General features: G+C 44.2%; 1 protein-coding gene across 1 annotated transcript; it reads right to left on the reverse strand.

Moving 5' to 3' along the window:
* Window positions 1-19,971: 19,971 nt before the first annotated feature.
* LOC143926495 (sodium/glucose cotransporter 4-like) lies at window positions 19,972-91,351 on the reverse strand. Its single transcript, XM_077450285.1, has 15 exons — window positions 91,209-91,351; window positions 85,075-85,146; window positions 63,716-63,820; window positions 61,930-62,094; window positions 58,749-58,854; window positions 53,937-54,017; window positions 53,602-53,807; window positions 45,477-45,612; window positions 44,951-45,058; window positions 39,495-39,645; window positions 34,556-34,724; window positions 29,444-29,659; window positions 25,149-25,272; window positions 22,019-22,096; window positions 19,972-21,019 (listed from the first exon to the last, which is right to left on the reverse strand). Exons 1-15 carry the CDS (start codon window positions 91,320-91,322, stop codon window positions 20,811-20,813), a joined length of 2,040 nt encoding a protein of 679 aa, XP_077306411.1. The 5' UTR covers window positions 91,323-91,351; the 3' UTR covers window positions 19,972-20,810.
* Window positions 91,352-113,352: the final 22,001 nt, after the last annotated feature.

Here is a 113,352-nt window from a genome sequence, read left to right on the forward strand (position 1 = left end):
AGGCACCTGTGGCATGGGGTACACAAATACACATTCCTCAACACAGGATAAGGCCTCATGCACACCGGGCATTTTTCCTCCCGATTTTAGGAGTGTCAGGCCTTTTTCTTTTTTTTTTTTCTTCAGCTTAAAAACATCTCTACGTATTATTCTGTCAATGCACACATTGGGGGTTATTTACGAAAGGCAAATACACTTTGCACTACAAGTGCAAAGTGCACTTGGAAGTGCAGTCGCTGTAAATCTAAAGCCTCATACACACGATCGGACTTTGTACAAACTTTCCCGTGGACTTTTGTACAAAGGGCGTAGTCCACAAGTTTGTATTGCATACACACGATCGGACTTTTTCGGCAACAAACACGAATGTAGTGACGTTTCAACGTACTGATGACACTTCGAAAGAGGACGTTCAATTACTCCAGCGCCACCTTTGGTCAACTTCTGTATTGTTGTCTGATCTTTTGCATTGGTTCTGAGCATGCGTGTTTGTACCTTGTACAAAAGTCCGATGATTTTGCGTACACACGATCGGACTTTGCTCCATCGGACTTATGTTGTCAAAAAGTTTGTCCGTTCGTACAGCCAACAAAAGTCCGATGAAAAAGTTTGTCCGATGGAGCGTACACATGGTCGGATGTTGCTCCAAAACAGCTAATTTGCATGTTTGTTGTCAAAAAGTCCGATCGTGTGTACGGGCCTTAAGGGGTAGATCTGAAATGAGGGGAAGCTCTGCTCATTTTATCATCCAATCATATGCAAGCTAAAATGCTGTTTTTTTTTTTCCTTGCATGTCCCCCTCGGATCTACAGAGACTGAACTTCTAAGTGCACTTTCAGTGCAATTTCAAGTGCAGTTTGTAATGCAAAGTGGATTTGCCTTTCATAAATAACCCCCATAGGCTTTTAGGAGCTGTAAGTGGTATAGGTATTTTCAAGCTACAAAAAAAAAAAAACAGGACGTTCCTGGAGCAGCAGCGTATAGCTGTAAAAATGCCTGACGTGGCTAAACGCGCGTTAACACTGTGTACAGCGTTAAGCTGTGTCAAGCGTTTTTAAGCTGTAGTAATTAGATTTGGGAGTGGAAAATAGAAGAGGGCAGATAAACGCTGTTAAACACTAACATGGCTAAACGTACATTAACGCCAATGCTAAACTCTTCTAAAATCACGTTTTTACAGGCGCTTTTTCCTGGTATCGGCGCTGGCTTTGCAGGTTGTTGGTTTTTTTTTAACGCCCTGTGTGCATGAGGCCTAAAGCTTGGCCGGAAAACTGGGGCTTCATAGATCTGTATCTGACAATGAATGACAACCAAAGTTTGTGCCATGGTTATAATGAAAAAGTGTTTCATAAAGTGACCAAGCCAGATTGTAAGAATTACCTACATTATAACCAGTGGTGACCCCTCTCCATGGAGCAATACATTAAACTGCAGAGCAGCAATGGATGATAGCAGTGCTGCTTGTTAGTGATTAAATAGAAAAAAGGTGCTGGAGAGGAGGAGTCTGGGATGACTGACACTGATGGAGTGACAGGGGGAGGGTAAAGAAAGGGCATGTCTGGCTGCATTTTGCCAATTTGGGTGGGCAGCTGGGGAGTGGTAAAACGGCAAAGCAGCTGCTTGTTTTTACCTCCCCTCAACCACCCATCTAAAAGTCTTAAATGTTTTTCACAGGTTCATTTTAAAGCTACAATATCAATCCAAAAGCCGTAGTGTGCAAAGTACCAGAACACTAAGATAAAGGGAAGGAAAGAGGGCCAAGAACATTGTGTGTGAAAGATTAAAATCTTGATGATCACACAGTTAACTATTAAAGCAACTGTAATTGTGTTGCTGCTTTCACAGTATGGCTGGGAGCATAGGGGCAGTTTTTAGTAGCGCCATCGCTCTGCTGAAACCTCTAGAAGTAGCGATCAATCGCTACGCATTTGTAATAAATGGCGCCCTATGGTGTGGGGAACACATGTAACATGTAATCACTAATGATTGTACAATATTTGAAATGTGTGTGAGTAATCGCTGTTTCGAGTGTGTGATACTTGTGTGCCTCACTCTATAGCAGGGATATGCAATAAGTCAACCTCCAGCTGTTGTAGAACTACAATTCCCAGGAGGCATAGCAAGACTGTTAGAGCCACAAGCATGACACCCAGAGGCAGAGGCATGATGGTACTTGTAGTTTAGCAACAGCTGGAGGTCCGTTAATTGCATATTCCTGCTCTATAGCAGTGATGGCGAACCTTGGCACTCCAGATGTTTTGGCACTACATTTCCCATGATGCTCAACTACACTGCAGAGTGAATGAGCATCATGGGAAATGTAGTTCCAAAACATCTGGAGTGCCAAGGTTCGCCATCACTGCTCTATAGGAAACTACCATACCTCTCAACTTTTTGAGATGGGAAAGAGGGACACCTATCGGCAAAAGTATGCAGGCATAGGGCACACCCCTTGCCACGCCCCCTTAAAGGAGAATTGTACAAAAAAGCAAGATTGATTAAACCCAAGTGATTTTTTACCACTACTATTCCTTTATATTGGCTTTTGAAATTTACATATGCAGCAATTTAGAAATCAGATGAAAGGTTTAGCGCTGGAAAACACTTTTTGATAGATAAAAAGTGGATTTTATGTACATCTATATAGATCAGACCAAAATGAGGGACAAATGAGGGGGAAGGAGGGACAGAGGGACATTGCTCCAAATCCGGGAGAGTCCTTCGAAATCAGGGACAGTTGGGAGCTATATATTTACTACCGCTAGACATTATTTTCTAGTGGTTTTAGCAGCATTTTTCCACGCTGCAAATCCCGGCTGCAGGAATCTACTGATTTCTGCTGCTGGAATTTAACCAGTTCCCGACCAGCGCATGCCGATGTACATCGGCAGAATGGCACGGGCAGGCATATTGGTGTACAGGTATGTCCAATCTTTAATGCCGCCCTGTCATCGCGAGCGCACGGCCGCCGGCGCGCTCGAGTGTTGGTCAGGACCCCCGTGAGTCCAGTCGCGGGTCCCGCGGACTCTATCGCCGCAGGCATACCCTCGATTGTCTCACGGGGCGGCTGAACGGAGAGATGCCGTTGTATCCCCGTTCTGCCTGGCAACTAGTGACGCTGATCTCTGCTCCATGTGATTGGAGCAGAGATCAGTGTTCACTAAATGAAAGCCAAGCCCCCAACAGTTAGTAACACACCCCTAGGAACACTTAAACCCTACACTGCCACCCACTGGTTAACCCCTTCACTGCCAGTGTCATTTACACAGGAATCCGTGCATTTGTATAGCAGTGATTGCTGTATAAATGACAATGGTCCCAAAAATGTGTTAAAAATGTCTGTGTCCGCCATAATGTTTCAGTCCCAATAAAAATCGCTACTCGCTGCCATTACTAGTAAAAAAAAAAATTATTAATAAAAATGCCATAAAACTATCCATTATTTTGTAAACTCTATAACTTTTGTGCAAACCAATCAATAATCGCTTATTGCGATTTTTTTTTTTTTTTTTTTTTTTTTACCAAAAATATGTAGAAGAATACGTATCGGCCTAAACTGAGGGAAAAAAATGTTTTTTTTATATATATTTTTGGGGGATATTTATTATAACAAAAAGTAAAAAATAATGCGTTTTTTTCAAAATTGTCGCTCTATTTTTGTTTATAGCGCAAAAAATAAAAACCGTAGGGGTGATCAAATACCACCAAAAGACAGCTCCATTTGTGGGAAAAAAAGGACTTCAATTTTGTTTGGGAGCCACGTCGCATGACCACGCAATTGTCAGTTAAATCGACGCAGTGCCGAATCGCAAAAAGTGGTCTGGTCTTTGGCCAGCAAAATGGTCCGGGGCTGAAGTGGTTAAAGCTGCATACAGATAATTGCAGCCTCAGATGCCCATACACTGCAAGGACAGGCAGTTGGTGGCTGCAGATATTCCTGGCTGTTTGCATAGCGAGCGATAACCTGTGGTTATTGTGGCAGGACCACGGGTGATCGCTGGCTGTGCAGACAAGTGCAAAAAGCCACAGCAGCCTGTCATTGCAGTGTACGGACTTGGTGGCAGCAGCATCACTAGATTCCTGCCGCTGGAATTCTTAGCATAGCAAAGCATCCGAGCAAAGCAGCTCCTAGTGAGGCTGCTGGAAATTAACAGGTCTCCTTTACCGGTTCAGAGGCTGCCAGACCCAGACACCAGTTCCAAGCACACCGACAAATACAGGCTCAATCTAGGGTGTAAGCAGGTGCTTACAGACAGTGTTGCCAACCCACCAGACTGAAATTTACTGACACAGCACCCAAAATTTACTGGCACAACCAAGTTTTTACTGGCATTTTCAAAAGTTACAAAATTACAGTTTTAAGTGCAGTATTTAGGCTACAAATAGTGATGGACGAACTTCCGACGGGACGTTTCGCGAACGCGAAACGCGAACGGACACAAACGTTCGCGAAAACGACCGTTCGCCGCGGGCTCCATTGACTTCAATGGGAGGCGAATTTCGCAAACCTTTAGGTCGAATTTGCGGCCACGGGGTAATTATTAGGGGGTAGCACGTAGTCCCACCACCTGGACAATAGCATAATACATGTATGAGGTGAATTTGGGATCGATAACTACAAGCATTTTTTTTTTATTTGGGAAATTGTTCTGACAATTCAGGACTATGGAGCTAATGAAGGCAATGGAGGAGAGGGAAGGTCAGGGACCAGGGTAGGCAAACAAGAGGGTGGAGGAGATACAGAGCACTGACAGCAGCACCGTAATACAGAGCACTGACATCAGCACCGTGACATACAGCGCTGACAGCAGCTCCGTGACATACAGCGCTGACAGCAGCTCCGTGACATACAGCGCTGACAGCAGCTCCGTGACATACAGCGCTGACAGCAGCTCCGTGACATACAGCGCTGACAGCAGCTCCGTGACATACAGCGCTGACAGCAGCACCGTGACATACAGCGCTGACAGCAGCTCCGTGACATACAGCGCTGACAGCAGCTCCGTGACATACAGCGCTGACAGCAGCTCCGTGACATACAGCACTGACAGCAGCTCCGTGACATACAGCGCTGACAGCAGCTCCGTGACATACAGCGCTGACAGCAGCACCGTGACATACAGCGCTGACAGCAGCTCCGTGACATACAGCGCTGACAGCAGCTCCGTGACATACAGCGCTGACAGCAGCTCCGTGACATACAGCACTGACAGCAGCTCCGTGACATACAGCGCTGACAGCAGCTCCGTGACATACAGCGCTGACAGCAGCACCGTGACATACAGCGCTGACAGCAGCTCCGTGACATACAGCGCTGACAGCAGCTCCGTGACATACAGCGCTGACAGCAGCTCCGTGACATACAGCGCTGACAGCAGCTCCGTGACATACAGCGCTGACAGCAGCTCCGTGACATACAGCGCTGACAGCAGCTCCGTGACATACAGCGCTGACAGCAGCTCCGTGACATACAGCGCTGACAGCAGCTCCGTGACATACAGCGCTGACAGCAGCACCGTAAGCAGCCCCAGGAGGAAGTCAGCACAGCACAGGGATGGTGTGATCCCCTCATAATAAGAACCCCCAGGAGGAAGTCAGCACAGCACAGGGATGGTGGGAGCCCCTCATAATAAGAACACCCAGGAGGAAGTCAGCACAGCACAGGGATGGTGGGAGCCCCTCATAATAAGAACACCCAGGAGGAAGTCAGCACAGCACAGGGATGGTGGGAACCCCTCATAATAAGCAGCCCCAGTAGAAATATGACACCGCTCAACCTCTTCAAAGAGGAGGGTAGGGGCATATAGTACGGTGTGCTTTTTTGGGTCAGGGAAGTGAGCCAAATGAATTAAGAAGGTCTGTGTGCTTGATTCCAAAAATTGTTTATAGACATATACATGGTCTACTGATCACATGTGTTGAATTCCTCCGAGATCCATGCCTCATTCATTTTTAGAAATGTGAGGTAGTTAACACTGTCGTGAGCTAGGCGAGTACGCTTATCGGTCACAATCCCCCCTGCTGCGCTGAACGTCCTTTCGGACAGGACACTGGATGAGGGGCAAGCCAACAGTTCGATTGCAAATTGGGCAAGCTCTGGCCAGAGGTCAAGCCTGCCCACCCAGTAGTCTAGGGGTTCATCACTCCTCAGAGCGTCCACATCGGCCGTTAACCCAATGTAGTCGGACACCTGACGGTCTAGGCGTTCCCTGATGCTGGATCCGGATGACACCTGTCGATGGGTCGGCTGAAAGAATGACCTCATATCCGAAGTCACCAACACATCTTCAAACCGGCCTCTTCTTGCAGGCGCTGTTGGATTGGTACCCGCAAATCCTTCTCTGGGAGTGGGAATTGCTCCTCTGCCAGCGCACGCAAAAGCAGAATGCAGCATTTCTCGAAGCAAGGCCTGGAAGTGCTGCATTCTGACAGCCCTCTGCGACGGCGGTAACATTTCCGCCATTTTGTGTTTGTACCGGGGATCTAAGTACGTTGCCACCCAGTACTGGTCCTTGACCCTCATGCTTTTTATACGGGGGTCCCTATTAAAACACTGGAGCATGAAGGCCCCCATTTGCACTCAAGCGGAAGGTATGTGGTGGTGGTGGTGTTGTTGGTGGTAGTGTCTTTGGGGGTGCACATAGCAGAGAGTGAAGAAGAGGGTGCAGATCGAGAGGATGAGGAGGGTGCAGAAGAATAAGGCTGAGTGAGCCACTCAACCAAGTCTGGTGCGTCCTTTAAAGTAATTGAACGCACCTTCTGCAACTTCCCACTTTGGCTCAAGGCTGTTGCTCCTGCCCTACCCCTACCACCCCTGCGGAAGGGCCTGCCTCTTCCTCTGCCTGTCATTTTTTAAATCACCCTGTGACAAAACTCTTAGTCCCTATACCGCTGAAGGACTGCTGCAGTATAGGGCAGCGGTCAGCAGTAGTGCACGTCAACCCTATGTATTGTGGACCGATAGCGGTCCTTACAGAACAGCAGACTGTACTGCACTCAGGCCTATGTACCGTAGCACCCTATACCAAGTTACCAGTCCTTATAAAAACTTTTGTGGACCAAGCAGGTTGTGTGTTAGTGTTTAGCAGACTGTGCGTCAGTCCCTATACCGCTGAAGGACTGCTGCAGTATAGGGCAGCGGTCAGCAGTAGTGCACGGCAACCCTATGTATTGTGGACCGATAGCGGTCCTTACAGAACAGCAGACTGTAACGCACTCAGGCCTATGTACCGTAGCACCCTATACCAAGTTACCAGTCCTTATAAGAACTTTTGTGGACCAAGCAGGTTGTGTGTTAGTGATTAGCAGACTGTACGTCAGTCCCTATACCAATGAAGGACTGCTGCAGTATAGGGCAGCGGTCAGCAGTAGTGCACGGCAACCCTATGTATTGTGGACCGATAGCGGTCCTTACAGAACAGCAGACTGTACTGCACTCAGGCCTATGTACCGTAGCACCCTATACCAAGTTACCAGTCCTTATAAGAACTTTTGTGGACCAAGCAGGTTGTGTGTTAGTGATTAGCAGACTGTACGTCAGTCCCTATACCAATGAAGGACTGCTGCAGTATAGGGCAGCGGTCAGCAGTAGTGCACGGCAACCCTATGTATTGTGGACCGATAGCGGTCCTTACAGAACAGCAGACTGTACTGCACTCAGGCCTATGTACCGTAGCACCCTATACCAAGTTACCAGTCCTTATAAGAACTTTTGTGGACCAAGCAGGTTGTGTATTAGTGTTTAGCAGACTGTGCGTCAGTCCCTATACCGCTGAAGGACTGCTGCAGTATAGGGCAGCGGTCAGCAGTAGTGCACGGCAACCCTATGTATTGTGGACCGATAGCAGTCCTTACAGAACAGCAGACTGTACTGCACTCAGGCCTATGTACCGTAGCACCCTATACCAAGTTACCAGTCCTTATAAGAACTTTTGTGGACCAAGCAGGTTGTGTGTTAGTGATTAGCAGACTGTACGTCAGTCCCTATACCAATGAAGGACTGCTGCAGTATAGGGCAGCGGTCAGCAGTAGTGCACGGCAACCCTATGTATTGTGGACCGATAGCGGTCCTTACAGAACAGCAGACTGTACTGCACTCAGGCCTATGTACCGTAGCACCCTATACCAAGTTACCAGTCCTTATAAGAACTTTTGTGGACCAAGCAGGTTGTGTATTAGTGTTTAGCAGACTGTGCGTCAGTCCCTATACCGCTGAAGGACTGCTGCAGTATAGGGCAGCGGTCAGCAGTAGTGCACGGCAACCCTATGTATTGTGGACCGATAGCAGTCCTTACAGAACAGCAGACTGTACTGCACTCAGGCCTATGTACCGTAGCACCCTATACCAAGTTACCAGTCCTTATAAGAACTTTTGTGGACCAAGCAGGTTGTGTGTTAGTGATTAGCAGACTGTACGTCAGTCCCTATACCAATGAAGGACTGCTGCAGTATAGGGCAGCGGTCAGCAGTAGTGCACGGCAACCCTATGTATTGTGGACCGATAGCGGTCCTTACAGAACAGCAGACTGTACTGCACTCAGGCCTATGTACCGTAGCACCCTATACCAAGTTACCAGTCCTTATAAGAACTTTTGTGGACCAAGCAGGTTGTGTATTAGTGTTTAGCAGACTGTGCGTCAGTCCCTATACCGCTGAAGGACTGCTGCAGTATAGGGCAGCGGTCAGCAGTAGTGCACGGCAACCCTATGTATTGTGGACCGATAGCGGTCCTTACAGAACAGCAGACTGTACTGCACTCAGGCCTATGTACCGTAGCACCCTATACCAAGTTACCAGTCCTTATAAGAACTTTTGTGGACCAAGCAGGTTGTGTATTAGTGTTTAGCAGACTGTGCGTCAGTCCCTATACCGCTGAAGGACTGCTGCAGTATAGGGCAGCGGTCAGCAGTAGTGCACGGCAACCCTATGTATTGTGGACCGATAGCAGTCCTTACAGAACAGCAGACTGTACTGCACTCAGGCCTATGTACCGTAGCACCCTATACCAAGTTACCAGTCCTTATAAGAACTTTTGTGGACCAAGCAGGTTGTGTGTTAGTGATTAGCAGACTGTACGTCAGTCCCTATACCAATGAAGGACTGCTGCAGTATAGGGCAGCGGTCAGCAGTAGTGCACGTCAACCCTATGTATTGTGGACCGATAGCGGTCCTTACAGAACAGCAGACTGTAACGCACTCAGGCCTATGTACCGTAGCACCCTATACCAAGTTACCAGTCCTTATAAGAACTTTTGTGGACCAAGCAGGTTGTGTATTAGTGTTTAGCAGACTGTGCGTCAGTCCCTATACCGCTGAAGGACTGCTGCAGTATAGGGCAGCGGTCAGCAGTAGTGCACGGCAACCCTATGTATTGTGGACCGATAGCGGTCCTTACAGAACAGCAGACTGTACCGCACCCAAGCCTATGTACCGTAGCACCCTAGACAGACCAAGTTACCAGTCCTGATAAAGAGCTTTGTGGAACAAGTGAGTTGTGAATGATTAGCAGACTGCAGCAGAAGGGCAGCAGTCAAGTATAATATTCTTTCTATATTTGGAAGAAAGAATATTATACGTGTACAAGCCTATTACCGTACCACTGATACCAGTCCTGAAAAGAACCTTTGTGGAACTAATAGTAACAGCAAGTCTTTAAAATTATCCTCACTGCCTGACACACTGCTTCCTGCCTGTCCCTATACAAATTGGCAAAAAAGAGTAGGCTGGAACGATTAGCTGGAACAGCTCTTTTGTGGACCTGATAGTAACAGCTAATGATGATGATGATGATGATGATGAAGAAAGACTAATCTGGCTGAGCTGTCCCTAAAATAGCAGCATACAGCGCTCTGTCCCTTTATCTAAACTGACAAAAGAAACTCAGGCTGCTGACCTAACACCTATACCAGTCCTGAAAAGAACTTTTGTGTACCAAATAGCTAGCGTTTTCTCTGTCCCTACTCCACACAGGATCCTTTCCCTACAGTGACAGAAGAAAGAATGTAAAATGGCCACCGGATCGGGTGTATTTATAGGTTAGGGGGAATGTCCAAGTGTCCATGAGCTGTCATGTCTCAATTGGTTGTCCTGTAACACATGATAAACGTGTCACGAAAGGTTAAAGTTCTTGTATACATTAAACACGTAAGTCCGCCGGGGCGAACGACGGAAAAAGGCGTTCGAACCCGCGGACGGCGAAAGTCGGAAATTCGCCGCGAAACGACCGCCGGGCGAAACGTTCGTCCATCACTAGCTACAAACAAGTACAATATGCAATTAACAATGTGATTTAAGGTAGATATTAAAGAATATGTAAACCTTCCTTTTTAAAAAAAACAAAACAAACATGTCATACTTACCTCCTCTGTGCAGTTAGTTTTGCACAGAGTCAGGGCCATTTTTAACTCAGGGCAAAAGGGACAGCTGCCCTGGGCCCTGTCATTGTTGTAGGGCCCAAAGCAGCTGCCTCATACTTTCCAACTATCCTGGTTTAAATTCCCTCACCCCTTGAGGTTTTAGTCCTGTGCTGTGTCCCAATATCTCAGTGTGACTGTGAAGTGCTGCTACTAATGCTGCCCAGCTCTGCCCTATTGTTGTGTACAGATGACCTGCACACCCTGTGTTTACATGCAAATTACCGACATTCATATGTAAATAGCGGCAGCATTCATATGTAATCTCCAGCAACCAACCAACAAACAGAAATCATGTGCTGTAACCTCTAGCAACCAGTCAGTGAGCGGTAATGATACACTGTAAACTCTGGCAACCAATCGCAATAGATGCCTGATCTGATTCAGTAAACTGATTTTGAGTCTAGCTGCTATTTATTGTATGTCTCAGAGCAGGTAGAGAGCGAAACTGCAGGGGGGGGGGGCAAGAAAATTTAAGCCCATGGTCCAATCAATATTAAAGATGGCCCTGCATAGAGTGGCCCCGATTGTCCTCTTCTGGGGTCCCTCAGCGGCGCTCCTGGCTCCTTCTCTTCTCGAGTACCCAGTCAGAGACGCGCTCTCCCTCAGGGAACCTGTGCGGGCGCACTCCCGTGTCCTGCTGCTGCGTCCATTGACACAGACAGCAGAACTTGTCATTGGATTTGATTGACAGCAGCAGGAGCCAATGGCTGCACAGATATCAATCTATCCAATCAGGACCTGAAACACCGGCTGGAGCGGGTGTGCTCGTCCCCTGGTGCAGGAACAATCGGGCTCAGGAAAGTAAAAGGAGGACTCTGGGGGGGCTTGTGCACTACAAGAGGTTTTTCAATGCATTCAGGTGAAAAACCACAAAGGTTTACAACCCCTTTAAGGCACAAACTATACAGTATTTCTTATTTTATTTTCGATATTGTAAGTAAGAAGCTCAGGGACAGAACTCAAGAGGGTAAGAAATTAGAATGGGATACACACACATGAAATTGTGTGCAGCAGCACAGATGATGATGCCACGTCCCCTCCTGGTGGTTCTTTAAGTCCACTGCAGTCCAAACAGCACTGACAGTACCACTCCTGGCTTGCTTGCTTCCGTCCCACAGACGCACACGTGAGACTCCGGTTGCCCCACTCGGCTCCCTTGCACCATAACACTCTCGGGCACCACCTCCACTTGACCCGCTGGCGCCGTTTGAGCACACTGAAGCAGGTACTCAGATGGTCTCTGCTGGCTCCAGACCAGAGCTGCGCATGCAAAGTTCTGAGCCAAGCGTCCAAGTAATTTTTTTTACTAGCAACCTTTTCCTGTCACTGGCATTTACTGCCAGGAGAAAAGTGGCCATTTTTTACTGGCTGCCAGTAAAAATACTGGCAGTTGGCAACACTGCTTACAGATTGATTGTATGGAGTCAGTTAGTTCTCAAGGGTGCCCAGGTGGGAAGGGGTTAAGCTAGGCTTAGCATTTTTGAGGGCATTTCTGGGATCTGCCCTCCACCATGTGCTCTCAATAAATAGGGGAAAGGCTCTGCTCAGGTACACTCTGCCGTGACCTGCATGGGAAGGGATTGAGTGGCCAAACCTAGAGATGTATCTTTACCAGCAGCATCTGGAAGGGAAGTTCACCTTAGCCAGGACTATACCATATATGGACATCTTTGGGAAGATATGCACTGGGCAGCCTGGGTCTAGTTAGTTAGGAATGAACTGTCATTACACTGCGGACTGTATTGCAGAGCTGTCCAGTAAAATCTTATCAACTGTTTCATGCCTGGTCTGAAGTTCTTCAAATAGGTGCATGGAGATACATGGGGTATCTGGAAGAACAGCTCCTATAAACACATATGGGGATGAAGAGTACGGACAGAAGGCCACCACAAAGGGTTAACTCAGCAGAAGAGTTGACAGCAAGTGCAGTTGCTACTGGTAACTATAGACTGATGGGCATGTAATAGCAGCCAGACAGCGGAGAGTGGTACCAGGCATGGGTGACAGGTTCTCACGGGTTTTATGCTGAGATACCATGGAAAAGTTGTGGCTGTTCTGTAGCTGTAGATAGGGGTGCAGAAGTGAAATGTGGAGGGTGGTGAGATTAGCTCTGGATGGGGGTGCAGAGGTGATCGTGGACTGGGGGTGTAAGCTGTGGATGAAGGGGGGCATGCAGAGGTGACATGTTGATAAAGGGTGAAAAGGGGAGTTGTGTATGGGGGGGGGGGGGTGCATGATAAGGTGAATTGTGGACTGCAGGGGGAGAAGGTGAGTTGTGAAGTGGGGGGGGGGGAGCTGTGGACAAGAGGAGAGTACAGTAATTTGAGGATGAGAGGAGAACATAGTCATTGGACAGGGGGAGGTAAAGTGTAGCCGGGGGGGGATTGAGGTGTGGATGAGAGGACAGAAGGTGACCTGAGGATAGCGGGGGGACTGTGAATGGGGTGATAAAGTGGGCTGTGGACAGGGAGTGTAATGGAAATTTTTACCTACCTCACTTATATGCCTAATGATACATAACATAAGTGATTAAAAGCTTTTATCTATATAAGAATAAACCAATGAGGTTGCCAATATTACGGATAGAATTAAAACAAATTTTATTAATCCGAGATTACCAACTATAGCATAAATGATACAACTTTAAAACAAAGATGTTACCAATGATACAAAGTAATACAAATAGGAATATTACTATAATGGACCTACAAATGCTATCAGTATATCAAGACAAATTGTAGGACTGGAAAAGTTACAGAAAAGATGAAGTGACACACCAAGAATGTGAAGGAGGTACATTACAGAGAGAAACCTTACGTGTCCATGCTTTGTCTTCCATGAGGCTAAGGGAGAGCCCAGTGATCTGTATTCCAATATATACACTTTCAGAAAAGTCCACCTCTCCTTAACTCTTTCCCGGTAGAAACACCCCCTCTCACATATTCATATTCACTCAAGGTTGAAGAGAGTCCTATTCCCTCACATGAGCCCGGTGGCCACACTTGGTCAAATGGAGGTCATTACGTGTCATAAAAAAACATGAGAGCTTGGCTTGCTTCTATATCCCCTCTCTACCCAACCCCATTTAAGTAAAACATGTTTGGTAACATTACCGCATTATCATCAGTTAGAGGTCATCCTCACAGCCCCAAGTGATTCCCTCCGGGCAAGGGAATGTCTTAGTTATGGTACATCTAGAAACCAGGTAGTATAGTGGAGCTTCCGAGATACTAACTCTAGATAACATACCAGAGCTCTTGTATGATGTCGGCTGTTTTTAGAATGTCCTGACACACTGTTAAGCCATAGTGTATGTCCATTTATTAACACTGATTATCATTGAAGGTAAAAATCATTAGGCCTCGCATTTCCCCATCGGGGGGAGGTAAGCCTTAACCGCATCCATTATTTGGCAACACTCTACTTTTCTTTGAGGAATGGTGGGATTGGGGGTGGGGAGTGGACTGGGGCGGGTAGGTTCCTGCACCTGTTCTCTGTGGAAGAAAATCCCTGTCTGTCTAAAGTAAATAGAATAGCAAAGAAAATAGCCAAATAACACTTGTTTTTACCCCCATTGGCACACAACAAATGTACATGCAGTTTACAGGATCCTTTATTTTTTTTTAAATACGCCCCTCATTGTTTTATATGTGACATGGATTTCCTAGATATAAACATACTGCTGTGTTGTAGATATCTATATGAAGAATGCAACTTCCAGAGAAATAAGAAAAATGCAGGACTACCTTGCTGACCTCCTTCCAAATATTTCTGTTGCCGGGTTGTTATGTTGACCCTCTGGTTTCAATACATTCATGGGCAGATGTTACCTGTTAAGAATAGCAGGTAGGAATAGCCACTTTTTGCATCTTGCTATATACAGTATTCGTGCACATGCAGTCAGTTTTTCCCATCCCTCTTCTAAAATAGAAGGGATTGCTCTTTGGAACAAATAGGTACATTATTGTGCACATTACCAGGCTATTCCATTAGTCCAAGCTATTTGTTATGACCCCATAGCCTAATCTAACCTTTTCCAGGTGCTTTTCATTAAATTGAGGCCTTGACCAGGGCATTTAGTGCTAAGCTTTGGAAGTGGACCCTACTTATCAAAATGCCCATGTGACCTTGTGCATTGGTTTAAAAAATGCTACAGTACCCTATGGCAAAATCAGAACCAGCAACTCTATTGCTAGTTTATTGTAACTTGGCTGCAGATTTATCATAAGTAGAACTATAGGCAAAACATTTTTTGTAATTTTGGATAGAGTAAGGAAGGGTTATAACCCCTGTTATAACCCCTGTCAAATTGTTTATCATCTGTGCAGAAATTTCCCTTCACTTCCTGTCCCATAGCCAAAGAGGAAGTGAGAGGAAATCCCCGCAAATTAAGGGAATTTCTCAAGGACCTCCAGCTGTTTTTTTTTTTGAACATGTGACCAGCAGCAGAGGACTTGAAGCTCCTCCCGTTTATGTTTCCCTGCAGACAGGCTGGGAGGGTGCTAGGTCAGGTGACAGCTGTATATCGATTAGGAAAAAAGGTACTTCGATTTTTTTTTTTTTTTTATTATTATTAAAATAGTTACAGTACCATCATCTATATGAAGAAATAGAAGAAAAAATGCCAATGAAACAGTTTTGTGTTTATTATCCCTTAAAGTGTACTACAGGCAACCTTTTTTTTTTTTTATTGAATATTGGAGGTTTTTAACCCCGTCAGCTTTTTTTCTGTGTCCCACTGGGGAGATTTGCCTTCACTTCCTGTCCCACAGCTAAAACAGGAAGTAAGAGGAAATCCCTGAAAAGTAAGGGAATCCCTTGGTGTCACTAGGGTCACCAGAATTAGTATCCCCATTGGAAGATTTCCTCTCCATTACTTTTCTGGGGACAACCCAACATTTAGGATTTTCTTTTACTTTCAAGGATAATAGTAAACAGGCCAAATGGAGAGAGTGAATCTCCTTCAGAGACACAGACAGCAATAAAACCTGACAGGGGATCTCATCCCTCTACAAAACTAAAACCTTTTGTTATAATTTAAGCACAGTTTATTAATTTTCAAAGAAATGCTGAATCCATAGAGTCCTCTCTGAATATGAATCCAAGGACTTGGAGGTTAACTTCACCTTTTGCAGCATATTACATGTTTCACCCAGGGCCATCATCAGGAGTAGGCAACTGATATGATTGTAAGGGGCCTGAACATCTGGAGGGGCCCGAGCAGGCCAGGAGAAGGCAGTAGCGGGTGCACTATAGAAACGATGTTGGCAACTTCTGCTGCTCTGTGTCATTGAGCTCAGACATCCAGCTCTTTACTGCCACCTCTGGCTACCATGTGCAGTACTATGTACTCGTGTGAGCTGCCTGTACTGTGCTATGTACTGTGATCGGCTGCAGCTCTTCTGTGTCTCAGCAACATGCTCTGGGACTAGGTAGGAAGATCTGCTTTACAAGAAGAGGCTGTGAACAAAAAGGGAGGGGGGCTGACATATATACAGGAGTGAGGGGGGCTGCCATATATACAGGAGTGAGGGGGGCTGGCATATATACAGGAGTGAGAGGAGGCTGACATATATACAGTAGTGGGGGGCTGACATATATACAGGAGTGAGAGGGGGGCTGACATATATACAGGAGTGAGAGGGGGGCTGGCATATATACAGGAGTGAGGGGGGCTGCCATATATACAGGAGTGAGGGGGGCTGCCATATATACAGGAGTGAGAGGGGGGCTGCCATATATACAGGAGTGAGAGGGGGGCTGGCATATATACAGTAGGGGGGCTGCCATATATACAGGAGTGAGGGGGGCTGCCATATATACAGGAGTGAGGGGGGCTGGCATATATACAGGAGTGAGAGGGGGCTGACATATATACAGTAGTGGGGGGCTGACATATATACAGGAGTGAGAGGGGGGCTGACATATATACAGGAGTGAGAGGGGGGCTGGCATATATACAGTAGGGGGGGGGCTGACATATATACAGGAGTGAGAGGGGGGCTGACATATATACAGGAGTGAGAGGGGGGTTGACATATATACAGTAGTGGGGGGGCTGACATATATACAGGAGTGAGAGGGGGGCTGACATATATACAGGAGTGAGAGGGGGGCTGGCATATATACAGTAGGGGGGGGGCTGACATATATACAGGAGTGAGAGGGGGGCTGACATATATACAGGAGTGAGAGGGGGGTTGACATATATACAGTAGTGGGGGGGCTGACATATATACAGGAGTGAGAGGGGGGCTGACATATATACAGTAGTGGGGGGGGCTGACATATATACAGGAGTGAGGGGAGATGACATATGTACAGGCGTGAGGAGGGCTGACAAATATATAGAAGTGGGGGGGGGGGGCTGACATATATACAGGAGTGAGGGTGGCTAACATATGTACAGGTGTGAGGGGGGGCTGAGAAATATACAGAAGTGGGGTGCTGACATATACACAGTAGTGAGGGGGGCTGACATATATACAGGTGTGAGGAGGGCTGGTATATATATATATATATATATATTAGTCATTCCGCAGATTTTAAGTCTGTGCTCTGACTAGGCCATGCAGGAACATTCACCTTTCTCCTTCAACCACTGTGTGGTCGTTTTTACTGTGTACTTTGGGTCATTGTCATGTTGGAAGCTAAACCTCCTTCCCATTGACCAATTTCTGTCAGAGGGCAGCAGATTTTCCTGGAGAATTTGATGGTATTTTACCACATCCATTTTCTTCTATCCTGACAAGTGCTCCGGTTCCTTCTGCAGAGACACCCCCATAACAGGATATTAGCACCTCCTTGCTTTACTGTAGGAATTGTGTTATTTGGATGGTGAGCTCTATTGGATTAATGCCAGACATATTGTTTGGTGCTGAGGCCAAATAATTGAATTTTAGTCTCCTCTGACCATAACACCTTTTTCCATGTGGCCTCAGAATTTTCAAGGTGCGTTTAAGGTGGACAGATGAGAATAAAATTGAATTATTTGGCCTCAACACCAAACAATATGTCTAAATTAACCATTCCATTGTTTTATTGAGAGATTAAAGTTGGGCATAGAGGGATCAAATATCAAATTTTGGATCCATCTATTGCCCTTTCCATTTGTGAGAAGTCAGTGTAAGCCCTGGTTCACATTGATGCGGGATGGAAATTGTGTGAGTTCAGCTGAACTCGCACAATTTAATTCCTGCATGTCAGTCCAACAATTTCAGAGAAATCTGTGCGGTTTCCTGCACAGATGTCTATTGAAAGCGCCAAAAGTAGTACAGAAAACTACTTTTGGGACAGTTCCATTATGGGCAATAGCCACCAAATCAATGTGAACTAGGGCTAAAGAGCTTTTTGGAAATGTTTTGCTCAATTAGTGCTACAGCCAGCTGGCTGCAGTGCTGATCAGTGCACTCTAAGCCCTTGTACACACGGTCGGAGAATCTGTCGGAATGCGTCTTATCGGACCGTGTCGTCAGATAATCCGAATGTGTGTGATATGCATCGGACTGATTCCGTCCGAATCTCCGTCCGACCCAATTTTCCAACATCTTGGAAATATTTCCCGACCAACTGGGCCGGACGGACCTAATCCAATCATGTGTAGAGCATTTTCATCGGACTAAGTGCCACGCATGCTCAGATCAAATTCCTACATCAAAGCTATTGGCTACTAGCCTGAATGTAGTCCCATCGTAACGAAATTACGTCATCACGTTCTGAAAGATCAGATTTTTCGCCAACTTGGCCCGACCGTGTGTATGCAACAGTTTCGGACACAATCCGTCGGACTAAATCCGACGGGCAAAATCCGACAGATTTGGTTGGCAAAATCTCCGACCGTGTGTACATGGGCTGACAGTGGAGTAGTCCCTGCTGTCAAACTACAATAACACAGCAAGAAAAATTCCTTTATCCATCTCTCTTGTGTGGATGGATGAATCTGTTCAGTTTTATTTTTTTTTGTTTAGCCTGCTGGTTGATTGAAACAAAAATGGTCCATGTATGGCCAACCTGAGGTTCATAGCCAAAGTGCATTGCTGTTTTCCAATAAGCTATGGCTTGCAGCAAACCAGACATCTTGATGGACTTGAGTCTAAAGCCACACAAAGTCAAAGCCTACGTTTTTTTGGTCAATTTTCTCCCCTGCTGTTTTAGTTGAAATACAAAGTCTTCTGCCCCCCCCCCCCCCACAATACTACCGCAGACATAATATTGATGCTGATGTTGTGGGGGGTTAGGAGAGCCGAGGGACTTGTCACAGGCGATCGTCAAGGGTGCTGACTATGTCCACACTTTCCACCGCCCCCCTCCATTCACATAAGCTGTACTATAGCTTCCACCAATGAAAAGCACTCTATGAATGGAGGAGATGGATCTTTCATTCATCATCCTATCCTCCATTCATACATTGCTTTTTATTCGTGGAAGCTATAATACAGCTTCTATCAATGGGGGGGGGGGGGTTTCCTCACACCTTATGAAATACACCCAGGTCTTGTCTGCTGAGATTCAATGTTTCAACTTTTTCAACCCCTATATATGTAAATTTACTAGAGCAGCGGTTATAATTGGAATTGTCGATACCCTTCAGTAATATGGGAGCCAAATTATAAGGGTATGGGACCGGACCTCTGAAGTACTAAAAAATGATGTTAGATTAGCAAAGGGACCTCCAAACTTTTCAAACAAACGTTCAGTTTATGGTCCTTAGGGGGGCTGGACTATCACTGGGAGTACAAACTGCTCTGTCATCAGTAGAAGTAGATAATGCCTTGAGATTGGTGGTCAGTGGGAGTAAAAAAAATGACATAGCATCTGTGGTCAGCAGGAGGCAGAATAATGCTCTGTCATTGGTATTAGTAGGAGGAAAAATATCCAATTTTTGGTGTCATTGGAAGGAATAGTGCTCCATCGTTGGGGGCAGTGGAAGGAATAGTGCCCCATCATTGGTGTCATCGGAAGGAATAATGCCCCATCATTGGTGTCAGTGGAAGGAACAGTGCCCCATTGCTGGTGTCATTAAAAGGAAAAGTGCCCCATCCTTGGTGTCAGTGGAAGGAATAATGCCCCATCCCTGGTGTCAGTGGAAGGAACAGTGGCACCATCATTGGTGTAATTGAAAGGAATAGTTCCCCATCGTTGGTGTCAGTGGAAGGAATAGTTCCCCATCGTTGGTGTCAATGGAAGGAATAGTTCCCCATCGTTGGTGTCAATGGAAGGAATATTTCCCCATCGTTGGTGTCAGTGGAAGGAATAGTGCCCCATAATTGGTATCAGTGAAAGGAATAGTGCCCCATCATTGGTATCAGTGGAAGGAATAGTGCCCCATTGTTGGTGTCAGTGGAAGGAATAGTGCTCCATTGTTGGTGTCAGTGGAAGGAATAGTGCTCCATTGTTGGTGTCAGTGGTATGAATAGCATCTGACTATTTTAAATCCAAGCATAGCATGAATGTGTATAAATTAGGACTGCGTCCCAAATAACAAATAACAAAAAAAAAGCAAAATATGGGACTTAAATGGTGCTAAACCATCTCAGACGTAAACAGACCAAAATAGTAAGTTGTAAAAGTTTAAAATTTATTAAACCATAGCTGCCTTGCTGCTAGGCATCTGTTTTCTGTGAGTCTAGCAGATCAGATCGAATAACAAAGGTGGTCCATTTACAATGACTGCCGGGAGAAGAGAGCAGGCTGTGTCTGCTCTGAATAACATGGGACATGGACCATCAATTCGCCTGCTGTGCGGGGATCAGCAAACAGAAATCTTTATCCCAAAAAAAACAAACAAACTGTTTGTGTAATTGCAGGGTGAGCTAGGCTTTGGCTCCAATTTGTTGCCCCCTGTGCTCCTCCATCCTGAGTGGGGGCACTCTAATACAGGAGGTGTGTTACTGGTCAGATCACCAGGTGAAAACAGATGAGAAAAGCCTAAAAAAAAAAGAAAACAAATGCAGCCACCACATGTAAGGATTGGTAAACTGCAGTATATAACATTTTTTTGATTTTGAGTTTTGGGTTTGATTTACTACATTTAGACATACAAGTGTTAAAGGCCTCTGTTCTAGAGGCTCAGATAGCATATAAAAGAACACAAGGGGTATGAAGGAAAAGGTGCTTCTTGCTACTGTGTGGCTGGTAAATGAGGGTAAGTAGCAGCCATGACTGGACCTTCAAACCTCATAATCCCAGGAACAATTGGCTTCACTCCAGTTATACTGTGAAATGTAAGCAGTGATTGGTTATTTTAGGTTCATTGCGGTTTGCCATATTGTATTAAGTTCATGCATTGCACATGTCACTTCCTTTTCTAGCTGGAACGGTGCATCCTTCCAGAGCTACATACAGTGGATGTTGACCATTCCTTTAACTTAGTCACTGTAACTGTCCAAAGTTATTTTAAGCAAAATATCCCCATAGAAAAACATTGAAGGTGAGGAGTATGACAGCGTTAACATTGCACACATTTCTCCATAATGGCTCTTCATCAATACTAGTCAGCTTCCTCTGTAACTTTTCCTCTTCCTCTTTAGACAGCTTGACTTCAGGCTGCATCGACACTCCACAGAACCAGAACCCAACCTTCTTCCACCAAGGGTATGAAGGGGCTGCAATCAGAATGTGACTATTATCATTACAAGAACAGGACATGGGGCAAATCCCTCTCCTGAGAAGTCTGGAGGGACCTGACTTTTCTAATCTGCAGAGATGAACTCAGAATCATGCTAAACTTTGGATCTTGGAGCTGACATCCACTCTTCTCACTGCTACTTACTTGACAATTAGCACAAGGGACATTACTTCAATCATTGAGAAGTGTCCCGTGTGCTGCTAGCTGAGTATTTTGTTGAAATGCTCAGTCCTCTGATCCCCCCTACCTACCCCTGCAACAGTAATCTTGCAAAACTGCGGGTGTTAATATGAGCCAAAGGATCTGTCGTATGAGTTTGTCAAGAGTGATGACTATGTCTGCCCCCACCCCCCTATTAATAGAAAATGTACTATAGCCTTCTATATATTCATAGCCTCCGCGAATGAAAAATAATCTATGAATGGACCTTTTATTCATCCACCCGTCCTCCATTCCACCTTTACAGACAGTTAAAAAGATCATTGTTGTCCTGCTGCTAGCTTTATAAAGGGGCGTTGGACCTAAATATACGAAGGCACCATCAGATGGCTGGTCAATCAACCACAGCTCAAGGAACCCCTAGACCAGCGATTCTCAACCAGGGCTCTGTGGAACCCTAGGGTTCCTCCAGAGGTTGCTAGGGGTTCCTTCATCAATGAGCAATTTCTGCCTCTCATAAAAGTTACCCCTGACACCATTGATCTTTTTAGCTATCTGTAAGGAGGTAATTCTTCCCAATGACCATTGACCACAATGTAAGGACCACTTCCCACTGACCATCACACTAATGTATCATGAGTTGTAGATTTCACATATTTAGCAGGGGTTCCATGAGACCGGAGAACTATTTTAAGAGTTCCTCTGTGTTGAAAAGGTTGAGAAAGGCTGCCCTAGACCATTCTACAGAAACCCTTGTTTGGAACAATTGTTTTAGACTAATCAATAAACTATATCTTCAATGTCTCTTCTCACTCACCATTGCCCCATGATTTCTGGTCTTTGATGGATGAACTGTCGTTCAAAACGTCAACTTCTGGGTCTACTGATCCCCCTGCTGTAAGTGTAAACAGAGGCTAATGTTAAAATGTGTACTTTGATGATGAACCTGTGACCAGAATATATAAATGTATTCATATTATTAACAAGCACTAAATGGCCTTTAAAACAAGCCCTCACTGACCTCTGTAGATGCATATATTGTGCAGCAAATGATAAATTATACTAAGAATTCAAAGCAGAATCAGTTAAGTTGTTGAAGTTTTGTCTCGGAAGTTCAGCTCACCTTGCTCCCCCTTGCTAGATCTTCTGTTCTGTGTATACATTGAAGCAATATTTCTCGAACCTTTTTTCAGTCAAGGCACCCTTTAAAACTATGGACAATCTTGAAGCCCCCATTCTAAAATGTAAAAACTATTCTAATAGTTTTTTATTTATTCTATTCTAATGCTGCAGCATTGACACAAGTAGAACACCCAACATTAGAGGTGATTTATTCTTCCAAAGTAAATACACTTTTGCACACTGGAACCGACTAGTATTCTAATCTTTCTTCTCTCCCTCAGTTTCTCTCCATCACTCAGCTAATGTCACCCCAGTGTTGATGGAGAGGCGCAAGGGAGGGTCAAACAAGATTGTTGAGTAGGCGATCAACACCTTTCCTATCAACACTGTTGACATCACTGGTTGATAGGATGCTAGTGGCTAGAAGACCGTAATGGTGCACAATAAAAACCTCTGGCTTTGTGTAACTAAAAGGCAGGCTTGGTCCACTTGTTGGCTTGTATACATTTTTTGTTAGCATTTGGTAGGCATTCTGGCACCCCTGAAGAAACCTTAGGGCACCCTGGTTGAAAAAGGCTGCATTAGAGATTAGTAGTCTGGAGCCCTGCTGGGCCACTGCTGGGAAGCTGAGCTGCTGAAAGCCAAATGCTTCTGTTGTAAATTTTGTTGGTGAATGGCTCCATGATGCCTGCAGCTAAAAGTTCTGTTTTTTAAAGCTCATTTACTCCTTGTTAAGAATACATACATTTGGAAAATCCTATAGCCCACCAAAATTGCATTTTAAAACCCAACTTTTTTGTTTTAAATAGAGTGGGAAATAGTGTTAATTTTGATGTCAAATTTCTATAGTTTTAGTCCTAGTCTTTTGACTAAAATGCCATTTTAGTTTTAGTCGTATTTTAGTCATCTGAATTGTTATAGATTTAGGCGCATTTTAGTCAGCTAAAATAGTGTTAATTTTGTCAATGAAAATATTTTAGTTGACTAATTTAACACTGGTGGGGAAGGGTAAGAACCTCTGTTGAGTTATTGGAGTAAGGAATGGTTAGAAGCCCTCTTTTTTTGTTGTCATCTGGGTCCAATCTGAGATACTTCCCTTCACGCCCTGTCCCTAGAACACAGCTGAAAGTAAGTGGAGAGCTATCCAATGTGAGTCATTCCTCCACAGCTGTCATCAGAATAGGTTTCTCCACTGGAAGATTTCTCACCTATTGTTCCTACGAAAAAAAAAAAAAAACTTGGATTTCCTATACTAGAGACAATAGTCTTTAGGACCAATAACGGTAATTCTCCCAAGCAGGTAAACACTTTTGAGGATTCTAGGAGTTGATTTTATGAAGGGTTAAGTTGACTAAAATTCCAACACATTCAGGGGATCAGGAATTCTCTGATGAAGGGGGGACCTTTGGAATTCCTGAACTGCATTGGATTTCTAGTAAATGTAAAGCCCCGTACACACTATCAGTTTTTCTGCTGAGTTTTTCCTTCGGGTTTACCAAAACCATGTAGTGCCTGCCTGATTGCATACAAATTGAAACTCCTGAGGTTTGACCTCATATTATATGGTTTTGGTAAATCTGAAGGAAAAACTCAGCAGAAAAACTAAAGGTGTGTATGGGGCTTAAAGTGGTTGTATACCCACATTTTTAACTTTTACCTACAGGAAAGCCTATAATAAGGCTTACCTGTAGGTAAAAAAAATATCTTCCCCTCGGTATGCGCCGCTGACTGCAGCGGCGCATGCGCACAAGGGGTTTCTCGCCGTCAAAATCCGGCAGCAGCCGAGCGGCTGGACTGAAATCTCCCGCGCGCATGCGTGGGAGTGACGATATCGTGGCTCCGGCCACTCACAGCGCCGGAGCCGCGATACCCGGAAGAAACGCAGAGGGAGCATGTCAGCTCCCTCGGCGTGGATCGGGCCAGATGTCGGGGCCTCGTTCTAAGGTAAGTATTTCATAATGAGCTAGTATGCGGTGCATACTAGCTCATTATGCCTTTTGCTTTGCAGGTTTAAAAAAAAAAAAAAAAATGTGCGGGTTTACTACCGCTTTAACACTTAGATCAACTTCTGGACTTTAAAAATGTGTCTTAGCCCTTGTACACACGGTCAGGGTATTGTGTGGGCTCCATCTGACTTTTTCTGTCGGAATGTCAGACCAACAATGTTTGAGAGCTGGATATAAAATTTTCCGACAACATGATCCGATCGGACTTTGTCTGATCGTTTGTAGAGAATTCCGATCGGACAAAGTGCCACGCATGCTCAGATCAAATTACGAGACCAAAGCTATTGGTTACTAGTCTGAATGTAGTCCCGTCATAATGAACAAACATCATCACGTTCCAAATGATTGGATTTTCCGACAACTTTGTTCGACCGTGTGCATGCAACAACAGTTTCGGACAAAATCTGTCAGAAAAAATCAGACGAATTTTGTTGTCGGAATGTCCGACCGTGTGTACAAGGGCTTACTCTTTCCTTCCATTACTCTAGTCTGCATGAGATGTGCCAATCTTTGGTTATCTTTTGGAGAGCTCCCTAAAGGGAAATTTTAAACAAGATCTAGTGTTCAACACTTCACACCTTCTGTAACAAAACAAATCTGACAGAGGTTCTAAATTTTTCGCATTCTACCCTAACCTTAAAAAATTTACTTTACTTCTTTTTTCTTTTCTCTTCAGCTCATTTGAAGCCTTTTGAGCTGAATCATTCCATTTATAAAGCAAGCATTGTCATGGGAGATATCATAATTTACACATATTATTATTGGTAAATGCTCCTGCAGGACTTCAGTATATCAGTAGAGTAGATTAACATAAATTACCTGGGACATTCTCAATTGGCAGGGTGCTAGAAGGTACTGCGGCATTATCTGATGTCTTTTCATGATCCTCCATGTTGGTATTTTTCTCTGGTCTGTTTCGGGTCCACCAAGTGAAACGACCAATCTAAGCAAATCAAAGGAAAATACACTAATTATGACTAAGAAGAGTAACACTTTAAGAAAGGAAAACAAGAAGCAGTTCCAAGGACTTTTACCTTACCTAAAATTAGTTCCCTTTTACAGTTCAACCAGTCCTTGGTCTCGGGTTGTCACCTTTTCTTCAAGCTAAACCCGAACACTTTGGCAATGCATGGAAATTTTTTTTTTATAGGGGAACCCTGTGGACTCTGGTGTAAAGGGGAACTATGATATAAGGGGGTTTCTGCTCACCAAAGCCCTCACTTAAATCAGTGTTTCCATCATTTCCTTTTAAGTCGGGGTTCCCAAAGTCCCCCCTTACATCTGAGTCCCCCTTACATTATTACATAGTCAACCTATAATATGTGTGTGTGCGAGTGTGTGTTTATTTCAATAGTACATTGTATATCCCTGTATATTGTGGTCGTTAGGGTGCCCAGCTAATAGTTTTTTTAAATTATTGATGTTCCCTGCTGATACCACTGCTTGTGGAAAGAACCCTCTACACAGTAAAGAACGTTCTACACAGTTTAAGGTTAAACCGCTTCTGTTTTTAATTGTAGTAAATGGGCACGTGTCTTTAAATTCCCTTTCACTTAATATTTTTTTCCCTATGCTAGGGTCACCAGGAAGGTATTTGTAGATCAATATCATATCCCTTCTCAAGCGTCTCCTCTCTAGAGTTAATGAATTCAATGCCTCTATCCTTTCATCATATCTGAGGCCCTCCAGTCCCTTTATTAGCTTTGTTGCTCTTCTCTGGACTTTCTCCAGTTCCAGTACATCCCTCCTGAGGACTGGTCCCCAGAACTGGATGGCATACTACAGGTGCGGACGGACCAGAGTCTTGTAGAGTGGGAGAATTATCGTTTTATCTCTGGAGTTAATCCCCCTTTTGATTTTTGCCAATATTCTGTTAACTTTGTTTACAGCAGCCTGGCATTGCATGCCATTTCTGAGCCTGTTATCTATTAGGACCCCCAGGTCCTTTTCCATCCTAGATTCCCCCTAGCGAGTAACTAGCCATCATATTTTTGGCACCCAAATGGCATCTTAAATTTTTCAACATTAAACCTAATTTTTCCATGTAGATGCCCACCCCATTCATTTGTTTAAGTCTTCTTACAAGGTTTCCACATCCTGCGTAGAAGTTATTGCCCTGTTTAGTTTTGTATAATCCGCAAATACTAAGATTGAGCTGTTTATGCCATCCTCCAGATCGTTTATGAATAGGATTGGTCCCAGGACAGATCCTTGAGGGACCCCACTTTCCACACCAGACCATTCCACATACTTGCCATTTATCACCACCCTTTGGACTCGACCCTGTAGTCAGTGTTCAATCCAGGTACTCCCCCCTATGGTCCATGCCGACAAACCTTAGTATGTACAGCAAACGTTTGTGGGGAACTGTATCAAATGCCTTTGCAAAATCCAGATACACCACATCTACGGGCCTTCCTTTATCTAGATGGCAGCTCACTTCTTCATAGAAGGTTAATAGATTGGTCTGGCAAGAATGATTCTTGATGAATCCATGTTGATTACTGCTAATGTTACCATTTTCATTGCTGAAATCTTTGATATAATCCCTTAACATCCCATCCAATAGCTTGCAGACTATTGATGTTAGGCTAACTAGACAGTAGTTCTCTGCCATTTTTTAAATATTGGTGCCACGTTGGCTTTTCTCCAATCAGCTGGTACCATTCCAGTCACTAAACTGTCCACAAAAATTCTGAACAATGGTCTGGCTATCATCTGGCTCAGTTCCTTAAGGACCCTTGGGTGTAAGCCATCTGGTCCCGGTGACTTATTTATGTAAATTTTTTCAAGTTTATTTCTAATTCTGTCCGCTGTTAGCCATGAGGGTGCTTCCTGTGATGTGCTATGAAAATGAACATTACCGTCTTGGTTACTGTATCCCCCCGTTTCTTTTGTGAAGACTAAGGAGAATATATTCAAAACCTTTGCCATCTGTCTTTGGTAACCAGATTTCCTTCATCGTCCTTTATGGGGCCAATATGTTCTGGCCTCCCTTTCTTTCTGTTGATATATACGTAAAGAATTTCTTGGGATTTTTTACTCTCCTCTGCTATGTGCCTTTTGTGTTCTATCTTAACTGCCCCGATTGCACTCTTACATTTCTTATTGCCTTCTTTGTACAGTTAGCATGCTGACAACGACCCCTCAGCCTTGTATTTTTTGAAGGCCTTTTCCTTTGCTTTTATATGCATACCTTTGTGTACTCACTTGCTTGGAGGCAGGAGAGGGAAAAAGGGAGAGATAGGGTAGACTTCAGTCACAAACAGAGGATGGTGAGCTCACTCACCCGAGGATGTAGGCTTGGGCATCTTTCATCCACAATGTATCTGCCAGCTGCTGAGCTTCCCATTTTCCACCCACACATTCCTTTTCTGAGGCAAAGCACCTCAGGGATTGGAGTGTGGGTGGGAAGACACAGGGGGGTAGGGGCGGGAGGAGGAGGAGGAGCATATCAAGCCACCTCTCCTCTCCCATCCATGTGGGGATGGAGGGAATTCTGCTGGCTCTGGGCAGGCTGAGAGACAGTATCACACACACTCGGCTTAGACAACTGCAGCCAGCCCCCTGGGTATGTAGGGTGTGCCCAGGCACACAGTGCCCAAGCGCATGCCTATGCACTTGGTGGTTGTGGTACTGGGCTATATGCAGAGCCACATGGGTTTGCACAGGGCAGCAGGGGGAATCTGCGCTGCATGGGGTGATTAGGGTGTGCCCAGGCAGACCCGGAACACCCCGTGCGCATGCCTATAAGTCTGAAAAATATGTCTGGGTTTTCAGCGGTCTGAAACCTGGACACATGCTTCAAAACCTGGCCTGTCCTGGTGAATCCCGGACTGGTGACAGCTCTACCTTGGTTTTGACTTGAAATATGGCTGGTAAATCATGTGCAAGACTAATGCCCCATACACACGATTGGACTTTCTGACAACAAAACCATGGATTTTTGTTTGAAGGTTGTTGGCTCCAACTTGTCTTGACTGCACACAGTCACACAAATGTTGGCCACCAATTACAAATGTGGGAACATGGTGACATACAAGACGTACGACGAGCCAATAAAAAGGAAGTTCAATAGTCATGTGATATCTCCATTACGAACGCTAGTTTTACAAGACCATGCTTTCAGCTCATACTTGATTTCGAGCATGTGTGAACCTTTGTGTGACGGACTTGTGTACACATGATCGGAAAGTCCAACAACAAAGTTTTGTTGGCGGAAAATTTGAGAACCTGCTAGCCAACATTTGTTGGCGAAAAGTCTGACAACAAATGTTCGATGGAGCATACACATGGTCAGACTTTCAGCCAACAAGCTCGCATCCAACATTTCCCATCGGAAAATACGATCATGAGAGTATGGGTCTGCAGCTACATTACACTCTCTTGGTAGCCATCTCTTTGCTTTGCTTCCAGGTACCTGTTAAAAAGACATCAGTTTTCCAAAAAAATACCAGATCAAGCGACAATCTCATACTAGTAGGTATGTGAAGATTGGGTTGGCTGCTGGAAGAGGGAACAAGCTATCATGCAAGTCAGAAAACCTATACTGATTGTTGTTGCTCCAAACTGATATTCTCTCTTTTCCCCGTTTCCCCACTAACGTCCCCTTTCATTGACATACACACGCTGACATAGGTTTTTTTTGCTAGGCCATATTCACACTGAGCATTTAGCTCTTGTGCATCAAATCCCAGTGTTTTGGGGTTCGCTGCCTGCAGCCTGTCAAAGTCCATGACAAACTGCAATACACTGTGGCTGGATGCAGTTGGAGGCTGTAACCGGTAGTACTCGCGTTTAAGGCCCTTTGCATTCAGAGACATATGCAGGAATTCTGTGTTCTAGGCATACATAGGGCCCCAGTCGAAGGTACCACTTGGTACAGTGACCAGATAGTACTTTCATTAGTCACTCTTTTTGCATTGTTAAAAGAAGTGAGAAAACAAAAAAACATAAATGAGACTCCTACTTCAGAAAGCAGGTAAGTCTGATGCCAAGATCTTACCAAGCAATATAACAAGACAGTAGATGATTCAACTCAAAACACCCAAACCTTCTGTTTCAGAAAACCTATCTTCCCCTATTTGATGGAACTAAGTAGAAGACAGTCTTACCTCCTCATCAGACATAGCTGGGGTAAACAGGCTGATCACAATGCAGACAATTGCTGTAAACCCAAAAAGAAAGATTGCAAAATACAAATAGTGAACATCCTTCAGCAAAGCCGGACGGGTGTCCTTCTCTCCGCAGTTTGGGGCTTGATATACAAAATCCATTATCATTCGAACCAAACCCACCACCAGCCCAATGATCAGACCCCAGAAGGCTCCCTGCAGGGACAAAAGAAAATAAGTAACCAACGACAGAACTGTGAAGTTACTTAAAGTACACCTGTGATTTTGTGACAAACAAAATTACATAAACCAAAAGTGTAGAGAAGGCAGGTACCTACCAACCGACCTTGACCTTCTTCCTGATACTGACCTTGACACTAGCCTAGATCTAGTTCAGATCTAGCCATTTTGTTACTATGTGTGTGTATATGTATATATATGTATATATATATATATATATATATATATATATATATATATATATAGTATCTCACAAACGTGAGTACACCCCTCACATTTTTGTCAATATTTTATTATATATTTTCATGTGACAACACTGGAGAAATGACACTTTGCTACAATGTAAATTACAATGTAAAGTAGTGAGTGTAGTGTACATCTTGTATAACAGTGTAAATTTGCTGTCCTCTCAAAATAACGCAACACACAGCCAATAATGTCTAAACCGCTGGCAGCAATGGTGAGTACACCCGTAAGTGAAAATGTTCAAATTGGGCCCAATTAGCCATTTTCCCTCCCCGGTGTCATGTGACTCGTTACAAGGTCTCAGGTGTGAATGGGGAGCAGGTGTTTTAAATTTGGTGTCACTCTCACTCTCTCATACTGGTCACTGGAAGTCACCTCATGAGGTGCAAATAACTCTCTGAGGATCTGAAAAAAAGAATTGTTGCGCTACATAAAGATGACTTAGGCTATAAGAAAATTGCCAAGACCCTGATACTGAACTGCAGCACGGAGGCCAAGACCATACAGCTGTTTAACAGGACAGAATCCACTCAGAACAGGCCTCGCCATGGTCAACCAAAGAAGCTAAATGCACAAGCTCATTGTCATATCCAGAGGTCCTGAGATTGTCTTTGGGAAATAGACATATGAGTGCTGCCAGCACTGCTGCACTGGTTAGGGTTGGGGGTTCAGCCTGTCAGTGCTCAGACCATATGCCGCACACTGCATCAAATTATTGTGCATGGCTGTTGTCCCAGGAGGAAGCCTCTTAAAGCGGTAGTAAACCCGCTGAATTTTTTTTCAGACCTGCAAGGGAAAAGGCATAATGAGCTAGTATGCACCGCATACTAGCTCATTATGAAATACTTACCTTAGAATGAGGCCCCCGATATCTCCGATGATCCACGCCGAGAGAGCTGACATGTTCCCTCAGTGTGTTTTCCGGGTATCACGGCTCCGGCTCTGTGAGTGGCCGGAACCGGGATATTGTCACTCCCGCGCTTGCGCGCAGGAGATTTCTTTCCAGAAAAGTCCACCGTCTGCCGGGCTTTCAGCCGAAAATCCCCTGTGCGCCCTGCTGCAGTGCTCATTGTGAGGGGAATATTTCCTAAACCATACCTTATTATAGGCTTACCTGTAGGTAAAAGTAAAAAAAAAAAACACTATACAACCGCTTTAAAGATGATGCACAAAAAAGTCTGCAAACAGTTTGCTGAAGACAAGCAGACTAAGGACATGGATTACTGGAACCATGTCCTGTGATCTGATGAGACCAAGATAAACTTATTTGGTTCAGATGGTGACAAGCGTGTGTGATGGATACCAGGTGAGGAGTACAAAGACAAGTGTGTCTTGCCTACAGTCAAGCATGGTGGTGGGAGTGTCATGGTCTGGGGCTGCATGAGTGCTGCTGGCACTGGGATGCTACAGTTCATTGAGGGAACCATGAATGCCAACATGTACTGTGACATACTGAAGCAGAGTATGATCCCCTCCCTTCGGAGACTGGGCCGCAAGGCAGTATTCCAACATGATAACGACCCCAAACACAACTCCAAGATGACCACTGCCTTGCTAAAGAAGCTGAGGGTAACGGTGATGGACTGGCCAAGCATGTCTTCAGACCTAAACCCTATTGAGCATCTGTGGGGCATCCTCACATGAAAGGTGGAGGAGCACAAGGTCTCCAACATCCACCAGCTCCGTTATGTCATGGAGGAGTGGAAGAGGTCTCCAGTGGCAACCTGTGACGCTCTGGTGAACTCCATGCCCAAGAGGGTTAAGGCAGTGCTGGAAAATAATGGTGGCCACACAAAATATTGACACTTTTTCCCAATTTGGACATTTTCACTTAGGGGTGTACTCACTTTTGTTGCATGGCTGTGTGTTGAGCTATTTTGAGGGGACAACAAATTTACACTAGTTATACAAGCTGTACACTGACTACTTGCAGTTGGTGATCACCATAAAAGTCAACACGTGTAAGGCAAGCTGCAATGGATTAAAGAAAACCTGCACCATTGCTGATCTCTCCTTCTAAAAATGCTGGTTGCTTGGTTTTCATGCTGATATATTGGCTTTGGTCATTTCTGAATTACTGGCTCAGAACAATTAAAAAAATAAGGAGTTGTAATTTTACTTTGGCTGAACATGCAGCGAGAACTCACTATCGGCAGGTGTGTCCTACGGAATACAAATCTTTCTTGGCGGGCTTTCTTGGGTCCGACCCACTGACAGGGGTCCGGTCCAGAGATATGATGATGATAACGGGGTGTGCATAATGTAAGACATGACATCGTTGCCGGAGCCCTTCCATCCAGTTTACTACCGAAACCAGAGCACCTGAGGATAAAGAGCCTTCCACAGTGTATGGGATCACTGAAACCTGCAGTGCACCTGAAGATAAAAGTTCTGGAGATCTGCCATAATTGACTCTATTCAGTGCAGGTATGCTGGGGCAGCTACAAAGTCTGAGCTAGGAAAACATTTAAGGAAAGACTGTTACTTGTTTATCTACCATGCTGAATTATTTAGGTAATGTTCTCTTTGCTTGGTCTGAAGTCATTAAAGGGGTGTCAAGCAAGTAACCGGCACACATAGTCTACAGTGTGGGTCAGTTAAACACATTGGGATATGAAGACAGTTTCGTAGGAGTTAATACAGTGTGAAGACACAAGTGGTTACCAAGGGTAATAAAAATTTCTCTAACAGCCTGTCGTAAGTGTGTACATGTGGCAGGTGGGATAGCCTCTTGCAGGAGGAGTTGTTGTGGGCACTCTCTCCGCGAGTGCTAGGCACAGGGCTCCATACCATTATTGGGAGTGAGGTAGCGGAGATACACCGGATAGGTGGAGAGGGCAATAGCGTGTCCCTCCTAAATGCAAAAGTGACCATGGTGGTGTTTATTAACCAGTTCCCGACCGGCGCTCACCGATGTACATCAGCAGAATGGCACGGGCAGGCATATTGGCGTACAGGTACGTCCATCTTTAAATGCCGCCCTGCCATCGCGTGTGCACCGCTGGCGGCGCGCTCGCGGGTCGGTCGGGACCCCCATCAGTCTGGTCGCGCGATCGTCTCACGGTTCGGCTGAACTGGGAGATGCCGTTGTAAACAGCATCTCCCCGTTCTGCCTAGCAACAAGTGACGCTGATCTCTGCTCCATGTGATTGGAGCAGAGATCAGTGTTCACTAAAACAAAGCCCAGCCCCCTACAGTTAGTAACACACCCCTAGGAACACTTTACCCCTACACTGCCAACCCCTGGTTAACCCCTTCACTGCCAGTGTCATTTACACAGGATTCAGTGCATTTGTATAGCAGCGATTGCTGTATAAATGACAATGGTCCCAAAAATGTGTCAAAAATGTCTGATGTGTCCCCCATAATGTCGCAGTCACAATAAAAATCGCTGATCGACGCCGTTACTAGTAAAAAAAAAATATTAATGAAAATGCCATAAAACTATCCCCTGTTTTGTAAACGCTATAACTTTTACGCAAACCAATCAATAATAATAAAAATACGTATCGGTCTAAACTGAGGGAAAAAAAGTTTTTTATATATATTTTTGGGGGATATTTATTATAACAAAATGTAAAAACGAATGCGTTTTTTTTCGAAATTGTCGCTCTATTTTTGTTTATAGCGCAAAAAATAAAAAACGCATCGGTGATTAAATACCACCAAAAGAAAGCTCTATTTGTGGAAAAAAAAGAAGTCAATTTTGTTTGGGAGCCACATCGCATGATCGCGCAATTGTTAGTTAAAGCGACGCAGTGCCGAATCGCAAAAGGTGGTCTGGTCTTAAGCCAGCAAAATGATCCGGGGCTAAAAGTGGTTAACATTGGTTAACTGGAGTTCAGTTGTCTGTACAAGTAAAGGTACCTCATGTGTAAGGCAAGTGACCCTGTTAGGGGGGCCTAGCATAGCCCAGCAGAACCCACCCCGGGGTAGGCCTCCAATGTGACCCACACTTGGTGCCCAACAAAGAGTGAAACATGGAGGAGGTACCACCCGCCTACCCACCTATCCCTTACATGTGTGTATGTTTTGCTGCCTCACTGGCTTGATGAATGAAGCATAGCTCTCATTTAGAGACTGACATTCTGCATCACTTTCGGCATCGAAGCGAAGGAGTGACAATTTGCTCTGCTTGCCAATGAGGGAGCAACAAATACAAGCAAGTATTTTCTCTGCACATCTCACTAAGGACAGAATTACCTTGGGCTTTAGAACACCAGTTTTATGTCTGTAGGTGTAAAAACAGGGTATCGTCTTAGGAAGAATTTACGTTGAGTATAATGCTTACACCTGAATATCTAAAAGGTGAGAAAAATCAATAGTACTTTAACTCTACAGGATCTACCAAAAGGAAATTTGGGGTTGACTGACCCTTTGATTGTATAGTTAGTATTCAGACCCTGCAAAAGCTGTAGTACATGTCTGACCAAAGTTTTGGGAAACACAGAGATACCTGGAAGTCAATTTAGGAAATGGTAAATACTTCCAAAAACCAAATTAGCTATAGGTAGTGTCATCATTTGATGCACATAGTCTCCAACCATGATCAGGACCTATGCAGTCTTTCATCTTATTTCATTTGCCATTGTACAATAGTTTGAAATATTCAGGTGATGTACTTACTGATTCATTAGCTCTCTTGACAAAAATTGCCAAAATAAATATGGCGGTGACCGGTGGGGAGAGGTAACTAGTGACAGACTGCATATAATCAAACAGTTGCCCGCTGTTTGCTGCCTGGATGATGGGGATCCAAAGGATACTTATACCCACTAGTATGACTATGAAAACTCTGCCAAAGAGAACATAAAACATTATGTAAACAAAACATTACCGGAAATGGCTGATAATTATACAAGGTGAAGTTTAAAAAATGTGATATTATGTTATTGCAGTGTTACTAAACCCAGGATCCTTCATTCAATATATCTGGTCTCCCACAATACATAGAACATGGAAATGGAATAGTTATAGTAAATATAAATATAAACTAGGGCTGTGGAAGTTAAAGATTAATTCCTCGATTAATCGATAAATTTTTTTGATCGATCAAAATTCTTTTGATCGGTACTCCTATCCGCCGACTTCCGGGTCTTCAGGGAGTTCTTTTGGAGATCCGGTGATGTCACGGACATCGATGTCACTGGACTCCTCCCCCCTTCCCCAAGTGCCTCCGTCTGCATAATGAAGGGAAAGGGAGAGGAGTCCGGTGACGTCAAAGTTGTGATTGAACGTAACACATACGGGGGAGGAGCTACGTATGACATCACCCGCTGCTGCCCTATGGAACTAACACAATTGTCGGCTTTACATGCTGTGTTTTTATCATCTTTATGTGAGTAGTTTGTGTTTGAACACAAAAATGAAATCTTATACTTAAGCGGTGAGCACTTAGATATTTTCTTTCTACCCATGCATGACGTCCTTGCTGAGATCTAAGGAGACGTCAGAGAAGTTTATGGTCCGTGTTAACCCTTTTGATACCCACTTGCATGACCACCTGTTTGCACAGGGGTCCATGCCATAAGGTGAGTGATTAGTTAGACCGGAGGTGGAGGGATTGTCACGCTACTGTGGAAAAAAAAATTACTTATGTCAGTGCTACAGTTTGAATTTAAAACGTATTTCTGTGAACTGTGAAGTTAAATCATGGATTGTGGAAACTAACTAGTGTCAGGTGATTGTATATAGTGTATACCACATTTACCACTGACTAATGCAGAGTTGCAATGCAAGGAGATCAGCTAAAAGTAGTTGGATCTGTATGTGCATTATAATTAATCAAAATTAGTCGATTAATCGATTAAAAAACTAAATCGATTAATCAAACACAAAAATTTTAATCAGTAACAGCCCTAATATAAACTGCTAAATACCTTTTCTCATCCGCACTATATAGCAGTCTTGTGACTTCTATCAGTGTCTGGATAAAGCTTGTAGGAGGAGTTTTCATTCTACTTTGACTATCCTATGAGGATACAGGACACCTGACTCTCTGTCTGGACAGTGGTGATTGACCCTGTGCTGATCACATGCACTCCCCCATAAAAATAAAAATAAAAACTCTCTAGCAATATACACCAAACTGGGCAAGTACCGCTTCTCCCCTAGCCTCTGTTCTATTAGGAGATGATTTGGGGGACTGTAGAAGAAGAGGAGGATTAGAGAAGACAGGATCAAACAGCCTTTTTACACAATGCAGTATAACAAGCATGCTTTTCTGCATATGCAGACTGATTTTACTGTTGTGGGTTTAGTAACGCTTTAATCATGGAGGTTGTTCTGACCTGCTTTCATGCATTTTGCATTTCTTGTATTGAACTGCAGTAGATTATCATTTTTCTGTAGTATGCAGACATTTAGTGGTGGTTTCTGGCCACTACAGATAGTTTACTAATAGTTTTGTCCTCTGTTCTCCCCTCCTCTTTAGTACTAGTTGTTTAGTCCTAGCTAGTCCCTCCCCACTTCTTCTAAGTTCCCTCATCAGTGTTAGTTATTAACAGAGATGGTGCTTAGGAAAATAATTGTCTTAATAAACTTCAAAAGACTGTGAAAACATCCTCTGTACTGCAACTGTTTGGAGTAAAATTTATTTGGATTAAACTTCTGTGTCTTATTGAAGAGGTATGGGCTCACCTTTTTTTCCGGCTTTTCTAATGTATTTTCTGCCCAAGCCATCCCAATGTGCTTATCTCTCACTTATGTAATCCATGGAAGTTTTGAATCTTTACCTTTCTGTTCAAAATGTTAAAAAATGCTTTCTGAGGATACCACTTCCTGTAAATCATCATGTGACAGTGCAGGAAACTTCATATCACATTGTGCACTGCCTTACTGCATCATATTCATTTTTATTTCCACCTCTCCATATACACATTGAAAGGAAATTCACTGACGCGTTTTGTCATCACAGATATCAAGTGGAATGGCCACATGATGATGTTTGTGGTGATGAAACGCATCAGCTTGGACCAATGTAAGTGACGTGATCACGCCAGTCGGGACCCAGAAGTTAGATGCACAACACAAGAAAGGAACTAGATTACCTGTATTCCAACATTATATACCACTCATTTTTTATAATGGTCTTGAGAGTTTGTTTTTATTCATTTAATTCTTGGGTCTTCAAACTATGGCCCTCCAGTTGTTCAGGAACTACAATTCCCGTCATGCCTAGTCGTGTCTGTGAATGTCAGTTTTTTACAATGCCTCATGGGATGTGTAGTTTCGCAACAGCTGGAGGGCCGTAGTTTGAGGATCCCTGATTTAATTAAATGGATTTTAATCAATGCTACACTATGGGGGCCTTATTGTTTTTCTCTTAACTTGGATGGATCCTTTCTGGAATGTATATAAAGCTGTTATCTGGAGGTTTGACGATTCCCAATTACTTGGAGTATATACAAAGCTCATTTTACCATCCGTTATAGGTGGTCAATCATTCTGTTATGCCCGGTACACACGTTCGGAAATTCCGATGGAAAAAGAAACATCGGATTATGTTGTCGGAAAATCCAATCGTGTGTGGGCTCTATCGGACTTTTTCTGTTGGATTTTCCGACGCAAAAAGTTTGAGAGCAGGATCTAAAATTTTCCGACAGCAAAGATTCTGATTGGGTGTAGACAATTCCGACGGACAAAATGCCACGCATGCTCAGAATAAACGAAGAGACGAAAGCTATTGGCTACTGGCCCGTTTTATAGTCCCAACGTACGTGTTTGACATCACCTCGTTCAGAACGATCAGATTTTCCAACAACTTTGTGTAACCGTGTGTATGCAAGACAAGTTTCAGACAAAATCCGTCGGAAAAAATCCGACGGATTTTGTGGTCGAAATGTCTGACCGTGTGTACAGGGCATAAAGGCGCATTAGTCAGAGCACTTTTTTGTGTGGTGGAGGGTTATCTCACTTCTCTTTCCGGCAGAGAAGTTCCCTTCGATTACTTCCGAACACTGCTGGTATCTTTGACTAGATCTTTTTCCTATGTTCGATTTATCACATATTTGGACTTTGTTTATTTTTATTTTTTATATACATGTTTTTTTCATGTTCTTTCACTTTGTTGGAGTTTTTTCCTCTTTGAGATGGATTTATCCTTCTCATAATGATTTTCATTAGATTCAAATTAGCATTTTTTTTTTATTTAATTGCTCATATATCAATTCATAAGTGCTACACTTTCTTATGTATTATTAAATGTAAAATAAACCAAAGTACGCTACAATCATTGGTCATTGGGCTGCAGTCAGGATCTCACCATGAGGCTGAATCAAAATGGCACCTACTTCTCCGGGCATAATAGGTTTGTCTCTACTACTCTGCCTTTCCTGGTCATTTCTCCCACCCAATGGAAGCCTTGTTTTTTTTCTACTTGGCCTGCAAGAAGTCGCACCATATTTGAATAGTGTGTGTACATGTGCATCGACATCCCCAAATGGCTGTGGATTTCATAGGAAGGCTGGCCCAAGTGCCAAGTGGCGCTCATCCATGACTTGCTTAAGTCCAGCAGCGCCATATTGGGGTGGTGCCTTCAATTCTTCTGGTGCCATCCCTTAAGTGGCTACCCAGCAGTGCAAGATTGCAGAGGTCTACACCATCAGGGAGATTGACACGGACATTTGTTTGCTGGGGACAGACACCTCAAAAAAGGGGTCTGTCTCCTGCAAACAGGGACAGATGGCAACCATACTATAAATAGTAGACATGTGCACACAGAAATATTTTTTTTCGGAATTTCATTTTCGTATGAAAAATACATTTATTTAGTAACTCCCGAAATTCATTTTTATTTATTTTGTTTCGTTAAAAAATGCATTTGTCCGAAAATCAGAAATAATTAAGGTCAGATCTGTCATTGAAGGCTTATGGTGTCTGTCGAATGTTCTAAGAAGATTTGACGGAGCAGCTAAACTGTACGACGCCGCAATCGTACATTTCCAGGCGAATGCTCCGCCTACAAGCTATAGTAGAATTCTAATGTTATATGACACTAGTAATAAATATATTTATTAATTATTATTACTAGTCAACCAACATTAGAATTCTTCTATAGCCTATGGGCGGAGCATTTGACCATAAATGTCCACTCGCGGCGACTGCTTCGTCGAATCTTCACGTTGAATCTTTTCTCTCTATGTTGAATAATCTTGGACTAATAGAGTTAGGTTAGGCACATTCAACCTTTTTTGCTATTGTCTCTATAATGTTGAATCTTTTCTCTCTATGTCGAATCTTTTCTCTCTATGTAGAATAATCTTGGACTAATAGAGCTAAGGTTAGGCACATTTGACCACAGGTTCAATGGACACAGATTGCTATTGTCAGCGTCATGTCGAATCTCCTATCTATATTGAACTTTTGTCGCAACAAAAACGAAAATAAAGCATTTGTTTATGTCGGATCTTTCGGTTGTTGGATTCTGCATGTTCGTTATCGTTTGTTAAAACGATAAAGAAAATACCCGAAATTCGGACAAAAATGCATTCAGACGAAAACAAATGCACATGTCTAATAAATAGTTACGTTTTATTTTACAGATATTACTCAATGAATACTGCACCTGCCAACAATCATAAGCTCTTGTTCTGTGGCATTTCTTCGAAGACGTGACCAGACATCCAATGTGAAGATAGTGCTGGCACTATTGAAGATGGATGTGAGAGAGCTCATCAGAGCAGCCATGATTACCGCTATCATTAACCCTTTTAATCCTAAAATATAAAAATCCATTACAAGTCATTTCTGAATAAATAAAAAACATTTGATACAGAAAAAGAAAAACTGCATGGCGTGCACAAATTACTCATTTGCTTTATAAGTGTATGCTATCTCATGAACTTATCTCTTTTTTTTTATATTTACATTTTTACTGAGTACTGGAAGTACAGCTATTGCTATGCTCCAAGTGCAATGACACTGGACCTTCGTGCCTTTTGATATACCCTATATTAAAGGAAGAAAATAGCAAATATTCATTCAATATTGTCACACAAGTGGGTCTGCTTGGATGGGTCTGCCCACCCTTTTTTGAAGCCTATTAGAGCCTCTGGCTCTAATCACATGCTCCAAAAAAATAAAAATAAACATTGGAATCCATGCATCCAGCTCCCCGCATGTAGATCAGGAGGCTGGATGCATGGATAGGGGGGGCGGCCTGCTCCCTGCATTATGGGCCACCACTGCTTTGCAGCTATAACAGCTTCAACTCTTCTGGGAAGGTTGTGCACAAGTTTTAGGAGTGTGTCTATGGGAATGTTTTGTGCTCTGGTCCAAATCATTTGGTGGAGGGGGGATTATGACGTGGGGTTGTTTTTCAGGGGTGGGCTTGGCCCCTTAGTTGCACTCTTAGAGCCCTTTCACACTGCCAGCACAGGGGCGTCGCCAGTAAAGTTTTAGTGGTGATTTACCGCTTTTGGAGCTAAATGGTTAAAATCCCCGCTGCCAAGGCACTTTGCAGCTCAAAGGGTGGGCCAACTAGTAAAGGCAGATGTCCCAATACTTTTGACTGTATAGTGTTGCAACTATAGAGTTGTTTGTAGCTGTTGTACCCAACTCTCCTGCCCATTCACAAAAGATATTGTATTATGTGAACCCATTCACAAAAAACAAAGTATTCTATGAATGGACAGCAGAGGGGAGGGGCAAGCAGAGCAGCTTCCTGTCAGAGGGCTGAAAGTATAGCGGTAGATGTTAAGAAAAGTTGTAAGTAATTTTTAAGCTGTAATGCCCAGAGATCCCCTTTAAATAGTGACAACGTTTCTGGCTGAAAAACAGTCCCATGATGGAAATGTAAACATCTTTGGTTCATAAGGGGTTTAAAGATCTGAGAGCTGAAATAGTTAAAGTATATGACAAGCAAAAACATTTTAATTTATTTCCGTGTTGCTGTCAGAGCATTCCCCTTACTTCCTGTCTGGTAAAATGTTGTCAGTGACAGGACTGGTGCTACCGTAAGGCGATTTAAGCAGCCACCTTAGGGCACCAGGATGGGGGGGAAGCAGTAAAATCTGAATCCCCAGCCACTTGCTGGGGATTTGGATTTGTACAGTGTTGCAGATGTGTTTTTTTACACATTCCCAGCTGCTACAGCAACCAGGAGTGTGGTAGGCCGCCAATCACTTCCACCACCACCTAGGGTTGCCACCCATCTGGGATTCACCCGAATAGTCAGTTCAGACTGGATTTAGGTGTGCCTGGGCACACCCTAATCACTCAGTGTAGTGCAGATTCCCTCTGCTGCCTGAGTTGCACACACCTACAGTATACTCCTCAACTAACCAAGTACCACAACCGCCAAGTGCATAGGCCGCCTTCCTCCCTTCTCTCGCTTGCCTTGTTAGTGCACTATGGTAAGGGGGACTCTGTGGACTCTGATGTAAGGGGTGCTCTGTAGACTCCGATGTAAGGGGTGCTCTGTGGACTCTGACACCCCCTTACATCAGAGTTTCACACCATTGTCCCTTAAAAAATGTTTTTTTAAATTGCCATGTGCCGCTAAAGTGTTCGGGTTTGGCTCAAAGAAAAGGTGGCAACCCTACCACCACCTCTGTGATGCGGCCAGGGACGTTTTTAAGGCAGGGCAAAAGGGGCAGCTGCCCTGGGCCCTGTCATTGTTGTGGGGCCCAAAGCAGCTGCCTCATACTTGCCAACTATCCCAGTTTAAATTTCCATGTCCTGATATCTCAGTGTGAAGTGCTGCTACTAATGCTGCCCAGCTCTGCCCTATTGTTTTGTACAGATGACTCACCTGCAGACCCTGTGTTTACATGTAAATAGCTGCATAGATATGTAAATAAAGGCGGCATCCATATATATATAGCATGACCCCTGGAGTGAGGAGATGATGTGCTGTAACCTCTAGCAACGAATCAGTGAGCAGTATTACTGTACAGTAATCTCAACAAGCAGAAATCATGTGCTGTAACTTCTAGCAACTAATCAGTGAGCTGTAAAGTGTGCTGTAACCTCTAGCAACCAGTCAATGAGCGGTAATGATACACTGTAACCTCTGGCAACCAATCACAATAGCTGCCTGATCTGATTCAGTAAACTGATTTTGAGTCTAGCTGCTATTTATTGTATGTCTCAGAGCAGGTTGAGAGCAAAACTGCATGGAGGGGGGGGGGGGGCAAGAAAAGTTTTGCCCAGGGTCCAATCAATATTAAAGATGGCCCTGGATGCGCCGCCCCCCCACCATGTTCACCAGGCACCGCTGTCTCACCTGCAGGCCTGGTGCTGTCATGGACGGTTGTTGCAGAGAAGAGTGGTGGGAGCTCAGCAGAACTCCATCCGCTTAGCCTCCCTCCTGTACACAGACCAGGAAGTGACGTGTATGATGTCACTTCCTGGACCAATGCTGTCATTCTCCAGGATCAGTGCTTGGGGAATCAGCTGATGGAGTATGATCTGTGTTCCATCAGCTGCAGTGGATTAGAGAGGAGACATCCGGGGTCTAATAGATCTCGGGTATCTCCATAAAGAGAACCTGTCACCTATATGCTAACACATAGGGGGCTATTGGTCCCCTATGTGATAGCAATAAAAGTTATGTAAAAATAAATACAAATTAAACCAAAAATGTTTTAAGCATATAAGGAGACTATAAAAAAATTGTAAACGATAAACATTTTTTTTAGAGCCTCTCCACACACACGCCTACAAAAAAATAAAAAAGTGCAAGGGCACCTATGTATGAAAACGGCAATTGTCCTATACATGTTATATATATCAGCGCACACGCCAGAATGAGTGCAATAATTTTAGCTCTAGTGCTCCTGCGTTACTCTAAAAGAATGACCTGTAGGGGCTAGGGATGAGCTCAGCGTATTCGCATGGTCCACGTGCAGAGCCCGCCAGGAAGTCGGCTAATCACAAGCAGTGAGACATTGTCCAATCTCTGCAGCCGCGCATCGGGGTAATGTCTCACTGTCTGTAATTAGCGCAGCGCTACGCCGAATTCCTGGCGGGCTCTACACGTGGACCATGCGAACACACCTCAGCTCATCCTTAGTAGGGGCTTTTAAATCATTGTGGGCCCACACAATGTTCAGGTTTGACATAGGTACCTATTTACTTGACACAACCTCATCTTTTATATTTTACTAAAAATAGTTAGGAAATAATTTTGTTCTATCTCTAGGGTGTCTGTTTTCAAAAAAAATAATATTTTGTGAGGTTTAATCAATCTTCAGGCCTAAAATGATTTTTAAAACAAGTAAACAAAAAAGGTAAAAATTTAAAAACTGGCTTCGGGACTGCTATTTTGGAGGGGGTGGTGAGAGACGGCGGAGGGATCGGGTGGTGTAAGGACAGCGGGGGAAGGGGGTGGTGGGAAAATGTTGGAATGGGGGGGCGGGGGGTGGGGGTGCACCTTCACCTAAGTAGACAAAAATCTTAGCACCAGTCCTGGACTTGTCAGCAAGACAGAAAGTCAGGGTATAGCCAGATAGCAGTAAAATCCCAAATAGGTTTCTAACCTTTCCTTAATCCATCCAAAACTAGGGAAAAAAGTTTTGTCTTTACAAATAGTCATGTGGTTGTTAGCACTGCTAATGAAGAACAGACCGTCAAAAACACAAGAAAGTAATCTTCCTAGGTCCAACCTTTGGTCGGCATATTCCACGCAGAATTCTACTTTATGACACTGTGCAAAGTGCACACAAAATATAAGCCCCTTGACCCTTAGGTCTTGTCTCTGCAAACAGTATGGAATTTATCAATAATTGCATCACACAACTAAAATTATATTATGTTATGTGACAGTATACATGGAAGTGGCAGCAGTGCATTGCACAGTGCAACAGTCAGGGCGTACTAGGCGGAAAACTGCTTAAAGTGGTTGTAAACCCTTACATATACACAGTGAAGTGACTGTCCTCAAGTTATACACAAAGAGCAAACAAATCCTCCTACATAAGCTGTACCTGTTTATCTGCAGTCCTCTCTTCTCTACATCCATTCAAAGTCCAGAATTTAGAAAGCTTGCATGAGCTATCAGAAAAAGGGGGCAGGGAGCTGCAATTACACTCTGTAGAGCTCAGTGAGGAGAGCTCTGAGAGCTGATTGGCGCCGAAGGGACACACCCCCTCCACACAGCACACATGAACATAGCTGAGGCTGTCAATCAGCTGGAGCTCCCTTCCATGTCACCTTTTTTTCTCTTGGTGTCAGGAAAACGTGTCAGAAGAGACTTATCCTGATAGCAGAACAATGAATCAACAGACGGAAATAAAACGTAGTACCCTGGATTGTACACACTATAGAGGATTATGAATTATGAATTGTTAAAATTCCATGTCCGAGGTTTACAACCACTTTAACAACGCTTCCATTGAGAATGTATTTTTTTTTTAAAGATATTTTTAGTTGAGAATGTATTATGCCCTGTACACACGGTCGGAAATTTAGAAAAGGAAAAGGTCCGATTTGATTATATTGTCGGAAAATCCAATCTTGTGTGGGCTCTATCTGACTTTTTCCGTCGGGAAATTCAGACGGAAAAAATTAGAGAGCAGGATCTAAAATTTTCAGTCAAAAAAATCCAATCTGACTTTTTCCAATCATTTGTAGAGAATTCCGACGGACAAAGTGCCACGCAGGCTCAGATCAAATGATGAGACCAAAGCTATTGGCTGCTAGCCACTACGTAGTCCCGTCGTACGCAACAAACGTCACAACGTTCCGGAACAATTAGATTTTTCGACAACTTTGTTGGACCGTGTGTATGCAACACAAGTTTCGGACAAAATCCGTCCTCAGACGGATTTTGTGGTCGGAATGTCTGACTGTGTGTACACGGCATTAAGCATCTCCAGCTTATATGATGAGTTCCCTGGGTAAGGTCCCAATCCAAGGGAGGTGATACGTATTAAAAACACATCTTGCTGGCAAAAAATTTAATTAAAAAACACCTAAAATTATATATGACTGCAAACACTTTTTCAAAACATTTGCATGAGAAGAAGGTTTATGGTTGTGTAGACATACACTAACAGAGAAGATAAAGTGACATCTCACCGACAGGCATGAGTGTAATTACCAGCTTGGGATAGGCAATGTTGGAGCAGCTTGTTTCAATCTGACAATATTTCCGGCATTCGTCTGGATGAACACAACCAATCTCATCTGGAAAAATGGGATGAATGGTAAAGGAAACGTACTGAGAGAAATATCGGATATATCGGATATGTCCCGGTTGTCATCTGTCTGAGAATACTAGTTTCTTGGTATCAATTCTTTGAGTTACTAACCCAGAACAAGTAGCATATTAGTTGCAGTGCCTCAGAAAACATTAAAGCCATTAGATCAGCATGAGAGCCAGGCAACTAGCATTTTCAGAAGGTGGCAGCCATCACATTCATCTATTTCACATTTTGTCTGGATTTTTTTTCTAACATGGTACAAAAATGGGAAACCCTTTCAGGTGATGCTAGTTCCTAGTGGTCATTCTTATCCTCCAGCTTCACTATGGAACACATACAGGCCAGGAGTTTTGGCTATACATGAGCTTAGAGCCAACATTCAGAATAAAGAGGGATCTCACCTGGAAACAAGGCTCTGCTAATCATTCCTGGAAGTACTACAAAGAATGCGGGAAGAATTTTCAGGTAACCCCCGACTATGGAGCCTCCTTTAGCATGGGAGAGGTTTTTGGCCGCTAGGGATCGCTGAACGATAACCTGGAACACATTTAATGAATTCATTTAATAGTAAAATAAGAATTCTTATTAAATAATAATAATATTGAGTGTGTATATATACTGTGAGGGGTTAGCTCGGCAGCGGGTGTGTGTGACCCCCTGGATGGGTTCACAACACAAAATCAGGCACAGCAGACAGCGTTGTAGGTGCAAAAAAACAAAAGATGCGGTTTATTTATGCTACATGCAGTGAAACATATAACAGCCAAACAAAAATAAAACATGAAAATAAATCCTGGTCAGCTTGACCTCTAATTACACACTTATATTCCCTGTCTAACAACTGAGTGCAGCCTTGTGCTGCACCAGTCCCTGTCTCTGTTGTAGAGGTTTGCCACACAGGCGTTAACTCACCGCACAGAACAGGTATCACACTCCCCAGTCTATACAACACAAAACTGGTTCCAGGATGGAGCCTCTCCCTAAGCATGCTGGGGTTTTTTGTAGAGGTCTTAATGAGCCCACTTACTTCAGCTGGGCTCATTAACTCTTCCCCTCTAATTGTAAAAGTCTGCATAAAGCCTGAATCTAGGGCACACATATTTCCCATCCTGGATACAACCAGGTGACTTTACCTGCGTGCTGCCACATACCCCCCCCCTCTTGTTTCAACCTTGGGGTTGTAACACAAGCAGTCAGACACGCATGTATCCGAGACAAAGCATCCACATTCCCCATTTTAACACCAGGGCGATGCTTAACTGTAAAGTTAAATTCTTGTAGGGCCAGGAACCACCTATTTACCCTTCTATTGGTCTCCTTGTTTTGAGCCATCCACTTTAAAGGAGCGTGATCAGTCACCAGGTCAAAGTGCCTACCTAGCAGATAGTACCGAAGGGAATCTAGAGCCCACTTCACTGCTAAACATTCCTTCTCAATCGTGGAGTAATTTACCTCATGGGACTTCAACTTCCTGCTGAGGTAAATGACTGGGTGCTCTTCCCCGTTCCAGACCTGGGATAACACTGCCCCTAACCCAACGTCTGATGCATCAGTTTGTACAACAAAGTCCTTAGAGAAGTCTGGTGAGTACAACACTGGCTGGCTACATAAGGCTGTTTTTAAGGACTGAAATGCTTCTTCAGCCTCTGGGGACCATTTAACCATAACAGACTCTTTCCCTTTTGTCAGGTTGGTGAGGGGCACAGCCTGAGAAGCAAAATGGGGAATGAATCGTCGATAATAGCCAGCGATTCCCAGAAAGGCTTGTACCTGTTTCTTGCTGTTGGGACGTGGCCAACTCTGTATGGCCTCGACTTTATTGACTTGGGGTTTTATCACCCCCCTCCCAATAGTGTACCCAAGATATTTGGCCTCCTCCTGTCCAATGGTACACTTCTTTGGATTGGCCGTAAACCCAGCTTCCCGGATAGAGTCTAGGACTGCTTGTACTTTTGGCAAATGTGAGACCCAGTCTGTGCTATGGATAATCACATCATCCAGGTAAGCTGCAGCATATTTCTGATGGGGCCTCAGAATCTTATCCATTTTCCGCTGGAATGTTGCCGGTGCATTCTGTAACCCAAACGGCATTCTCTTATATTGGAATGCCCCACCTGGGGTTACAAACGCAGTTTTCTCCTTGGCCGACTCGGCCAGGGGAATTTGCCAATACCCTTTGGTGAGATCAAGAGTTGTCATATATCGGGCTGTTCCCAGCCGGTCAATCAACTCATCTATACGCGGCATGGGGTAGGTGTCAAATTTTGTAACTTTATTTAATTGTCGAAAATCGTTACAAAACCGCCAGCTCCCATCAGGTTTGGGCACTAGTACGATAGGACTGGACCAGTCACTCTGGGACTCCTCTATCACACCCATCCTTTGAACCTCCCCACGTATTGCCTCCCGTCGGGCCTCTGGTATTCTATAAGGTTTTAGTTTTACCCTTTCTCCTGGCGGGGTGATAATGTCATGCTCTACGCCAGATGTTTGTCCCGGAAGCTCAGAGAAAATCTCTTTGTTACGAAGTACAAACTCTTTAACCTCCTGTTGTTGGGGTTTCGATAAGGTGTCTGCTATTCCAACCTCAGGAACTAAGTAATCAGGCTGTACTTGTGACAAAGTCTCTGTGACTAGGGATTCCCTATCCCTCCAGGCTTTCAGCAGATTGACGTGATAGATCTGCTCCGGCTTTCGCCTTCCTGGCTGTCTAACCCTGTAGTTCACCTCACTAATTTTTCCAATTACTTCATATGGACCTTGCCATTTGGCCAGAAATTTGCTTTCAACCGTAGGGACTAGCACCAAGACCCTATCCCCCGGGGAAAAAGTACGGGTCTTGGCCCCACGGTTGTACACCCTCTGCTGTGCTAACTGCACTTGGGTTAAATGTTCCTTTACAATTGGCATTACCTGTGCAATTCTTTCTTGCATCAGGGCGACATGCTCAATCACACTCCTGTGAGGAGAACTCTAATTTTCCCAAGTTTCCTTGGCGAAATCCAGCAGCCCTCTTGGGTGTCTCCCATAGAGCAACTCGAAGGGTGAGAAACCCGTAGAGGATTGGGGTACCTCCCTAATGGCAAACATCAGATAGGGTATTAGACAGTCCCAATTCTTTCCATCTCTATCCACCACCTTCTTTAACATTTGTTTTAGGGTTTTGTTGAATCTTTCAACCAACCCATCTGTTTGGGGGTGATACACAGATGTACGCAATTGCGTCACTTTGTACAACTTGCATAATTCTTTCATAACCCGGGACATAAAGGGTGTACCTTGGTCTGTAAGCAGTTCCTTACAAATACCCACGCGGCTAAAAACAAGAGATAGCTCTTTGGCTATGGTTTTGGCCGAGGTATTTCGAAGAGGAATTACTTCCGGATAACGGGTGGCATAGTCCAATATAACCAAAATGTACTGATGCCCCCTGGGACTTCATTATCGGACCTACCAAATCCATTACGATCCTTTCAAAGGGGACCTCAATGATAGGAAGAGGTACCAGCGGGTTACGGAAATGTGGCATAGGTGCCGACTTCTGACACACAGGGTAGGAGGAACAATAATTTTCTGTTTCCTTCATGACCCCAGGCCAATAGAATCGCTGCAATATCCTCTCTCTGGTTTTCTCTGTCCCCAGATGACCTCCCAGAATGTGCCCATGGGCCAATTCTAACACCAACTTCCTGTAAGGTTTGGGCACTACAAGTTGCTCAATGGTTTCTTCTGCCCTTTGAACCACTCGATACAGCAGGTCCCTTTCCATAGTGAAGTAAGGATAAGTGTAAGTCTTATCTGGGTTCACTAACTCGCCATCTATTTTCACCACATTTTCCCGTTCCTTTATTAGGGTGGGGTCTTTTAACTGTTCTGTGGCAAAATTTTCCCTGTGAACCTCAAGATCCGAAAACTCCACAGACGGCATGTTTTCATCTGAGGATGTTGGCTCCTCCCCAGTTTCTCGAGTTTCCCCCGCCAATACCGACAAGGGAAATTCAGGAGAGTCCTCACCACTCCCAGAGGAATTCTGGTCATCTTCCTGGTTTATAGGGGCACCAGTGGGGGGCTCAGGACAATCCCAGAGTTCCCAGAATTTTGGAAAATCCCTTCCCACAAAAGCATCATGTGGTAAGTGAGACACTAACCCCACCTGATGAGAGAGGTTACCTTTGGGGGTCTCAAAAAACACTGAAGTTACAGGATACTCTCGGGTGTCCCCATGTACACAAATAACAACCACCCTGTTCTTCCCAGAGACCTCTGTAATAACTAATTCAGCTTTTATCAATGTTACCAGGCTACCTGAATCCAGCAACACATCAACATTTCTACCATTAATACACATTTTACATAAATGTTTCTCAGGTCCCCGAATGGCAGTGCATGCAACTGTCGCAAACAGCGACTGACGTCTCTCCCTTATAAAGTCACATTGCATAGGCTCATCCACAACTGGGCAATTGGCTGCAATATGTCCCTCTTGGCGGCAGCGGTAGCAAATAATCTTTTTCACTGCCTCTTGCAGCATGAGCTTCCTGGGCTGCTCCCGCCAGACCTTAGGTAGAACTCCCACCCTCTCACTCTCTCCACCCTCACCCCTTGGAGTCATCTTACCCGCCACTGGGGATGATCTGGTCTTAGGGTAGAAAGTCTGTGAGTCCCTGGAAGAGGTGGTCAGGTTCTCTGTAGCCAAGTACCTCTCAACCAGATCCACAAGTTTATCTGCATTTTCTGGGTCTCCATGGCTTACCCATTTTTGGATGGCAGTAGGAAGAGCTCTCAGGAAACGATCCATGACAACACGTTCCACAATGTTTTGGTCAAAGTCTCTGGCTGCAGCCACTTCCTGCTCAGGTGAATGAGATCATACATTTGAGACCTGGGAGGTTTTCCAACCTGAAAAGTCCAATTATGCACACGCTGAGCCCGGACGGCCAGGGTGACACCCAGCCGTGCCAATATTTCTGTTTTTAGCACCACATAGTCTTTTGCTTGGTCAGGCTCTAGGTCATAATAAGCTTTCTGCGATTCCCCAGTTAACAGAGGGGCCACCAGTCCAGCCCATTGCTCCTTGAGCCACTTTTCTCTTTCAGCAATCCTTTCAAATGGGGTCAAAAACACCTCCGGATCATCCTCTCCAGTCATTTTTGTCAGTAAACGGCTCACACCAAAGGATGCGGTATTATTGTAACCACTTGCTTCATTGGTCTGCGGACGTTGCTGTATTAATGTCTCTATTTTCTGTTGAAAATTCTGCTCTTGCTTCTGCAACAGGTCTATGAAGCGGGCTTCACATTGCTGCTGGGCTTGTTGCTGAGCTTCCAGACTCTGCTGCAAAGTTGCATTTGTCTGCTGCTGGGCTTGTTGCTGAGCTTCCAAACTCTGCTGGTGAGCCTTCTGCTGAGCTTCCAGACTCTGCTGCAAAGTTGCATTTGTCTGCTGCTGGGCTGCAAGGCTCCTTTGTAAACCCGCATTTGTTTGCTGCTGATTTGCATTTGCTAGAGCCAGCTGTCTCAGTATCTCCTCCATGCTGGCCTTAAAAAAAACTAAAAAAAACTGCCAAAATTCTCCACCAACTGTGAGGGGTTAGCTCGGCAGCGGGTGTGTGTGACCCCCTGGATGGGTTCACAACACAAAATCAGGCACAGCAGACAGCGTTGTAGGTGCAAAAAAACAAAAGATGCGGTTTATTTATGCTACATGCAGTGAAACATATATCAGCCAAACAAAAATAAAACATGAAAATAAATCCTGGTCAGCTTGACCTCTAATTACACACTTATATTCCCTGTCTAACAACTGAGTGCAGCCTTGTGCTGCACCAGTCCCTGTCTCTGTTGTAGAGGTTTGCCACACAGGCGTTAACTCACCACACAGAACAGGTATCACACTCCCCAGTCTATACAACACAAAACTGGTTCCAGGATGGAGCCTCTCCCTAAGCATGCTGTTTTTTTTTATAGAGGTCTTAATGAGCCCACTTACTTTAGCTGGGCTCATTAACTCTTCCCCTCTAATTGTAAAAGTCTGCATAAAGCCTGAATCTAGGGCACACATATTTCCCATCCTGGATACAACCAGGTGACTTTACCTGCGTGCTGCCACAATACATATAAAACTTAATGACCTTTGAATAACATTGATTATTGTGTTACAATGGCATTAGACAGTTGGTGTGGCTGCATAGAGTGGTCAGGATGCCCATGCTGACCTGTGTCTGCAGCCAAGATATGTAAATATTGCCTTGGATAGTGTCTTGTGATTTGTTCAAAGACAAAGACTTTAGATTTTAAACATAAATTAAATACCAAACTTGAAGGTGAGAGTCCACAGTTGATTATTCCAATAACATACCCCAATACAGAAATTTGCATAAAATCTAAAAAGAAAGCTAACACGTTCCAGGGGTCTGTGGAAATGCCCCCTTCATCAGGGCTTGTAATGTTTGAACTTAAAATGAATAAGCGATGAATTCTTGACAGGAACCAAATAATAATAATAATAATAATGAGAAGCTGGTCTTTGCAGATTCGTTGTGGCAGAGGGAGGGGTTCTTAGACGCATGGAAGCTCCAATCCAGTGTACAGCAATTTACTGCAGGGATCCAGTTGGTAAGCTGGGTGGCGGAAGAGTAGTAGAAGGCAAGAATGGCCTCTTACCCTCTTTGCTCTAAAGGGAATCTGTTGCTTTGCCCCAAATGGAAACTCCTAAAACCCATTTACACCTTGCTGTAAAACTGTATTTAGGAAAATCAGGGGTCATCCATCTTGCATGACTTAAAGATAAATGGTTTACATTACAGTGCTTAAAAAAAATATACACATTCCTTGAAATTTTCCACATTTTGTCATGTTACAACCAAAAACATAAATGTATTTTATTGGGATTTTATGTGATAGACCAACACAAAGTGGCACATAATTGTGAAGTGGAAGGAAAATGATAAATGGTTTTCAAAATGTTTTACAAAGAAATATATGAAAAGTGCGGCGTGTATTTGTATTCAGCCCCCTGAGTCAATTCTTTGTAGAACCTCCTTTCACTGCAATTACAGCTGCAAGTCTTTTTGGGGATGTCTCTGCCAGCTTGCAAACTGCAAACGGTACTTCTTACGGCTTTCTTTTAACAATGGTTTTCTTCTTGCCACTCTTCCATAAAGAACAGATTTGTGGAGTGTACAAATAATAGTTGTCCTGTGGACAGATTCTCCCACCTGAGCTGTGGATCTCTGCAGCTCCCCCAGAGTTACCATGGGCCTCTTGGCTGCTTCTGCTCTGCAAGATGTTCAAAGCTTGGAATATTTTTTTATAACCTAACCCTGCTTTAAACTTCTCCCACGATTTTATTCCTTACCTGTCTGGTGTGTTCCTTGGCCTTTATGATGCTGTTTGTTCACTAAGGTTCTCTAACAAACCTCTGAGGGCTTAACAGAACAGCTGTATTTATACTGAGATTAAATTACACACAGGTGGACTAATTAGGTGACTTCTGAAGGCAACTGGTTCCACACTAGATTTCCGTTAGGGGTATCAGAGTAAAGGGGGGGGGGGTTGAATACAAATGCTCGCCACACTTTTCAGATATTATTATTTTTTTTATGTTAAAAACCATTTCTCATTTTCCTTCCACTTCACAATTATGTGCCACTTTGTGTCTTTGACACATACCACCTACTTAAACATTGTTGTTGAACAAGTACACCCTTTCATGGAAATGGTATTCCCCGATGACAGTGGCTTATTTAAGCAGAATAATGCTTCTTGCCACACTGCAAAAATGGTACTCAAAGAATGGTTTGAGGAGCACAACAATGAGTTTGAGGTGTTGGCTTGGCTTCCAAATTTTCCAGATCTCAATCCAATCAAGCATCTATGGGATGTGCTGGATAAAAAAGTACGATCCATGGAGGCCCCACCTCACAACTTACAGGACTTTGCGTGCCAGATACCACAGCATACCTTTAGAGCTCTAGCGGTGTCCATACCTTGACTGGCCAGGGCTGTTTTGGCAGCAAAATTGGCTGTTTTGGTGGAAAAAAGGGGACCTACTCAATATTAGGTGGGTGGGCATAACCTTAAGGCTGATCAGTGTATACACAGTATATTATAATAATATAATAATAATATTAATAGTCAAATAATAAATCCTGAATACATTAATTTCATCTAATAGTAAAATAAGAATTTTTCAGATATTTATTTTTTAAAAATGTTAACAACCATTTCTCATTTTCCTTCCACTTTACAATTATGTGCCACTTTGTGTTGGTCTATCACATAAAATCCCAATAAAAGACATTTACATTTTTGGTTGTAACATGAACAAAAAGTGGAAAATGTCAAGAGGTAAGAATACTTTTTCAAGGCACTGTATAAAATATAATTCCTTTAATGTATATTGACAATGTATACACTTGCTAGGAATGCATATATTTTCAAGATTTCTTTCAACACAGAGCTCCCTAAAATATCTTAGAGCTGTGAAATTCTTGAAAGATGTGGCATCACGGCGAGATCATCTTACCTGATCAGTGCACCAAACCCAGGTGGCCAACACTGTCAGACCAAATATAAGGCCAGGCCAGGGTAGGTCCCCAGTGATGGGGTCACGCATCATATGGAATGCATCACTGCGGGGCAGATGGCAGGTTGTGTTCGGGACAATTATTTTTGGGATAGCCTCCATGTACTTCTGCTCCAGTCCTGTGTACCAGCCAATCTCATTAAATGCTGGAGGGATAAACAGATTTGAATATAACAGTTATGTTATTTTTTTTATTTATGATACAAATGCTAGTAATGAGGTTGCCATGTTTAGGTATTATGGAACAGTAATCCAATAAACAGCAGTATACTTACATATAAACATAAGAATAAAAGCCCCCACCACCATAATGACGGTCTGTAGGGTGTCAGTGTAGATAACTGCAGTTAGCCCACCTGTTATAGAGAGATGAATGGACATTAATGGACAGCAATTCAGGCATTTAGGTAATGCATTCAACATGTGTTCCTGTATTTGTCGAGGATGTGAACATACAAAGGGGTTAATTTACTAAAGGCAAATAGAGTGCCCTTTGCTGATGCCTTTGTTTCTGATGCCTGTATGGCAGTGGCGGAGCGTCCATAAAGGGCGCAGTTTGTTTGTGCTCCCCCCCTCCCCCCCCAAAAAAAATTGTGGTCACCAGCCGCCATTGCTGTATGGCTATAAACTAGGGTTGCACCTATACCCTTTTTTATTGGCGAGTTTGAGTACCAATGCTTTTGGTCAAGTATTCGCCAATACTGAATACCGAAACTTTGCGTTCCTATTTGAGCCCATACAAATTAATGGGTTCAAATCGCAGTGAAAAGAAAACAGCAATGCAGTGAGCTTCCTGTGCGAGTCGTATTTGGTTTCTCCCACCACTCCTGTGTGGACCAAAACTTGTCATAGTGATTTCAACCTGGGTTCACACAGGAGGAGTGCAGGAAACTAAATGTAATTCAGACAGGAATCGCACTACATTCCCAGGGCCGTCTTTAATATTGATTGAACCCTGGGCAAAAATGTTCTTGCCCCCCCCATGCAATTTTACTCTCCACCTGCTCTGAGACATACAATAAATAGCATCTAGACTTAAAATCAGTTTACTGTATCAGATCAGGCAGCAACTGGTGGCCATCTGCAGACAACAAAAGTGAGTACACCCTAAGTGAAAATGTCCAAATTGGACCCAAAGTGTCAATATTTTGTGTGGCCACCATTATTTTCCAGCACTCCCCTAACTCTCTTGGGCATGGAGTTCACCAGAGCATCACAGGTTACCACTGGTCTCCTCTTCTACTCCTCCATGATGACATCACAGAGCTGGTGGATGTTAGAGACCTTGTGCTCCTCCACCTTCCATTTGAGGGATGCCCCACAGATGTTCAATAGGGTTTAGGTCTGGAGACATGCTTGGCTTGTCCATCATCTTTACCCTCAGTATCTTTTAGCAAGGGAGTGGTCACCTCTGAGGTGTGTTTGGGGTCGTTATCATGTTGGAATGCTGCCCTGCGGCCCAGTCTCCGAAGGGAGGGATCATGCTCTGCTTCAGTATGTCACATGTTGGCATTCATGGTTCCCTCAATGAACTGTAGCTCCCCAGTGCCGGCAGCACTCATGCAGCCCCAGACACTCCCACCACCACACTTGACTGTAGGTAAGACACACTTATCTTTGTACTCCTCCCCTGGTTGCCACCACACACGCTTGACACTATCTGAACCAAGTAAGTCTCTCATCAGACCACATGACATGGTTCCAGTAATCCATGTCCTTAGTCTGCTTGTCTTCAGCAAACTGGGGGCTTTCTTGTGCATCATCTTTAGCAGAGGCTTCCTTTGGGATGACAGCCATGCAGGCCAATTTGATGCAGTGTGCGGTGTATGGTCTGAGCACTGGCAGGCTGACCCCCCTCCTCTTCAACCTCTGCAGCAATGCTGGCAAACTCATACGTCTATTTCCCAAAGACAACCCCTGGATAGGACGCTGAGCATGTGCACTCACCTTCTTTGATCGACCATGGCAAGGCCTGTTCTGAGTGGAACCTGTCCTGTTAAACCACTGATATTTTTTTTTTTTCAGGTTCTCAGAGAGTTCTTTGCCATGAGGTGCCATGTTGAACTTCCAGTGACCAGTATGTGAGAGTTAGAGCGATAACACCAAATTTAACACACCTGTTCCCCATTCACACCTGAGACCTTGTAACACTAACGAGTCACATGAATCTGGGGAGGAAAAATGGCTAATTGGGACCAATTTGGACATTTTCACTTAGGGGTGTACTCACTTTTGTTGCCAGAGGCTTAGACATTAAAGAGGAAGTAAACCCTGATGGGTTTACTTCCTCTTTGATTCCCTGCAAAGGTAAAGCATAATGGACTACTATGCATTGCATAGTAGTCCATTATGTGTCACTTACCTGACACAGGAGCCAGCAAAGTCACCGCTGTCCCCTTGTGTACGGAGCCTCCATCTTCTTGGTGGGTCTTGTGTTTTGGCAAATATCTCCTAAACCGTGTTGGTTTAGGAGATATTTCTTTGACCTACAGGTAAGCCTTAATCTAGGCTTACCTGTAGGTCAAAGTGGTTTGTAAGGGTTTACAATCACTTTAATGGCTGTGTGTTGAGTTATTTTGAGGGGACAGCAAATTTACACTGTTATACAAGCTGTACACTCACTACTTTACATTGTAGCAAAGTGTAATTTCTTCAGTGTTGTCACATGAAAAGATGTAATAAAATATTTACAAAAATGTGAGGGGTGTACTCACGTTTGTGAGATACCGTATAAACCTTTCCATATAATAAGAGTTCTGTTGTGAGGCTGAACAAGAGAAATCACGTTATTCCCCTATCTATGTTAAACAGTATTGGATGGATGACTCTGCAGTGCCGGTGTCCTGCCAAAATCTCCAACTTATGAAAAACTCCAACCGCATCATAGGTGGCTGTATTACCCATACGCGAGCGCCTGCACCAGAAGGGGTTTCTTCTGTACGTCAGATTGTCTTGTAAAAGGCATCAAATGCATCAACCGCTCTCACCGCCGCAGCGCGTCTGCACAGCATTCCTATCACAGACTAAAAGAATGCCATCAAATACTCCATCTGATATCGCAGCAGTGCGCCTGTGTGAAAACACTGACATCCCCTGTGACATCTTCCGACCGTCTCTTTCACACATAAAGCAAAGGAGATACATGGAGAGTGAACAAAAAATATGGGGTTTTATCATACGAGATGCAAAGCAATCAAAAAGCATTTAACTAATAACATAATTAGTTAATTGCTTTAGGCGCACTGCTGCAATCTCATTTGGAGTATTTGTTGGCATTCTTTTAGTCTGTAATATGAAAGCCGCGCAGGCGCGCTGCGGTGGTGAGTGCAGTATTGTATAGCAGCTTGGTGTGGGGGCACTGAATAGAGGGGAAGGTCCAGGAGAGCCAACTGGGACCCGAGAAGAGGAGGATCTGGTCTTGGTTTTACTGCCCCCAACTGTCTGCCTGAACAGTAACATGCAGCCAATTACGGCTGTACACATGTTGTGGCAAAAAACAAACACCTGTCGCTTTTGACAAGTGTTGTCTGTTGCTGATCGTGACTAATGCATGTTAATGGTGCCGTCCTTCTAACCCACAGGGCATTGCCAGAGAGGGGAATCTTAAAGTATAACTATTGGGTATATATTGGGTTGTCCCAGAAATGTAATAGAGGGGAAATCTTCAAATGGGGACACTAGTTCTGGTGACTTGGGAGTCCCCAATATATTCTCTAAAAGTGGTTGTAAAGATAGAAGGTTTTTTAACTTTATGCATAAATTCGACTCTAACATCAGGTGATCGCCCGTTCGCCGAATAGCGAATAATTTGGGGTGTTTGCAGCAAATATGAAAAGGAACACCTTTTAAAAGTCTATGGGAGAAATCAAAAGTGCTGATTTTTAAGGCTTATATGCATGGTATTGTCCTAAAAAGTGTTTGGGGACCTGGGTCCTGCCCCAGGGGACATGTATCAATGCAAATAAAGTTTTAAAAACAGCTGTTTTTTCAGGAGCAGTGATTTTAATAATGCTTAAAGTGAAACAATAAAAGTTAAATATTCCTTTAAATGTTGTACCTGGGGGGTGTCTATAGTATGCCTGTAAAGTGGCGCACGTTTCCCGTGTTTAGAACAGTTCCTGCACAAAATGACACTTCTAAAGGAAAATAAGTAATTTAAAAGTACCTGTGGCTATAATAAATTGTTGGCCCCGGCAATACACATAAAAGTCATTGAAAAAATGGCATGGGATTCCCCCACATTACCCTTTGGGTCTGGTATGAATATTAAGGGGAACCCCGAACCAAAATTAAAAAAAATAAAAAAATTGCGTGGAGGTCCCCCCAAATTCCATACCAGGCCCTTCAGGTCTAGTATGGATATTAAGGGGAACCCGGTGCCAAAATAAAAAAAAATGGTGTGGGAGTCCCTCTCAAAATCCATACCAGACCCTACAGGTCTGGTATGGATTTTAAGGGGAACCCTGCGCCAAAATGAAAAAAAATGGCGTGGAGGCCGCAGGAAAAGGGGGGGGATGAGAGAGCACCCCCCTCCTGAACCATTCCAGGCCACATGCCCTCAACATGGGGAGGATGCTTTGGGGTAGCCCCCCAAAGCACCGTGTCCCCATGTTGATGGGGACAAGGGCCTCATCTCCACAACCCTTGCCCAGTGGTTGTGGGGGTCTGTGGGTGGAGGGCTTATAGGAAATATTTCACTTTTATTGTTTCACTTTAAGCATTATTAAAATCACTGCTCCTGAAAAAACTGGCGTTTTTAAAACTTTTGTTTTTGCATTGATACATGTCCCCGGGGCAGGACCCGGGTCCCCAATGACAATAACTTGCATACAGTATAAGCCTTTAAAATTAGCACTTTTGATTATTCATGTTCGTGTCCCATAGACTTTAATGGTGTTCGCATGTTTGAACAAATTTTTTGCCTGTTCGCATGTTCTGCTGCGAACCAAACTAAGGGGGTTTTCAGCTCATCCCTACAAATGACCATTATATGCTTGTTCACATTCCTATTCCCATCTATTCTTTTTGCCAAAGTTTAATCCAGAACAAACTTTAAATCTTTAGAAGATAAAGAATATGACAATTACCAGCAATAGTATAAATTGCGGTCACAACCAGCAGTAAGACAGTAGACAGGTAAATGTTCCATCCCAGGGACACCTGGATGAAGAGGGCTCCAGAGAAAATGTCTGTCTGAAACAATTCAAAAAAAGTAGAATAAACAAAAATTTAATTCAGGTAAAGTCGATCCCCAAGCAAACAGCCCATTACATGATAGCATGTGAACTGCTTAACCTGCCAAAGGATTTGTATCTCTGTTCATTCAGTCCTGGGATTTACACAGCTCTGCCACATAGCAAAACCTTTTGTGTGGTGGGGAAGGAGACCTGATCTTCCTCTGTAGCAGTCTTACTTTCACTTACAGGCAGGGCTTTTTTTCCAGCACCTCCAGCACTGAATATATGCAATGGCAAGGAGTGTTGGGGTGTGATGGAGGGTCTACTGATGCTGGCTTCTGGGGGATCTATTGTTGCTGGAGTGGATCGATTTTTGCATAGCAATCTATTGTTGTTGGTGGATGATCTTTTGTTACTGGGAGGTCAATTGTTGCTGGAAGGGATCTACTGTTTAGGGAGGGGCCTACTGTTGCTGGCTGCTGGAGTGTCTATTGATGTTGGCTGCTGGAAGATCTGTTGTTGCTCCTGGGGGTCTATTGTTGCTGGGGGGGGGGGTATTGCTGCTGGCCATGGGGATCTTTTTTATTGCTTTTCTTGTTATCATTACCAAATACCATACAAATTACAAAATGATATTCTGCTATATTCTCTAAAGCGGCCGGTACTGGGAGGTGGGTAGGGGGTGGAATCAAGAGTCAGTGCTCAGAGGTGAGTAGAGGTGGAACCAAGGGTCGGTGCTCAGAGGTGGGTAGGGGGTGGAGCCACAAAGTGGCTTAGAAGGGGGGAGGTCCTGCACCTATTATCTGAGAAAAAAAGCCCTGCTTACAGGTCCCCCCCCCCCCCCCCCTTACTAACTTGTGATTGGACAATGAAATGATAGCAGCACATAAGAATATACTGTAGAAGTCAGCTGTCAGTCAGCTGGATAATGTCACCCAACTATACTGCCTTGATTTTAAATAACTCACAGAATTTCCTGAACCATATTCAACAATAACTAGTAAACTTAGTATCTCAAAGACACATGCATATTTTTTCATACATTTCTGATATAGGCAGGTGAGGACTAGTCTGGTTGGAATTTGCCCCCCCCCCCCCCCCAGGGCTAGAACCTTTAAGGCAAGTCATACATTATACATTTCTAATTTTAATTTTTCATTCAACCACCTGGTTGAATGAAAAAAAATGTGCCGATTCCCTCATCCACACATTCGAGTTGGATGGGGGGATCACTACTGCTGTGCTATTGTGTTCTTATGGCAGGGAGCCTTCCCTGTCGTCAATACACAATGATTAGTGTTGCTGGCTATAGCTTGCAGCACCGCTAATGCAGAAAAAAATAACAGGGTGATTATACAGTCAATCGATAAATTGACTTCTGTACAACTAAGGTGCCCATACATGGATTGAAATACGACCGGTCTCTGCTGAACCAGACAAATTTCAATCCATCTATGGTTGGCTTAAGTTGTGTCAGGCTGGTGGCCCTGTTTGGAGAAACCTCATCATTCAGACATCAATCACACTGGTACCGTCAGTCAGTGACACATTCTGGGCATCATATAGCTACCGGCCTCCTATGTAGACCTGCAATTCAAGCTCCAGCAGCAATTTCCTTTGATGTTCCAAAATGTCATATGATTAATGCTGATATCTTCAAAGAAAGTTGGTGCTATAAGGTGTGAAAAGGCGTGTCATGTCCTTTTGGAACCTCTACCTTTCATACTGACAAATTGGAGAGACACAACACTTTGCATGCTATATTTTCTTGAGCCCTTCCATGTCTCCAGTCCTCTCTTGGACAGAGTGTTCATAAACTGACATCTTCCTTCAACGGCTTATAAATAATACAGTGTCAAACAAACTAGGGCAATATGGAAGATTACAGAGAGACACTGAAGTCCACACAGTCCATCCAATGGTATATGAAGGGAATACTCCAGCCTTGGATTGCCTAAAGTTCATTAAAGCCATTTGCTTCCTGTCCTGTAGACTAAACAGGAAGTGAAAAGAAGTCTCTCAAGTAAAGTTGGCCATAAACTTTTTGTCTGCCCGACTCATTTGATTTTCCAAAAGAAAGATGATGGATGGGAGTGTGCAGACAGGGCCAACCATGGAACAAATTTTGGTCGGTTAAGGAGGAATTGGATAAAATGTTGCTTTTGGCATTTTTTTTCCAAAGCTCCTAAACTTAACTCCATAAAAGTCTATGTGTCCGTGCCCACATAGGCTTTGAGGATCGTTTAGGAGCTGCCTCGGTTAGGGGAGATTCAACCAACCTCAACCTCCCTGTCCTGAACGCAGAAGAATTGCGTTCAGGATAAGAATGTTTTGACCCCCGGCCGCAAATCATGGCAAAATCACAGTAAAATCGTGGCCCAATTTTGCAGTGTTTTCATGAAGCCTTACAGCGGGGATCAGAATCCCCACCCTCACAAACAGTTAAAAAGATCGTTGATGTAATACTGCTGGCTCTGCCAAGTGATGTTGGCCCCAAAACTATACAGGGATTATCCAATTGGAGGCTAGCCGGCAATAGCTCAGGGAACACCTAGCAAACTGTGAAGGAACACTAGGGTTCTACGGGACCCTGGTTGAGAATGGCCATCTAAAGCCTCATACACATGATCGGACTTTATACAAATTTTTCCGTGGACTTTTTTACAAAGGGAACTTTGATCAGACTTTTTCAGCCAACTTCACCAAATCACATGGTTTTTCTGCTCTTTACCTCCACCTTTGGTCAACTTCTGTATTGTTGTCTGATCTTTTGCATTGGTTCTGAGCATGCGTGTTTGTAAAGTCCGATGGTTTTCTGTACACGCAATCGGACTTTGCTCCATCGGACTTGTTCACACAGTCAACATCTGTCTGATGAAAACCAAAAAAAGTTTTGTCTGATGGAGCGTACACAAGGTCGGATGTTGCCTTAAAATTTGCATGTTTGTTGTCAAAAAGTCAGATCATGTGTGTACGGGCCTTTAGACAAATGTCATTGCAACAAGTCCCCAGTTCCTATCTGTGTATTACAGTACATAAAATTCAACATTCCTTTTTGTTCACCTATCCTGTGATTTTAGGGTCAACGTACCGAAATTTTAGTGAAGATGTAGAGGAGGAGAGAAAGAAGGGACATGTAGATACGAATCCGTTTACCGCCAAACCGCTTTTTCAAGTATTCAGGCATAGTGACAACTCCAGCAGCAATGTAAACAGGAACAAAGATCCATCCAAGGGCTACCAGCACCCAGGAAGCCTTAAATTAAAGAGAAATTGGTATTAGAGGAATAGCCCATCTCACTCGTTTTTGCCATGGATGATGGTAGTAAATTTTGACCTGAAGCAATCCTACCAATGCACAGATTTATTTATTAACTAAACCAATTTGTATAACATTGCTCATTTTCTGCAGCACTTCTGCAGAGAGCTTCGAACAACTTACATCAGAAAGACACACTTAAAGTAGGGTTCAATTGAGTGGAAGGCAGTTAGTCTACCACAGTTTTCAACTGAAGCAGAAACACAGTGAATACATATAGAATCAATGCAGTTATTGTTCTTTAATTAAACCCAATATTCAAAAGCTGCAAGATAACATTGTCAGGCATTTGGTAATTTTGAAAAAAAAACCTTTAGGTAAGTTTTCTTATACTGCAAATGTTAGTTTTAAAGCCTTATTATCTATTAGGATCCCCCATGAGTCTTCAATAAGATTTAAGAGTAAGGCTCATGTCATGATTTTCAGATGATCTGAAATCATAGATGTTTCTTGGTCTAATTTCTATAGACACATTACTTGCTCTTAAGCTTACTTTTATACTCAGATTTGCACAATGACTATGTTCATAAATTTGTAAATAGCTTCTTAAATTTTGTAATATTGAGACTCGGTTTACATATGTGTGAATTGGATGCGGGTTTACCCAGATCCAATTCGCATGACATGCGAGTGTGCCAGGCTCACAATAGAGCCTGTTCACACAGCTCCGGGGCAGGCGCGGCCCACATTTCAAAAGGGTCCCGTGCAGTTCAGGTGCGAATTCAGGAACCTGATTCGCACCGGACCCCATGTTGGAAACCGTGGCCATACATATGTGAACTCAGCCTTACATTTGAGCACCAGAAAACCCCAGTTAAATGAACATATTTTTTAATACATTCTTAAATTTTTGAATGCCCTATCCATTAAAATCCTACTTTCTACACAGAAATCCCACAGAGATAGTACAACAGATACATCCATGCTGAAAACACTAGCTTTTTCAAAAAAGTGAGAATTATTTTAAGTCCATTAGACCCCTTTCACACTGGGGCGTTTTTCAGACCCTTTAGCGTTACAAAAAGTGCTTGTAAAGCGCTTGAAAGAAGCTTCATCTGCAATCCCAATGTGAAAGCCCGAGTGCTTTCACACTGAGGCGCTGCGCTGGCAAGGCGTCAAAAAAAGTCCTGCAAGCAGCTTCTTTGCAGCGCTTTTGTAGCGGTGAATACACCGATCCTAAAATGCCCCTTCCCATTGAAATCAATGGGAATCACCTGCAAAACGCCTGCAAAGGGCCTGCAAATTGCTTTTGGCACCGGCGCTCTGTGAGCGTTTTTAAACCTTTATTTGGCCACTAGGGGGGGTTAAAAAGCGTACCGCTAGCACTCGAAAAACTCTGGTAAAGCGCTGCTAGTTTAAGTGGTGTTTTACCAGCATTTTTCGGGCGCTGACAGTGTGAAAGGGCTCTTAAGGTTTAAATATTACAGCCACATAGCTTGTGTAAAACTTCTCAAAATAAGTCGATTTATTCTTAACGTTCTCTCTAGTATAATTTTTTTAAATGGGAAAAATGAACTGTAAAACAGTTATTCTTACAAGTTACAGAATACAGACTTACGTTCCATTCAAAACCACTAACTGCCATCCCTCCTGCAGCCCCTGACCCAGCCATGCCAACAAAAAGACCACTTCCAACATTGCTGGACATCAGTGAAGCTCCAATCTGCAAAAAACAAAACAAAAAAAACTCAGATTATTTTTATTAAAAACATACAGTTCATCAGTGGCGTAACTAGAACCTTTAGGAGAGGAGAGGAGAGGGGAGGGGGGGAAGCCGGTAGAGCTACAGGGAACAAGGGGCGATCAGGGGAGAGCACATGGGGGCTGAAGTGCACACAGGAGTGCAGCAGAAAGAAGCTGGATAGGAGGAGCATACAGAGGAACTGATCTCTCCATTTTCCTCCTCCAGTTGCTGAAGGCCTAAAGATTGGTCCCTCTGTATGCAGCTACCCAGCTGCTCCTCTATCCTCCTATCCAGGTATACAGGGGGAGCCACATGGGCCCCCTGGAGCATGGGGCCAGGTTGAAATTTTGACCCTTGTGACCCCTGTAGGTACACCCCTGCAGTAAGTTATACATAACAATTTTAGTATTTTGAGTAAGGGTCCGTATTTTCAATGCTTTTATTGCTACATCTTGGAGGAGGTCACATGCGCTACTAGAACCTAAAGCATCAGGTATTTAGTAAGGTCTCAGCTGGAACCAAGCATACATGGGGGAGAGTAGTGAAAGATAGTATCAATGGGCTGAACTTGTTTTTACAAGACAACCTGTTCCTTTGTCATGATACTGCATTCCCAGGATGTTGTGCATGCCTAACATATAAATCTGTGGAACAAGAGATTTAGTAGCGGTTGAAGAGCTATGAAAACACATAATCAACAGGCGATGTTCACCTTTATATTCTGTTCTGAATATGACTAAATCCTGCCTTGTTAAAATAAATAATTGATATACACATATATTTTGATGGAGCTCAGTCCTTCTTTCTAAAGACCTAAGATAGACTGACTAAAAAACTTTAAATTAACATCTTTACACTGCAAATCACACTTTCAGCCTTGTGACCTAAATAAATAAATGATGTCCCAGACTTGGTGGCTCTATATTGATTTGATTATGGAATTTGAACACAGCGGTTTCACAAACCTTGACACCACCCGTCCTATTTTTGGACAATCAACATCTCCAGAGACAGTATCTGACAGTGGTCTCCAAACTATGGCCCAAGGCCCGGATGTTGCCCTTTGCTTGCCTTTATCTGGACCTTGTGGCACTATTCCTGCCCACTGACACCAATCATGGGGCGTTATTTCTTATACTGACACCAGCAATGGAGCACTATTTATTCCAAAGACCACCAGAATATTTTCTGGTACCAATGATGGGGCAGTATTCCTCCCATTGACATCAACGATGGGATACTGTTTACTCCCACTGACGCCAGGATGTTTTCTACTTCCATTATCGACAGTCAGGCCCCCTAAAGTCTGAATGACAGTAAACTGGCCCCTTTTTTAGAAAGGCCCTTGTTCTGTGGTAATTGGATAAGAGTGATTGAGTAGCTATAAATGCTGGGGTATTACCCTGACACTCATTTATCTAAGTGGTGAAACTTCTTCAGCATTACAGATCAAGTCCGGTTTGATTTGACTAACTACTTAAAGCTATACCATAACCTGGATAAACAAGAACCTTCACGGGTGCCTTGTATTGAAAGTTTACCTATTACCAAACACGTTATTCCTTGTTAATTTATTTAATAGTAATTCAGATTATTTATTAACCAAACAACTCTAATGTATCTATATAGAAGTAATACTGTGACCAGGCAACTATTAACTAGGCAACATGCCTTATTTTAGAGTTTGACCTGCACACTTGCTCCATGTGAGATATGATCATTTTTGAAGTCAAGTGTTTGAAAAACTAGTGAATTTTTATTTTGCTTGTCTTGACAAATTTCTCTGTCTTCTGAACTCATAAGTCACTGGTAAACAACCAAGGACATTAACCTTAATGTTTTAACAAAATATTTTAGAGATTTATTTTTGAATTTCCCAAATAAGATATTGCTTGTAATCAGATTACAGTTGGTGTGCTTGAAATGTAAAGGTGCCTTGAAACTGGGCACAGTGTGGCCAGATCTCAAACTTCTTTTATTGTCCTCATCCTGCCTTGTCACAGGGGAAAATCCTCTCAATGAGGTCACATACAACACTCCAATCTCAAGTTTTAACAATTTTTTTTCACTCTAAAGCTAATGTAGCGCCGGCTCCTGACGAGCATGAGCTATATGTTTTTGAAAATTAATATTCCTGAAATCACAGTTGGGTTTTAGGGCTAATTTTGCTAAATGATGGTTTCAGTACCAGTCTGGCTGGAGTTCTCCTTGGCTGCAGGTGTCGCTGTCACTGCCGGCAAATGGTAGAACGCAGTTTAGCTGGGTGTATTGAGTGCCACGTTTTTTTTCGGGAACCAGCCCAGTGGGAGTGTTCTCCTGCTGTGCATTCTGGGAGGTGGTATTTAAGGTACTGAGATCACGTGCTTCGGGGGTTCCGGTCCAGAAGATATTTTCTGTCTGTTTGGTCCTGGTCCTTCTGACTAGCCCCCATGACCCTCCTGGCCTGGGGTGCGGATCCATGCAATTCCAAGTCTTGGGGCTGGATAGCCCGAGGTGAAGTAACTGCAGAGACAGGCCTGAATGGATATTGAGGATTCAAAGGTGGTCTATCTCATCTAAGGAGAGGCCCAGCAACTGGAGAAGCATCCAGGGGAGGACTCTTCAGGAGAAGGCCATGCACATGAAGGACATTTCATGGATCTACACTCATACGGTATGCCAAAAGACAGTAGTCCATTATGCTTTACCTTTGCAGGGAATGAAAGAGGAAGTAAACTCATCAGGGTTTACTTCCTCTTTAAGGTTCATTCACACCAGCAGTGTTTGCCAATGCAGGCACAACACAAAAACAAGGCAGTTTTCCCTATGTCCTATGGCTTGAGTTCACAGCAACACACTTCATTGGTGTGTGCTAAAAAAAAAAATGTATATAGGATATGTTGAATTTTTGCGCAGCACATTCTGACCTGCTGAAATGTGCTGAAATGCATTGCAACAAACTGTAGACATAAAAAAAAAAAAAAAAAAAAAAAAACAAGGACTGGAAGGTGTTTAAACATCACATGGCAGCTCACATTTTTACTACAATAATGTGTTATGCACACAATAACGCATAGCAAAAAGCCTGGATATGGAACATTTGATAAATCTTTGAGCTGGAGACATTCATAGTTTCATAGTTAGTAAGGTTGAATAAAGGCACCAGTCCATCCAGTTCAACCTGAGTGAGTGTCTACCCCTATCCCTGTACATTGCACACCCACACCAGTCCCTACCCTCAAGGAGCCCACAATCTAAGGTCCCCATTCATATACTAGGGCCAACTTTGGACAGAAGTCAATTAACCTACCTGCATGTCTTTGGAGTGTGGGAGGAAACCAGAGTACCCAGAGGAAACCCACGCAGGCACAGGGAGAACATGCAAACTCCAGGCAGGTAGTGTTGTGGTTGGGATTCGAACCAGCAACCCTTTTTACTGCTAGGTAAGAGTGCTAACCACTACACCACTGTGCCACCATACATGTCCTGTATCTTAAAGATAGAAGCAGTTTCCAAGGTACTTTACAAGACCTGTAATATACATGTGGTTATAAGTAAATATGTCCTCATGCAGGTAGGTATTAAAAAAAAACAAGGATTATGTGTGTACTGTTATTACCACTAAACTGTGAGTGAAGGAAAAAATTAAAGTGTATGTAAAGACAAAGTTGTTTTTTTTGTTTTGTTTTTGGATAGAGAGTTAAAGTGGAGGTCCACCCTAAAATGGACCTTCCGCTCATCGGATTCCTCCCCCCCTCCGGCGTCACAATTGGCACCTTTCAGGGGGGAGGGGGGTGCAGTTACCTGGATAATCCAGGTAACTGCACCCACTTCCGGGCTAGCTCTCTGCGGAAAGGGGCGTACATTACGGCCCTTTCCGCAAGTGCCCGCCCCCTTCCGCAAGTGCCCCGCTGCCTGCTGGGAAACACACAGATCCCAGAGGCAGCGGGGACCGTCCTCATTGCGCAGCGCGGCTTGCGCATGCGCAGTAGGGAACCGGGAAATGAAGCCGAAAGGCTCCATTTCCTGATTCCCATACCCAAGATGGCGGCGGCAGCACTCGAGTGTCGATCTAGAGATCGGCTTCGGGTGCCGACATCACGGGCGCGCTGGACAGGTAAGTGTCACTATTTTAAAAGTCAGCAGCTGCAGTATTTGTAGCTGCTGACTTTAAAAAAAAAAAAAAAACGCGGAGTCCCGGCGGACTCCCGCTTTAAGTGTTCATTTGGTGCCCATGTCTTCACCAGGGAGATTCACCCTCTGTATGTGTCCTGGTGAAAACTGTGACAAAACAAAGTGATGAGAAATCTATACCGATCAGCCATAACGTTATGACCACTGACAGGTAAAGTGAATAACATTAAATATTTCATGACGCCTGAACATGGGTTGAATATATTAGGCAGCAGGTCAACATATTGTTCCTGAAGTTGATGTGTTGAAAGCAGAAAAAATGGGCAAGCATAGGGATTTGATCGACAAGGGCCAAACTGTAATGGCTAGACGACTGGGTCAGAGCAACTCCAAAACTGCATCTCTTGAGGGATGTTTGCGGTCTGCAGTGGTCATGACCTAGCAAAAGTGGTCCAAGGAAGGCAAGCTAGCAAACTTGAGACAGGGTCATGGGTGGCCAAAGGTGTTGCGTGGGGAGTGAAGGCTGTCCCATGTAGTCTAATCCAATAGAAGAGCTACTGCAGCTCAAATTGATGAAAAAGTTAAGGCTGGTTCTGATAGAAAGGGGTCAGAATACACAGTGCATTGCAGTTTGTTGTGTATGGGGCTGCATAGCCACAGACCAGTCAGGGCGCCCATGCTGAGCATCATAACTGGATTCAGAAAATTAATCACATTTTCTATTACACCATGTGGATGGCCCGGTAAGGTTGTGTCTCTTATCTGGGGAAGAGATGGCACCAGGGTGCTGTTTGGGAAGAAGGAAACCTAAATGGCAAGGATAACTTGCCACACATTTGTGGCAGTGTTGAATTGTAAGTCTTAACTTGCTGCACATTTTCACTGGCAAGTTGTACACTTGCAGAGTAATTGAAGCACAAGTTCTAGTTGACATTTTTCCAATTTGTAGCAAATTTGCATGATAAGTCTCTAGCAAGAGCAAAGTTGCAGTGGTGAGTCTACAGCAAGAGCTCTGCAAATCTACAGCATGAAAATTCAGCCACAGTGACCCCTGTGGTGGGATGACTATTGTACAACATAACTGAACCAGAACTTGCAGCAGAGTTACAACATTTTTGCAAAGAAAGCTGATCTGGGGTCAAGCAATGCTGACCTGCTGCAATTGTGCAACAAAGTTGTGAAGCCTGGCAAGTCTAGAAATAGTTTAGCAAGTCATTTCTGATTTGCAGCACAATTGCTTGGTATCTGGAAAGTTAGTGGAGGCAGTGTGATGCTTTGCCTAGCGGTGTCCATGCCTTGATGGCTCAGGGCTGTTTTGGCAGCAATAAGGTTACCAACCCAATTTTAAGTGGGTGGTCATAATGCGCTGCATGGTGTAAACTTAAGGTTTCATGCAAACTGCTGTAGAGGGTCCTTCAAGTGAGCACTTTCCTCCATACATTTTGGAAGGCTCCCACATGCCTTTTCACAAACTCAAAAAGTACCATTTTGTTTTTTGCTGAAAGTAATGGCTTTCTTCTGGCCATTCTGCTATAAACTCTGTCCAACTCTATGGAGCGTACGGCTTATTGTCTTCCTATGTACAGATACTCCAGTCTCTGCTGTGGAACTCTGCAGCTCCTCCAGGGTTACCTTAGGTCTCTGTGCTGCCTCTCTGATTAATGCCCTCCTTGCCCGGTCCATGCGTTTTCGTGTACTGCTGTCTCTTGGCGGGTTTGCTGTTGTGCCATATTCTTTCCATTTGGTTATGATAGATGTGATGGTGCTCCTAGGGATCATCAAAGATTTTGAATTTTTTTTAGAACCTAACCCTGACTTGTACTTTTCAACAACATTGTCCCTTACTTGTTTGGAGAGTTCCTTGGTCTTCAGGGCAGTGTTTGGTTAGTGGTGCCTCTTACTTAGGTGTTGCAGCCTCTGGGGCCTCTCAAAAAGGTGTTTATGTATGTATGTAATGACAGATCATGTGACACTCAGATTGCACACAGGTGGACATCATTTCACTAATTATGTGACTTCTGAAGGTAATTGGTTGCACCAGAGCTTTTTTATGGGCTTCATAACAAATGGAGTGAATACATCCGCACATGCCATTTGTCAGTTTTTTATTTCTGAAAAATTGTTTTATTTATATATTTTTCTAATTTTACTTTACCAACATAGACTATTGTGTTCTGATCCATCACATATAATTCAGATTTAAAAAAACATTGAATTAAAGGCTGTAATGTAACAAAATAGGTAAAAAGCCAAGGGGGTGAACACTTTTGCAAGGCACTGTATATCCCTTTATATAACACTAGCCAGGTGACAGGTGTTCTAATCTCTCTCCACTCTATCCAATACTAAAAAAGAAAGTTTCGCTTTTAGTTATACTCTAAGGTTTTCACACATTCTGAATATGTGAGAAAAGAAATATTGGAGCTGACTTATTTTTAAAGGTTTAGGTTCCAGGGTTGCCTCCTGCCCCTTGGCTTCACTACTTCGCTGCCCCAGAGCAAGCCTGTGCATGTGCATCCCATCAGATGCTTTCTACAGGTCAGTAAATGAAGGAGAAGGCTAAAGCTTCCAATTCCGAGCCCGTACTTTCAAAAAGTCACCAGAGACGACATTTATGTTTCTCATGTAAGAGTTAATACGGAAGAAGGAAAATAGAAATACCAACACAAGATTTGGACTTTGGTAACTTGAATATTTATCAGAGCATTACAATTTGCAATAATAAGATTAATACTGCCAAACTATAGAACTGAGATGAGGATTATCTGGGATGTGACTGTATATCAGGGATAGTGATGGACGAACTTCCGACGGGACGTTTCGCGAACGCGAAACGCGAACGGACACAAACGTTCGCGAAAACGACCGTTCGCCGCGGGCTCCATTGACTTCAATGGGAGGCGAATTTCGCAAACCTTTAGGTCGAATTTGCGGCCACGGGGTAATTATTAGGGGGTAGCACGTAGTCCCACCACCTGGACAATAGCATAATACATGTATGAGGTGAATTTGGGATCGATAACTACAAGCATTTTTTTTTTATTTGGGAAATTGTTCTGACAATTCAGGACTATGGAGCTAATGAAGGCAATGGAGGAGAGGGAAGGTCAGGGACCAGGGTAGGCAAACAAGAGGGTGCAGGAGATACAGAGCACTGACAGCAGCACCGTAATACAGAGCACTGACATCAGCACCGTGACATACAGCGCTGACAGCAGCTCCGTGACATACAGCGCTGACAGCAGCTCCGTGACATACAGCGCTGACAGCAGCTCCGTGACATACAGCGCTGACAGCAGCTCCGTGACATACAGCGCTGACAGCAGCTCCGTGACATACAGCGCTGACAGCAGCACCGTGACATACAGCGCTGACAGCAGCTCCGTGACATACAGCGCTGACAGCAGCTCCGTGACATACAGCGCTGACAGCAGCTCCGTGACATACAGCACTGACAGCAGCTCCGTGACATACAGCGCTGACAGCAGCTCCGTGACATACAGCGCTGACAGCAGCACCGTGACATACAGCGCTGACAGCAGCTCCGTGACATACAGCGCTGACAGCAGCTCCGTGACATACAGCGCTGACAGCAGCTCCGTGACATACAGCGCTGACAGCAGCTCCGTGACATACAGCGCTGACAGCAGCTCCGTGACATACAGCGCTGACAGCAGCACCGTGACATACAGCGCTGACAGCAGCTCCGTGACATACAGCGCTGACAGCAGCTCCGTGACATACAGCGCTGACAGCAGCTCCGTGACATACAGCACTGACAGCAGCTCCGTGACATACAGCGCTGACAGCAGCTCCGTGACATACAGCGCTGACAGCAGCACCGTGACATACAGCGCTGACAGCAGCTCCGTGACATACAGCGCTGACAGCAGCTCCGTGACATACAGCGCTGACAGCAGCTCCGTGACATACAGCGCTGACAGCAGCTCCGTGACATACAGCGCTGACAGCAGCTCCGTGACATACAGCGCTGACAGCAGCTCCGTGACATACAGCGCTGACAGCAGCTCCGTGACATACAGCGCTGACAGCAGCTCCGTGACATACAGCGCTGACAGCAGCTCCGTGACATACAGCGCTGACAGCAGCTCCGTGACATACAGCGCTGACAGCAGCTCCGTGACATACAGCGCTGACAGCAGCTCCGTGACATACAGCGCTGACAGCAGCACCGTAAGCAGCCCCAGGAGGAAGTCAGCACAGCACAGGGATGGTGTGATCCCCTCATAATAAGAACCCCCAGGAGGAAGTCAGCACAGCACAGGGATGGTGGGAGCCCCTCATAATAAGAACACCCAGGAGGAAGTCAGCACAGCACAGGGATGGTGGGAACCCCTCATAATAAGCAGCCCCAGTAGAAATATGACACCGCTCAACCTCTTCAAAGAGGAGGGTAGGGGCATATAGTACGGTGTGCTTTTTTGGGTCAGGGAAGTGAGCCAAATGAATTAAGAAGGTCTGTGTGCTTGATTCCAAAAATTGTTTATAGACATATACATGGTCTACTGATCACATGTGTTGAATTCCTCCGAGATCCATGCCTCATTCATTTTTAGAAATGTGAGGTAGTTAACACTGTGGTGAGCTAGGCGAGTACGCTTATCGGTCACAATCCCCCCTGCTGCGCTGAACGTCCTTTCGGACAGGACACTGGATGAGGGGCAAGCCAACAGTTCGATTGCAAATTGGGCAAGCTCTGGCCAGAGGTCAAGCCTGCCCACCCAGTAGTCTAGGGGTTCATCACTCCTCAGAGCGTCCACATCGGCCGTTAACCCAATGTAGTCGGACACCTGACGGTCTAGGCGTTCCCTGATGCTGGATCCGGATGACACCTGTCGATGGGTCGGCTGAAAGAATGACCTCATATCCGAAGTCACCAACACATCTTCAAACCGGCCTCTTCTTGCAGGCGCTGTTGGATTGGTACCCGCAAATCCTTCTCTGGGAGTGGGAATTGCTCCTCTGCCAGCGCACGCAAAAGCAGAATGCAGCATTTCTCGAAGCAAGGCCTGGAAGTGCTGCATTCTGACAGCCCTCTGCGACGGCGGTAACATTTCCGCCATTTTGTGTTTGTACCGGGGGTCTAAGTACGTTGCCACCCAGTACTGGTCCTTGACCCTCATGCTTTTTATACGGGGGTCCCTATTAAAACACTGGAGCATGAAGGCCCCCATTTGCACTAAAGTGGAAGCGGTGTGGTGGCCTGGCTCCTGCTCATCATCCAGGATAATGTCGTCCTCTTCATTCTCCTCTCCCCATCCTCGCACAACAGGGATCCCAGAAAGGTTTAAAGCATGCTCTTCTTGCTCCTGCTCATCCGCCCCGGCACCATCCTCCTCTGACTCCTCATCAGACTCCTGTTGTTGACTTGTCTCAGATAGAGTAGCCCCCCCTGGGAATTCATCCAGCATTGCGACTTCCTCATCTTCCCGCTCCTGCTCCTCCACAGCCTGATCAATGACACGACGCAATGCACGCTCCAGAAAGAAGGCATAAGGTACCATGTCACTGATGGCGCCATGGCTGCGACTGACCAGTTTGGTGATCTCCTCAAATGGCCGCAGAAGTCTGCATGTGTCGCGCATGAGCAGCCACTGGCGCGGTGAAAAAAAACCCAGCTCCCCAGAACCGTTTCTTTCGCAGAGTTCATACAGGTAGACGTTAACTGCACGTTTCTGCTGGAGCAGCCTATCAAGCATATAGAAGGTTGAGTTCCATCGCGTCGGGCAATCGCAAATAAGACGTCTGACCGGCAGATGGTGTCGCCGCTGAATGTCAGCAAGGCGAGCCATGGCCGTGTAAGATCTTCTGAAATGGGCCGAGATTTTCCTTGCCTGCCGCAAGATGTCCTGGACCCCAGGGTATTTGACAAGGAATCGCTGCACGACCAAGTTTAAGACGTGTGCCATGCACGGCACGTGCGTGATTTTGCCCTGTTTCAATGCGCTAAGCAGATTGGCACCGTTGTCACACACCACTTTACCAACTGTCAAATTGAGCGGTGTTAGCCACTCATCTGCCTGTGAACGCAAAGCTGAAAGGAGTGCCGGGCCAGTGTGGCTCTTTGCTTCCAGGCACAACAGACGCAGCACGGCATGGCAACGTCTCACCTGGCATGTGGAATAGGTTCTGGGGAGCTTGGGCGGTGCAGTGGAAGAGACGCTAGCAGCGGAAAAGGAGGAGGCAGCTGAGGAGGAGAGGGAGGAGGATGGAGTAGGAGGAGGAGAAGAAGAGTCAGGCCTGCATGCAATCCGTGGCGGTAAAACCAAATCTACACGGGTGCCACGGGTTACATGCTTGACGGCCGTCAGAAGGTTCACCCAGTGGGCAGTAAAACTGATATACCTTCCCTGCCCGTGTTTGCTAGACCACGTGTCTGTGGTCAGATGTATCTTGGCACCGACACTGTGTGCCAGAGATACATTCACTTGCCGCTGAACATGGCCATATAGCTCTGGGATGCCCTTCTCTGAGAAATACTTCCTTCCTGGGACCTTCCATTGTGGTGTTCCAATGGCCACAAATTTGCGAAAGGCCTCCGAGTCCACCAGTTTATATGGCAGTAGTTGGCGGGCTATGAGTTCTGACAAGCCAGCCGCCAACCGTTGGGCAAGAGGGTTATCCGGCGTCATCATTTTTTTACGCTCAAACATTAGGCCCACGGAAGCCTGCCTTTTTGCAGAAAAATGTGAGCTTGGCGTGATGGAAGGTGGAGTGGAGGACAATTGTGAGGAGAGAGGAGAAGGAGAAGTAGAAGACGAGGCTGGACGGTGAGAGCCTGCAGTGTGGCTTTGTGTGTTCCGTTGCTCCCACTGGGCTCGGTGATGGCTGCTCATGTGCCTTCTTAAGGCGGTCGTCCCTAGGTGAGTATTGGGCTTACCGCGACTAACGCGTTGACTGCAAAGATTGCAGATGGCAACGCTATTGTCAGCAGCGGACACGTTAAAAAAAGCCCACACTGCGGAGCCATGTGCCGGTGTCCTGGGAGCGCCAGATGTGACCGTACATGGTCGATGACTCGCTCCTGATACATTTGCAGTCTGCTTTGTCCCTGCTGTGCAATGTAAGTCATTGCTGCTTCTCCTCCCTATCTGCTGGTCCATATCTCCCTCTGAACTCCCCTCCTCTTCCTCTCTTGTGGGCACCCACGTGACATCACTAGACACGTCATCATCAACGTCACCTTCCCCACCGCTATAAGTAGAGTAGGCAGCAACACCGGGGACCAACCTCCTCCTTGGGCTGATCTGGGTACTGGCGTCAGACTGCTGAGTAGCGCTTGTTGCTACCTCCTCTTCCTGATCCAATACCAAGAGTGGCTGCGCATCAGAAATGTCCTCTTGATATGGATCGGAAAATAATTCCAGTGACTCAAGCGGAAGGTATGTGGTGGTGGTGGTGGTGGTCGTGTTGTTGGTGGTAGTGTCTTTGGGGGTGCACATAGCAGAGAGTGAAGAAGAGGGTGCAGATCGAGAGGATGAGGAGGGTGCAGAAGAGTAAGGCTGAGCGAGCCACTCAACCAAGTCTGGTGCATCCTTTAAAGTAATTGAACGCACCTTCTGCAACTTCCCACTTTGGCTCAAGCCTGTTGCTCCTGCCCTACCCCTACCACCCCTGCGGAAGGGCCTGCCTCTTCCTCTGCATGTCATTTTTTAAATGACCCTGTGACAAAACTCTTAGTCCCTATACCGCTGAAGGACTGCTGCAGTATAGGTGAGCGGTCAGCAGTGGTGCACGTCAACCCTATCTATTGTGGACCTATAGCGGTCCTTACAGAACAGCAGACTGTACCGCACTCAAGCCTATGTACCGTAGCACCCTATACCAAGTTACCAGTCCTTATAAGAACTTTTGTGGACCAAGCAGGTTGTGTATTAGTGTTTAGCAGACTGTACGTCAGTCCCTATACCGCTGAAGGACTGCTGCAGTATAGGGCAGCGGTCAGCAGTGGTGCACGTCAACCCTATCTATTGTGGACCGATAGCGGTCCTTACAGAACAGCAGACTGTACCGCACTCAAGCCTATGTACCGTAGCACCCTATACCAAGTTACCAGTCCTTATAAGAACTTTTGTGGACCAAGCAGGTTGTGTATTAGTGTTTAGCAGACTGTACGTCAGTCCCTATACCGCTGAAGGACTGCTGCAGTATAGGGCAGCGGTCAGCAGTGGTGCACGTCAACCCTATCTATTGTGGACCGATAGCGGTCCTTACAGAACAGCAGACTGTACCGCACTCAAGCCTATGTACCGTAGCACCCTATACCAAGTTACCAGTCCTTATAAGAACTTTTGTGGAACAAGCAGGTTGTGTGTTAGTGATTAGCAGACTGTACGTCAGTCCCTATACCAATGAAGGACTGCTGCAGTATAGGGCAGCGGTCAGCAGTAGTGCACGGCAACCCTATGTATTGTGGACCGATAGCGGTCCTTACAGAACAGCAGACTGTACCGCACTCAAGCCTATGTACCGTAGCACCCTATACCAAGTTACCAGTCCTTATAAGAACTTTTGTGGACCAAGCAGGTTGTGTATTAGTGTTTAGCAGACTGTACGTCAGTCCCTATACCGCTGAAGGACTGCTGCAGTATAGGGCAGCGGTCAGCAGTGGTGCACGTCAACCCTATCTATTGTGGACCGATAGCGGTCCTTACAGAACAGCAGACTGTACCGCACTCAAGCCTATGTACCGTAGCACCCTATACCAAGTTACCAGTCCTTATAAGAACTTTTGTGGACCAAGCAGGTTGTGTATTAGTGTTTAGCAGACTGTACGTCAGTCCCTATACCGCTGAAGGACTGCTGCAGTATAGGGCAGCGGTCAGCAGTGGTGCACGTCAACCCTATCTATTGTGGACCGATAGCGGTCCTTACAGAACAGCAGACTGTACCGCACTCAAGCCTATGTACCGTAGCACCCTATACCAAGTTACCAGTCCTTATAAGAACTTTTGTGGAACAAGCAGGTTGTGTGTTAGTGATTAGCAGACTGTACGTCAGTCCCTATACCAATGAAGGACTGCTGCAGTATAGGGCAGCGGTCAGCAGTAGTGCACGGCAACCCTATGTATTGTGGACCGATAGCGGTCCTTACAGAACAGCAGACTGTACCGCACTCAAGCCTATGTACCGTAGCACCCTATACCAAGTTACCAGTCCTTATAAGAACTTTTGTGGACCAAGCAGGTTGTGTATTAGTGTTTAGCAGACTGTACGTCAGTCCCTATACCGCTGAAGGACTGCTGCAGTATAGGGCAGCGGTCAGCAGTGGTGCACGTCAACCCTATGTATTGTGGACCGATAGCGGTCCTTACAGAACAGCAGACTGTAACGCACTCAGGCCTATGTACCGTAGCACCCTATACCAAGTTACCAGTCCTTATAAGAACTTTTGTGGACCAAGCAGGTTGTGTGTTAGTGATTAGCAGACTGTACGTCAGTCCCTATACCAATGAAGGACTGCTGCAGTATAGGGCAGCGGTCAGCAGTAGTGCACGGCAACCCTATGTATTGTGGACCGATAGCGGTCCTTACAGAACAGCAGACTGTAACGCACTCAGGCCTATGTACCGTAGCACCCTATACCAAGTTACCAGTCCTTATAAAAACTTTTGTGGACCAAGCAGGTTGTGTGTTAGTGTTTAGCAGACTGTGCGTCAGTCCCTATACCGCTGAAGGACTGCTGCAGTATAGGGCAGCGGTCAGCAGTGGTGCACGTCAACCCTATCTATTGTGGACCGATAGCGGTCCTTACAGAACAGCAGACTGTACCGCACTCAAGCCTATGTACCGTAGCACCCTATACCAAGTTACCAGTCCTTATAAGAACTTTTGTGGACCAAGCAGGTTGTGTATTAGTGTTTAGCAGACTGTACGTCAGTCCCTATACCGCTGAAGGACTGCTGCAGTATAGGGCAGCGGTCAGCAGTGGTGCACGTCAACCCTATGTATTGTGGACCGATAGCGGTCCTTACAGAACAGCAGACTGTAACGCACTCAGGCCTATGTACCGTAGCACCCTATACCAAGTTACCAGTCCTTATAAGAACTTTTGTGGACCAAGCAGGTTGTGTGTTAGTGATTAGCAGACTGTACGTCAGTCCCTATACCAATGAAGGACTGCTGCAGTATAGGGCAGCGGTCAGCAGTAGTGCACGGCAACCCTATGTATTGTGGACCGATAGCGGTCCTTACAGAACAGCAGACTGTACTGCACTCAGGCCTATGTACCGTAGCACCCTATACCAAGTTACCAGTCCTTATAAAAACTTTTGTGGACCAAGCAGGTTGTGTGTTAGTGTTTAGCAGACTGTGCGTCAGTCCCTATACCGCTGAAGGACTGCTGCAGTATAGGGCAGCGGTCAGCAGTAGTGCACGGCAACCCTATGTATTGTGGACCGATAGCGGTCCTTACAGAACAGCAGACTGTAACGCACTCAGGCCTATGTACCGTAGCACCCTATACCAAGTTACCAGTCCTTATAAGAACTTTTGTGGACCAAGCAGGTTGTGTGTTAGTGATTAGCAGACTGTACGTCAGTCCCTATACCAATGAAGGACTGCTGCAGTATAGGGCAGCGGTCAGCAGTAGTGCACGGCAACCCTATGTATTGTGGACCGATAGCGGTCCTTACAGAACAGCAGACTGTACCGCACCCAAGCCTATGTACCGTAGCACCCTAGACAGACCAAGTTACCAGTCCTGATAAAGAGCTTTGTGGAACAAGTGAGTTGTGAATGATTAGCAGACTGCAGCAGAAGGGCAGCAGTCAAGTATAATATTCTTTCTATATTTGGAAGAAAGAATATTATACGTGTACAAGCCTATTACCGTACCACTGATACCAGTCCTGAAAAGAACCTTTGTGGAACTAATAGTAACAGCAAGTCTTTAAAATTATCCTCACTGCCTGACACACTGCTTCCTGCCTGTCCCTATACAAATTGGCAAAAAAGAGTAGGCTGGAACGATTAGCTGGAACAGCTCTTTTGTGGACCTGATAGTAACAGCTAATGATGATGATGATGATGATGATGAAGAAAGACTAATCTGGCTGAGCTGTCCCTAAAATAGCAGCATACAGCGCTCTGTCCCTTTATCTAAACTGACAAAAGAAACTCAGGCTGCTGACCTAACACCTATACCAGTCCTGAAAAGAACTTTTGTGTACCAAATAGCTAGCGTTTTCTCTGTCCCTACTCCACACAGGATCCTTTCCCTACAGTGACAGAAGAAAGAATGTAAAATGGCCACCGGATCGGGTGTATTTATAGGTTAGGGGGAATGTCCAAGTGTCCATGAGCTGTCATGTCTCAATTGGTTGTCCTGTAACACATGATAAACGTGTCACGAAAGGTTAAAGTTCTTGTATACATTAAACACGTAAGTCCGCCGGGGCGAACGACGGAAAAAGGCGTTCGAACCCGCGGACGGCGAAAGTCGGAAATTCGCCGCGAAACGACCGCCGGGCGAACCGTTCGGCCATCACTAATCAGGGATGTGCGAAGAGGTGACTGGCTGGTGAGGCACTGGCTAGTATCAGACAAAGGCGGATCCAGAGTCTAGTCTCGGGAGGGGCACTGCCAGAAAATAAGGTGTTGCTTACAGAACTGATCGTACAGACAGGGATTATTCTTTTACCAAAAATATGTAGCAGAATACAGATCGGCCTAAACTGATGAAGACTTTTTTTATACAGCGCCTTGATGCGATTCAGTTCGCTTTGTGCGCTACACAAATTATTCATTCATTCATAGCAAAAAGCAAAACAATTTCTATTTTTTTCAAAATTGTCGTTCTTTTTCTGTTTATATTGCAAAAAATAAAAAAACACAGATGAGATCAAATACCACGAAAAGAAAGCTCTATTTGTGGGGAAAAAGTATGTCAATTTTACTTGGGTTACAACATTACACAACCGCGCAATTGTCAGTAGGTTAGTTAAAGAAACGCAACGCAGTATCGTAAAAAATGGCCTGGTCATAAGGAGGGTAAAAGGTTCCGGCGCTGAAGGGGTTAAAGCGGGAGTCCGCCGGGACTCCGCGTTTTTTTTTTTTTAAAAGCCAGCAGCTACAAATACTGCAGCTGCTGACTTTTAAAATAGTGACACTTACCTGTCCAGCGCGCCTGTGATGTCGGCACCCAAAGCAGATCTCTTGATCATCTCTCGGGTGCTGCCGCCGCCATCTTGGGTATGGGAATCAGGAAGTGGAGCCTTTCGGCTTCATTTCCCGGTTCCCTACTGCGCATGCGCGAGTCGCGCTGCGCAATAAGGACGGTCCCCGCTGCCTCTGGGATCTGTGTGTTTCCCAGCAGGCAGCGGGGGACTTTCGGAAAGGGGCGTAATCTACGCCCCTTTCCGCAGAGAGCTATCCCGGAAGTGGGTGCAGATACCTGTACTGTACAGGTACCTGCACCCCCCTCCCCCCTGAAAGGTGCCAATTGTGGCGCCGGAGGGGGGGGTTCCGATGAGCGGAAGGTCCACTTTAGGGTGGACCTCCGCTTTAAGATCGAATAAGTCAAGACTAAAAGGGCATTTCTTTTTCATACATAATGGCACACATGTATTTTGCGATATGACTTGACACATGAATTCATTTTTTTACTCACTTTTAGTCAAATAATTTGGTGCTCTGGTGGGGGGAGGGGCTCCCATGCAGAAGCAATCAAGTCCAGTTGGTTGGATTCAGTAATTTCACTGTCAGTGTCCACAGCCTTCTTCTTGTATCTGTGCTGCTCTGCAGACCGCAAGGTGGACGAGATGGAAGGAGGAGGTGGGTGGAGCCAACACTTATCAGGGGCGGAGGCCTGCAGTCAGTGTGAGTGACTGTATGGACAAGATGGAGGAGGTGTTGCCGGTGGGAGGGGCCAATACACTCAGGGGCTGAGTGGAGGAGGCAGATTGCTGGCCTCTGACACACAGTGTCAGACTGCAGCAACAACTGCCTATCAGAATCAGCCCTTGAAAGACAGCTACATGTAGGCAGGCACCTGCGCTCTGGGCAGCATCTCTCACGGTCACGTCGGCTCTGAATCTGAGACTCCAAGTCCGATGTGACTGACTCAATGATGTCACACGTTGCTAGACGCCAGGCGGTCCAGGCGCTAGCAACAAGTGCAAGGACAGGGTTGCCAAGCCAACGGCACAGCTCCACCGACCTCCAGGCTCCTCCTGGTCCATGCCGGTGCCACGTAATTACCCACTAGTCTCTCTCTCTGCGCCGTGATCGGCTGATGAGACAGAGACTCGGGCAGAGGCTTCAGCGCTGCAGCCTGCAAGTGACACCAGTGTGACAATCATGTCAGTGCCATATTCTCGGAGGGGGCAATTGCACTGTTGCCCCCCCCCCCCCCCGGATCCACCCCTGGTATCAGAGCCAGATACACACAGGTTACATACGCCACGAACATTAGAGGGAGAACAATAATTCTAGCACTAGACCTCCTCTGTAACCCTAAACATGTAACCTGTAAAAAGTTTTAAAGCATTGCCTATGGAGATTTTTAAGTACTGAAGTACTGAAGTTTGGCGCCATTACACAAGTGTGCGCAATTTTAAAGCGTGAGTGAGATGTTAGGAACCTATTTACTCGGTGTAACAACATCTTTCACATTATACAAAAAAATTGGGCTAACTTTAGTGTTTTTTTTTATTCATGAGTTTCTTTACAAAAAAAATACCATTGAAAAATTGCTGCGCAAATACTGTGTGACATAAAAAGTTGCAATAACCACCATTTTATTCCATAGGGTGTCTGCTAAAACAATATATATAATATTTGGGGGTTCTGAGTAATTGTCTAGCAAAAAATTATGATTTTTACATGTAGGAGAGAAGTGTCAGAATTGACCTGGTTGGCAAGGGGTTAATTACAATAATTAAGTAATATACAAATAATTATTAAATTATTAAAATGTAATCAAGCAGTTGGCAAAATGGACACATTACTGATGTTAGAAGTTAAAATGTCAAACCAGTAATTTCACCAGTAAAATTATTATCTAACATATAGTATAGTAATATATGATTTAGCTTGATTATAACAATACCTTTTCAACAGCAGCAGATTCTCATTCTGCCTCTTAACTGCGTGAGAAAAACATGGGATTATGGGTAAATCTTATATCCATAAATCCATGTTTTTTCCTTGTAGTTAAAGTGGGGTGCCCTCTAAAAAAAAAAAAATTAAAAGTCAGCAGCTAGAAATACTGCAGCTGCTGACTTTTAATAATCGGACACTTACCTGTTCCAGGGTCCAGCGATGCAGGGGAACGAAGCCCCCCTCGTTCCCCACTCTGCTCACGGCGCCATCATTCTTACTGAAGCCACAGCCGGGCACCCACTGTGCATGCGCGAGCGGCGCAGGGTGCCGTGATACGCTGCACAGTCATCTGGGACACGTGACAGCTCCCAGATGACTGTGCGGCGCGAAGGGAAGTGTTGTCACCAGCCCTGGCAAGGAAAAAGGCAGACTACGAGGGACCCCTAGCAACAGGTATTTAGAGGTGAGTAAAAATTATTATTTTTTCCAATTATTTTTTTTATTTTTTTTAAGAATTTTAAACTATTTTTTATTTTTTGGTGGCAACACCACTTTAAGAGGGCTGGGCTGGAAGGGAGAATTTGTCTTTTAAACACACGCCCCCTTCTATGTCACTGCAGTGAGAGGCGTGCCTCCACTGCAGCATTTTTATTGGACGACTTGGGCCAATAGTACTTTACCATTGGTCCAAGGCTCCAAGCTGTCCATTGAGCTCAGTGCCTCTGACAAGAAGTGAGAGGTGTGAGCTCATCCTCTCAGTCTGCTGCAAACAGAGTGTGCCAGATTGTATTTACTTCATATATTTTTTATTTTATCAAAAGAGAACATAATAATTAAGATTGTTGCAAATAGTAAACCTATTTTATATGCCTTTACAATGTCCCCATCACAATGATATGCACCATCTGCAACAATAATATATATATTTTTTTATCCATACATTTTTTATTTTATCAAAACAGACCAACCAACTTGTATTTAAACTGACTGTTCTGTATGTAGCTTCTGAGCTGAGCAAGGAGCCCCATATCTCTGGAACCATATATGATAGGGGCTCTAAATTTTGGCCTGTGCTTTCCTATTGTGTAGTATACATCAAACTTTATGTAATTGATTTTAAAATGTATCTCTCTATATTGTTCTCTGCAGAGGGCAAGTGTCCTTTTTAGGGTGCCTAAATCTCTGCCTATTGACATAGACATCTTCAAATGGGTCCAGCAGTAGGTTCCTCACAAGGCCCTGAAGGCTCCAGTGATGGCATCACAAAGACGGCAACAAGACCAGTCAGTAGTGGGCCAAGAATGCAGCAGTTGATCACCAGTCATTACTCCTGGAGAAGGCGCCATGAGAGTCATGTAAAGTAGATTCCGATAAGTGAAACTGTCTTTTTTTTTAAATTGTTGATAGCTGGGGCTTCTAATTTTGCCCAGAGTCGGACTTTAACATGAAAAAAATACAGTATATCTGATGCTACATCCACTTCAAGTTATGCAAAGCTAATATCTGCCAAAAATATGTTGATTTTGCTTTTAATTACACAGGTTCATGTGATCAATCATGAATTCCATATAAGCTAACATCAACTTAAAGTGGAACTTCACCCAAAAGGAGAAGTTTCACTTGTTTGCATTCTCCCCCCTCCAGTGCTATATTTGGCACTTTTTGAGGGGATTGGGTACCTGGTTTTAGCAGCTACCCGATCCCACTTCCAGTCAGGACGCTGCGGCGATCTGTATGGAAGTTCAGCTCCCCCTTCTTCCCCTGCAGCCTTCTGAGACATCACAGATCCCAGAAGACTGCAGGACCATTAACAAAGCATAGCGCAGCAGTAGGAAATACAATATACAGTATGTACTACTCTATTATCTCAAGTAAAGACAACATTTTCGCTAGATACACAAGCCCATAGTAGACATTTAAAAATTGCTCTGGTCCATATAGGGGTGCACCAAATGGGTTTTTTGGTGCCGAAACCGATACCGAAAATGAAAAATACACTAGGCCGAAAACCAAAACCGATACCGAAACAGCACCGATACCGAAAATGACTGTTTTTAAAAAATATTTTTATACAGGAGATGGTCAGAGACTGGGGACATGGTACGGGAGGTGGTCACAGACTGGGGACATGGTACAGGAGGTGGTCAGAGACTGGGGATATGGTACAGGAGGTGGTCAGAGACTGGGGACATGGTACAGGAGGTGGTCAGAGACTGGGGACATGGTTCAGGAGGTGGTCAGAGACTGGGGACATGGTTCAGGAGGTGGTCAGAGACTGGGGACATGGTACAGGAGGTGGTCAGAGACTGGGGACATGGTACAGGAGGTGGTCAGAGACTGGGGACATGGTACAGGAGGTGGTCAGAGACTGGCGACATGGTACAGGAGGTGGTCAGAGACTGGCGGCATTGGTACAGGAGGTGGTCAGAAACTGGCGACATGATAAAAGAGATAAGTGTGTTGTCCCCTGTGCAGCCAGTGTGTTGTCCCCTGTGCAGCCAGTGTGTTGTCCCCTGTGCAGCCAGTGTGTTGTCCCCGTGCAGCCAGTGTGTTGTCCCCGTGCAGCCAGTGTGTTGTCCCCTGTGCAGCCAGTGTATTGTCCCCGTGCAGCCAGTGTGTTGTCCCCGTGCAGTCAGTGTTGTCCCCGTGCAGCCAGTGTTGTCCCCGTGCAGCCAGTGATGCAGCGAAGAGAGAGGAGAGCTGCCTCCGCCGTCTGGTTCAATAAAGCGCCGGGAACATCACAGCTTTAATTTCAATAGGTGTGTGTTCCCCCGTTGCGCGCTGTCGCATACAGCCCCTCCCCCTTGTCCGGGGAACTGTGATAGACAAATCACTCGTCCAATCTGGATGAGTAATCTGTCTATCACAGTTCCCCGGACACCAAAATTTCGGTGCATCCCTAGGTCCATAAGTGATATATAAGGGATGAGAGTTGAAGTGGTCAAAAATCCATGTGAATCAAGATTTGTACACAAACTGAATGAGATGAGAAGCAGTTTTGATGTGAACAAATGCGCATCTACACCAACCAAGAAAGTCCCAATATGTTCACTTACCGGCCACCACTTCATGGTTCTTCCAGCTAAGAAATAACCGCCGACTGTCCCCTTGCTTGCTCGGATCGAGGACTACAAAAGAAAACATTTTAGAGTTTGACTATCACTATATTGCATTTTTTAGTACTTTATAAAATAAGACATTTAGAACAAGCTATTGATGTGTATATCTTTATGTGTTTATGGTCATTAAAGATGATTTTTTGATTTTTAAATGAATTAAAATGTAATTATTTTATTATTATAAATTAATTTGCTCTGGTTCCTACTCATACATTACGATTGCAGCACCTCATCTGCCTGGACCACTTTTAGGGAACACCAATCAGATAGAAACTTCCAAAGCAGTAGTGGTGGCCTGTCCATAGGGGGCGTATTTAAAAAATAAATAAAAAAAGGTCCTTTAAAGTGGTTGTAAACCCACGATAAAAAAATAAAATAAAAACCTGCAAGACAAAGGCATAATGAGCTAGTATGCATAGCATTCTAGCTCATTATGAATTGCTTACCTTAGATCGAAGCCCCTGCAGCCCCTGCAGTCGGTCCTCATACACCACTCCGGCCGGTGACATCGCTCCCAGAGTTACTTCCAGGTATTGCTGGCTCTGGCGCTGTGATTGGCCAGAGCCGTGATAACGTCACTCCTGCACAAGCACGCGGGAGCCGCCGGTACCTGCACACTCACTGAAGCAACACGACATGTACGTTGCTTCAGTGCACATGTGCTGATGATGTCAGCACATGCAGATACAGGGGATATCTTCTAGACCAGTGGTCATCAACCCTGTCCTCAGGGCCCACTAACAGGTCAGGTTTGCAAGATAACCGAAATACATGACAGGTGATGTCATTTGCTGCTCAGTGATTGCAGTATTCTAGTCTGCATCTCCCCAAGGTAATACATATAACCTGGCCTGTTAATGGGCCCTGAGGACAGGGTTGATGACCACTGTTCTAGACCATGCAGGTTTAGGAGATATCTGGGGTAGCTACAAGTAAGCCTTATTATAGACTTACCTGTAGCAAAAAGTGGTTGTAAAGGGTTTACAATCACTTTAAGTACACTGTGTTTGGGTGCCGGACACAGTGCACTATGGGAAGCAAGACATCTATGCAATCACATGATTGCAGACAAGACTCTTCATTTGCAGGGTTTTGACCTGCCTTGTGGAGCAATGCATTGCGCTGGAATACTTCCGACCCATAGTATTACTACAGGTGCTTTGTTTTTTATTGGCATTGCCCTAGAACATGGCACCCTGGAGCACGGGCAGCTATGGTTGGCAGGCTAGCCTTGCAGGATGTCACTGAGCTGCTGGACATGAAGAAGAAGGGGGGCAGGGTGCTGGATAGTCCAGACTCAGGACTCCCCCCAAGTCCTTGTCCCAGCAACTGACTCCTCAGCCCAGCAACAGCAGACAAGATCTCTGATCAGGAGGTGTCCAGGCAGACAGTGCGGGTGGTGATTACAGTCCTGTCTATGTGCTACAGGTCATTGGGCTGTCACATAAGAGCCTGCACAGATATAACCCCATGGACTCTGGGGGGCACAAGGTGTACAAAGGCACACTGTGTTCCATCAATGTGATGTTCATTGATGATGTTATCATTGGTGATCAGTAATGGGATGATGATCAGTGATGCAATGTGATGATAATAAATGATGTGAACAGTGATGATCAGTATGCTGTGATTCTGGGCTGTATACTCTGCTGTGAGTCTGGGTTGTATACTTTGCTGTGATTCTGGGCTGTATACTCTGCTGTGAGTCTGGGTTGTATACTTTGCTGTGATTCTGGGCTGTATACTCTGCTGTGAGTCTGGGTTGTATACTTTGATGTGATTCTGGACTGTATACTCTGCTGTGAGTCTGGGCTGTATACTTTGCTGTGAGTCTGAGTTGTATACTTTGCTGTGATTCTGGACTGTATACTCTGCTGTGAGTCTGGGTTGTATACTTTGATGTGATTCTGGACTGTATACTCTGTTGTGAGTCTGGGCTGTATACTTTGCTGTGATTCTGGGCTGTATACTCTGCTGTGAGTCTGGGCTGTATATCCTGACACTATGGGTGGAATATAGTAGATGGAGTGGGTGGATGCTATAAGGGGTGAGGCTTATAAGTGGGAGGGGTCAAAAAGGGGGGGAGGGTCTGGTGCCATAGAACTTCGCCAGCCGCCACTGCAAAGCAGCTAAATATATGATAGGTGGCTGTAAGAAACTATTATGGCACTCTGACACATTGGGCTTTTGTATATGAGAGATAGTAAGGCTACAGTAGAGGTGTTTGAGAATACCTTTCCTGCTGTACAAAGTAAGAAAAAGGGGTTCACTTGTCAGGTGTGAAGGCAGCAAATAAAGGGAAGCCCGTAGATTCATATGGTACATGGACGTCTGCATGGTTAATATATGCATCTTAAAACAACTCTCACTAAATCGAAAAAAATAATTCTTAAAAAGAAGAACCATGTCACCCAGAACAGTGCTGGGATTTTAGCTAGATCCTGCCACTGGTAGTACTTGAAAATTTAAAAATCCTGCAGAACGTAAGTTTGGATGGACAACCCTCTGAACCATGTCATTTATTGGGCAACTACAGGGGTTGGACAAAAATATGGAAACACCAGATGACAAAATTGTTACCTAATATGGTGTTGGACTGCCTTTGGCATCCAAGACGGCCTGAATTCTCCTGGGAATTGACAAATATAAGTCTTGGATGGTGGATAATGGAATCTGATACCATTCTTTGTGCAAAAATTGTTTTAGTTCTCGCAGAGATGCCGGGGGGCATAAAACGAGTCTGAACCTTGTTCTCCAAAATTGTCCATAGTGGCTTTATGATATTGAGGTCTGGTGACTGTGGTGCCATGGAAGGAGAGAGACTTTATTTAGACCTATTTCACAACATCATATACAGGAACTTAGAGCCCATTTGAACATTTGCTCTTAAACATGTCGTTTTTCTTTTTTGAGTCGTTCTCTGTTTGGGGTTTCTTTTAATGCATTTTTTTAGTACACTTTCTAGTGAGAAGAAGATGTTTTATATTGTTACATACATTACAGGCCTTTTCATACCGCCCATTTCAATTCACATCGGCAGATCCCCTGCTGAATTAGAGCCGAATGGTACAAATGTGATTTTTGTGACTTCCATGTCCATTTGTTTTTGCCTTCCCAGAGCATAATAGATCCAGGTTAGGCATATGGGCAGCCGATGTAAACAACCGTTATTTCCACCAAAAATTTAAATGGGGCAGGCCTTTTTTTTTTGGACCTAGACACATTCATTGATGTCTGGCTGTACAACATAGGCTAACATGGAGCTTCCATTCAGATCCGCCTGAAAAAACTGCAATACACAACATGTAGAGCAGGTGTGGTGCCACCAGGGCTTTTTCTTTCAGAGGGAATGTGGGGGAACGGAGTTCGGGCACTTCTAGTCCTGACTGTATGTAATGGTAAAGGGTGCTGAACTGTGCTGCATGGTTTATTGCTGCTGGGGGATCTATGCTAGCTGGAGGGGATCTATCTTTGCAGAAGGATCTAGTGGGGGACCCTTTGTTGCTGGGGATGTGCCTTATATTGCTGGGGGGGGGGGTCAGTTATTGTTAGGAGAGGTCTATTGTTGAGGAAGTGGTCTATTGTTGCTGGTTGCTGGAGAGTCTGTTGATACTGGCTGTGGGGAGATCTGTTGTTGGTGCCGGGGGTCTATTGTTGTTGCCGGGGGGAATATGTTTCAGGCGGTCCATTGTTGTTGGGGGGGATCTATTGTTGTTGGGAGGGGGCTCTATTGTTACTGGCTACAGGGGATCTATTTTACTGCTTTTTCTTGTTATTGTTAACAAATTCCATACAAATGACTTACCACCACAAAATGATACTTGGTTCTGTATTCTCTAAATGGGGACTAATGGGAGGTGGGGCGGGGGTGTAACCAAGGAACAGTGATTGGAGGTGGGCAGGGGCAGAGAAAAGCAGGGACTCAGAAAGGGGGAGTTCCTGCGCCTATTCTCTGAGAAAAAAAAAAGCCCTGGTTGCCATGCATTATGTCAATGCACATTAGCATTAGTTTTCGTGTGCATTGAAGCTATGGCAAAAATTTAAATAGACCCTAAAAAAATAAAAAAAAACTCAAATGGTACTAGGTAAAAAGTCACCACAAAAATATTTGTTTATCCAATTCAAATTAACTTTGTTAGTTTGAAAAATCAGAATAAGGGCTCATGCAAGGGGCAGTTTGGCCACTACATTGTAAAATCCTGGCACTTTTGGGTGCAAAGGAGGCGCAGGTACAGCGTACAGCCTGCTGTATGCAGCATGTCAAAATAAATTATGGGTTGAAATATGTAGCAGCATACCTGGTTGAACAGAGGAGGAATGCACTGAGTTCCTACGCATGGGGCATGCATTTCTGAACACATATGCCCCTAAATGCGAGTGCTGCTCAGAAGAGCAAAAAAACACACTGTGGGAGTTATTTACTAAAGGAAAATCCACTTTGCACTGAAAGTGCACTTGGAAGTAAAGTCGCTGTAGATCCGAAGGGGACATGCAAGGAAAATAAGAAACAGCATTTTAGCTTGCACATGATTGGATGATAAAATCAGTAGAGCTTCTCCTCATTTCAGATCTACCCCTCAGACTTAGAGCAACTGCACTTCCAAGTGCACTTGCAGTGCAAAGTGGATTTGCCTTTCGTAAATAACCCCCATGTGTTCTAGCCTGTCATTAAAGCGTAACTCCAGTTTTGTTGGAAGAAAAAATCCCCCCTGGTGATATAGTTACATTGCAGATTCCTACCTGTTGTTATTCTGAAGAAATCCCTGTTTGTTTTTCTGTGCCCATGTGGGAACGTAAGTCTAATGGGAGTGGTTTCATAATTATCAAGCCACCTGCAGGGCTCTAATAAGGAAAGTTGCTGGTTCTGCATCCCTTTAGATATGTTCCTATTAGGAGTATCTCACCAAAAATGACAATTTTGTTGCAGGGGATGCTTGCAATCTGACTTGTATCTCAGTGCAGACTTCTGGGAAAATTGGTGAGCCAATCACACAAGCAGGAAATGATGTTTCTGGGGAGTGGTCAGTACACATTTTGTGCACCTCCAGGTAGCCATATTGCATTTTCAGAAAAATTCAGTGGCTGCAGATCGAAAAAGGACGGTAATTTTTGATAACGTTCAATAACAATATGATTTGTGTTGCAATTGTATACACTATATTATTTTTTCTTTTTTTTCCCTTTTTTCTCCACGAAAGTGGAGTTACGCTTTAATTTTAATAGGTTGCGCCTGTCTCTTCCTTGCACCCAAAAAAACCCCATTTTTACATTGTATGGGTCAAACTGTTCAGGTACATGAGCCATCAAGGAAAAATAATGGAGAAAAAAAGTATTTGTGGGCTTACCCAATCATTTTATGCTCTTGAAATCCTTGCGCTACATGTAATAGAGATAGGGGTGTGTCCTCTACTTGCATACATTGTGCTATAAATTGGCCCTCTTTCCTATCTCAGAATGATGGGATTTATTCTAATCTATGATTTTAGGTGTCCTTAATGCAGAAAGAGGTGCCTAGGCCTTGTAACTATTCACATCCATCCCTGTCCCACAAACAGCTTGCAGTCCACTAATGATGCGTACACACACACGGACTTTCCGGCAGAAAAGGCCCAACGGACTTTCGGCGGATTTCCGATGGACTTGCCAAACGAATGGACTTGGCAACACATGAAGTCCATTCATTTTGAACGTGATGACGAAAGACAGGGTTAAAAAAGGAAGTTCAATAGCCAGTAGCCAATAGCTTCCCTTGCGTCATATTTGGTCCGTCGGACCAGCACACAGACAAACGGTTTTCCCAATAGAAATTGAGTTCATCAGACAGATTTGAAACATGTTCTATTTCTAGGTCCATTTGATTTTTTTTAAACAAAAAACGTTCGGTTTAGCCCACACACAATCGGATTGTCCGACGGACTGATTCCGTCGGACCTAGAAAGTCGTGTGTACACGGCATTATACATACCTAATAGAATAGCTGATCAACCTATTACTTTGGTAGAGTACCTATTAATGGATTGTTACTTTGTGGAGCACATTTGTGGAGAAAGAATACAAGTCTCTGGACTTACCCATATCCCAACAGCAAGGACAAAAACAAAATAAAGCACGACCACAACAATATCTGGAGTTTCAAACTTGGCACGTTGAGGGCCGCTGTCTGGAGCTGTAGTGACGTTCTCCATGATTTCTGAAGAAATGAAGTCAACATCTGTTAAAGAAGAATGATTTATCTACTCTTTGTTTACTAACCAGCTGTTAATGGCTAACAGGCTTTATCACCGCACTGACAGTTATCTAACAATTATTGATTCGATTTACATATCCATCAGCCATCATCCACGTGAGCATACCTGAGATAACTAGAGGAGGAATAAAATAAATATTATGTTAAAGTCATGGTGCGAGTCACACAGTTAAAGCGGAAGTAAACCCATTGATTTAACGATTCAAACAACAGTTACATTCCCGGCACATGCCAGAAATGTAACTCTCTCATTAGTTGTGCTCTCAACCAAACTGTCAAACCAATGGCTGGTGTCATAAATGATCACATGCGCAGCATCATGGCAGTTGAAGATTAACCACTTCAGCCCCAGAAGATTTTACCCTCTTCCTGACCAGAGCACTTTTTGCGATTCGGCACTGTGTCACTTTAACTGTCAATTGCGCAGTCGCGCGACATTGCACCGAAACAAAATTGACATCCTTTTCTTTCCCCATAAATAGAGCTTTCTTTTGGTGGTATTTGGTCACCTCTATGGTTTTTATTTTTTGTGCTATAAACAAAAAAAGAGCAACAATTTTGAAAAAAAAAAGCAATATTTTTTACTTTTTGCTATAATAAATATCCCCCAAAAATATAGCAGCGGCGCATGCGCATGTGCCCCGGAGCAGTGTCATCGCTGCTCCGGGGCTTCGATCTCAGGTAAGTAATTCATAATGAGCTAGTATGCTATGCCTTTGTCCTGCAGGGTTTTTTTTATTTTTTTATTAGAGACCTGTGTCAGAGCTTACAAAGGGCTAAAAACCATCACTCTGTCCCCATATTATATTGGTTGGGTCCGGAGATTGGTCACTCAGGCAGGGTAGGCAGCATCATGAGAGCAAGGTGTAAGGGTCACATGATATCCCATACTTGGATGTATCAGGTAGTTTGCATTGCTCTGGCAAGTTAAATGACTAACTAGGGAGTACAAAGTAAGTTTGTTGCCGTGGAAGGGCAAAAGGGGTATTAAGTCAAAAAACTAATTTTTTGTTGCGCTAGTGGGTATAGGCTATATTTAAAAGAAGGGACACATACATACAGCGGCGGGGGGGGGGGGGGGGAGGAAAGGGGAGATGGTGGGATATAGCTAAGATAAAGGGGACAATATTTAAAATTCAAATGCTGTTTTGGAGAAGTCCAGAAATCAGAAGCTGTAGTCACTTGAATAAGGGAGTGTTGTTGCACAAAAACGGAGGCAGCATGTTGAAGGGTAGAAGGCACCTTTAGAGAATACACAAGCAGAAACACAAACAGCGCCAACCTAAGTGCAGTAGTAAAATCCACATTTGTTTATTTAGAAGGTAGTACACTCACTCTTTATAGTAGAGATTCAGGCACATCATATATAAAAAATGCCTGATGAAGGAGCACGCATGCGCCGAACGCGTGCACGCATTTGCATCATCACTGCGGGACTCCATACACCCGACCAGCTGACCTCCGTGACGCTGTGCTGAACCGAGCCAGAGACGCTGGAAATCACCTGCGCCACCGGACGAGACGCTCCAGTGTGAGAGGATCACCTTTTCCTTGGAGTCCTGTGACGAACTGACCATTGGAACGTTCTTTTATATATGATGTGCCTGAATTTCTACTATAAAGAGTGACTGTACTACCTTCTAAATAAAGAAATGTGGATTTTACTACTGCACTTAGGTTGGCGCTGTTTGTGTTTCTGCTTGCAAAAGGGGTATTAAACTGTAAGAGAAGGCAATTTTTGGATAGAGGGGTAAGGGGTTAGAACCCCTGTCAGGTTTTTGGTTGGAGCACCATCACCGCTGCCTCTGACTGATCCCCCCCCTTCCATCAGGAAGTGGTGATGGTGGGGATAGGGGTGACAACAGGGGTGGGGATAGGGATGACATCAGTAGTGGGGATAGGGATGACATCAGTGGCAGTGATGCAACTAGGGATGACATCAGTGGTGGTGGGGATAGGGATTACATCAGTGGCAGTGGACTGATGTCACCCCTATCCCTACCACTGCCACTAATGTCATCTCTATCCCCATCACTGTCACAAATGTCATCCCTATACCCATCCCCATAAGAAGAATGGACAAAAATGTCACTCTCTGGATGTGCAGTTGGTAGAGACATACCCAAAAAGTCTTACAGCTGTAATTGCAGTGAAAGGTGTTTCTACAAAGTATTGACTCGGGGGGCTGAATATAAATGCACGCCACACTTTTCACATATTTATTTGTAAAAAAAAAATTAAACCATTAATTATTTTCCTTCCACTTCACAATTATGCATCACTTTGTGTTGGTCTATCACATAAAATCCCAATAAAATACTTTTAGGTTTTTGGTTTGGTTGTAATATGACAAAATGTGGAAAATTCCAAGGGGTATGAATACTTTTTCAAGGCACTGTACTTTACAGGAACTTGGCAATCTTCCCATTGTGAAAGGTGAACTTTAAACTTTGTCATTTTTGCTTTTTGTACTGTACTTTACTACTGCCTCTATCGCATTCTTCCATGTCTAGCTCTCCTCATTATAACAAGTATTAGAAGAAATTGTGGATGTGTAAGTGTGAATGAGTTACATAAAAGACAACCACAGGTGGGAAATGTGAAGCCCTTTGGAATCATGCCAATGAGATAATGATTTATTAGATAGTTAATTAACTATGTTTAAACTGTCAGCACAATGGTAGGGGACAATTTAGCTGATAAATTAGAATGTCAAACCTAAAAGCAAACTCACTGTATGTCCTTGAGGCTGCTTTCAAATATTCAAATCGTAACCCACAGTGAAAATGCGCTTTTGCAAAAAAACACACGGAGCTGCCATTCATTCTGAATGGCATCCCCATGCATATAAAAACGCAGTGCATTTGTGGGTGCAGGAATCGCAGGGAAATTGCATGGTCAAAAGGACCATGCGGCTTCCCTGCTGGCTGCGTTTGTTTGTGGGAAAACGCAGGCACAGCAATCCATTCAAATGAATGGGCTGCTGTGCCCGAGCAACCAAACCCGCACACATGCCAAAGTGTGAATCAGGGCGGAATTAACCGTTTTTGCTGCCAGGCTCTGTGCTCCACTTTTAAAATCAGCTGGCCGGACCATTTTTGCAATTTTTCCTTATAGCTTCCAGAGTTTGTAAAAGATCCCCCAAACTATATATTTTCTGAAAGCACATGACCTGTAGAATAAAAATAAGAGCCGGTTCACACAGGGGCGACACGACTTTCAACATGACTTTTGGAGGCGACTTGAACACGACTTGGGCACAGCTTGTGGCGACTTACAACACGACTTTAAGTCGCCCCAGGCCAGGTGACTTTTGCCGTGGCCAATCAGAGAATGAGCTCTGAAGGGGGAACTCCACGCCAAATTAAAAAAATATAATGGCATGGGTTCCCCCTCCGAGAGCATACCAGGCCCTTAGGTCTGGTATGGATTCTAGGGGAAACCTCTGGGACTGTGACATCATAATGGGCGGGGACATCATCCAGTGATGTCCCTATATAAGTCGCCGCACGCCACGTCCCTGTCATTGTGAGCAGAGACAGCGACGAGGCAACATCTGAAGAGAAGAAGAGAAGAAGAGAAGAAGAGAAGAACAGAAGACGGCGACAGCGGCGACAGAAGACCGGGCCACCGCTTGTAAAAGAGCTAGAAGAAGGCGCGTGGCCCGGCAAGAAGAACCGAAGAGGGGGACAAGACCTCCTCCGCTAGTAAAAGAGCTAGCAGCAGATAGTGGAGGAGTCCGGCGACCCCCGAAGACGGAAGACCCCCGGAGCTGTGCAATAAACGATTTTAACCCTGTGTTGTGTTTTTTTTTAACTTTTTTTTTCACAGGTGAATGGGTAGGGGTACATTGTACCCCATACTCATTCACATAGGGTGGGGGGCTGGGATCCGGGGGCCCCCTTATTAAAGGGGGCTCCCGGATTCCGATAAGCCCCGCGCCCGCAGACCCCGACAACCAACGTCCAGGGTTGTCGGGAAGAGGCCCTTGTCCTCATCAACATGGGGGGGACAAGGTGCTTTGGGGTGGGGAGGCGCGCGGCCCCCCTTCCCCAAGGCAACCCCCATGTTGAGGGCACGCAGCCTGATACGGCTCGGGGGGGGCGCTTGCTCATCCCCACCCCCTTTCCTGGCCGGCCAGGTAGCGTGCTCGGATAAGGGTTTGGTATGGATCTGGGGGGACCCCCACGCCGTTTTTTCGGCGTAGGGGGTTCAACTTAGAATCCATACCAGGGCCTGGTATGCTCTAGGAGGGGGAACCCACGCCAATTTTTTTAAATAAATTTGGCGTGGAGTTCCCTCTTGAGAGCTGATAATTCTATGAGAGTCGCCTCTGTATAGACGGAGATCCGACTTGGAGGCGACCTCCATTGAAATCAATGGGTACCAGTCGCCTACAAGTCGGATTTAAGTAGTACAGGAACCTCTTCTGAAGTCGGAGCGACTTTAGTAGTGTGCATTAAGACGGCTCTCATTCACTTACATTGATTTTTACATGTTGTCCGACCTGAGACGACTAGGGGCGACCTGAAGTCGGATCTGAGTCGCCCCTGTGTGAACCGGCTCTAAGGTGCTACTGATTTTCAAGGTCCCACAATATTTGTGCAAGTGTTTATCAAACAATATTTTCGCAAAAATACACTAAAATCATTAAAAACAGCTTACAACATTTTTTACAAAACTTTTACAAAATTCCTGCTAAATCTCTATTAATATAAAAGCTTTAGCTGTATTGAGTTAAAGGGGCTGTAAACCCTCCTTTTTTTTTTTTTAATTAACAAACTTGTTATACTTACCTCCACTGTACAGTTCGTTTTGCACAGAAAGGCCCTGAACCTCCTATTCTGGGGTCCCATGGTGGCGCTAGTGGCTCCCCCCCGCATCGAGTGTCCACATTGGAGAAGCCCTCTCCTTGGTGGACACCTGTGCAGGCGCGTTCCTGAGTCCCGCATCTGTGTCCATTCACACAGAATGCAGGACTCGGTCCTGCCCCCCCCAGCACCGCGCCAATGGATTTGATTGATAGTGGCGGGAGCCATTGGCTGCACTGCTATCAATCTAACCAATCGGGACACGAGACACCAGCTACAGATGGTGTGCTCATTCCCGGACAGAGGATGACAGCATCCAGGTAAGTAAAACGGGGGGGCTGCAGCACTAAAAAAGTTTTTTCACCTTAATGCATGGAATGCATTAGGGTGAAAAACCACAGGGGTTTACAACCCCTTTAATAAATAACAAATATTTGTAACTTTTAAATTTACTTTTTGCAAATGGGTGAAAATCGAACGTACACAAAAATGTAAATATCCAAAATTTCCCCAAAAATCTGAAGGTTTTCATTTTCCCTTATAGCTTTAATAATTTGGACAAGATTCCCCAAGCCATATAAAGCACATGACCTTTTGCTAGAAATACACTAAAACCATTATTAGCAGATAAAAACACAGCTAATTTAATAAAATTCCTGCTACATACCTACTAAATATAAAACAAAATAGTTGTAACTTTTAAATTGCATCTTTTTGCGAAATAGTGAAAATCAAACCTAAACAGAAATGTAAATATCAAAAATTTCTGTAAAAATCTGAACGTTTACATTTTTCCCTTACAGCTTTCAGAATTTGTGAAAGACCCCCCAAACCATAGATTTTCTGAGAGCACATGACCTGTAGAATAAAAAGAAGGTGATACTGATTTTTAAGGACCCACGATATTTACGCAAATGTTTATCAAAACAATATTTTCACTAGAAATACACTAAAACCATTATTAGCAGATAAAAACACAGCAACATTTACAAAATCCCTGCTAAATTTATACTAAATATAAAAGCTTAACCCTTGTTGAGTTAATAAATAACAAATATTAGTAAATTTTAAATTGCGCCTTTTTGCAAAATGGTGAAAATCGCACATATGTAAAAATGAAAATATCCATATTTCTCAAAAAATCTGAAGGTTTCCATTTTTCCCTTACAGCTTTCCGAATTTGTGAAAAAAAAAAAACCTTAAACCATATTTTTTCTGAAAGCACATGACCTGTAGAATAAAAAGAAGGTGCTACTGATGTTTAATGCCCCACTGTATGTTGTGTAAAACAACATTTTCATTATGAATACAATAAAATCATTATTAGCAGATAAAAACACAGCTAATTTTCTAGAATTCTTACTACATTCCCACTCATTTTAAAACCTTAACCTGTATTGAGTTAATAAATAACAAATATTTGTAACTCTTAAGTTGGGCCTTTTTACAAAATAGTGAAAATCGAATGTACGCAAAAATGTAAATATCCACATCTCTCTAAGCCCTTGTACACACGGTCGGAGATTCCGACAACCAAATCCATCGGATTTTGTCCGACGGATTTTGTCCAAAACTGTTGCATACAGACGGTCGGACAAAGTTGTCGGAAAATCCAACGTGATTACGTTATTTTGTTACGACGGGACTACATTCACCCTAGTAGCCAATAGCTTTGGTGTAGGAATTTGATCTGAGCATGTGTGGCACTTTGTCCGATCGGAATTCTCTACACATGATCGGAATATGTCCGATCGGAGCATTTTGTTGGAAAATTTTACCAACAAGTTGGAAAACTTGGTCCGTCGGATACTCCGACGGAAACAGTTCGATGCAGACCACACACAGTCGGAATATCCGACAAAACGGTCCGATCAGACACATTCCGTCGGAATCTCAGACCGTGTGTACAAGGGCTAAAAATCAGAAGATTTAAATTTTTTCCTTACAGCTTTCAATGATAATTTTCAGTGATCTCACCCCACCTCAGACTATCTGGCAACAGTATTCAAGAAGACCTAGGACTGTCAAAATCTCATTAACCAGCTTTCTTTTCACATACATCTGTTCACTGAGTTTCAAGTTGGCAGAGACCATCATGGATTCCTTGACTGTTAAATGTAATAATGTCCTTTTGCATTATATAACAGGACATCTTTCCAATTGCTTGTAGCCGCCTTCAAATGGCAGTGCCCGTAGTCAGTGGGTAGGAGGCTTGCCCCTAGTCCTCCCCAATAGTCCTTGTCCTGGTTAGGTCTGTCACAGTAATAGTTTAATATCCCCTCTCTAAAGCCCCATGCACACTATTGCCCTGTACACACGGTCGGCCATTCCGACGTCAAAATCCGTCAGATTTTTCCCGATGGATTTTGGCCCAAACTTGCCTTGCATACACACGGTCACACAAAGTTGTCAGAAAGTCCGATCATTCAGAACGAGGTGACGTACAACACGTACGACGGGACTATAAAGAGGCTAGTAGCCAATATCTTTCGTCTCGTAATTTATTCTGAGCATGCGTGCCATTTTGTCTGTCGAAATTGTCTACACACAATCGGAATTTGAACAATTGGATATTGTTGTTGGAAAATTTTAGATCCTGCTCTCAAACTTTGTGTGTTGGAAATTATGACGGAAAAAGTCAGATGAAGCCCACACATGATCGGATTTTCCGACAACACGATCCGATCGCACATTTTCCGTCGGAAAGTCCAACCGTGTGTACAGGGCATATCTGATTTTCTGCTGATTTTTGTCTTCAAATTTACCAAAACCATATAATATGAGGTCAAACCTTATGAGTTCCAATGTGTATGCAATCAGGCAGGCCCTTGCACCACATGGTTTTGGTAAATCTGAAGACAAAAATCAGCAGAAAATCTGATAGTGTGTATGGGGTGTAACACTTCCTAATATTCGTTATCCTATCCTGTGAAATCTTATATACCTTTAAGATATTTTTCAGCTCGAGCAACAAAAATTTTGAAGGTGCTATATGGAAATTTGAATCCTTGGTGCCCCCATTTTTTAGCTAAGCAAAGTTGACCCCTTGCCGCCGAGTGTACGCAGATGTGTGTACTTGGATTTTGGAGGTTATACCGGGATGATGCCCGTAGCTGCAGGCATCATGCCAGTACTGTTTTTTAGAGCCAGCGATCGGCTTTCCAGTGATAACAACCGATGCAGCTAAAAGGCACTCGGCTGTTATACCGGATTAGCGGGAGGGGACGCCCCCCTCCCGCCGCCTCCCACCGCTCGCTCTTACCGGGGGGGCTCCTGTTCCATCGGAAGCCCCAATCAACAAACCGCTGCTTCCGGGGCTTCATTCCAGTCTCCTAATTGTAAACACGGAAGGGACTTCATGACGTCACTTCCCGTTTACTCGGCTGCCAATGGCACTGGTTTTAAAAAAATATACAGTATTCAGAATCACCGAAAATGGCGATCTGAATACTTTGAAGTGCAAAGGAGGGATTGGGGGGTTTTTAGACCCCCAATCCCTCCATAAGAGTACCTGTCACCACCTATTACTGTCACAAGGAATGTTTATATTCATTGTGACAGCAATAAAAGTGAACATTTTTTTTTAAACAATTTATTAATTTTAAAATAAATAAGAAATATTTTTTTTAAAGTGCCACCGTAGCCGCAAGCTTGTGCAGAAAAGAAAACGCATACGGAAGTCGTGCTCGCATATGTAAACGGTGTTTAAATCACACATGTGAGGTATCTTCGTGATCATCAGAGCAAGAGCAATAATTCTAGCACTAGACCTCCTCTGTAACTCTAACCTGGTAACCGTAAAAAAAAAAAAAAATTAAAGCTTCGCCTATGGAGATTTTTAGGTACCGTCGCTTATCCACGAGTGCGTGCAGCTATAAAGTGTGACATGTTTGGTATCTATTTACTCAACATCATCTTTCACTTTATACAAAAAAATTGGGCTAACGTTACTGTTTTGTTCTTTTCCCAAAAATTCGCGTTTAAAACACCGCTGCACAAATACCGTGTGACATAAAATATTGCAACAATCGCCATTTTATTCTCTAGATTCTCTGCTAAAAAAAAAAAATATATATATATATATATATATATATATAATGTTTGGGGGTTCTAAGTAATTTTCTAGCAAAAAATACGGATTTTAACTTGTAAACACCAAATGTCAAAAATAGGCTTGAAAGGGTTAAATAAGTATATTATGACGTATTTATATATATGTCAGTTTTTGACTCTTCTCTTTTTTCAGCTTCTCCCTTCGTTTTGGCTATCACTAATATCATCATCATATCTGCAATTTGCTCATCGACCCTTGATTAGTTGTGTACTTTTGGAGTGGAAACTTGTCTACCAGTTGTTTATCCAGCTCACATGTCAATGTTTCCACTCTTGGTCTGGTTTCACACAGGCATTCTCCGTAATGCACATCCACCTGCTGAGCAGGGGGATCTCCCTGCTGATCCGCACTGAGCAGGAGGATGACTGATCCGCTGCGGTATGCAGAGCGGGCACAGACATAGCCTCGCTGTTCTCTATGGGGCTGTGAAATGGAAATTGAGTGCCTGTCCATTTCCATCTGACTGTCATCTGATCCAATCCGCCGGACGGACGGATGGGGAATGGATCCCCATTTGTCTGTTTTTGGCAGGCAGGGTTGTATCGGATGCCGGCAGGTGTCAGCAGACACATGTCCAAAGAGAGCTACTGATGGTTCGATCAGTTCTTCCTGAAAAACTGACAGGCGGACCTGTTCAGCAAGCCGTGTATTGTACAACCAGCTTGATTATCAAAAAAACTGATCTGGCCCACCCTTCCTTTCCTAGTCAACTTTTTTGTTAAACATTGTGATTAAATTCTTTATTGGACTATTATATAGCTTGAGTCTTGCTGTCTAAGCTTCAATTTTTTTTTTTTTTACATGTCACTTCAGCCCCGGAAGATTTGGCTGCTGAATGACCGGGCCATTTTTTGCAAATCGGCACTGCGTTGCTTTAACTGACAAAATTGACGTCCTTTTTTCCCCGCAATTAAAGCTTTCTTTTGGTTGTATTTGATCACCTCTGTGGTTTTTATTTTTTGCGCTATAAACAAAAAAAGAGCGACAATTTTGAAAAAAAACACAATATTTTGTACTTTTTGCTATAATAAATATCCCCTTTTTTTTTAAAAAAAGCAATTTTTTTCTCAGTTTAGTATTCTTCTACATATTTTTGGTAAAAAAAAATAAAAAAATCGCAATAAGCTTATATTGATTGGTTTGCACAAAAGTCATAGCATCTACAAAATAGGGGATAAATTTATAGCATTTTTAATATATTTTTTTTTTTTACAAGTAATGGTGGCGATCTTTATTGGTACTGCGACATTATGGCAGACACATCGGACACATTTGACACATTTTTGGGACCACTGGCATTTATACAGCAAAAGGTGCTATAAAAATGCACTGATTACTCTAAAAATTTCACTGGCAGGAAAGGGGTTAATGCTAGGGGGCGATCAAGGGGTTAATTGTGTTCCCTTGTGTGTGTTTCTAACTGTAGGGGGAGGGGACTGACCTAGAGGAAATGACAGATCTTGGTTCCTAGCCTCACAGAACAGGGATTTGTATGTTTACACACACACGTCCACGTACGTAAGTATGTAAGATTAATGAACCTCTAATGAAATATTTGTGAGCTTCCCACAGTGTCATATCAGACACATTTGAGGAAGCATTGTCTTCAAAAAAATTAGATAATTGTTCGTTAATATAATTTGTGATGTTTTTGTCAGTAAGAAGAGAGGGATCTAGAAGCCAAATATTAGATTTCATTGGCATATCAGGAAAGGTAATGGAAATAGAGATCGGATGATGATCCGATTAGAACATAGGATCTATGGTGGCAGAAGTTACTAGTGGTAAATCTTGTTGTGATATAAAAATATAATCTATTCTAGAATAACGATTATGTGGAGCTGAGTAGAAAGTATAATCCTTAACAGCAGGATAAAGGGTGAATCATGAAGTGTTAATTTTTAGAGTAGTATTTTAATGGCACGCAAGGCTACATAAGGCATTGAAGACGTTCCAGTAGAGGTGTCAAGTATGGGATTAAGAGGTACATTAAAGTCTCCACCTAAGAGGAGTATACCTTTCTGAAAGTCAGCAAGTAATTTAAGAGTAGATTTGTAGAATAGGACTTTGTTAGAATTAGGTGCATATATGTTTGCAAAAGTAATCGGTTTACCATACAATGTGCCTTTCAAAAAAATATAACGACCATCAACATCAATAAATTTATCATCGGGGCGCATGCGCGGCGAGGAACGAGGCAGCAGCTAAGACTCGGAGCTCCCGGGACAACGGAGAATAATTAACACTCCCCAGGACGATTCGGACCGTCTACCGGCCCGTAAATAACATCATTCTCCTGTGGGACCACTCGTGCATGCCGACGTCCAAGAAAGGCAAGCGGAAAACCGCTCAACGCTCTCTGACGGCCTATCTTCTGAGAGCCACGGACCGACAAGGAATGTCCCAAGATGGCGCCCAGACCCCCATGGCCGAGGAAGCCTCGCGGCCGGCGGGCTCGCCCAAAGGTATGGGGGACACTCATTTAACCAAGGCGGACCTAGAGGACAGCCTGGCTAACATGTATGACAGGCTAGCGAGGAAGTTCCAAGCTGAACTGCACAAGTCCACAAGAGTGTTATCACAGGAGATGGCGGCCCTGGGAAGTAGGACGGATCTCCTTGAAGTGAAACATGACGAGCTCCATCTGGCCTATTCGGACCTACGAAAGGACCATGAGTTACTCGGGGAAACGGCCGTTCAACTTCAAAACCACCTGGAGGACCTCGACAACCGCAACAGGAGGAATAATGTTCGGGTGCGAGGGATCCCTGAATCGGTGACTGACCTCCCCGCTACGATCGTTCGTCTGTTTCAACTCCTGCTCCCGACTCAGCCCAAGGAAGCCTTTACGTGCGATCGTTTACACCGGGCGCTGAGACCTAAACCTCCCCCTGAGAAGCCACCCAGGGATATCGTATTATGCCTCAAAGACTTTCTCATAAAAGAGGAAATCCTTCGTGCCTCACGTAACACGCCGCGCATCCAACTAGATGGGGCCTCCGTCCAGATCTATCCTGATATTTCTCCGGCTACGCTGGAGAAGCGAAGAAAGATGAAAGACGTTACCTCTACCCTGCAGATGGCTCAAATACGTTACCGTTGGGGCTTCCCGTTTAAATTGATCGTACCTCACAATGGATCCACTCACATCGCCACTACAGTCACCGAAGGTAAAGAAATTTTGGTGAAGCTGGGACTCTTGGAGCGACAACATACACCCCGACTCCCGGCGACGCCACGTCCATCCCCCATTTGGGCTAAGCCATCGCCTCAGAGGGACAGACGTTCTCGCAGACTACAGCCATTACCTGATGTTTGATGTCTCGGTATCCTGGCCATAATTCACTAAGATGACTCTCCATGGGCTGATTTCGGGTTACTCCGAACCTACCTGAGTCCCCATTTCCTTATACCCCACATGGACTCGGCTCATTTTCCTTTTGGCTTCTCCATGTCCCCGGAGGCGGAGAGAAGTGACTTTGTTGTTGCGGTTTTTTTCTCCTGAGTCTCCTCTCCTCTGACATTTGGAGCAGCGCTCCCCCCCTTCCATACTTGCACACCATTTGTCAGGGAAATAGCCGCAGTCTCATAAGATACGTCCGTGTTAACGCGCGTCGGCGCCTACGCAAGCGCAAAGTAGTTGCTAGACGTACGACCGACGCGACGCCTAACCGGGCGGGCTTACGCGGCGATGCCACGAATACGCAACGTACTAGACGTAGACGTACGATCGCTCCGACGCGCCCGCGACGTGACCCGGTCAGGCTGCCTATTTAAACGTTCGCCTGACACTCCTGCATTGCTGGATTATCGTCAGCTCTCCTGTGAACCTGTACCTGTGCTTCCTGTTATCCGATCTTCTGTGTACCGACCCGGCCTGTTTGACCCGTTCCTGTTGTTCTCCTGGCTCCGACTCCTGGCTTGTACCTGACGCTCCAGATCTGCTTCCTGCACCCGACCTCGGCTTGTTTTGACCATTCTCTGGATTTCCGCTGCCTACTCTCGGATCTCCTAAGCACAGTTGTCCATCCAGGCTTGTCCATCTGTTACCTGGTCTCTACTATTGCTACCTGGCAACCTGTGCTACTGTGGGCACTACATCCCTGTGTCAACTTCAGGGTTGTACTGCGCTCGGCCGCAAGGGGAGCCCTCTCAGCATTTCGGCCTCATCCTAGATCGTGACACCATTCCCCACACATTCCCGGTCCCAGGGCTCTGGGCACTGTATCGGTGGACTGTATCTACCACCGATTTGTTTTTCTGTTTTTTTACCGGCCCTCATCTGTTGTGGGGCATGTGTGGAGCAAGTGGCAGTTGGGCCGCAAGGCCCGTTATTTACAATTTGTTCCTGGTCTGGCTGGATTTTCCACCCAGACTCCATAGAGTGTTAAGTTTTCTTTTTGCTTTTTTGTTTATTTGTTTTGCTGACTTCTCGACTGGCTTTTATCTATGGGAGAGTAACCTTAAGGTTGATGGATTTCCTATTAGCGATGGATCTCCTGACGGCCTTGTACACACTCGCTTGGGCCTGATGTTGGTTGCTGGGGGCTCCTCTGGTGCTGGACTCTGGTGTAGGGATTCTAGCTCACTCTATAGAATATGTGTGCGAAAGCGATTGAAAATTGGATAGCATGGGTCTCCGCATTATTTCACATAATGTGAGGGGCTTTAACTCCCCCCACAAACGGAGGAAGGCCTTCCGCTATTATAAGCAGATTGGTGCTGATATCATCCTACTGCAGGAGACGCATTTTTCCTCGGGGGCCTGCCCTGCATTTTTTGATAAATCATACAAACTACACTACGCTACTACCTTTGAGTCCAGGGCCAGAGGAGTGGCAATCTTTGTTCGTAATACTGTTCAGTTTGAACCTTCACATGTGTTTAAAGACCAGGATAGCAGATTTCTTATTGTTCAGGGTATGTTACGGGGCAAGGCGGTTACGATAGCTAATTTATACGCCCCGAATACGGCGCAGGGCGCCTTCTATCATCTATTCCTTCGTACTCTCGACAGATACGTCTCTCCCCATCTCATAGTGGGAGGAGATTTTAATTTGGTAGCTAATCCTGCGGAGGATAGGAGCAAAACTTCACATAGCGCCAAAGCGTTTCCTAAATTCCTCACTAAATCATTTGACAGATTACAACTCATCGACACCTGGAGGGCCCTGAACGTTGGCGTTAAGGAATATACACACTACTCTCATCCTCATGATAGTTACGCTAGATTAGACTACATTTTTGCTTCTCCGGTTTTGTTAGCCAATTCCGCACACACCCCTATCCACCCATGCCCTTGGTCTGATCATCAAATTGTGGCCTTTCATACCTCACATGTAGGCCTTTCCCCCTCTCTTGCGTCCTGGCGGATGAACGACTCCCTACTGTCGGACCCCACTACCTATGCTTTGATTGAGGGCCACTTAACGGACTACTTTACTATCAATGACACTCCTGACATTTCACCCCAGGTCCTTTGGACTGCCCATAAAGCGGTTCTTCGGGGCCACTTAATTGAGATAGCGGTCACTAGGAAGAAACAAAACAATGCTAGGATCCAGGCCCTCACACGCGATCTCCGTGCCCTTTCTCAGACCCATACACAGACACATTCTCCGGATATCCTCCCCTTGATTAATCAAAAAAGGACCGAATTGGACACTATCCTCTCGGAGCGCACGGAGAAGTCGCTTCGCTGGTCTAAAGCTAGGTTTTTACTACACAGCAATACAGCTTCAGGCATGTTTTCTCGCAAACTGCACCAGTCCCTACAACCTGCTCATGTCTACAAATTAAGAACTGGCACGGGTGATCTGGTTACTCACCCTAACGAAGTGTTAAAAATGTTCTCCTCCTTCTACCGAGATCTGTTATCCCCCCCCCTCGCAACCCATGCCCAACAACATGGGTCATTGGTTGGACTCTATCCCTCTCCCATCTCTCTCGGAATCACAACTGACCGCACTAAACGCCCCCTGCACTGACCAAGAGGTCATGGACACTATTAAGACGCTTAAATCTTCTACAGCCCCTGGCCCAGATGGTTATACCTCCCCATATTATAAGAAGTTTTCCCAGATCCTGGCCCATATGTTGACCAGACTTTTTAATCTGACGTTACAAGGGCAGACTCTCCCTGACGAGATGCTACGCGCTAACATGACTTTGATCCCCAAACCTCATAAGGACCACTCCCTACCCCAAAACTTTAGGCCTATCTCGGTTTTGAATAATGATATTAAAATTTTAGGAAAGATCTTGGCGAACAGATTGGCCCCTATTATTAGCACCCTGGTAGGCCCAGAACAAACTGGTTTTATCCCCAATAGGCAGATCACTGACAACATCCGATTGGCGACAAATATCATTCAGGACGCGAACCTTTTCTCACGCAAAGTACTGATTTTGGGATTGGATATCCAAAAGGCATTCGACAGTGTCCTATGGCATTACTTGGATCAGGTTCTGGCCAGGTTTGGGTTCATGGGAGAATTTGTAAATGGTTTTAAGGCATTGTATCATAGGCCCCAGACTAGGATCAAACTCCCCGGTAGCTCTTCAGAATTTTTCCCTATAGGCAGGGGCACCCGACAGGGTTGCCCCCTCTCCCCATTAATATTTGCCCTGGCCTTGGAGCCCCTGGCCAGGGCTATTATTACAGACCCAAACATAGGGGGGTACTTGAAAGAGGAAGGGGAGTACAAGATTAGCCTATACGCGGACGATGTCCTTTTGTTTTTACCCAACCCGTTGATAGCACTCCCCAATCTTCTCGAACTGTTGCGCTCCTTCCAGAAGCTTTCGGGATTGGGGGTCAATCTAGCTAAGTGTACTGCCCTTCCTATCAACTTTACCCCTGCAGACATATCTAACATTCGTACCTTTTTTGGACTCTCCCTCTCTAAACGCACCTTACAATATCTGGGGGTTCACCTAGCTCCGTCCCTGCCAGAAATCTATAGTGCCAATTATCCACCGGCCTTTGCTATGGTTCGGAGGTGGCTGAGGCTATGGTCGACCTACCGCATCGCATTAATGGGGAGGGTGGTGGCCATTAGAAATGTCGATTTTGCCGAAACTATTGTATTTTTTTAGGGCTCTCCCTATTTATGTATCTCGCCAGTCCCTTACCGCGTTACAACGTGATGTTAACACCTTTCTTTGGCAGGGTAAGAGGCCCAGACTTGGGAGATCCCTACTTCATCGACCCCTGCTGCAGGGTGGCCTGGGCCTTCCAGACGTATGGCTATATTACTTAGCGGCCAGGCTGGCCCAAACGGCTCAGTGGCATGCCCCTACGGCTGGAATACCGTGGTTGCAATTTGAGACTCAATCGCTGCGCCCATATTTTCTCCCAGGCATCCTGTGGCAGGAGAGTCTGAGGCCGAGGGACCTAGCCCCCTTTAACAATATCGTAAGTAGCTCCCTTTACCTCTGGTCACTGTACCGTATTAAATTTAAGCTGCGACCCGATAGACCCAATTTGGCATCTTTTCTGGGCGATAGGAGATTCCCCCTTGCGTTTGAGTCTCCTGCTGCCTTTAGATGGTGGATCCAAAAATCTTTGGTCACCCTGCGGACTTTGTGTGTTAGAAGGGGTGTATTCACCTCCTTCTCGCAACTCCAGACACAGCATGAGGTACCTAGAGGGGAATTTTATAAGTTTCTTCAGATTCGCCACTTTTTTCAATCACATTATAGCTTCCTCCACGCCACCTCTAATACTCAATTTGAATCCTTATGTTATCGACACTCCAGAGACAGGGGTATTATCTCTACAGTATACAAACACCTTCTAGAATCCCAACTACCGGTGAAATCTAGGGCTATGGGTCTGTGGGAAAATGATCTAGCCATAGAGTTTTCTTCAGATGAGTGGAGGGAGATGCTCCTGAATATGCATGGCTGCGCTAGATCAATGGCTGTGAAGGATACTGTGGTGAAGCTCCATACTCGGTGGTACCTTACCCCGGATAAGATTCACAGATTCTACCCCACGGTTTCCGGCCTTTGCTTTCGGGGTTGCCCGGAGTCGGGCTCTCTACTCCATACCTTCTGGGGCTGTCCTCAGCTCCAGGGTGTTCGGGATCAGGCTCGCACCACAGTGTCCTCTATGGTGGGATCTATTGTCCACTTAACACCTGCACATTGTTTATTGTTTGCCCCAATAACAGGGGTTCCTCGTCCCACCCAGAGGGTGATCAACACATTGTTCTGTGCTATCCACTGGACGATTGCGCTCCATTGGCGCTCGCAGATAACTTCCTGGTCACAGGTTCTCGGTAGGATGGATGCTATCCGTCTCATGGAACGGATACACCATACAATTATGGACACCATGCATATTCATACTGCTAAATGGGCCAATTGGCCACGGTATCCCAGTATCACGGGAGGACCCTCTCCCCAACACCCCCCGCAGGAGATGCAGTAAAGTCCGGACGGACCTGATGAATCCCAAGATTGCCACACTGGATAGTTTATTCTCCCATCCCCATTGCCCCAGGCTGCGGCTGGCCCCTACTTGGGGACGGAGCTGTGGTGTATTTGATGTTTGAACGAGAAGTCAGCGGTAATAGCAATTGCACTGTTCCATTATTCTGTTTAGTTTTTTTTTTTTTTTTTTTTTTACTTGCCTCTTATTAATATCCTACATGGACTTGATAAGCATCACCTGGTGCACACGGACTAGGCTATTTGTGTACTATCTATTGAGTGTTCTACTTTGTGCCTTGTACGCTGCTGTTCCAGCTATACTTGCCTGAAGTGTATTTCTTTTGGACTATTCCTTGATGCAGTCATGTACCTGCTTCTGTTGCTCTGTTTACTTTTTTTTTTGCACCTAATAAAAACGTTTGTAATAAAAAAAAAAAAATATCATCAATTTGGAAAGGACAGTGTTTAGCAAACAAAATAGATACCCCTTTAGATTTGGAAAATCTGTTTGTTGCATGGAAAAAAGTTGGAAAACGTGTATCATGAAGTTTAGGAATTTGTTTTAAAATGAGTTTCTTGCAAAAAAATAATATCTGCTTTACTTTTATGCATAGAATGAAGTAATTGAGAACATTTTTCCGGTAAATTAATTCCTTTTACATTTAAAGAAATGAGTTTAAGAGAAGGTAATGTAGTCTTAGAAGAAGAAAAAGACATTATAAATTAAAATATTAGACACTTATAACAATGAAAAGGAGGTGAATATGTGTCAGTGGTAAAGGGTATCGCCAACAATAAATTATCACCAGGGAAAACAAAGGGAAATAATATACAAAATAAATAAATAAATAAAACAATAAAAAAATGGAGGACAAAACAAAAAAAAAAAAAAATTATAATCTGTTAACTAGTAAAAAAAAATTTACTAATTTGAAGATGTTACACACTAACAAAACGGTGTAAATGGAAATCAGCAGTGGTATGAAGTTAATCAAAAAAAAATAAAAAATCGGTAATCAAAACCACTTCTGGGTACGAAACCAGAGACTGAGTAAATAAGTCTCAAAAATCAATATATAGTAACCCGCTATACAGAGAATAAAAATATAGAAGGAGGAATTAAAGTATATGACTTTTTAATCATTCCTCTTTTACTTTTTATTTATTTATTTATTTTTCCTGATGATAATAGTGCATGCTATAGTAGAATAGGATAATATAATATAAAGAGCATACAATATCCACAAATAGAAAAGAAATTAAGGGAATTAATATTTAATAAAATAATAAAAAATAAAAATAAAAATATTTTCCCTTTTAATAGTTTTTGTTAAAAATATGTATGAATTAAAGGGAATTTAGTAATATATAAAAATTAGGTAAAATAAATAATTTAATTCATATTAAATTGATGAAATAACCAATCAGGATTAAAGAAAGTGATGAATGTTATCATCGCAGTAAGTAAGATGGAATAATAGAAATTAAAAAAATAAATAAATAAATAAACAAAAAACAAAAAAAAAAATTTAATAATATCTATCACTACAGCAGAAGATTTAAGGAAAGATCCACCATCTCAATCAAAAATTAAGTAAAGTAAATAAATAAATATATGTATAGGAAAATCATGACATAAAAAAAGGAGGTAATAAAGCGGTTAAATATTACAATCGCTTTATGTAAGATGTAGCAATAAAAATTAAGAAGCATCTAGAATAAATTAGAATAAGATAAATAAATAAATTAATATTATCTACTATTACAGCAGAACATATAGGGAAAGATTTGTTTATAGATAGGTAATTGGTAACTAGAGGTAAACATCCTCAAAAAAAACCCACAATGTTACAATTTAGAATATATAAATAAGTAGAGGACAGTAAAATATATCGATTCAATGTATCAAAGCAATAAACAGAAGATAAAAGAAGTCACGAGAATCCTCATAGTCACAACAGTGGTATCACAAACCAGAGCTGATAATGGGTGCATGAAATGCTATCATTGATCCCAACAAGCTCTTCTGGATCTAGGTGCAATCTGAGGGCTGGAATCCAGATGTGTACCATTAGGTGTACGTGAGTAAGATTCAGAAGGAGCTCTTCTTCTCCTGAAGCGAACATCCTAGGTCTCCATAGGTACACTACCAGATGACATTTGAATCTGTATTTGAAATTCAGCATACCAGTCCGGTACATCAATAAGTGGAATATTAAGTGTGTCACAAAAATGAGGAAGATCTTCAGGTACCTTAAGTAGTGCAGTGCAGCCTTGTGATGACGAAGATAAACAAAAGGTAAATTTCCAACGATAAGTAATACCTTTTTTACGTAGGATTTCCAATAAAGGTTTAAGTTCTCTTTGGCATTGAAGGGTAATAGTAGAAAGATCCTGAAACAATTGTAGATTGTTACCATTATGAGAAAGCAACGATTTATTCCTTGCTTTTCGTAAGATATCTTCCTTGAGGATATAATCATTAATGTAACATATTACATCCCTCGGCGGATCAGATTCTTTGCCTTTGGGTCTAAGAGCACGATGAATCCTCTCCATTGCAATCGGCAGTGAGAGTTCCCTTTCCAGTATTTTGTTGAAAATACCAACTACTACATCTTGTAATTGATCTTGCGTAACATTTTCAGGGAGTCTTCTCAATCTTAAATTATGACGTCTGCCACGATTGTCAAGGTCTTCCAAATGTCTATTATAATCACGAAGATGTAAAGAATGAGCATTAAGTATTCTTTGAGATTTAGCAATGCTGATGGAATGAGAAGCATTTATTTTCTCAACATCTTGAACTCTACCCGCAATAGATTGAATATCAATATGTAATTCAGATATGGCCGCCGTCATTTTTGCAGATAGAGTCCATTATGTCTGCCGCAATGGAACGGAGCCAATCACAGCGGCCTTTACAGCGTGATCGGCGTGCCCAATGAGAGATGATCTCATATGTAAACATATGAGATCATCTCTCATCGCCGGCTTTCCCTCCTCACACAGACAGTGTGTGAGGAGGGAGAGATGAACCGTTGCAGAGATGCAGAGATTAGTGTAAAAAAAAAATGAAAATAAAGTGCCAATCTGTCCCCACTGCCATCTGCCCCCACTGCCACCTGTCAGTGCCATCTGTCCCCAGTGCCATCTGTCCCCAGTGCCACCTGTCATCAGTGCCATCTGTCATCAGTGCCACCTGTCCTCAGTACCAACTGTCCCCAGTGCCACGTATAAGGGCCATCTGTCATCAGTGCCACATCAGTGCCACGTGTCATCAGTGCCACATAGTGCCATCTGTCATCAGTGCCATATTAGTGTCATGTGTCATCAGTGCCACATATTAGTGCCATCTGTCATCAGTGCCACGTATCAGTGCCACCTGTCAGTGTCATGTGCCTTCTGTTATCAGTGTCACGTGCCATCAATGCCGGGTATCAGTGCCATCTGTCATCAGTGTCAACAGTGCCACGTATTAGTGCCATCTGTCATCAGTGCCACGTATAAGTGCCATCTGTCATCATTGCCACATATTAGTGCCATCTGTCAGTGTCACGTGTCATCAGTGCCATGTATTAGTGGCATCTGTCATCAGTGCCACATCGGTGTCACGTGTCATTGTCCTGGAGCTCCAGGGCCTTCAAAAGTGTAATAGGTAGTCCACAATTTAGATGTGTAATTTATGCTCCTAGAACACGTGATGGTGCTCCCTGCATGTTGGGCCTCTCTATGTGGCCAGACTGTGGAAAAGTCCCACACATGTGGTATCGTAATACTCCGGAGGAGTAGCAGAATTTAAATTTAAATAAAATAAAAAATCTTTATATTGCAAAGAATTGTGGGAAAAAATTACAACATCAAAAAGTTCACCATTCCTCTTACTAAATACCTTGGAATGTCTACTTTCAAAAACGGGGTCATTTGGGGGGTATTTGTACTTTCCTGGCTTGTTCAGGTCGCAAGAAATGAGATCGGCCACCAGTACATCAGATGTGATCAATTTTTTATGATTCGCACCACAGCTTGTAGACTCTCTAACTTTCACAAAGACCAAATAATATCCACTAATTTGGGTTATTTGTACCAAAGATATGTAGCAGTATAAATTGTGGCCAAATTTTATGAAGAAAAATTAATAATTTGCTAAATTTTATCACAGAAACAAAAGAAAAATCCAGATTTTTGTTGAAAATACCAACTACTACATCTTGTAATTGATCTTGCGTAACATTTTCAGGGACTCCTCTCAATCTTCAATTATGACGTCTGCCACGATTGTCAAGGTCTTCCAAATGTCTATTATAATCACGAAGATGTAAAGAATGAGCATTAAGTATTCTTTGAGATTTAGCAATGCTGATGGAATGAGAAGCATTGATTTTCTCAACATCTTGAACTCTACCCGCAATAGATTGAATATCAATACGTAATTCAGATATGGCCGCCGTAATTTTTGCAGATAAAGAGTCCATTATGTCTGCCGCAATGGAACGGAGATCATTTAGACTTGGTGGCTGATTAGGTGAAAGTAAAATAGTATTATTACTATCAGCAGGGGGCAAATGTGAAATGGGTGAAGCGTCTCGTATTTGCAAATGTCC

This window comes from Lithobates pipiens, unplaced genomic scaffold (assembly GCF_037356315.1).
Source record: "Lithobates pipiens isolate NorthernLeopardFrog02 unplaced genomic scaffold, aLitPip1_a1.2 Scaffold_23, whole genome shotgun sequence".
Classification (NCBI taxonomy): Eukaryota; Metazoa; Chordata; class Amphibia; order Anura; family Ranidae; genus Lithobates; species Lithobates pipiens.

What these genes read in the sequence shown, in the direction of transcription:
- LOC143926495 (XM_077450285.1), bottom strand. Translation starts at nt 91,322, where the DNA reads ATGGAGAACGTCACTACAGCTCCAGACAGCGGCCCTCAACGTGCCAAG. An exon ending in TCCTTGCTGTTGGGATATGG is followed by an intron (nt 85,147 to 91,208) that starts GTAAGTCCAGAG and finishes TTTCTTTTGTAG; the next exon opens with TCCTCGATCCGAGCAAGCAA. An exon ending in GAGCTTATGATTGTTGGCAG is followed by an intron (nt 34,725 to 39,494) that starts GTGCAGTATTCA and finishes TCTCTTTGGCAG; the next exon opens with AGTTTTCATAGTCATACTAG.